The 102,557-nt window shown below is 40.5% G+C and overlaps 3 protein-coding genes across 3 annotated transcripts; 1 reads left to right on the forward strand and 2 right to left on the reverse strand.

Moving 5' to 3' along the window:
* Positions 1-9,922: 9,922 nt before the first annotated feature.
* Positions 9,923-79,270, reverse strand: LOC107194202. Its single transcript, XM_015583790.1, has 9 exons — positions 79,240-79,270; positions 75,193-75,230; positions 65,545-65,608; positions 41,208-41,422; positions 13,511-13,678; positions 12,774-12,979; positions 11,606-11,768; positions 10,848-11,030; positions 9,923-10,469 (listed from the first exon to the last, which is right to left on the reverse strand). Exons 1-9 carry the CDS (start codon positions 79,268-79,270, stop codon positions 10,266-10,268), a joined length of 1,272 nt encoding a protein of 423 aa, XP_015439276.1. The 3' UTR covers positions 9,923-10,265.
* A 3,839-nt stretch (positions 79,271-83,109) lies between these two features.
* On the forward strand, positions 83,110-85,070 carry LOC107193954 (poly(A) RNA polymerase, mitochondrial). The gene is made up of 6 exons (XM_015583493.1): positions 83,110-83,226; positions 83,326-83,559; positions 83,625-83,846; positions 83,936-84,147; positions 84,215-84,435; positions 84,500-85,070. Exons 1-6 carry the CDS (start codon positions 83,149-83,151, stop codon positions 85,048-85,050), a joined length of 1,518 nt encoding a protein of 505 aa, XP_015438979.1. The 5' UTR covers positions 83,110-83,148; the 3' UTR covers positions 85,051-85,070.
* A 3,242-nt stretch (positions 85,071-88,312) lies between these two features.
* On the reverse strand, positions 88,313-94,821 carry LOC107193955 (RING finger protein 207-like). The gene is made up of 9 exons (XM_015583495.1): positions 94,726-94,821; positions 94,302-94,556; positions 93,339-93,487; positions 92,453-93,243; positions 91,597-91,944; positions 91,186-91,471; positions 90,608-90,997; positions 88,781-89,052; positions 88,313-88,699 (listed from the first exon to the last, which is right to left on the reverse strand). Exons 2-9 carry the CDS (start codon positions 94,529-94,531, stop codon positions 88,313-88,315), a joined length of 2,853 nt encoding a protein of 950 aa, XP_015438981.1. The 5' UTR covers positions 94,532-94,556; positions 94,726-94,821.
* Positions 94,822-102,557: the final 7,736 nt, after the last annotated feature.

The raw sequence follows: 102,557 nt of genomic DNA on the forward strand, positions 1-102,557 counted from the left end.
TATGTATATAATTAAGGTACTACGAAACGATCTGTAGCACATTCTATCGGTGTCTGAACATTTCACCCAAGAACGATCGATGTCTGTTTCCTATCACATATTTTCGTACACGTTAATCTCACTTCGAGCGAACCTGTAAACGTATTCAGTACATAGTCTATATATCTAGTTCGACACAGAGTAGTTAAGTAGCGCGAAACCATCACAGCTTAGCAGTCACAAGAGAGAAAGAGAGAAAGAGATACCAGTCTCGCGAGCGCGCGTCTTTTCGATATCGTTTTGTAACTTTTCGTTCTGCCTGTACTAGAAGGGAATCGAGATGTCTCGATGCTCAGCCAGAACGCTACGTTTAATGGGGATTCACCGTATGGACTATTGCGATAATTTTATTCGAACGAAGAAGCGTGTGTCTAAAGATAGATGTCATTAAACCCTGGCCATCTAAGAACACACGGTTTCGAGGAGAGGCAATCGATGTTCCTGAAGATATGTACTTAAAGAATACTCTTTCGACTGTCCATACCGGTGGATACCCAATATCCAGTCCGATTTGCAGTGGTGAAACATTTTAAACGAAGATACTCGTCGCACACGGTGTAACTATGATTCGTCTTCCAAGAGCTTCTCACGGCACGCTTCGTCAAGTCAGTCAGTCACATAGGATGTCCGCGAGCATAGAGGTACCGTTTCACAAAGCCCGAACCGCTCGAAAAAAAACAGCGCCTGGTGTATGTCAGTTGGGGTCAGCGGTGATGGTGACGCGTGATCGTCGTAATTTAAACAGGAAAAAAAAATGTCTCCGTCTGTGAAATGCAAAAAAAAAAAAATGAACAAAATTCGCGGATCAATGTGGACGATGAACCACGATCGTCCTGGATCGTCGTGATCCACGTTGCTCCGCGAAGAAGGAAAAACCAAAGTGGGAATCCATCCAAGAACGCTTTCGTTTACGGTGAAAATTGTTAATTTCGGGACGTGGGTAAAGGGTGTGCCTATCTTTTTATCGGATCTCCAACACTTCAATTTAAGAACGGGGATTACATTGTGTGAGTTCAGTCGCGGAAAAGGGAGGGGAGGGAAGTGATCTGAGACGCGAACACGTTTAGATTTTTCGATTGTGTAAAGAGATGGGCGCACAAAAACCGTAGTGTTTAACCTGTACCTAAAAAAAGTCGTAGATTATTAATGAAAGATAATTGTACCTATAAAGAAACAACAAAAAAAAACACACAAACAAAGATAAAACAGTTTACGAATCTCTGTAAGACGTAATTACCAAAAAAAAAAAAAGAAAAAATACGAACAAAATAACGAAATTGGAGAGGGAACCGCCTGCATGTGACGTCAGACCATCAAACGTGTACAGAGTGTCCCATATTAAATGGAGAAAAAGAGAGAGAAGTTATACAGATTGTTCTGCACGAATGAAAATGAAGTACGTACGGAGAAATTCTTTGTTAAAGTATGAGACCGCTTAAAAGTGCAGAGCTTGACAGAGCATGCACTTGTAAACGTTCAAACTAGATTATCCCGATATTTCAAGAAAATTATTGCACACAGTTTCGATTCAGTTTTTATACGAAGAATCGTCTAGGACAGTCTGTATATCGTATTATCCGTTTGTTTGTTTTCAGTATATTTTTTTTGTTTCTTTTTTTTGTTTATCAATTAACGAAAAACGATTTTTGAGAGAAACGTCGTGCAAAGATGCGTATGTGTACAGAATGAAATGTAATATTCCGCCGTTGTCGTTACGGTAAATCCTCGATGAGTGTTGGAAGCCGCCTCGGAACTGAAACATTAAATATTTCATAAACTAATGCGGCTGAAACAAATATCATTGGCTTCAGAATTCCAAGCTCTACAACTGTGCTAAACCTCATTAAAAAGTCAGCGTTACATCTGGGGACCTCTCGTTACAGTGCCGAGGAATACTCGAACACTCATTAAGGATTCACTGTACCTGCAGACGGTAGCGTTTGCGTGCGTTGTGTGCAACCGTAAACACACACACAGCTGAACCAAAGTTTGTCGTAATCGCCAATTGCACACTGGTCAACGTTTATTTATTTATTCATTTATGCTCGCCGCGTATACGCTTTTATCGAAAGGCTCGAGACAGCACCCAGGCGTACCACCATATCCCCCCCCTCGTGATTCGATGAATCGTACTTCGCACGTTTAACGACTTCATCGTCCATTAATTTTTTTATTTAATAATAGTAACTTTTATTATTAGTTTTGTTTTATTTATTACAAATAAAGAAGCTTGACGACCAGGTTTTCTTCAGGTAACGATTTTCGAATCCGTGGAGATTCTCAAGGTCAGCCAGGTGCGTCCGAGCGTATCGCAAGTCGCCACAAGTGATTTTGTATATTCGTCTGGGAACTATTCTAAAAACAGTGCGTGGTCTGACAGAAAGAGGGGGGGGGAGGGAAGTGGTGACACCGAAGAACGATCGAAGACATCCGGTCGTCGGGGATGAGATCCGAGGGACTATTTAAAACTAACTGATCGTGGAGAACGGGTGATAACAAAAAAAAAACAAACAAAGTCATTGTAAGTTTTCGCAAGAACCTCACGTTCGTTTCCTACTATTTTTGTATGCAAACATAAAAACAAAAGGGAGATTGTTGGTAGCGAGAGGATCAGACGAGGGGCGAGGAGGAAGCGAAGTCGACGCTTCTTTTACGTTTGGAAATTCGCATCTTCCTGGATCACCTTCCGTTCGACCGCACACCGCCACGTCGATGACTCGTTAGCTTGGCGTAATATTTTATGTTTGTTCGGCTAGAAATTCTGCGATTGTTCCTGGAAAATTATCGAATTCGACTCTGCGAGAAACCTTGCGATTCTGTATAATTTTCCTGTACGGTCTTCGTTGCTTCGCTTTCATATTTTCAGTTTCTGTTTCGCCGATATTGTGCGCCGGACGCAGAAAGCAGATTGTATAATTCGTCAATATTTTTTTAGTCTACAGATGGGCAAAATTTGTAAAATATTGTACCGAATACCGTAAGTTGTAGTGATTTTGAGACATTCAGGGGTTACCTTGTCCTCAAGTATGACAATGATCATTTCGAAATTTTCAGCTCTTTTGCAGGTATTTTTACGTGAAACTGTATTTTAACTTAATTCGAACAATTTGTAAAGCTACAAAATCGAAAATAATCATTTTCTGACCTGGGACAGAGTTACCCCTGACTGAGTCAAAGCTACCCCAATTTAGGGTACTCGATTGCACAATACTAACATAATTTATCTTCTCGATTGAAATTGAAATGTTTCTCATTTTATACATGTATAGAATAACGTATAAAAGGTTTCAGGACCTGTTGTAAAAAATTTTGTCCATCGAATGAATTTCGACGTTAGCTGGCGTGAAGTCGACGTTTCGTTGTCGATGAGCGAGGCATCCCACCGCGATTGTTTCGCGTTTCGGTGAACATGTTTGAGGCTGACATCCCTGGACAGATGTTAACCGAGAGCAAGTTTCAAGTTCATTGCACCGCACACTTGCATTGTTTCTGGATTAAGGTGCCCGGTTGTTTATTATTTAATTTTTTTTCTTTTTTTTTTGGACATATCACACGGTACAAGGACAAGTGATGGCTGTGCCTTTATGCTTAACTGCAAGCTGTAGGGTTTAGACATATTTTCGTTTTTAGACCGAGCATCGTGTGCGGTTTCAGCTTGCGGCTTGTGCTCTGTCGATTATTATAGAAACGGATGGAAATGAATATAATTTATTATATTTGTTCTTGGAATAGAAAGAAAAAACAACGGGGAGGGGAAAGATGTTCAGACGTATTCACTGATCCTTTGTGGGCCAAATACGGTTGAGGATATTGGTGTTAACTCTTTGAGGCCCAGGGTTGCTAGATGTATCCAATCCAGGTGGATGTACGCGAACAAGGAATTGTAAAATTTTGTGTGTAATTAATAGGAGAAGACGTTCTCTGTGTCATTGTGCAGAGTGATTCATTTTGGGAATGAAGCTTTGGTTTCCCAAAGAACGTAATTAATTTTCACATAGATGTTAAACGGTCCAGTGAGTGGTGAGATATGATTGCAGTCTTCGTTCCAAATGATCTCAGTTGCCCTTATGCGAAAGAAAGGTGTCTGAAGGAAGACTGTTTTTATGTCTGAGTCATTCTGTGAAATCAGTTACAGAGTTTTTTCTTTTATTTTTAATAGTAGAGTTTCTGCTCCCAGTGGATCATTCTGTACGATATGAAATGGTACAAAATGTAGTTACAGAAATGGTGAACGTGTATGATCCTCAAAGAGTTACATGGAGGATCGTTAATCGATGGAACGAGTGAGAGGGAGAGAAAGAGAGAGAGAGAGAGACAGAGTGTTTGTGTGTGCGTGGGAAGGAGAAACTAGACGAGGAAAACTACCTACGACGAATTTGAAGAGGATTCGTTTGTAAACACATCGCGAAAGTGACCGAGGTGGTGAAAGCGAGATTAGGAATCGTATGATGGAAAACAAAGAGCTATACTACCAACCCAAAGATGCACAACATCATAGAGAGCCGGACAATTTGATAGAACTCATGTCAGTCTAATTATATTTCTTGTTATATTATATACATATATATATCATATTTTCCAAAAACGAATTATATATAATTCAATAAAAAAAAAGACACTCTCGTTTGATACTTCGCGAGACCTTTCAATTATTCCAACTGTCCGACAAGCATGTCCATTTTTTACATTTATTATTTACCAACACTTATTTTATACATTGCTTGTGACTTGAAATAGTCAAGTTTTCGAGATTTCCTCATTTTGTGTAATCGAATTTCCCGCTTCTTTTCAAAGGCAGTTAGATACAGTGCCGTATCGTAGCGAATCGATACTTCACTCGTCCTGTAACCTAATTGTACATTGGTTTCAATTTCTTAGTCAAGAATGATTATTAATGGAAACATCGATTTGGAATATTTTTTAAAAGTATTACTGCCTACATTATTTTTGTACAAAATATATTGCATCAAATAAGTAGTGTTCCTTGATGGGAAATTATTAGTAAATTTCAAAGTCAACAATGTTTTGTAAATCAACACCAAATTGCAAATCTTATTGACGAATTCAAATTTCTGTTCAACAGAGAGAAGAAACAGTTCTAAATCAAGAAAAATTTTATTGGATATCGGGTGCCCCATAATGCCAAAGTATTATACAGACCTGAGCTGCAACGCTACCTAGCGGCACCAGTTCGAAACGCTTGTTTCTAACGGTTTCAAACGCGGGAAGAACGTTCGGTTAGACTCTCGAAAAATTAAGGAAAAAAAAGGATTCCAAACAACGTTTCGAATACTTTAAACGGTGAGAAATCGAGCTCTTGTCTTTTCTGATATAACTCAATAATAAATTAACGAGTGTCGATGCAAAATATCCCATATTTATTCACTCGATCAAACTTGGCTATCTGTCTTTACAATGTAACGCCATTCAGGTAGTGATTTACGATCGTCAAAACCCCAGGACGACTTGACCCAGCGGTTTGTTTTTAAATTTTATGACCTGTGTATGTCAAGCATTGGAAAATTCAAAACCGACCGCGTACCCAAAATATATTCAATGTCATTGCTCCTCGTTTATCGTGTCAGTCTTTCGTTATCCTCCGTACGATACGTACAGGGCGGTTCGTTCCCATTAACATTTACATTTATTTTCTTTTTAAATTAGTGCGTGAGTGTGTGTGTGTGTGCAAGATGATTGGGAAAATGACGATGATGACTGGTAACATCGAGGATGCGGTTGAAATCGGATCAGCTAGCAGATTTTCGTTATGATGGATGAACGCCGAAACCGGTGAGTCAAATTTCTTTTATTTCTGACGCAATATGGCGTACGGCGGGAAAATCCGTCTGTTAATTGGTGATTTGAAATTCTTTCAAGCTTCACTATGCTTTCTGCACATTTAATTGTTACTGGAATCGAATGTAACATGCAACTATTTTATTCTCGTAAAATTGCTGCTTTATATTTATAATTTTTTAGTGTCTATTTATTAGAAATTTTGTGTTAGAAAATTTTGTTTTTTCCTCTTATTGTAAATTTTGTTTCCATTTCAGTATTTTGAAGTAGTTTAAAATATCAGTCATTCAAATTAAATTGGTAAAATTGATAAAAAGTATAAAGCGATAATAAAGAAGCCATGTTATGTTTATGGTTACAAGATTTATTACGTTTTCGTTATTTACACAAGTTCGTTGTAAAGTTCTGTTGACAAGGGTCCAGAGAAACGTTGCGGGACCTAGGTAGTTTCGCGTGTCCTTAAAAAAAAGTCTCTATACAGGCATTTTCGTCCCCAATGTCGCTATGAACCAATGCCCACGTAAACCACGAGCGAACAATAACACGCTCGTTTGTTAATTCGTTCGTCGGGTATTTCCAATCCGCGACGGTAGTCCTACGGACTGTCGATCGCACGACGTTATTGCACTCGATTATAAATTTGATGAAACATAGTATCGCAGAATTTTATAACTAAATAACCGAAGTACTTTACACCATCATTAATCTTAATCCTCAAGGACAACTAGTAGGAAGAAGTCTTGTATTTTTCTAAATTTTTTTACTCGAAAAACCTTTTTTTCCCTACTTAATTATTAATTAAAAATATAAAATTATTAAAGATAAAGAGAAAGTCTGCTGTTGCCTTTTCAAATTACGAAAAAAAGGTATGCAGTGTTCACGGTCCGTGTCCTTGAGGGTTAATGTACCAATCAGGGGAGATTAGTTAAAATTTGTTCGAATATATTAGAAACAATTTTTAGAAATATCCTGTAAATATCAAGGAATTGTTCCATGGTGTCTTCGAAAGAAAACGAAAGAACAAAAATTCTTTGAAAATTAGTCATTCTGAGAATACGATGTTCACACATAGAATTAGTTGGCAAAGGCCAGTCCGCGAGAGTACGACCGTCGCCAGCACGTAATCGTCACCGTAAATCGAATCGAAAAAATTTTTTTTTCACTCCTTTTGATCCTTCTCGAATCCATAGGTTACGAGTTACAGTTTGCGTGTTCCTCCATGTTGTCGCATTCATTAAAATGTAAATTTTACGATCTGTACCCACCACCACGTTGGACCCAGTTACGCGGACTGCGATTCCGCAGTTTATTCTCTCGTTTCGCGACGATTAAAAGCTAAATGACGCTCCCACGCGACGGTAATCCCAATTCTCTCGATTCGAAGTCGCGAGGCACACTAAGAAACTCATCTGGATTATTATTGGTCCGTAAAAATCCATTCCTAACGGTTTAGTTTCGCGAATGAATCGAAAAAATGGCGGGAAACCTACCGTGGCACTTCCGGTTTCAACGGACAAACTTTTTTGGAATTTGTAAGGCCTTGGAATTGGAATAGAAATCTTTAAAAATTTCGTTGAATTTTTAGTGATTTATAAAATTGCGTAATTTGGAATTTTTGATAGACCTCGAGGTGACCTTCAGTCGACCTTGACTAGATCTTGCCAAAGCCACGAATTGTCCCTAAAATTCCATTTTTTTTAAAAACCTCGGTATTCTGGTTTTTCGAATATCTTCGCCATCTTTTTGATATTTCCAAGTGTTCTCCAAGTTCCCCTTTAGTAGAACTGGAAGTAGCCCGCGCGCGGAGCTCCGACGTCGGAGCAGCACCTCGATTCAATTAAACTAACATACGTTTAAGCGTTATAAGTGGATTACAATCGGATTATACACTTGCTTTCCGCCACATTCGACTTTCCGCGACCATACGATTCTAGCGGCAAGAATCATTAGCGTTAGAGATTCTCCGTTCAGTTTTTTGAAGAAAAACTGGACCCAATCTCCACACGAAACCTTCGTCGGAAGCACGTAATAACCGATATACAATCCCCGTGCAACTATTCTCTTCGGTTGCCCGTAATGTATATATATATATAACTATATAATTCGTTTAAACTCGTGGAAACACCGTCTCCGGATCGGAGCTGATCCTGTATCCTCTATTGGGGCCCGATCAGGCATGAAGGTAATCGCGAGGGACTGTGATTAAAGTGTTGGACTCTGTGATTAAAGACTCGACAACGGATGTTCGGACGAGCATTTTACTCGATTCATCGTTGTTTGTAGCAATTTCTTGTCTGAATGTTAAACTATTTTAACTTGTATGTCTTGATCAAGGTACCTATTTCCATGGATGATCTCTGTGGTGGAAGTGTCCACTTAACATTTTTTACATCTACCTTTGGTTGCAAAAGAAAGGCAATTGGAATGTGTATGTTACTACTATAGTAGATTTAAGGACTATTTAGGGACCATTTAGGACATTTTTGTATGCAATCTATAATATTGAAAATTCAAAAAATAACCACAGAATAGACGATCGAAATCCAAATGTCCTTTGGTCCAGACTATTGAAAATGCAAAGAATAGCTACATGTTCTTATGTTAACGATCGAATATAATTAATTTTCGAGCGAATTCAATTGTACCAATCGAGGATCCAGACAAATCACCTCAGCTCCTCTCACCAGAAACTTATTTCCTGCACGTTTACAGCGTGTCAAACAGTGACGTGATTATAAATACGTTGGGTAGGGGATAAAGGGAATTGGTGTAGACGATAGAGAACGCGTCGACATCGCTGATCAAGGAGAGACGAATTATATACCGTGGAAAAATCAGTGGGGCTGGTTTGATTTCACATTAAAGAGTCTCCCTCTCCGCGTACTAGCTCTGACTTTTCACCTTAAATGCTATACACACCGAGTCATTCTGCACGGGTGGATTAACACTAGAACTACCAAAGCTCGTAACTCGCAAAGTTGGTAAACTCTTATAAAAATTATTGAATTATTACGGAAATGTGAGAATACAATCCAGTAAGAATATTTGTGAAGGTCAGTATAAATTTTACTTTACTTTGAACACGACAAAACTTTTGATAAATGATACAAATCGCTGACATAATTTTAGTTCAATAAATTAACATATGATAATCTAAATTTGTGCAGTGTAAAAATTTGTTGTAAAACTTTTATTGCAATATTGTATAATCGAAGAAGTTCATTAATTTATGAATTTGCATATTTTCAATAGGCTACCTCTTTAACCAACTCGATGAAAATAAGAATACGTTCATCTTTGATAGTTCTAGTGTTAAAAATTCAATTGTACCCGCGATTATTGGATATATCGTGATGGACAAGAGAATATTTTCTTTTTTTTTTAGTGCGGCCGCTATGTTAGCTAGGACAGCGTATACCGGACTAGTATACAATATGTATAGAACAATAATAATAATTACACATATATAACGTACATATACATACATATTAAAGTTAATCGTAAGGATTCGTGTGTCGTCGATTCGTTCCAAGTATACGTCTGGGGAGGGGGGGGGGGGGGAGAAATTTTATAGAATTTATCAGGGGGGTTGGCGCGAAAGTATCGAGAAGGCAGTGCTGAAAAAAAGGGTGTTTGTATGTGTGACGAGTCACCGATGAAATGACAGGACTTCGATGAATGTATCGATAATTCGAAGAAATTGAACACACGATAGACTGATGATCCGATACCTTCGCCTAGTGTTGGGACTGATATTGCACCGATGCCATCGATACCTGATCGTGAATTTCGATCGCGTATCTAATAATATCGAAGATATAGGCATCGAAAAGAATCGTTACTTCCTCGATACTTGTACGATAATATGAATACCGATTTGATACTTCAACCAAAGTACAAACGCAGATTTGATACATCAAGTATCGATACCAATACATATAAACGAATTAGGAATCCCTGTGTCCATAACAAACCCGAAATAGTTGTTCACGGTATCAATACCTACTAGGTTGCTATAGAATGCTATATAATACCAAGTATCCAAGATTTCGATGCCTTTCGATACTTTCCATTGAATATTTCGGGTATCGTAATCGTTTGAGTATCATTAATTATATGTATCGTATCAGTCCCATCACTTCCCTTCGCCCTTTTGTCCCTTACCACCTGTGAACGAAAAAAGAAACAATATATAGCATCCGGCAGTTGAGCAAAAGATATAATTATCTCGTTAATCCATTCTAAATTCTCCACGATCCGATAGAATCGATACTATCTTCTAGCAAGGCTGGAATCGTTCGCTCGAGATCGTCGATTCGTCGAGACCGCTGGAGGGTTCTCCATTCCTCGGACTTTTTCGATGTTTTGTTTTTTCTTTTCCTTTTTTTCTTTTCGATTCCCTGGGTTAATTCGAGGCTGCCCCGTGCTTTTTAACTGCTGTGACTGTACGCGGTGTTCGTGTACGGGCCGCTGTATATGGACGAGCCGGTCGTCGAGACGCTCTTGTGCCGTCTCTTCGCGAGCAGCACCAAAATGGCGGCGACCACCGCGAGCATCAGGATCAGACCGGCGATCGCGATACCGATTGCGAAGCTCCTCTGCGATATGCAGATGCTGTTTGGATCGTCGATTGTCTGGAAATCATTGAATTGTTCGTAGTCGATGATTATTACATATTTAATTGTATAAATTAATTTAATTTAATTCATACGGGTGAAAATCTATTTTTACAATATTTGATTTAAAATAATGATAATAATTATGCTACTCTATCATAGAAAACACTGTGATTATACTAATTAAACGGCGAATTTCATGCATTTATCGCGTACACGATTATTTAACATTCCGTGCATTCGAACGTTTAATTAAATTCTCGAACAGAAGGTCAGGCAAACCGGTGTTTCAACACTTTGAAAATTTCTCTCTTTCCCAATCGGTCAAGTTTCGCATTGAATTTCGTCGCGATCATAATTCAAAACCGGCGAAATCACTGGAATACAAATGCTCACCCTTTCTCTGAAGACATCGTCGGTGTATTCAGACTTGGAGCCAATGTCCGAGGCCTCGTTCACGTATAATCCGCTATAAACCTCGATCGTAGCCGGGGTTCCACCGTCCAGCCCCTCGACACCCTTCACAGCGTTGTTCGCTGTGTCCCTGCGTCGTCTTGCCACTGAATTGCACGCAGGCGGCTGAAACCCACGAAAAAATTGATGATTCTCTTTGGATAATTTTCGAAACCACACGAAATCGATCACTTGAGCTTTTAGATGGCTATATTTATATTCAAACCCAATTATTGTTCATTGAACGAAATTTCTCACCCTATTTCAACCCTGAGAAGTCTTCATTAACCTTGTGCTCAAATAAATTGTTTTAAGTAATATTATTTTATTCGAAAGCCTTTACAATGTTACATGAGGAATCTGAATTTCTGTAGTGAGCTTTTTGGTAATTTGTCAGCTTTCAGTTGTAATAAATATGAGTCCAAGAAAAAGATACGAACGTATAACTGAATATTGAAATGACAGTTTTCTAATGTATAATTTTTATGTTTTTCCAAAAAGAATCGGGTGGTATCAATGCACGTGCAGAGTATCCTCCATCTGTAAATCGCTTCTCGTTTCATTCAATATCGCTAAATGATTATTATACCATTAAAGGATCATCGTCGTATAGCGTAACCAGTGGTTGCTTTAAAGGGGAAGGGCCCAAGGGGCATATAATCCGTGTGAAAGCTAACGGGTCGGATGGAATTTCTTATTACCGTGTTGGTACATCCTCCGTCGTGTTTCACGCACAGTCGGACGTTGCACTGATAGTAGACGCTCGCTGTATAGGGGAACTTGTGTGCCTGGAAGTTCACCCGAGCCTCCGTTTTGTCCTCGTTGTACGTGAACTGTCCCATTATCTCGCCGTCCACGGGGCAACTAGAACGAAAATCGAATTTTTGAAAACATATTTTCTGGTATTTTATTATTCTTCTTTATCTCATGTTTTGACTTGATTTATAATTTGTAGACTGCGGATTTTTATGCAAAATAACATTTTCTACAGTAATTCACAAAGTCAAGTAAATTGTGTTTCGTAATAACCAAAAAAAAGTCGAATTTTTCTGAAAATTATTTTCTGGTACCATCTTTTTCTATTTTATCAGGCTTTGCCTTCGATAAGACTGAAAGTTCAAGAAATTTCCTTTAGATTCAGAGCACATCTGTAATTTTCTTTTCCATGAAATTTAAGAATCATCGTATATTTTTTTAATGGTGTTTTATAATAATTTTGTAAAGATTCTTAGTTGATTTTGACAAGTATGTTACAGAAGTTTCGTTGAATCTTTTTTCAAAAGATCTTATTTCGCATAGCAAACGTGTTATGTAAGTATGTCCAAAGTTTTAGAATCGTAAAATATAGGTCGAAAACTTGTACAATTCGTTGAATTTGAAATTTTGGCATTCTCGTGTCGTGTTGGACAAGTCGAGAGGGAAAGTGTCCGCGCCGACAACCTGTCGTCGTCGCATCAGCTGATTTGCTTATGAAAAGAAGTCACTGAACCGGGCCCCGCTTTGTGTCATGAATTCCGGCCATTGAATAATTCATCGAATGCTCTGACGCTGTCAATTCGTTCGTACGCACGGTGGAATTGTTCTTTTGAACACTTTTTTGTCCATTATTAGATATCTACTTGGTAGGAACGTGAAGCACAACGATGAAGAAATTTGTAAGAGACAAGGATATTTACCAAATGGAGGGCGTAAAATTTGTCAGAAATAGGAAATATGGAATTTTTGAAAAATAGATAATTAGGAATTTGTGGCAAATAGTGAATGTAGAATTTATGAAAAATAGACAATGAGGATTTTGTGGAGAATAAATACCGGCGAATTTATGGCATTAATGGGTAATTTGTGGAAAATAATGGAATATAAAATTACCCTTCGTCGTTTATGAGCCTTTGCTCCCCCCATCCTAGACCGTCGCGCACCAGGCAATCGGAGATCTTCAAACCGAACATTTCCTGTTTGTCGATGCTAATAACCAAGGTCAGGGGGTCTCCGATCTTCACGTTTTCCGCCACTTGATGCCTCGTTGGATCTCCACTGAAGATCTTCATCGTGCATCCTGGCATAGGAGCTGTTGCCTGTCGAGAAATTGTTTCTTACACATGTCTCTGTACGCTTCTGGATCATTCAACAGCTTATTTGATCACTACAATGCTTCGTGTACAAATGAAATTCATTTTACAAATCAATTGCATATATAAGTCCAATATTCAATTCATACGGATTAAAATGAAGGAAAGATACATTTATATCGTAAAAAGGAAACTAAGGAAACATTACTAATGGGAAGAATTGGTGTTCAGAATTTTAAATATCTCGAAAGTGAAAATATGTGACATTCGGCGTTTTTCCTGGCAATTACAGATACAGAGAAGTAACTTAAATAGATTTTCAAGATATTTGTCCAATTAATATACGAAAAAAAATTTCATTTGTACATTTCGAATATTTTCCATTTTGAAATGATAGTTGTGCCATTGTAAATGTTTCTGAATAATTGCCTAAAGTTCATATAATTAAACTTAGTAGAATTTAGATAATTTAGATGTTTGGTTATAAATGTTTCTGTTGGAATTCGACAAGTTGAAACGAAGGGAATGAATCGTTACCTGCAACGGCAGGGACTGCAACATGGCCACGTGCGTCTGGTCGTTCGTTACCACTTTGTCTCGAGTCTGGTATCGACATCTCACGTGAAAACCCCTGCCCTGGTTCGTGACCAGCTTCAGGTGTGGCTGCACCACGATCGTGTTGAAGTATTCGATACCACCGTCGTCCTGAAACAGACATCAAAATCACCTCTATCAAACGTTTGCCTATTTCGAACCAGTCCACGTGATATCCTCGATTACTAATCACTTAAAGTGGCTGACGCAAATTTTTAATAACTATAAATTTCCTTGAAAATTTAAGAAAACATTCTTAACAGCTTCAACTTTAGATTGCTACCAAAAAATCGCAAGGTCAATATATAAAATTATTGAAAAAGAATCGTGAAAATATTTCTTTTCTACGCGAGTCTTATGGTGCTGTAGTCGATACTGAGAAATTAATCACTTCTTATTTAGTTACAAAAATTCCTTATCCTAGAGGCGAAAAAATTGCATTTTGCTTTAAGATAAATGTTGACCCCCTTCACCCTCCCCAAAAGGGTGAAAAATTCTATTAATCTTGTCGCACAGTTTCCGGTCACCAGGTGTTAAAAGTGTTGATAAATAACCGATTTCACGGAGTTTCGCGGAATGTACGAGACAAAAGGATCATGAAGAGTGGATACATAGTGGTCTTTGGACGATCTCTGTCAGAGTCGTCGAGAAAGAGATGACGAAATCGCTCTTCTCTCGGTGGAGACAAGCCGAGAGCAAGTGGTCCGGTTTTTGCTGGCAGGGTGCAAGGACAGACGGATTGCTCAAAGGAATGAAAGTCCACGGGGGGACAAACGTGATCGGCTGTGTCGTAGCTAGTGACGGGATCGATATTCAATCGATTCAATACTCAAAGTGCTCAGTGGGAAGTATCGATACGATACTTATTGAATACCGATTCTTCTTAAATCGATACCAATCCAATACGGTATCGAATCGAAACCTGTTTGATACTTGACGATAGTATCGATACCTATTAGACATCTACACGAACGATCGATATTTTCGACAGCGTGTTTATCCGAGCCAACTGATGGGCTCGATACCAATACTATTCTGTTTCAAATAATTATTTTCATAACAGTTTCAACCCCTGTAATCAAACCTTCTCTTCTGTAATTACTTGTCTCCACCAAGTGTAATTCACTGACCGAAGTATTAAATAAACCTCTTAACGCTTCGTTTTACGTGTTATTCTATTACCAGACGCTGATGAGATCGGAATTCCATGTCTGTCCCCGATCATCATCCAGTCATCGCTAATCCTCTCGTTCGTGTCGTATTATTACGATAAAACTCGGTCTAATCGATTGCTGATTAATTTTCTTAATCCACGCCGATTAGAAACGATCGAATCAGCTTACATTAGAATCATTCGAGGAACGTTTAGATCCCCTCCATGTGACATTTCATCCTTTTTTCCCGCGTTCCATCGGATCGTTTTTCTTTCGGAGAACGCGTTATCGCTCGTACGAGGTATTTAATTTTCCTCCTGGACGAGCTCCGTCATCGACATCTCGCGAACGATCCATACGACCGATCATTATCATTGATGCGAAACGATAATCGTCGTTAATTAGGTTAACTTGCAATCAAAGTCCCCTTCGTCGCGCACAATGAGCCGTAATCGTTGGACGATGATCATCCTTCGAGGACGCGCGGTTCGATGTTTGCGCAGCTGAGATCCCCTTCTTGGGATATCGATTATGCTGTTCGATTTATTTTCTTACGATCCTAGATGATTGAACGAGTACACAAGGACACCTCGATAATTCACGATGGCAATAGTAATATAACTTTAAATTAAAATTATTTAACGAGGGAAGGTCTCGAAGAAAACTTTTCTATGAGCTTTGGTAGAATGATAAAAGTTGAAATATTGAAGCTAATGATGTCTGATTTTTGGGGACGTACGATCAATAGTCATTTAAGGTTAAATGTATGATCCAATAATCTTGGTTTATCGCAACTTGTGATTTAAAGATACGAAAATAAAAAGAATGTTTTTCTTATAATATTATTAAAATGAAGTAACCATTTTTGTGACATCAAATTGTATACAGAAGTAATGTAAAAAGTAGCTTCCACAAGTAGCTCATAAGGATGTTCGCAGTTTTTCCAAGAAGCTCCAGGTCGTCGTGATCTCATTGTCATTATCGTCGTCAACGTCTTGACGTAACACGGATTAATTACTCTCCTCTGGTTCCCTTGATTCCGTCTTTCTCCCTGGATTATTAAGTCTCTAACGAGGCGCTATAAAAAGCTAACTGAGACATCGTTTAGAAAAAAAAAACGATCCCCTATTTCGCGAAACTAATTACGTCTCATAGGTCGGATAGCATCTCCTGCGAACTAGGAACGAAGTAGGAAGAAGGTGTGACTTCTTGAAGGCAGATTGTGTCCTTTGGGAATGAGATTTCCGTCTGTTTTCGGCCTATCACAGCCTATTCTTCGATGCAACTGAACTCCAGGAAGCGTTAGCTACCATCTTATTCTCTAGTTCTTTGTCCCCTTATACTTGGATTAATGATCAATAGACTCGAGATGTTAAATACCAACGTGTTTATGCTACTATATTTGTTATTCATTATGACAGACTTAGGAACAATATTAGTTTCATAGTCTACTATTGTTTATTATAAAATAGTGAAAATATAAAAGAGTACAAACATGGTGGTTTTAAAGATCTGCTCTTAATATGAAACGCTGTTACAAATTAAAAGTCAAAATTATCATTTAAAATTAAAGTCATTTGTCTTTGTTCTTCATTTGCCATTGTTCTTGTGCTCAACTATTACGCCACGCTGATAACAAAATGAAATTTCGAAAAATATGACCTCGAGAGATAATTTTGCTTATCCTAGTATTTGCTACTTTCAACCAAATAACACTTTCCCCTCACATTTCTTTTTGTATCTTCAAAAAACAAGGGAAATAGTGAATACTATTCGGTACACCCTATACAAGCTGTTAATTTTATGTTATAACTCTGTACTAAAGGGTATTTATCCCGTTAATAAAATTATTATTATTTTAACCGTCGTTGTAAGAGTGTATTGACAAGTCATTTTGACTTACTTGATAGTTCTAGTGTTAAAACCATCTACATCCAGTTTAGTAATTTTGTCTTACTTTCAATACTAACGAAAATCATTTTGTTGCTCGAGTTACCACTAAACCTACCCTTCTTAGAGGTAGGAATTAGTAGACCGGTCATTTTGACCGGTCGTGGTAGGTTTACTGTTGAAATTAACACCCTGTATATCGAGCAGGCAACGACCTTCGCGAGAGGATCCCGGGCGTCCGACCTCAGCAAGGATACTCGCAATCTCCGGTGCATCGGCCCGAGTCCGCCTCGTCAGCTCGCTGACTTTACGTTTCACACCTACCACCCGTGGCAACGAGACTGGGGCCCGGCCTATGGTTTTATAGGGAACGACAGGAACTCCTCCAGCAGGTCCCAGGGCCCCTCTATTTACGGGCCTGGCCACGATTCCTCGCCAGGCAACGCAGCGCTTGGCGAACACCCTAAAGGCGTTTGCTGGCTGTGTCACACGATCCACGGGGACTACGTGCGTGGCAAAAAGACGATCCGTCGAGTGTTTTCCACCATCTTTTCTCTCGTACCCTTTTTAGTATTGTGTTGCAGAGACCATTGCTTGGGGGGGAGACGAACGTGACGGATTTTTGCAATTTCGAGTCTTGCTCTCTGGAGGGTTTGATTTTTCTTGCGGTTCTGCGGAGGAATTTATTCCAGTGAAGTCACTGGGTTTGTACTGCGTTAGAAGTTGTTACTTGGGACCGATCTGGGGCCATCTTGGAGCACTGAAGTGATATTACACTAATGACGCCTTGAAGACGGCTTAACGTCTTACATATACTGTATAGTACGATCCTTCAATTGTAAGCTTGTTAAAAAATTACAGCTGAAACGTGTCTCAATTATGATGTAATTTTTAATGGTACCACCATTGTCGCAATTAACGACTAGATTGTGCTCGATCGTGTATACGAACCTTCGTCGAAGGTGTTAAAATTGGAGTCGAGTCGGTAGCCAATCTGCTGAACGGTTCATTTAACTCGGCAATCATGTAGATTTGAGCCGAGGGGCGGTGCCTGAAACGGCCCCAGATCACTTTTAGCACTCCGTGTTGTGTATTACCTATTCACACCTGAATCCTTGTTTACCACAAATTGCTGGAATCATTACCGAAGGTCGTACGGCGCCTACGCAATACATACCTGGCTGGGGTAACCACCAGGTGGCTCATTGCTCGGATGAGGTCACAAGGGTCCTCAATTAATCCGATCCACGGTTACGTAACCGGGTGAACTGTTGTTAGGGACGAATCGATCCAAGTAGATACAAGAAAATAATCGATACTTTAGTTTCGATACCGAGTATTTTTAGTATCGATACTTTCGGTTGTGATATATACTCGGTATCGAAAATAAGTACTTGTATCGAATGGAGCGAGTAACCGATTAGAAAGCCAATAAATGTAAAGGTAGTTTTTGTGCAGTTATATTACATTTATTAATAAATTAATACAACATATCTTCGTTAAATTCAGAAATGGGCAAATTCATTATCTAGATAAAGAGTTTCGAATAACGAATAAAGGCCGACATTTGACCAAATCCAATGCCAAGTAGTATCGATACTTTTAATCCAATACTAAGTAGATATCGATACTTCTTTTGGATACAAGTTATGAGTAAGAGTATCGATACCTTGACGGTATCGGTTTATCCCTAACAGTTGTTGCCATCGATCTGCGTCTTGGATCACGGCTGGTAATTTTATCGCGGGGACGTGGCACACACCAGTCTCTGTTTTTCTTCTTTTGTTTCGCCTACTGTCTTCTACACGAGGATAATTTTCCGACGCTTCGTGCGATCCACACGGGGATCCTAGTTCTCCTGTTGCTTGATTATGATCGACGAGTATCGGTGTGACCGTATGGGTTCGGTGGGATTCGAGTTTTCCCACGAGACACTTCCACCACGCACGCGTTTATTAATACAGATTTATTTTCAAAGTCGATTTTTTTTAAAAGAATTTATTCCATATTTTTGACTTATTTTCTCATGTAGAATCACCCCTTCACCGGTTGTACCATTAATACTAGGACATCCTGTATACGTTCTGGAGGGCGAGGTCTTTTAGTTTTCGAGGTCGCTGATATGAGAATCCCGCCTACGCGAACCGGGTCTGGCGAGAGGATCAAGGAGTTGGGAGCTCGCAGAACCGAACGGGTCTGCATACCTTTATACGCGAAATAACCGACGATAGGAATGGAAGAAGGGGCATTCTACAAGAATTCGAACACTTTTCGGAGAAACATTTCGGATTTTGTTCACACTTGGATATGTTGTAGTTTTTAGTGATATATAAACGGAACTCGGAGGATTTTTGAAAATTTTAAATACTGTTGATTCTACAGCTGTTTAAAATATCCTTTCCGAGCTGCAAATCCTTCGGATGATAGATTGAAAACGCCCATTGTCCTCTTAATATTCTAAGTATTGGAAATATTCTAGATATCTGATTCTATGAAAAATCGTCGAGGCCAGGCTGAAAATGCTTTACGGTTAGAGTGAAGAACCTCGAAGAATTCGCTCTGGTTCGGCTCGGCACACCCACTGTGAGATATCTTGTCCTCACCTGAAGGAGGAACGCGAACTGTTACAACGTACGGTGTATCGACCGAAAGCTGGAATCCATAATGAAGTACCGTTGCGCGCCGATCATACATACGTCGTTCCGTTTCGCGAGAACGCCGTGCCCATTGTGTTCCTCTCCCATTGGCAACTGTTCGGACTGTTTGAGCATCTCGTCAGTAGTGATTACGATACACTTGAATTGTATCGATATTTGGTATCGATAAGTTTTGGTACCCAGAGTATCGATACACATGTGTATCGGGTAGTGATGACGATACATTTGATTCGCAGGTAACAGTGTGGATAAGTAATCGACTAATCGCAATGATTATGGGTAGCTCGCGATTGGTCCATTTTTTTTAAGACCTGGTACGTCACGGCAAATGCAGTGACGGTATCGAAATTTCGATATTTATGGGTTAGAAATCGTTAGTGGTCATTTTAAATACCGATACTTGTATCGGAAATGACTACTCGTCAGGCGTTCGAAAATTGTGCGAATATTTTGATTACCAATCGTTATTGGCTGCTCGGTAACGGCTAAAAAAATCATCGTTGCATGTACATCGTCGCTGGATTGATCGTTTAAGAGGATTGGATCGACAGGAGTCGAGTTCCATCGATGGACGCTAGAGTTATCGGACCGCAAGGCATCCATGGTATTCCTCTTCTTGTCGAGTCATCGACATGTGATGTCGCGTCGCTTCCTATCGGAACTCTTCAATCTATCTTCCCCTATACGATGGTTTATTCTCGATTGAGTGTAGGCCCTTTTGTAATTTTTGGAGCTCTATCTGTTGACATCGTATTCTTCATTGACAATTTGGGTAGTATAGATATATGTATAATTTTTACAGGTGAAAATTCTGTTCGAAGTGTAGTAAAGTTTATCCAACGGCAAATTGGAAATTTCTTGTTTGGATAAAGAATTGGCCCATCTGTGATATGAAATTTTCTATATACATCCCGTTTACTTCGGTTCTGCGTTTTGTAATAAAAAATGGAGTTCGTCAGTGTATACGTAGCCTAATGATTAAGAAGATGAAAAGAATTTTGAGATTCACGAAAACAGTTCTGAATTTTTTCATCGCAGTGCACGTTGCCATAATAAAAAAAGTGAACGTCGACAGTGTATAAATAGCCTAACGGTTTAGAAGATCATGAACGATGGGGCGATCCAACGTGGAAATTCAATCTCATCGATGGAAAGTGGCGATGGAACCTCCAAGTTGAAGTTTAAGCTTATGCAGCCTCCGTTATGGCGTCGTGGACCACCCAACGCGAGGCCTCGCGAAAAAATCCACGGTTATTCTTGGCTACGACCGTGTACTCTCTCGTCCTGTAGTTCTCCGCGAAAGACAGGCCAGCAACGACGTGGCATGCGTTTCGCTGATGCCTCGCCGGATGCCTTCCTGGACTGTTATCCCACTCGTGGATCTCGAGTCGTTTGACGGCCTCGGTTCATCCTTTCTCGATAAGGATCGCCAATATGTCGAACCGCGATATTGCATTCGAAAGGTCTTTGACTTGGAGTCTCTCGTGGAACCGAATTTCGGGTGCTTATAAGACGATCCTAATAATTTTTTATTCTTAACCCTTTAACGTTCAGTTCCTTGAATAATTATTTCGAAATTATGGGATTGATTAAGTTTCGATTTAGTCAGTCTACTCATAGCTTATGCTCTCAAAGTCTTAGATCCTTTTTCTCCAATTATCCAGCATTCTTGCAGTGTTTTCAAGTTACGTTCACTCACTGCCATGACTCGACTAAATTGTAATCTTCTCTAATAAAAATCCTCTTCGAAACCGTGCAAATTACCCGCACGCAGCTAATGTTGCCTAAGTACCATGAAAAGTGGAGACACCTATTGGAAGATGCTACACCCGCACGATATGCTCTTCCACGAAAGGGTAGATTCGCCCAAGGGAACCGAGAATGCACGCGAACGGAGTTGGGCCTTCTCTGTACGCACGTGAACACCGATCCTTGTCGGTGATTTATATTCACTCGAGGGAACGGTGATATTAATTCCGCCACACGCGGCACCAGAAACCCCACGGGAGATCTTATTAGACGGAATTTACGTAACGGCCGGGACAGACGTTCGTTTCCGTGCTTTTCGTGACGGCGGAGGCATTTTATTTTCGATATCCTTGGGGGAATGCACGTGGGCGCAGCTGATGCACGAACGAATCGTGTCTCGCGTTAGGACTATAACATAAAGATGCTAAATCTGTTTTGGATAAACACTTAGAGGGTTTGATAGAAGGTTTCTTGGAGTCTGGTTTTCGTCGATTATAGGGAGGTTGGGGTCCATTTGGGTGATTTGGTTTGGGAATGAAGTGAAAGGTTGGGTGAGGGCTGAAAACACTTTTTGGGGGTTTCTCACTTTTGATTGTAATGGTGGCTTGTCACAGAATTTGAAGGTCGATAGATGATCATCTTGGAAGCAATGGAATTTCTAGGTTTCGCTGTCTTTCCCAAAAAAAGAAACAGTAATCTTTCGACTATCTCAGCAGATCTACAATCCTCCAGAATTCTGAACAAAATCCTCATCATCTCCACCACTGGATCCTTAAGTCTAAAAGCACTGTCATCTTGAAGTAAATTGAATATCTAGGGTCATCTATCATCCCAAAGAAAAAGACCATATTAATCTTTCTACAATCTCAAAGAATCTACACAATTCACAAAAGAACCATCATCATCTCCAACAGAGGATCCACATGTTCAGCAAGGTCCGAGTACAAGCTGTACCTAGCAGGAAATGGGATTCCTCCGACTCGTTTAAGTTCCCATGCGGGATCGCGGCAAGACGGATGGCGGATCTCCGGAGATTCATGGAACGACGTATGTAAATCCAACTGGTGCATCCCGTGGATTCGCCCAGCCCCGCGGGCTACTTTGTGCACTTATTACGACGTATCCTAGCGGGGCTGTGGTAGCATTTCTCGGGTTCGACGTCCGGTCAGTCCCAGGCCCGGGACCGCAACTGCGCCTTAACTCTTGCGCCACGCGCTGCGAAGAACTGTAATCCGTGTAAACACGATCTTCCCCGGGCTTCTACCCAGCTGACTCTCTCGGCCCGTGTATACACGCACGGGGCATTTCCTACTCGTAGCGGATCGGTCCACGCCGATTTCCGACCGCTACGAAGCTGCTACGGTGAGAGGGAAAAAAATCGATACTTCTTACACGGTCGAGCAGCTTTAATGAGCCGAGATTCCTCGGCCATGACGGCCCTGGGTGCATCATCTGGAAATAATTGCTGACCCGATGTTTACACTGTTATGGACTTTCCTGGTGGTTATATTCTAGGAGCTAGTTTCATCTTATCGGCATAGGATTCGGTGTTTTAACGGTGGACGGGATTCCGTGGTGGTGATCCAGGGAATGTGAAACTGATAGGATTGGGGTTGCTGGGATCCTCTTGGGGATCTGTTGGTAGCTGGTTTTAGCTCTTGGAGGATTTACCGTGTAAGGTTTGGAACTGGGTTATTTGGGACTAATAAACTCTGATTGGTCGATCTTCCTGAATCTGGGAATTAGAACATTTCTGGATGGATTCTTGAAAAGTTTTTGGGATCAGACGGTATTATGGATGGTGGATGGATTTACTAAGATCGAAATTGATTGTGTCCTTAATATTCTAGGTTTAAAAGAAATTTTACACCGATTTTCAAGTACAGACTTCTGGTTCATGGTTGCTGATTTACTCTGTACCTTATAATATTCTATTGCCTTGAGGGCCTATGATCTATACTTATATTCTCGTGTTGTAAAAAATGAAGTCGATGTTCTTGATATCGAAGTATTGGAAAGTATTGATTTGTTAATTTTGAATAAGATCCCAAGAATTATTATTAATAAGGATTAAGTATAACTTGAGTGTTGTAGCCATTATCGTTAGAGGATTCGCGTGTAGGAACGAGATCCTCGATTATCAATGGTCTCCCCTTTCCGTTATCTATCGGTCATCTCAGAGGAGAGGGTCCATGCTGGCCAGAGCGTTTAAGATTTATGAAATCACGATAAAAGTACAGTTACGATTTCGTTCGTGGGACTTCGCTATAAATAATCGTGACGCTCGGTTCGCGTGTTCCCAGAAGACCAGTGTAACCGATGATGTCATGCTGTCCACGGTGTAGTGGATGACAAAAGGAAACAGACGCGTGAAAAAATCTCGACCCTCAATATTTGCCATTCGTCGCGTCTTCCAACGCGGCAACAGCCGGGAATGCTTAGCTGAATGCATAATTCGGTAGGAAATACTAGTAGACTATACTTCGGCAATGATAATATTCGTCTACGGATCGATTCTTTGTTTGTAGTAGTTTAATACTGTAAGTTTTAATACTGTAATTTGTATCTTGATAGAACCTTTAATAATTAGAGTATTATAGCTAAAAACAACAATACAATTAGTAACACGATAGTGAAAGAGCTTGAACGAACCCAAATCTAAGGAGATTTGTTTGCCATTTTCAACATTATTATTGTTCGAACAAAGAGGATTCCTGGTTTCTTTTCATCCGTAGAGAACTCGATCCTGGTAGTAGATACGATCGGACACGATGCCACCGCGGGCGCTTTGTGAGCACCGGTTAATTGCTGCATGCAATCCAGACCGGAAATTAAAGGACACGCGATAGTTTCGGGTTGACGTGAAAATTGGAGCGATCCGATAGTGGGGATCTTGAATATTGAATATCTGAATAATAGCGCCGATTATACCATTGCGTTTTATCCAGCAATCGGAACTTATTATTATTATTATTATTACGTTATTAATTCTTATTATACGTATATCATGGTCACAATCGTGATTCACTTAAAAGCCATCGTGACGAGGATGTATGATTTAAAAAACGAAGCGTTTAGACACGTGAAACGTTTAATTTACAAAGACTTTTCGTAACGCACATTAATACTCTACGAAATCATTTAATTCCGTGTCACAACGGTTTTTCGACTGTTTTTTCACGATTATTCTACTTTCGATCTTTTGTTCGATCTTTTTTTGTCGACTCTTTGTTCGACCACTTTTCTTTCAACTATTTATTCAACCCTCTTTCTTTCGATTTTTTGCTCGATCGTCTTTCTTTCGACTTTTTATTCGATCGTTTCTATAGAATGATGCAAAATGTTTGCATATGCACCGCGTGCGACATTGCAGTTTCCCGATGTGTGTCAATGAAATTCGTGGTACACGTCGTGGCACGCGTGACAACGAGGTACGACATAATGCGTCGAGTACGTGACACTTGCGATGACATAAAAGCCTCGCTAGGAAAACGACCGGATCGTCCGTGCATAGAAGAACTGTAATTTCTTGCATAAGCGCGATGCAACCTACTTCTTCGATAAACACCATTCCGTTACCGTGTAATTCTTGCGCGAAAAAAGAATTTTTTCTTTTCTTTTTTTTCAGACGACAGTGTATAACTTGTTGACAGGAAACTATTTTTATCGATTACTATACACGTGAAGAGTCGTTCCGAGGATTTTTAATCTAAGAGGAATAAGTTTTACTTAATTTTTGGTTTCGTGAATTGCATGAAATTTGCATAAATATTGCCAATCTGTTTAACGGAAACGAAGAGGCAACAAAGTGGCGAAATTTATGGACATGGTGAGATCATGCAGTGAAATTCGACTGGTCGATCAGAGGAACTGTTCGAAAGTCTAGTTTCACGGTTGTGCAATCAAGTTTTAATTAGAACCAGGTAATTCATAATCATCTTTATGTACCACGAGAAGAACATAGAATGAAAGAAGAAACTGGAATAGAAATTAGGTACTTTACGAAGTACTTCTCATAAGTAGGAAAATAGAGAATTTCGTAATTGAATCTACTGAAACTGGACTCAAGCAAAGATCTATTTATTTATTAACCCCTTGGCTTGTTTATGATTTTTTTTAAAGACATTACTACTTTTGTAATCTTTAAATTATTATCAGGCCTGGTCCCACACTTTTGTAATTCTTAAATTATCAGGCCTGGTCCAATACTTTTGTAATTCTTAAGGAACCATTTATTCCAAATCCTTCGAAAATATTCCCTTTCGCCCCATCAAATGACATGTATCTTTCGAAACACTTAAAACTGTCATCGAGCAAATTACAAATGCAAAACGATTCGTCTGACGGATATGTGGGCGCAAGGATGTATCCTTGTCACGGGTGAGAATTAATTCTAATCACTCGGTGAAAGTCGAAATCCTGTTCGTGGTCGTCAAGACAGTCCGAAACAGGCGTGATCGGGTGGGCGTGGATTTTATCCAGAAGGTAGTCGCGATTCTGACCTCCCCGCTGGCCTTGGACCCTCTAGCCTTTCCAGAGAAATCGAGTTCTCTGGTTGGCGACAAAATCGTCTCGACGCTGACTTCATCCTCCTACACCTTTTTTTACCTGTTCGTCGATCAAGGTATACGTAATACGTTCTTCGAATTTGTTTCTCGAGGTTCTTTCCTGCAGCCAGGAGATCGTTCCCAGCTGCACCGTTTACCGATTTCGTAATCGATTTTCGAGCAAATATTAGACCTGGTGATTTGTGGAACTTCCACTTACGACTCGATGCTACTGTTTCGTAACACTGGAAGGACAGGGTCCTTGAGATTTCAAAAAAAAATTTAGAATACAAAATTAGTTTTTAATTCGAATTATTCAGGCTCTTTTTTGGTTAAGTTAATGTTGAGTCGACCATTTTTCCAGAGGGCTTCATTTGACACAACACTTTTTGTATCATACAACAAGTCACATTTTATCCACTATGAATGATAAAATTATTAATAATGAGATACGAAATGTTATACAAATTTGTTACAACCTTATCCAACCTTATCTTGTAACAAGTTATAAAAACATGTTGCATACCAAGGTTTACACAACAATTTGTTATACACCATTTTGCTGCATAGTGTAGACGTAGCTTAAGTCCCACCAAGAGGTGAATTTCAAAATATCGATTTCCAGACCTATTTCTTTTTTTCAATCACTCTGTACATCGATTTGATCCATATTTCAAGATGTCGCTATATGGGTCACGTTCGACCCAACCTCCCTATTGTAATCCGAATATTAATAACGAGGAATGCAACACCAAGTCACACCCCAGCCCCAGGTATAATGATAGATCCTTTCCGGCGTGGTTGCTCGCCTCTCGGTCCTATAAACTCATCCTGTTGCGAAGTGACGTATCGGCGGGATCGGCCGTTCGATCGTGGAACCGGATCCCCGGGAAATGAGCGGATCGAGTTCGCCGCCACTGCTGTCGTTCTAATAAATCCTCCAGTAGAGGATCTCTTCGCGCCAGAACTCTCTACTCTGCCGATCCACGGACAGTCCTATGATTATAAGCTCCGTGTCCGCGGCCCAACAAAGGACAGGCCTAACGACACCTTGATGAAGTTATACCCTCGACGACAGTCCGATCGAGGATTTATGCTTGAATTCTGTACGCTCGACCGAGAACCTGGACTGTGCAAGCTTGCTGATTATTCAATGTTCGATGTCCGGCGGGAAAACGGACGATCTAACAAGCCGGGGTGTACTTTCTATAAACTGGATCCTACGAAGGCAAGAGTTCCTTGGCGGTCGCTGGGAAAGGTTTGAATTGTGGGCATGTGTGCTGACTCGACTTCCTTGTTAACCCATTTGCATAATTGGAAAGAAATGAAAAATAGAGCCTTGATGTGAATGCTTTTTTTCGATTTAATTTAAGTACGAATTGGTCAGATACTATAAGGAAATTTATTGTAAAAGCCTAAAATCTAACACGTTTTTTAGAACTGTCAGTCTCTACAGCCCCAGATTCGGGTAATTATCGCGAGTCTACTGTATCTTGATAACAATTAATTTGGTCCTCGTGAAGCGATGTTTTGCGAGATAATCCAACGAAATAGTTCATGTGAATATTATTGCAAGGATAATAAGTTATCCTCCGATTATAAAAGTCACTCAACTCATCCGAGGTATCATTTTATGTTCTAGTAACTCGAAGTTTCTCTTGGACCTTGGAATTTTTAAATTCAAGAGTTAATGTCCCAGATCTAGTTAAACCACGAGAGATCCATAAACGAACCTGTCACGAATTTTCTTCTTATTCGAGCTATCATCATCAATATAAACTCTCCCATAAATTCATGTCACAACGACGATAATTCTCTGACGTTTTAGAATATCCCCGGAGTTAGAAAGAGCCCGGCACGGGCCATATAAATGGCGACCGGAATGAAGAACGGGTCGTAAACAGCCTCGAGTCGCTGCTCCATTTGAGAGATCTCCATTTTCCATCGAGCTTTTTTTCCCCATTTCCGTTCCAACGTCAGCATCTTGCCAGGCGAATAAACGTCACCTTGATGCTATAAACAGCGAACCTCGGGATCTCTGGATCGAGAGTTCGCGAAGTATCGTATCTGGTCTGGATCGAATTTCGTGTAAGTGAAGAGTTCGTTGCAACACTAGACGAACATTTACTCGTTTTTTTAGAATATGTACAGTGGGTTATCAAGGTGACGTTTATATTAGTCTTGTTCGTCGGGTAATTTCGTTGGGTATCAAATTGGTGTATCGATACCGTATTGGTTTGGTGTCGCTTCAAAAAGTAACAGTATCGAAAATTAATACCAAGTACCTAAAATTTCGTTATTACCTTTCGATACTGCGCATAGAGTTATTTCGTATTGAATTGTTCGAATACCATCAACATGTATCGGTATCGGTACGATTACTACGAATACACTTTTCCTAAACGGTACCATTTCTTTCTCTACGAATCGAACGTCGATCCTTCGAAAGGCACAGAAGGTTTATCGAAGCTACTGGTAAAAAATCTTTACAAAGTATTCGTTGCGACATGCGTTCTCGAGAACAAACGAGATACTGAAACGACAAGGTAGCTAGAATATCGAAGAAAGAGAGAAAAAAAAGGAACGAAGTGTATGCAAGAAGAAAGCAAGCCAAGAACGACAACGTCTGAAGTCACTTCCACGTGTTCTCGCGTCATTAACTCCACGGCCCTCGTAAGAGAGAGAGAGAGAGAGAGAGAGAGAGAGACAGAGTCTTTTTTCTTCTTGCTTCTTTATTTCTTCGTTTTCTTCGTTAACTCGTTTTCTTACCCTCTGCCTCGATTTTCTATTTGCCACTCCTCGCCCATGAGCGCCTTCCGTGTTCGATACACACCGCGTTTCTCGATGAAAATGAACATCGACGAAGACCGTCCGTCTTCCGGAAATTTCAGTCTCCCCGGTTGTTGATAACCGTGGCTGTTAAGATAACGTTCAACCGATCCAGTTGGTAGTTTTGCGCGATTTGTCAGCCACTTTGGAACGCTGCACGGACGAAAAATCGAGCCACCGATCGATAATACTGTCCAACGAATTAAGTTTTCTTTTTGACCTGTAATATCTACTGGGGGAAAAACTTCTCGTCCCAAACACGAATTCGAATACATAAATCACTAGTTTATTAATTAAATAGGAATTCTTTTAAAGTATTTAAAAATACCGATTCTATTGCTGACGCTTATTAATCTCTCCTGAGATCTATGAAATACGACTGGAGGAAGGAAGCTTGGACGATCCATTGGAGAAATCGGCGGTGGTTTAGGGTTCGCCTAAAGATACTAATCCCGTCACGATTACCCGTGGGTATTCGGGGTCGTCGATACCACGGCGCCAGCATTGTCCAGCCGGATCACGCTGCCGTCTCGTCCACGAACACGGCCGGGGGGATAGCGAAGGGATGGTAGGCTGAAGACAGCGGGGAGGGACCGACACGGCGAAAGGGACAAAGACGGCGAACCACTTCAGCAAAAGAGGAGACGACGCGCGAGACCGGTCTCCACGGGGCGAACTTGTGCCGTATCCTTGCCGTAGCGTTGCGAGGCGTCCTCTGGCTGGAGAAAAACTGGCCGGCAGATATGGCTGCTCGCCCTCCAGTCAGAGGTCAACGAGGTTGGAGGACCTATACCTTGATCCAATACTACCAAAGAACGGCCCTTCTACTTGCGTACTTTGTCAGTGGTTCTCAGGGACATGTCTCGTTTGGAACGGTCTGGGCATTGGGTAGAAAAAGAATGAAGATTCCTTTAGGAATTTTGGGACGGTTGCAGGTTCGATTGTCTTCGAAGTGCAGGTCTTAGAAGAACCTTTAATCCCTTCATTGACTGTTTTTACAAATCGACCTAAACTACTGCTAGGACTTTGGGGAAAAAGGTATTGGTATTGGGGGATGGGTGGAAGTTGGATAGCCCTGGAAGGGGAGTTCTAGCAAGGTCCTTTAACCTTTTTGCTGCCACTTCGTAAAAGTCGACTTACACCCACTGCTAGGATTTTACAGAGACATGGGAAAGGACGATTCCCTTTGGTACTCGGGGACATTCCTCTGTTGGAGGTTGGGTAGCCTTGGAAATGATGTTTTGTTAAGAAATGTGGTCCTGAACCTCCACGCAGATTATTCTTTCTCATTTGCAACTTTTTTTTCTTTCTTCTCCCTTCCATCATTTTCTGCACCGAAGTGTAAATGTTATTATATGCAATTGTAGCTTGTAACCCATTTTCTGGATGTAACATCCTTGAATATCTAGTATTTCCTTACGCTACTCAATTTTGTTTCCCGCGACTGCGTGTTCCGATGCCGGTAGCGGACTCTCGTTAACAAGCGGAGCAGCCAGTTTTACTTGAAAGGGTCTGAAAATTGCGAACAATAGGCCGTTTTACGAAGCACGCCGACCAACCGTCCTACCGTTGCAAGCCTAATCCACTGTGTGGGCAAGAAATATGCAGCTTCTTCGTCGGCCCTAGAAGGCCAGCGGCCGTGTCGGGCGCGCCAGTGGTTCTCATTCGATCTTTTAAACACTTTTGTCGCTCTCTTATTCATCTCAAAATAATACTCGAATTTTCAAATTTATAAATTAATTATTCCTTCACTTTTATATTGCAGTGAAACTGAGAAGTTGCATTATTCTAACATTTTAATCATCGGTATAAGAATATATTACATAATCATTTCGACTGTTTTGGTAGTTCCAGTGTTAAAGAATACATTATTGGAGGACTTACTACAATTGTAGTTGAAGGGACGTTATAGAAATTTTTTATAATATAATGTTGGAATCTGTGAATTTATTCCGAAGAATCTGTTTCGCGCAAATATTTTAAATCGAAGTTTCGAGTGTTTCCAAACGCAAGCAAGAGGATCCAACGTCCTCTATCCACGATATATCGTTCCCTCCGTGTACGACAATCGAAGGAAGCGGGTGTTCTTTATCCTCGAGCGGCCATGGAGGTTTCCTCGGTCAAGAGACGGGGAGGAACGACGCAGTTCGTTTAGAATGTTTAGTTCCGTGGGAAAATATATAACGGGTGTACGTAACGGTGTTTCTATTAGACGAGTAACACGCCGTGACAGAGAAGCTCTGCACGCCCGCGCGCACGGACGGCCATTAAAATTCCCTGTGTTCCTTTTCGCGTACCGGCCATTATGCCACTTAGTCGGCACGGTGTTGCCGGACGAGGTGACCTTGAGATGATTGAGAGAAGCGTACGTATTCTCTTGGGAACACGATTTCAACAGCAATTTCGCGATTGTGCGTTTAACAGCCCCTTTCTGCACCAAAATGACACGAAATCCTACTAAATTTCTCTTGAAAATAAAAAAATGTAAAATCTATACACAGGGTGGGCCGGAAATCATAGTACAAACGGGCAGGGGGTAATTCTACGTTAAAAAGGAAGAAAATATTTTCAACATTTTCTTATCCGGGGCTCTGTTTTCTATTCGAATGATCTCTTCATCCCAAGACGCATTGAAGGGTTCCAACAGGAAAATCACGAGTCCTGGCAGCCGATCGAGATGAAAGTCCGACGACAGGTTAGCTCTGCGTCCACAGGATCGACGAGATAGAAACTTACGAGGGTCGCGGAGATCTCGGTGTCTGGGAAATCGAAAGTTCCGATGAATAAATTAAGTCACTTTCAGTAACCAATTCACCAACGACTTATCACATTTCGCTATAAAACGATGGGTATAAAAGACTGAAGAATTTTCGATCTTCAAAGAATCACAATTATGTTTCAGAAAACTGGTGTTAATTAGATTTTATTTAATATAGACAAGTGGTGAAATTAATATGCCCGGAACTTTACTATTAAACTTCATTAATATCTTCACTTTATTGCATTATCCGAGTTAAAAAATGTTATAAAAATGCATAAATATCCGCAGTTTAATGGTAACAGTGTGCAAGAAGGAATAGAATAAGAGGATAGATGGAATAGAATAGAAGAGAGAGAGGGCAGAAGGGAGGTCGTGAGCACTCTCGGAGGAAACGAAAGAGGTGAAAGTCAGCCATTAATCCTTACGTAGCCCGAGCGAGTATGGGTAATCACGAGATGACCACCTTGGACATCACGCCGTCCTTTCTTTCTCACGATAATTCCACACGCGAGTGATTACAGGATTCGCGAAAAAGGGCAGATGTAACGCCCGTCTACCGTCAGTCTTGTAAATCTTCGTAGGTAGCTGGCTGATTATTGCCTCTAGAAGATTTAAAATTCTCTAACAGCTGGCTCTGTTAATTTGTATTTGTTGGCACAGCGAAGAAAACTAGTCCATTGGTGATTAAAGACTGCGGTTTTTTTATGGAAAATAAAATTTGATAAAGCAATTCTTGAAGACAATAACACTCAGGTTTATTAAATCCATTCTGAAATCGTCACCAGTGATGTTACAAGGCAAGTGATTAAACCTTTTGAACGCGATTCAATGGAATCATTTTCCTCTACACTTTAATTTTCAAACTGATCCTCTTCCTGTGTATCTGTCGGATCCACTGTGATCTCCGCAAGGTTAATCGATCAGGATTATATACGTGAAACAGGAAGTCCTTGATAGAAACAAAGTTGCAGTAGCAGGGATATATAAGTCCATTACGAATTACAGTTTTTTTCATCGAGAGGCTCGTGGAATGCATGTGCATCCACACCATTCGTCTGGCGATAAATCGAGGGCAAAAGAGTCCAAGGGCCGTCTTTTATGGTCCAGAAACGTCCCGTATAATTCACCACCAGCTGCGGATTTTACGATGTAATTGCGGGTCTTACAGGGGATACCTGTGCTCCTATACACCCCACTATCCGCGAACCGGTGGTTACACATCGCTACTAGGAAGATATTATCCGTCTCAGACGCGGCAACCATCCTCTCGTGAGGCAAGATTTGCACGGTTAATGGCGGTTAACCGAGGGGACAGGGCAATGGATACAACGGGGACCAAAAAATAACAACTGTTAGAAAATTATGGAACTAAACCCGCGGGTTTTTGTGTTGATTAAAGGTTGCTGAACAGGATGCTGGTTACAGTTTTATCTTTCCCTCACACGTCATGAACTTTTTGGATATGAATGTTAGCACTGTTCAGTTTGATTTATTAATATGAAACGCATGTATTCGTCCATGGTAGAGGAACGTGCTCATAAGTTTGAATGGAAAATTTTTAGAATAATTTCAGCATTGCTATTGATGCATAAATGTAGTAAAATTGACTGTAATGATATATGGCTGGTTGCATAATAATATTTTCAAAGTTGCATCAATGGTCCAATACAGCAAAATTGGCTTCTTAATTTGAGCCACAAGTATCTTAAATTGGAGAATGTATATTTTTGGTTATTTTAGGTATGAGATTTTATTTAAAAATATATTCATATTTTATAGAACAATAAATAACAGACGCGCTAGACAAGTTCGATTCAATTATACACGCGGATACAGTAGATTTTCAAATTTAATTATCTCGAGGAACGAAGCGTTAAATGAAAAAATGTTATTCTTGTTTTTCGACTTATTTTCCCATATTGTTTTTTCGTAGACGAACCGTCAATTCGTTTTCGTCGAGCGATAGAAAGCAACCATGTTTCCCAGACGTTCCTCTCCTGTAATCGTTGCCCAACATCAAGATAATGGTTTTTCATTTTCCTGTCGACACGCCGCGAGCTTTTCCGCCGCGCGCGCGCGCGGTTATCCCTTTGTCTCGTCGCGCCGACTAATTTGCATTTAACGAACCGGTGAAACCGATCGTTTCCCCGACCGTTCACGGAAACATCCCTCACGCCACTGTTTAACCTGTCCCACGCTGTTAATACGAGTATTATTAAGCTGTTGGCGAACGAAACGGGGCCCCATCGAGAGAACGGTGGATTTGATATCTTACTTTCACGAATAACCTTTTAAAATTCAGTATTTATCTATTTATTTATTTATTTATTTGACTATTTATTAATTTATTAATTAGTCTCTTTATTTATTTACTTCTTTATTAATTTATATATTAACGGGATAGTTATGATAACAAGAGAAGAACGTACATAAAAATGAAAATAAACGATACAGTAATATTAAGTAATGCGACTTAATAATATTAGACAATACAAAGAAACGAATTCTTTAATGCTGGTTGTTAATGATTGAATAAGTGAACAGTGCGATTTTTTGATGTGTCCTGGAAATCAACATTCTGAACAAAATTTTCCTTGAACGAAAATGTCATTCTCTTAAATTCTCATAGATTCCCCTAAATTCTCCCAAATTCCCCAAATTCTCTTTAAGCATACCACCGATCTCTAATTAGAAATCGCCTTAGCAACAAAATCATTCCGTCGCGAACCACCGAACGAACGTAAAATTCGCGCTCATTTCTGCTCGCATTCTCTCGACGACACCTCGTCACGTTCAACGAGCCCCAACGACGACGAGTCCGCGCGGATTTCCGGCGGGTTCGAGATCGCGAAACCCGGCCGCTAACCGCGCCGCGTTCCAACCTTTTCCGCGGAGATGTATCGTTTTGCGCGCACACACAGGTGCAACGACGTCGACTTGGCAAGGCCATCCTCAAGGATACCACCGTGGGGCCATCGAGCGTATATACAGGGTGGTCCACGCAACTTGTTCACCCTGAATAACTTCTAAAGTATGCATTGTATGAAAGATTTTGTTATTGAAAAGTTGTATGATTTTGGAGATTCAACACCAGCAATATTTATGCATAAATTGAATTCTATAGATTATTATTTCTAAACTGGACACGGAAAGAAAATTGAGTTACCTCGTATTAAGAGTCTAATGAGTTTGAAACTAAAAGAAAACCCGAATAAACTTTTCCAGACTTTTTCTTCGATCGAATATTTTCTACTATAAGTGCATAAAATACAGAGCTCTATAAAATCTCCATTTTAGTAATTATATTATTAGTTTGCAGGACATTCGAGGGCTAAGCACTGTATATCAATTAGTGGTCACAAATCATAATAATGGAAAACGAAATTATTTATTCATCGATCTGATATTAACCGGATGGTGGATCGATTCTATCGGGACTGGATCGGACGATTAACTCGTCGACGATCGATCAACCGGTCCCCGTTCGCAAAACATTTAATTTGTTTCTTGTTTAAACGGTCCACGGAAAAATCTGGAACTGGTTCTGGTGAATACTTTGTCGAGGATATGTATCCTTGGGAATTTTCCGCATGCACAGGTAGATTGAATTCGAGAGAGGCTCGTGTCGTTGCTCTCGTACGTGTACAAACTCCCGTTTCGATGTATCGAGACACTTATCGAGCTGGTAGAATGTATAGAAATAATTAAGCGACTGCGGAAGTTTATGCAAATTCAGGACTTTAGAGACTAATATAATAAAGGATTAAAATAGAATGGAATTTTATATCCTGCATCGGAGGCTTTACGACGTTAAGACTTAAATAGCATTAAACTCTGTTAAATCGCTTATTTTATTGCGTTTTCCAAGGGTAAGAAGTTTTATAAACGTATGTAGACTTCCGTTGTCCAATAGTTATTTATTAAAAAGCGCTCTAGATACACAATATTATCCACTAGATATATATTATTGAATTATGAGACATCTTCGAAATTAGAAATATTTTATCGATGTTTCGCTGAATAGAAATTCGTGTTGAATATTGGACGATCGATATAAGTGCAAATAATGCTGTATAAATCACTCTGGATTATTGTGGATTAGATACTTATTACATTTAAAAAATTGTTTTTTTATAAACAATGTGTTTGCTTACGATAAATAACGAATTACTAGTCACACTAACACCGTGTTTTTAATGTTTAGACGTCATTTAACGAAGGTTTGTACTCCTGATCGTTAAGAAATGTTCCAAATATTTCTTTATAGTGGAGGAATGTACATTTAACGGGACAAAATGCATATTATGTTCTGTTATATTAGAAAAACCTTTTTTTTTTCCAAAAATAGAAGATCCTCCTGTACTCCCTAACTGGTAGAGGTAAAATTAAATGCGAAACAAAAAACAAAAGAGACGTTACTCGCGTAATCGCGAAGACGTGATGTAATTTTCTCGTCGAACTTGTACTGTCGATCGCAGAATCTACAGGTTTCTTCAAAATCACCGATCCATACGTACATTTATTATCGTTGTCGACGATTCATGTAAATATTTTTTCGAAAGTCCACACCGATTGCAAAATACGCGTGGGACAAACGAATGAACGAACTCGCGATTTCGTGGACCATTTTGCGTAACCGTCGCGAAAGTTTTTTTTTTCTTCTTTTTGAGGAACCATCGCTCGAGGTCCACCGGTTTTGGATGACCGGGGGGAAAGTTATCGATTTCGAAAGACCTCTTGGACTGACCGACTTTACTCGTTCTTCTCTTGGCCAGAGATTTCGCGATTACTCATTGGCGAATATGGATGAGCCGTTTAACGCTCGCCAAAATGCTAAAATCGGCCTCGATTGATATCGTTCGAACGTGGAATTAGACACTTGCGCAAACGAAACCCGAACACCGAAACGATATGACCGTTAGAGCGGACTTTTACTCAACTTTTTCCACTAATTGAAAGAAAAAAGTAGAACAGTGGAAATTTTTAGTGGTTTCTGTTATGGAATATTTTTGTTGAATTCCATTTATAGCGTTCCTTAATTTGAACAATACAATTACAATTACATTAAATTCAATTCTTCTCGTGCATTTTTCGGGGAAAATTGTTATTTAAAAATAATTCAATGGGAAAACTTTGATATTGAGATTACGTTCAGTTTTTCTCGTATATTTTTAGTGGACGATTATTATTTAAAAATTGTCCAGTGTAAAAACCTTGAAATTGTGATTTTCTACACAAACACAACACAACCATACTTTTGAAACTCTGGCTCTAATAATTTGACCATCCACTGCAAACAAGCATCTCTTCCAACGAACCATTGAATAGAAGTAAAATATTTTTAAAAACATTTATTGGTTCCTCAGACTTCAACCGATCGGTTAAAGCACAGGACTGGTTGAATCAGCCTCTATTCTGAAGTTTCGCGCACAATCCTACCGGCTCCATGCCTAAACAGCACCGATACCGACTTGAATACGTGGAATTGCACGAGATCGCCCGCAGGACTTTTACTTTTACGATTCGAGCGTGGGCAATCGTTCGCCTCGCTGCCCACGAGCTATCGGCCCACTCGACAGCCACCATTTTAGGGACTATTCGCGTTGGGACAGCACGCCGAAAAAAGAGAACGACCTTCGTCGTAAAAAACGCCTCTGAACAACCATTGTGCCCCCTCTTATCTTACGAGGCTTCGAGGTTCTATCGATGATTTGATCGAATTATGCATGAGCACAGACTTTCGAGATTCGTATTATAGAAATTGGACTGTTCGAGGATGTAAATTCTTCGAAAGTGAAAACGTGGGATATTTTGGAAACAGTGTTTTGGGACATTGATTTATTTGCTACTTTCGATTGCCTGTCGAAAGTGGAGGGTAATCTTTAGAAAACTGTCGACAATAATCTGGAATTGGTTAGTTATATAATAATCAGCCGAATAATGTCTTGGCCTAGGCTCTGGTGAACTGTTAACTATAACTGTTAACTGTAATTATCAAGTTCCATTTTTCAATCTGGACGAAAGGATTCTCTTTCTCATTACTTCTGAAATTGGTAAGTGCAAACGAATGTTACTTTGGAACATTTGTAAACTTGATGAACTAATTGAGGATAACATACATTTTTAAATAATTGTATCAACACGGATTAAAGCGTGTTTACTTTAAAAATTTTAGGAGGGTCACAGTGGCCCCCATAATCTGAAAGGGCATTAATACAGACTCCTCTCGATTATCGTCCGACTTGTTCTACTTGATTATTGTCCAGGCATTGTTGTACATTGTTCTCCATTCGCTTTCGTTGCCGAGGCTCAGGCTTCGAGCAAAAACAAAAAACGAATTAACGAGGGTCTGAAGCATTTCTCCCTACAAGATTACTGTCCCGGCGCCGACCTTAGGTCGGGACGATAATCGAGAGGAGTCTGAAGATGGTTAAATGAGAATTCTCAGCCAACGGTAGCGAAATATTTTTCCTCGACGAATTCTCTCACGGTGCACGGGCCATTAGCGAACGAACGATTCGGTTCCACTCTACACCCTCTGGCTTCACCGGGTACGTGATCCGCGTGGAAATACAAATGGCGGCGGAAAGACCTGCACGATAGAGAGAGAGAGAGAGAGAGATACGGTGCCATTAATGAGTAACGTAAACGGGCCAGTCGTTTCGCATGTATGTGCGAACGTGTCCGAGGCTGGTTCTAGATCCCGTGTATGCAGGATCGGATTAAGATTTTTAGTGGCCCTGGCTATCAGATTTTCGGGGGCCCCCTTAGTTGAAAAGTGATGAGGGATTTTTTTGTAATACAGCATAACAAAATACATAAATCTTAAAAAATTGAAATTCATTTTAAATAAAATTAAAGTACATTTAGTCATAACGAAATTGACGGTACAGATTGGGCCCCCCCCCCCCCCCGGAAGGGGGGGCCCAATGTGATGAAATGGACTAGATTTATTTTTCTTGTAAATAATTTTGATGGAAACCAAACAGTTCCTGAGATATCGAAGAAAATCTATTTCCCATTTCCAAATGTGAAGGTTGTTTTCAACGGTTGTTCCAAGTGTTATGAACGGTCTTGCGAAAATTGAATGACAGATTAATGACAGGTAAACCGTTCGAATGCACCTGGCGGGGAGGGTCGCGTATGAAAACGCTTCGTGCTGGATACAAATGGTCATCGTGGTATCGCCGTTACGTAACGGGCTACTGGACCAAACAAACGATGCAAACGGACGCCACGGAAAACGATTACGTAACCGACGAAAACGTTGGCCCGGCTTGGCCATATTTGGGGTCCCGTGGTTTCGTGCGGTGCCATTTTAATGTACACGTACCGTTACCTTGCAACCACCAAGAATAACGATACCCGAATATACTTACGTTCCCTTTTGCAATATCTCGACCTACAACTGATACCATAGACGAGATAGATCAATTATTTCGATACAGGGTGTTCAAGGAAAAAGGGCCTGAGACTTTAGAAGTTTTCTTAATTTTTATACAGGGTGATAAAAAAAGGGTCTAAGATTTAACTTCAATAACAGATATGAGAACAAACTTGTGTATTTCTATTCAAAAGGATTGATTTTTGAACCCATGTTGATTAGACATTTTTATAGTGAAATACAATAAAAGGCAAAATATTCATCACATGCAACGAGTTATCTATTTTCTTCTGAACCCAATAAGATACTTAAGATAAGAAGGACATTCCTATATATACTCTACTCTTTGTAAATCACTTTATAAAATATCATTTTGCATAAAAATCCGAAGTCTATTCATCAGATAATCCCACGTAAATCGGAAACTAAGAAATTCCAAGACCCATAGAAAATAATCACACAGGCGATACGATATTAATAATAACGTGAAGAATATAATGACGGGAATATGTATCGCATCCTCTCCACAGTTAAAGCGTGAATCACGTTCCAAGAACGGTAAATCCTCGTCAGCCATAGAGAGACGTTGATTCGTACAGTTAGAATCGTTGGTGGTAAACGTTATGTACTTTCAATTTTTTCCCACCTGGGGAATATTCCTCCGCACGTCAGAAGTATGTTGCGTGTTCTCCAACATCCGATGACTCATCCCCCCCCCCCTATTGTATATTATAATTATCATGGATGCGTCGCCGGTGGCCCGTTGCGATGGGTGTTCCATAGATGCAGAAGATGACCGACGAAAGCACCGACATGCCGTGGGGATGTTTAATTTACGATTCGTACATACAAGTACGGGATAGCCAGCGTCCAGGATGTAAAGGCAATGTTCGCCCAACGCCCACCACGATCTCGAGGAATCGGCCGTTTACAGAGGTCAAAGACTCTGTTCACCTTCCCTCAACCTTGTCTTGGCTCGTGGTGCCGCGCAAGGCTCTTCCTTTCCGGGACAAATTGTTCCCCACGGCGCAGCCAGAGCCCTTAAATTATGCAGAACTCCCTCGAGCCGGTGGAGAGTCTATATCGCCATTAAGCTCGCGGGGGAGGGTCGATCTTTTCCTTCTCGATTTAACGTAGTACCTCGGAGGGGACCAATTGCTAATCCAAAAGAAGTCCAGGATCTACTTCCATCCGAGGTCCCCAAAGGTAAACTACATCTTAGCTCTGCCTAAACCTGAAGGTTCCATTGGAAACCAAAATATCATCTTCTAATGCAGATGAAGTTCATATTCCCTTTTCATCCAAGAACCCCGAGAAGATCAATCCCGGATCAACGGAGTCTTTCGCAACCGAACCGAAAAGATTCATCAGCTGGTTTATAATCCAGGCGCTCCGACCCAAGGAATCGTGATCGTCGCCGGTTGGTTCATTATCGGCAAAATGGCAGGAACCGGCGGTCCGTTAAGGACACGAGCACGCGTTTGCATGCCGAGGCTGGCATGTATCGCTGACATGAGGCGTAGCACAAGCGTTAGCTCCCGGTCTCCACCGTACACACATCTTTCTCTCTTTCTCTTGTAACGTTCGCAAGAAGAAGGCCGTAAGTCCGGTCACATAACGGTCCAGTTATGGTACGGCGAGGAAGCGATCTCTCGCCTCTCGACACACGATTCCCTCGTTACACGAACCTGCCCTCTTCCTCCAACGTCGTATTTCCCATCATCCTTCCACCTTTAGTTTCCCTCTGCTTCATCCATCCTTTCTTCTACGCTCTATCTCTCGCGTGTATTCGCGCCTGCATCCACGCCTCTGTTTGGTTATTTTTTCTTCTTCTTCTTGTTCTTCTTCTTCACTTGCGTGTACTACACGTCGAGTCGCATGAGCGATCGTGATCGCCGATCGAGCTTCCTCGTACCTTGGATCAAGACACACACATTTCTAGAAGTTTGTGTAAAAGACGTGTGATGTCATTGCTCGCTGGTTTATCGCGGTCTAGTAATCTTTGGGAATTAGAAGAAGATGGTACTAGTACTGTACAGAGTGTTACTACTTCTTCCATCTCTGGGAAATAGCTTTCTGTGGAGGATGGAGATATTCCAATATATCCAATATATTTCTCCAGGAAGAAGACCTTGAATTTGATCTTCATTAGATTAGAGCTTCGTCTTGGGTAGCTTCTGTTATACTTGGGAATTGTTTTGAACATTGGCATTTTAGGGGATAGTGCATAGTTCATCGTGGAAGATAGTAGTCCTAATATACCACTCTGGAGCTAACTCTATGATAGTATGTTCCCTTATTAAACAATGTTCCAAAATTGGGCAACCTTTCTCTACAGTTTGTAGGTAGCTTCCTTTGTATATGGGAATACTTTCAGTTTCGGAGATTGTAGAAATTACAGTTGATGCAACCTTAAGCTGAGAAGCTTTAATTTAGTGTCATCATCTTATTATAATATTATACAAGAAAATAATAACCAATTTCTTATTAGTACTATCTAATAACCCGAATATACTAGACTGGAGCTAAACCTATGGTACGCCTCTACCATTATCAAAGCAGCACAGAATACAGGTGATAATTTCGTCTCATCGATCATGTCAATAATATTATTATAGAGACGATCTGTCTATAATTATCAATTTTTTCTTCTTCTATGGGCTACTTACCAATTCGGTGGGCATGGTGTTGCAAGATCTCAGGGGCAAATTGTAGGTTATAGGGGTGGGCTGGCTCCTGTACTCCTGCAGGCAGGAGCTGTTCTTGGAGAGGCCGCGTGGATAGACCAGACCATGGAAATCCGTGTTGCCCTCGGTCGAGATGTGAACGATTATCGACTCACTCGCGCACTCGATCTGCACGGTGCTCGCTATCGCCGCTGTTGCTGGAAAAAAAAAAATTGAAAACAAAATTATAAACGATCGTGTGAAAAGAATTATTAATGGTGGAACAAGAGACGAATCAGATGGTAGAAAATTATGTAAGTAAATTTAAAATTTTTAATTGTTACTTAACGTAAACAAATCACACCATGTATGTTAACATCAGATTTATATATACCTGACGGTATCAGCGATCTCGATGGATCGTTTCCCAAAGAATTTTAAACTGTTTCGAACCATACCCCGTCCATTAGACACGCTTCTCTCGAATTCACGGCGACTTATCAGTCGATAGATTGAAGTCCCCACTCTGTTACAGTTAACTGTACATACATCCGTCGATGATGTTCGATCGACAGCGTTCCTAAGTGTGAATGACGTAACGGTACATTCCGTCGATCAATTACGAGCATTATCGGAACTTTTATTCACACGATCGAACGACACACCGTTCGATTATGATCGATTCTCATTAAACGACAGACCCTCGTGAGAGCTTTACAGGAGTGTATCAAAAGTAATACATAGTCTGCTCTTCGTGTTTAATTATTCAAAGAAAAAATCATTTAAAAACAAAAATTATTTGAATTAAACGCAAAATAAAATTAGTTTTCTTATATTATTCGTAAAATAAAAAATAATAAACTATTGGGTTGGAACGGAAAGTTTGTGCATTTTCAGTCTCTGATCACGACAATTTTACAAGGATTGTTTTAAAAAAAACTCGTGGAACAATAGGGAAGCGTAATAGAACCAAATGGAAAGTGTGTCATTGATTAAATAAATCACTTTCAATTCAACCCAGTATTTGAAATAATAAATTATTATTTGTTATCTTATTTCAAATAAAATCTGCCCAACCTTGCTCTGTGCCATCAAGATTGAGCAGTGAATCAATGTTCGTTTCTCGAGACGAAACAGAAGTCTGCCGTGGAAAATCACGAAATCACTGACAGTTTTTGCGTAACCGTGGGCAGAAGAAGTTCACGATGATCACGCACTATTGCGTGTACCCGTTCGTTCACGGTCGATTTAGATGGTTCCGACAGGCGGACGATCGATGATCAAAAAACGGACGTTGAGGCAAAAGGGAGATCGCTCGAAAGACGTCAGACCCCTTCAGAATACCTAACTGTTTTTTTTTCTACGGGATCCCATTGTGAAAAGATGGAAACTGTACCATTCCGATAGTTCGCGAGAAAATTCCGCGATTCGATTGTATATTCGGTGACCTGCGAATCAATTAGTCGATCCAGGTGCGTTCACCCCTGAATCAACGTGAATTTAATCATTCTTAACGATCTAACGTTAGTACTACGGTACTAGGTCCGTGATTGGCTCGTGAAAATTGCACCTTATCCTGCCCTGAATTCGGTGTTCAAACAATGGTTTGAAGTTGAGAACCTCGAGTTTTTGTTAATTAACTCTGGAAACATCGGCGATTAACTATCAGTTGTCACCTGAACGGTGTATAAATGGTAATCAATTTATTTATTCACATATTGTAATTTAGTATTATTTATGCATTATTATTAACATATTAAAATCCATAGTATAGTTCTTGTATAAATCGAACCTTCTTGAACTCTTATACTTTAGAACTCTTTACATACTAAACGTTGAACCTTTTCCGCGCCAAAGCCTTCCATCAACAGTACTGAATGAAGCATTTCGTGGAAACACATCGCTGGTGTCCCCATTGAAGTCACTGAAACTCCGCGGGCTCTGTTACGAAACAAACGCCAGGCTGATTATGTATTACCTAACAAACTTGCGAATTAAAATGGAATCTCGTCTTTTTCTTTCGTTTCGTTTTCGCTCGCGTGCAATTAATTTACGCGGCGCTTAACTCGGCGTGGTCGTTTAAGAGGACTCCCGGGGTGGAAATGACAATGATCGTCTTCGCTTTACTATTATCGTCAACGAGAATCTAGACAATGCTGAGAGAGTCGTGAACTTGACTCCACGTCTTCCGACTCCTTCAACCTCGGGCCAAATCGAGCCTCGTTTAATTTCGAATATCTTCACGTGTCGACTTGGGACATTTGTCTGGGTTCGTGATTGGCTGGCAATAAAAGGATCATGTTACTGTGGGCGTAGATTAGAGGCGCCGTTAGGATCCCCAATATGGGAATCGATTACGACTCGAGGATCGATGCAATCAGATTCTATTAACCCTAATGACGCCAATTTGTTTTGAGAATTTTTTTTCGTCTCGATTTATCCAGGTGTCATATTTTTTATTAATTAATAGAAAAATTAAATTCATACCTTATTTATTCCCTTTAAATTCGAAATAACCTCTATATTCCCTTTCTCTTCATCCAATTATTTGTTTATTTAACTGTATCGTAATATCTGTGTTTCAGTGGGTATGATCAAATTCTTAGAGCCACAGAACATAAAGTATGTTTTTCTTTTGTGTTTGTGGAGAAGTAAAATTAGACAATATCAACGTTCTTACAATGAATAATTTCTAACTAACAATTGTCCATTCAAAATACACGAACAAGAATTAAACTTCGTCTTCCCGAGTAAACAGATCAAACGACGCTAGTTTTATTTAATTTCTTTTTCCTCACTGGATCACAGCAGCTGTACAATCCCCTTCCCCAGTGAAACCATCATTCGCTGGAATCTCAGTACCAGGAAAGAGGTGAAGGTCCGTGCAGAATCCCCGTTTTTCCACCCGTCCTTTATCTCCCCTTTGCTTCTCTACGGTGAACGTTGAAAAACCGAAATGATTCGTGCGAAGAGGATACCTCGAGGTCGACGACCTACCACGGTTCTGTATTCTTTGCTTTGGTGGTATTTCCTCGTCGTTCGTTGCCCTTTTTCTTTTTTTTTTTTTTCTTCTCAGTTCACGTTCGGACACTTCCGTTCGGCCGAACGATCGAATCGAAGTGTACCCGCGAGATACATTCGCGTGCGGCTAATTGTTCTTCGTTTCTTTACGGATTCATGTTTCCGTTCAAGCTGACGCGGGAAACGCTTCTTGTCGCTTCACGATGCAACGACGCTTCTTCTTCGAGGCTTGGGAAAGGGGTTGCCAACCTTAAATGTCCCAGTTGCTGCACCCATCACGGGATATCTCAATACAGTACGAAGAATAAATTTTTACAGTAGAATTTTCGTCGAATTAATTCCACTAGTATTGTAAATCTACAATTAAAATTTTATATTAGTTAATTTATTAATAAATTTAGTTAGATACAAATTTTAAGTGTAGATTTAAAATTAGTTACACTTTGATTATGATTTTAAACTCATCCACGTTTTGAAGATTCCTCCATTTTCGGATCTAGGATCCACGGAGAAAGATCAACGTTCCTAAGGTTAAAGAACCAGGCAGGATTCGTGGAAAAACAGACCTCTAGCGCGTGTTGTCCCCCACCTTCTCACGGTTCTCGTCCCGTCGTTTCGACGAAAGGAGGAAAGAGCGGCGGGTCCGTGTACCGGAAACTCCAAGCGTTCGCGTGTCGTTTGCAAATCGTGGCTGGCGTACACACCTTTGTTTTATCCCATCGATACCTTCGAATGAGTCAGGCTATGCGAAGGAAACGGCGACTCTGTCCCCTCTCCGTGGAGGACAGAAAGTATAAAGGGAAATCGAACGAAACTGTTTTCGTCTCTGATTCGTCCTGGTGACGCGGGGATTTCCTTATTGTAAATATTTACGATTTAATATAAAAAGTATTAGTTTAAAAGATATATAAATTCAGCTGTGAATTCGAAGTCTGTCTATATAATAATTATCCAACTGGGGAGTGTTTTTACATTCCTATTTCAATCTTCGAACATTCCTCTAGCTTGTGAATTTACAATTTCTTTCGGCGATTCCTTTGAGAATTTCAAGTGTTTGAGTTACAGAATGCTCGAAGATTCACATGCTCCCAAGTGGAGGTATATTCGACCGGTTGAAAGATCGAGGTACCCGCGACGCACAGTTATGCAATAGCACTCAGCGGCTTCCGTGCGTGAGATTTTAATGCGTCGACCGACGACGATGAACACGAGCGGCATAACGTATCGTCGACGTAACCGATCCACGCCACGCGACTTCCTGTCACCGCGATGAATTCACGTCGAACGTAAAAGGAATTCCATCTAATGGTTCATTCGGCCGGTTCTTATACCGAGTATCGATAAAAATGTGGGACACTTTCACAGGATAGATTTTACACGCCAAATTGACAAAGAAACTTCGGTACTCCGAAAATTCCGATTTTTTTTTCAAATTCAGGAATTTCAGGATTTTTAATTCAGGAATTCTAGGGATTCAGATAACGCCGTTGCTCGTGTCGCATTGATCGAGGAATTACTGTATCTTGGAAGCTATACTAGATATCAGAAAACTGTTACAATGAAGTGGCTTCTCATGTTCTATAAAAGCGTGCAATGAAATTGTAAAAAATTTATTTGTTTGTTTGTTTATTGATTGATTTATTTAAAATAATTCGGAATGAGGATCGAAGGACAATTGTGATGTTACCTGAGTGGAAAGGAATTCGCGTAAAGTTGCTGTGTGACGCAGAAGATTCTGTCTAAAGTTGGAAGCTTAGTCACCGGCCACGGGAATAAACGCGTAATTTTTCTTCGCTGCGCAATCTCTAATTCAGCGACGCTGAACACCCGGAGCTCTATTGCGGGAGGAGGCCGTGTTTCACTGGAAACGGGTTAACGAGCCGAAATTCAGTAACTAGTAAATTTACATAATCGTCGGACCGTCCCCGTCGCGGTCTTTTGGGCATTGCGAAATTCCACGGTTTTTTTTCGAATTGTCCGACCGGGGATTTAAGTGAGGAAACGCCCGGGTAGGCGAGCATTTGCATATCGCGACTCGATAACTGCGATGCCTGAATCTTCTTTTTCAGCGTTCCGAAAGTTCTTCGAAGTGAACACTTCTGACGTATCGTTAGTCGAGATTTAGTTCCAAATTTTCGAATACTTTTGGGATTTCTAGAAACGTTGGAATTCTCTTGCTGCAAATGTTTGGAATTATGAAGAGTTAAAATTCGGAATTCTTAGAAAATATATTCTAGATTTGGAAATTTTGGGTTGGAAATTCAGGTTTGGGAATTCTGTGCCTTTTATGTTTAGGAATTCTTAGAAATTCTGTGGACCTTAGATTTAAGAATTTCCAGGAATTCAGATTTCGGAATTCTAGGAATTCGAATTCAAGAATTTTAAGGATTCAGATTCAGTCTGAATCAATTTAAGAATTCTCAAAAAATTCTGACGTATTTCATTTTGGAATTCCTATCAACCCGACACATTCTTATAGTCACTATTAAGGATCCTTCCATGTTTATAAATTCTTCCCACTCCCATTCATAAATTCCCATAAACGTCTACTAATAAAAAAAAAACAATTCTCATTGCAAGACCTTTGAAAACTGCACTGGACAGTAAACCCAAACCCACGCGTCGACGGTCAGCGCAGGTATTCCGTTAACCGCTCGCAAAACGCGTTTTCCATTGACTTGCTGCTCCGTGCATTATAACTGTCATATTCCACGCGACCCGCGTCTCCATCCTGCGCAACGTGATCCCGCTAACAACCGGAAGCGTCTGGCAACGTTATTCGACGATTAATATATTAATATTATAAATTATAAATTCACTCATTTAAATAGGAATTCATGCATCAAAACGTGAATTATTACAATATACAACTTTTATCTTTTTTTTTTTTTATTTCTTATGAAAAATATCGTTAAAGTAACGAAAAAGGAAAAAGATTCTTTCTACCAACGATCCAACCCTTTTTACCTTTTTACCGAATACGACGAATATATTTTTACCAAACGAAGCAGGTGGGTATGCGTGTCGTTCCGGCTGAAGACGTTAAACAATGGTTTGATAATTTGCGTTGGCGCGGTTGGAAGTTACCACTACTTCTCAGGGGAATATTGAGAAGAACAGAGAACACTTCCATTACCAATCGAATCGAATTAAATATTGGGCAAATGGAACGAATGTTTTATCCTGTTCGGTCTAACGGATCTTTTGGAATGAAATAAAATGCATGATGGAAGAGAACGATAAAAGTAAGAACAAGAAATAGAATGTAACAATTTTTTAATTAGTTGTTATTAGAGTGGGGAATTTATTCACTCATTATACATGGGAATGTGTTAAATTTAATGGAACTGTGAGTTTAATGGAGTTTAATGTGGACTTTATGTTATTTGGACCTAATAATTATGATCGTTTTGATTAATGAAGTTAATTTTTATAAAACATTTTATGGGAATGGAAATTTACATGAATATCGTTTATTTATTGTTCTAATTGTTATTCAATTTAGTTTCGTTTAGATCATCGATTTTTAATCTGCCATAGTTACTGATTCAATTAGCTCGGTCGCAGCCCGCCGTAACTTTTTATTGTGCCCGATTAAATTGTTCACACTCTGCTGCTAATGATCGCGATATAGGGACCGAATCATTACGTTCGTTTAATTCCTCCATTTTACCAACATCTTCCGCGATTAAATTCTTCCGTTCCTTTTTTTTTTTCATTACCTTGAATACATCCGAATCCCCTCACGATAATAACTCGGTGAATCATATCCGTTTTGTTGGATGGAATTACATCTACGACCGCAATAATTACAATTACATAAGTACAATTAAAATGCCTCTGTATTTTCTTACCGTGAAAAATCTTCATCTGCTATCACTTTGATCATTTTCTTGAATTTATTCATAGTATTTAATATACACTTCTACTACTTGTATCATTTATATACTCGATCTTTCAAAAAGATATTTATCTAAGATTCAGGCTATTCTATTTTTCAACAAGACATTAATCTACACTACTAAACATTGTACAACAAAATATTAATACAGTCCAAACAAACATAATCAAAGAACCACAATACACAAACATTTCTCCACCAAAACACCTACAAACCGTCAAAATACTCTGTTTCCCACTACAATTGACAATCATTCTATACGACAAAATCCAAATCGATTCGAAACACGTAACAAAAAAAAACGAGAAAGCAAGGCATATCGATGCGCTACAACACGTCTTGTCATTGGTCCACTCGAGAAATGGACGACGTCGAGACACCTTGGGACGCTCGTTGCGGCATATCCGCAAGGTTGATTACGCGGAAAACGAGCGGGATCCGAGATTTATTAACCGCTCTCTTTATTATTACCGCGAAGTTGCCGTTTGCAGCTGCCTGTTACGAGGCGACTCTTATGTTACGGGACGGCGACGGTGTTACGAATAATTGCCTCGATTAGCGATGATTTAACGGAAAATTCTCTATAATATTTAACCGGAAGTGCGTGAATTAGTGATTAGAATGAACGAATTTTTGGGAATTTATCGCGAAGTATTAAACCAATGTCTTTAAAACTTTGCGAATAGAAAAATTGTTATTTTCACGACAAATCCATAAATATTGTAGTTATAAGGATTTCTGTGCAGCCAATAACATTAATAAATATCTGGCACATAAAAATGAGATTTTTAAATATTTTCAAATGAATGTTTCAGTCTGAAAGATTGAAAAAATATAACTAATTAAATTTGAAGGAAAATATACAGATTTCACCAGTGAGTGAACAACATGAACCAGTAAATGAATATTTCTAATCAATGGCGCGGAAATTGTTCAAATATAAAAGGAGGATATGAAAAAAATATTTAATCATTTGCTTAACTTAATAAGGTAATTTACTGGTTTCTGTGTGTAATATTCATTTACTGGTTTCTGTATGTAATATTCATTTATTGGTACGTGTTCATTTACTGGTGCATCCACTTTACGATAGAATCGACACGAATATGGAGTAGGAAACCGTTTCCACCTGTTTAACATTTTTCACCCCTGAATCTCTTAATTTGGAGATGGTTGAAGATCGAAGGACAGCGTAGAAGCGTGATCGAGATGACGGGCCGGATCTACGAAAGCGGTAGGATAGCTGTCCGTATCGAGATTACCATTCCACTTGCATAAGACGAACGTGTCCGGTGTTCATAACGAGAAGAACCAGTCTATACGGACGTTGAAGCGTTTCAGCTGACAGTGGACAGTTGTAAAGCACCCTCTATATAGTACTAACGAGATTTGAAAAACCAGCTATGATCGGAATCATCCGGCGTCCAGACAGTTAAGTAAAGATTGGGCCGGTTTCCATAAAGTGTCTGATTATAAGCAACGACGGTATAGACATTACGTCAGAAACGACTGTTCTATTACGCTAAGTGAAGGAATTAATAGGAATTAGCAAGTAATAATTATAAATTAATTTTCGCTCGTTTATACGCTCGAGCTAGGATTAGAACTTGGTTTCGTTTACCTAGATTCAATTAGAGCTCAATTTCAAATTCTATATAGCTTGATTCAGAGCTACAATTCGATTTCTAATAGATTGATTTAGAGAACGATTTTCCGATGTAATATATTAATTTATAGCTCAATTCCGAATTCTGAATTGACTAGGAGATAGATTTCGTGATCTGATATATTAATTTAGAGCTCAATTCCGAGCTCTAGATTGACTTAGAGCTCCGTTTCAAATTCTAGATTGTTTTGGAGCTCGACTTCGTGTTCTAATACATTGATTTCGAGGACGATTTCGCGATCGTGGTTGATTCAGGACTCGGGTTCGGTACCAAATAAGGGTTCGTAGACACAACTGGAATGGAAACGGGAAAGGTAAAACAATTCTCAGCATCTCTCATCTTCCGTCCACGGTTATTAAAGGACCCTCCGAACAAAGAGGGATCTCGCGGAAGCGATTTCCGCAGAGATTCCAGCGAAATTGGCCGGATCGGTTTCGCGATCGCCGGTTCACAGAACGGTGTCCATGTTTCGAACGAACCCGCCGAGGGAAACACGATTTCCCAGAAACGATTCCGTTTGCGTGCCGGTGTAATCGTCCTGGCCTTGGAGAAAATTGGCAGATCGTCGAAGACCAGGATCGACTATCGGGCAACCTTAAGACCACGTGCACACTTGCTGAAATTCTCATGCATCAGATCCCAATACTATTGGATATTAGGAAATCAATATTCGTAAACATAGAATTTATCCAGAATTACATTTTATACTACTGAACTTTTCTTGGGATTTACTAAATTCTGTGCTCACCTAATCATTGCAAACTAAAAAATATAATACAACTCTTTAAATTCTTTATTATTACCGCTAACAAATAATTATTAATATTCTTCATAAAGGCAATTGTTCAGAACTCATGAAATCTTACAAAATAGAACACTCACAATCAACAACTCACAAAATCTTATTCTTGTTATATATGTAGTATAACCGAAACAAAAATTAACAGATAGAAAAGAGCTCTAAAAATTCTTTCTGCACACGTAAAAATGAAATTTATTGCAACAATCTGATGGAAGAATTCACAGCAAGTGGAGACGCGACATAACGATCGCAGGAAGGAGCGACTGGTTGCACCGAGGTGCGGAATAGTAACGAAGATTACCGTAACTCTACCGTAAGAGGCTACCCACCACGGTCATCGCGCTCAGAGCAACAGCCCCGACGACGGACCGTTATGAATCGCGATTTATTTTTGCCCAGAAAACACGCGTTTGACAAAATCGTGACTCTTCCCAGCATCGTCCATTCAATTTTTCTCCATCGTTCGTAGCAAAATCGTCCGTCACCTGATCGAATATTTAAAATTCATGTAACGTCGAACATTCGAACGGTTTCGCCCATTCGTATAATTAAAGGTAGACACGACAGGCATAACGCCAAAAGGTGAACAGTTAACATTTCGATGTGATTTCAACGTTCTGCTGGATTCCTTATCCGACTGGACCCTGTTTATCGCAGAGAAACTGAGAACTACCGACGATAAACGCATATTTCCTTCAATCGGTGGATAAACGTGAAAAATTTTTGAAAATTTAGAAATTTAGAAATTGACTAATTTCTTCACTTTCATATCTTAATAAAAGGTACAAAAGATAAAGTAAGTCATTTTGACTTACTTGGTAGTTCCAGTGTTAAGGGGTCTCCCTACAGCGACGAGTAAAAAATTAGACGAAATTCAGGAATTTTTTTCGAAAGAACTATGAGGTATTTCGATGTTAAACATTTTTGTATAAATTCGTATACATTAATAGGATAAGCTTGATTTTTTTCATTTGAAAATGTAGCTCAGATTAAAAATTATTGTGCTTTTCACGTATCCTTAAAATTCACGTCTCTTTGAAAGGATCTAGAAACGCTGGAATTAAGATTCATGTAGGTACTAAGTGTTGTATTATGTTAAAAATGGCGGAAACGGTTAATTACAGGTTGTTAGTTCTCGCTGTACGCATGAATTCCAAGGTACGATCATTATTATACCGTTAACGGTGACGGTGTGCTTAGGGAATGCTTTAGGTGCTTCTAAATCGTGTTGATGTTGAACGACGTCATAATTAGGGTTCAACGATGGTATTTCAGGGTCTCTGGCTATCTTGATCTTCGATTTCAACTGTTATTTTAGATCAGTACTATAAAATCCATAATACTGAATCTCGTGAAGCTCCAATTCCAATCGACTCATTCGAAGCTTTAGTTGCTCTCCAGTCTCTATAAAAGTTGCAATTACTGATCAGTCCCTAAAAAGATCACATCGAATGGCATCCCACTTACGACTGAACGCACAGACATAGTGTCCCACACCACCCAATTCCTCTATTCCAACCTAACACTACCTGCCATCGATACCACAAAATCAAAAATACTAAATACTGTCCAAAAATCGAAAGAACTCTCCAGCATTCCTCCAAGTCTCGTCCACACCCCGTCGATCGTCTCCATCGGATAATTCCCAAGACTCCAAAGATAATGCCCAAAGGAAGATAAGCGCATCTCCTAATTAAGGACAAGCGGCGATTGCCACAACGGTGCGCAACTGGCCGTTCGCAACAACAATGGCCAACTAGCGAAGATGAAAAAATGTTTGACCCACTTTCGACCGGCTGGCAACCAAGGGGATCCACCTTCGCAGCGGCAAAGGCACCCGATTGCTCGCGTGCACCTCCTCGATATCGGTTCATCGCGGCCCTGGCCCTAGTTATCTTTCCGCGGCAGTAACGGCTACAAAAGCAGCTGGTGGTCTTTCCAGACGAGTCCCATTGAAATCATCGACGCAGACTTCGTCGACACCAGACTTGATCGACAACCACTTGAATCATTATTACTGCCATATTATAGTCTCCATACTTTAGTTAACAAAATTCTTTCATATCTCTAAAAACAACTGAGATATTCAAGTGCTAATTATTATTGGATCACTCTGTATATGAAACAGACACCGAAGTTTCAAATTCACGTTAAAAAAATAATCAAAACAATACAAATCGAAAAACTGATAACTCTTTTTGTCTACCAGTGTAGGTCTCGTTTTATTCCGAAAAGAGAATCGATCGATTCTCAAGATTCTTAAGGATACAAGAGTATTTTTTTACACTGAAGAGAAAAAAAAGGAAAAATTGACAAGGGTCGTTTCTGTTACGAGCTCCATGATTGCTGTACTCCGTTAAAGAAGCACGAATAGAGTGAAAATAAAGGAGCACCTGAGTATGCTGTAATGGAAGTGTATTCGGAGTATGTCTCAGGCTTCCCGTGGACAGGAACATTATCCCGGCTATTATCGAGCCCTCGAAATAGACACGGTATCGAAAAACGATTATCAGAAAATTACCCAGGTGTAATCGAGGAGACTCGTTTTCCCTCGATACGAGTCCAACTCGGAGAACCGCAAGGGAAGGTCGTAGGTCGTCGAAGAGTAATGTGCGAATGGTGTTACCTATTTCCTTTCTTGCGTCTCTCTCTGAGTCTTTGTCAAACCTCAATCACTAGAAAACACACCACTTTTTTGAGTTCCTAACAACCTTTTGACTATAGGCCATTCGAAAGCAAGATCTTCGTTGTGTTAAAAAAACTCTATACACGATGACAGAAAAGAAAAAGGCCGAAGACTTTAGGGGTTTGTAGCACTCACAGAAGTTTTAAGCCTCTAGAATCCTAGATCCTTTTCTTTCTATCACCCTGTATCAATATTAAGGTTTTCAATCCATATTAAAAAATAATAAAAATTAAAGAATCAGAAAAATGGTAACTTTCTGTCCTCTACTGTAGGTCGTTTTTAATAGTATAAGTTCCATCGTGTTGTGATTCTTCTGACCATCAGAATCTGTTGTTAACGGAAAAACTAAAACTCTTGACAATGATCGTTTTGGTTAAAACCCTTCAATTACTATACCTACGTTCCTAAAGTTACACCCAACCAAGGAGTGGACTTCTTCTTTTAAAAAGTACCATTTTCCGTTCCCTTCCAACCATGAACAACAGATACAAAATCATGATAGCACACGGTTCTCTGTGTTGCAAGAGAAACGTCTGTAAAAGTCCGAGGTGATGTTCGCGGATTATAATGATCACGGCCGATAGCGCCTGATCGCGGCCTTCCTTCACGCAATTCGCCGTGGTTAGTGGCCATTATATGAAACGTTACTCGTTCTCATCCCAGAAGGTCGTCGCTCATGTATATCCTGTCGTTGGTTGTAGCTCTTCGTTATGGAGAGCAATGAAACCCTTTCATCAAGAGTTTGTTCCTTTTAACGGGATAAGCTGTGTTCATTTTTTAGTACCTAAAGCCTCGGTTACCGATGATCCCTGTACCATTAACCGTCAGAAATGTTTTTTTCCTGAACGAAGCGAAAAAATTCCCCTTTTAAACTCAATCAGTAGGAATTGACTTTACTTCTAGCATTCAAATTTTTCCGTTTTAGTTATATAAACTCTGATTTTAGTACTCCAATCTTCTACTGCTAAAGGGTTTTTCTTCCACGAAGCATTCGGAATGTCCCCAGTGATCTTATTCCAGTACCCAAATTCAAAGGATATTCATATTAGGGGATTGATATACTCAAACACTCATATCCCCTCTATTAGTAGACACAAACCTTATCTTTCAAATGTATCACAAGTAGACATAACTAGTTCCTAAAATCCCGAAGACCAATTAGTTATTTTAAATCCGCTCGTCCTCCACTCGTTCTAGACTGTTTAGACTTGTATGTTTATCTCAGAAAAAACTTCAGAAACATAATTCTCAGCACAGTCCACCCACACGTCACCCAGAGAAACCGTCCAGGCAAAAAGTATCAATTCCCAAATAGCTAAAAATGTGGATACCGAAGGAGGATCATCTTTCCTCGATATTTACCGTCGTAAAGTCCACCAGCAAACAAGATTCCACTTAACAAGGAACTAAATCTCGTCGTGGAGACGAACGTTTCGAGTCTCGTTTCCCTGAAACGAGATATCCTCTCCGCCTTAACAACTCTAGAGCCCGTGAGCATGCGTCGTTCGTCATCCGCCTCCTCCTTCGCCCGTCCGTTCGGATTACCCGCCCCTGAAACTCGCCTGGAGCGTCTTTCGGCTTTAATTAACCACGTCGTCGGTGTTTCTGGTCACGGTGGATCGTCGACGGATGCCGTCGATTCGATCCGATCATCACTCTCGGGTCCGGCTCGCCAAGGACCCGTGCCACTGGACGGTTTTCGTGCGAACGATCCTTTTGTCTTGTTATCTCGACGGAATAAATTATCGCTGGTGCGATCGGAGATGTTCGACGGTAGCTACGCATGGTAATCAACGCGTTAATTGGATAGTCGACGGGTAGGCGGCGTTTAGAAGTCGTCAATCAGGTGGATTCTTGGACCAGGCTTGGGAACTTTGGATCCTTGAGAGGGTCTACGTGGATCCTTCGTTGGCTGCGTGTTACGTTGCAATGCTAATTGAATAGCTATTGCTTTTACGCTGTGGTTTCTTAATATGGGAGTGTTTACTTAGGCGCTAATTAATCCGGCTGAGTCATTTGTGAGCTATTAGCGTTTTTGTATAATAGTTTTAGAAAAAAATTACGACAATTTGCCAACGAATATCCAATGTTGGGCCTACTATTATTATAGTTGGTTAATTAACAATACACTGGTAATACAAGTTCCGCAGTCTAGTAATAATATTAATGAATATTTGACACACCTGAATTTGATAAAATTCCAAAGGTCCTTCATCTGACGGCTGAGAGTGTCATTAAACCCCAGTCCAGGCGGACCTTTAGCGTTACCAGAGCCCTGACCACCAGCTGCCAAGAAGACAACGGATTCACCAAGTAGAAAAACCGCAAGCCGTGTGGCATATCGTACACCCAGGGAATACCGTTCTTCCCTTCCCTAACTCGCGACGTGTCCGAACACCGATAACGGTACACCTCGTGTAGACATCCACGGACATTTCGTCCCTGTCGTTTCGTCCACTCAAACACGTCGTTTTGCGTAAGAATCAATTTCGTCGTGGCAGACGACACAGCCGTTAGACGAGTAGGTAATATACGAAGAGGGCATGCTTGCTTGACCATTGGCCGTTCGCTCGGACACGGTTCAATTTTCTCGCGACGTTCTTCCTCGAACGAAACCACCTGTAATTAACGTGCCAGGTGAGCACGAAGACTTCGCGCAGTTACACAGTGGTACAGAACGCCTATTTATGAAGAGTTCAGAAGCTTAATTTTGGTGTAAAAATGGGAATTTCAAAACCAAACTTGGTAAACATAAATAGGAAAGATTGCAGGCAAGAAATGCTTGTTAATTAGAAAAGGGAATAAAAATTCAGGAGCAATTCAATTTTCCACGGAAGCTTGACGTCTGAATCGTCAAACGATCCACGCGGAACCGTCGATCATACGGTCGATCGCACGGAAGATCGTTTTCCTAACCGATTCATTGTCCTCCACCGGGGTTACCCGTGACTTACACCACGGTTTTACGCTCCTCGAGGAACCCCTTTGTTCGCCCGGGACAAATAATGGCCGACGATGGAGAACGATCGTGAAGATTGGCGAACGTCATCTCTGCACCGTCATGGTAGATCATTGGAGGATTAAGTCGGTGGATGGTAATATTGATCCTGGAGACTTCAGAGCTCGCTAGGGACCGTCTGACATGGTCGAGCAATTACTGGAATTCCTTGCGAGTGGGAGATTTAATTGGGATGGAGGACGGTTGGGATTGGAGAGACTTGACTGCTTCGGTGCAAAAAGAGGATTGGCCAAGCAGTTACGTGAAGAACCTAATGACGACCTTTGTAACCGACTTAGGTGGGCTTTTTGCTCATTTTAAACCGTAGTAATTCAAGTAGTGTGCACGTAAAAACATAGTTAAGTGTGAATTATATTGTATCTACTTGAAGTCATTGTGGACCACGTCATTTCAAATAGTTATTATTCATTCCTAAGTGCGTCCATACAGATGTGTTAGAAATATAACCCTAGTAGCATTTATGGTTGGCCAATGGTAGGGGAGACCGAGGCAGATTGTAACAAAAAAAGTTTTCACAATTTTTTCTCAAAAGTGTTTTCCTCAATCAGGAAATAATTTGCGTGACTTACTGCTCGCATCTTTGGTCAACTCATTGGGTGTAAATATGTGACAAAATATTTGATACTGAGATATCTATGTTCATCTTAAACAAATCTGAATTTGTTTATAACAAAAGATTTCGGATCGAAACTTCGAGGGATGATTTCACCCCTTAAAGTCGCGTCTCAGCTGATAAAAAAAAATACGTATCCCTTATTGCTTAACAGACGTATGAAGTTTCATCAAAATCGGAGGGGGACACTTCCGTGTCTTCCCTTGTAAGAATCACGTTCATTCGAGATTCTATGGGGAATGCCTTGTAAGGTCCATCAGAGTTCTGTTAAGTATGAAGTTTCATCAAAATCGGAGGGGGACACTTCCGTGTCTTCCCTTCTAAGAATCACGTTCATTCGAGATTCTATGGGGAATGCCTTGTAAGGTCCATCAGAGTTCTGTTATTAGAAGGCATTATTAGCATCCCCATTTCTTGGTCAGATCCTCCAGGAACAAAATCCTTTTTCTAAGACAGTGCAACGTCGGAACACATTCTTTGATCTGTTCTCACGTAAACAAGCCCTGCATCTTCCACGACCTAATGCGATCCTCCGTCATCTTCCCACGCTAGATCTGCTTAGAATTAGTCTCATAAATCATCTTCCAACACTGTACACATTCTGAAAGTCTGTTATAAATCCTCTAATGGTCAATAAGTCCATCTTCCTTCGACTCCACTTGAAAAACGTTGATGTGTGAATCAACAAGTGTCGAGGAACAACATAATTAACAGGCCCATAAATCCTTTTAATTAATAGCTATACCAATAATCGTTTAATTACCTGGTACCATAATTTCGAAGGTCGTCCAGTCGCTATTCACTTTCGAAAATTGCGAAGCATATCAAAGCACTGACAAAATTGTGAGATCCAATGCAAGAGGGATCAAAAATGAGATTTTTATTAAATCTTTGTGCCTAGTCCCTTAATTTATAACTCGATGTAAAATAAAGATATCAAGACAAAAACAAGACAAAAATTCCATCCCATTTTAGTTACAAAATATTCGTCCTTGAAACTGAATTTGCATAAACTTCCGCAGTTTATTTACAACAGCCAGACGAAATTCCTTTCTGTACTATAATTATACACATATAAAATCACCATATTCTATGATGTACTCTACTTTCTGAAGAAAGCCTTAATACCTCACAATGCTACTCTTATCGTACACCTCCCTCTTGCACTGGATCCCTCAATTCAGAGCACCCCAAGAGCTGTATTGAACCTGTTTAATTATTATCGGTATAACCAAAGGAAAATCGGTGATAACCACCAAGGATCATGTCGATCGAGGTCTGTCCACATCGGAGATAGAACGACCAGTAGGACGACCGTTACTTTTCGGTGACCTTTCGAGTAACAGGTGAGCGACCCGGGCCCGCGAAATATCCGTATTTTCTGGGCTAACATGTCGTAATAACCGTCTGTAACTGTACGTTTCGCGGATCCATAATTATCCCGGGCTCTCGACCCACGGGGGCCAGCTGTGGTGGATACCATAAATAGGAAACGGGGGAAAAAAAAGAGGGTTTTATAAATGGTCCTGCGCGGCTAATGACGAACGCGCGCGGCGGATTATTAAGCGGTCAACGACGCTTCTTCTGCTTCTTCCTTCCTCGGCGAAGCGTTCCGTTAGACGCGAATTTATTCGAAACGATCTCGCCGCGGTTCGACGCGGGAACACGCGTTGATCCCGATCCACTTAATATCGATCCTCTGGCCCGTGGCGAATGGGATGTATCTACGGCCACGGGGCTCGAAAGCTTGTATACAGGGTGGGGCAATAACTATGTCCAGTTTGAATATTGCCGTTATTTGTAATAATATAAAACAATGTTATATACAAAACATACACGGTATAGAGGGGGGCATATTGTGACACAAACATTTTCTGCGTGGGTGAAGGCGTAGAGGAGATTTCAAGGTCATCTATATATTTTTTAATGGAATGCCATGTTTTTTTTTTATCGCGATGTGAGTTAAGAAGATCGATTAAAAGTAGTCGGAATTTCTCGTAGACCCTTTTTGAAATAAACTGAATCCCAGTGGTGAGGACAACGCATGCACAATAATCGTGTAGAACAAGCCAGACAATAATCAAAACGAATCTGTATATCCACAACTTTAATTCCCCTACTGATCCATCTGCGACATTCATCCTGGCACCTCAGCCAGGCGAAATAACGCGTGCAGAGACACCAGTAGTCGAATTACCAGCTAACTACCGTAATCGCTGTCACAACCAGTGGAATTAACATAGCAACGCTGACAAACAAGAACCCTCCTGATGCTCGCGATAGGACCGATCGTCGTTTAGCTTTTAATGATTCGTTAAACGGAATCATGGGGGTTGTCGAAGGGGTGATGGGGGGAGATCGATGGGCAGTGTATTACAGTGAAAAATTATTCGAGTCATTCGAAGCGCCAGGAACTATACAGGGTGTTCAAAACAGAAACCATTCAATATTTATATGATACATAGGATACACTACTGACAAGGAGAGGTCACAGAGGTCGTCGATTTTAATGAAACTTCTTCTGATGAATCTAGAGCAAAAATAAGCCGACACGTATTTGACCGTTTTCGTCAAATACTTAATTTTTTATGAAGAAATGTTATATGTAATTTTTATGATTTTAAGGAATACAGGATTAATAGAAGCTAATTGCAACAGCTATGGTAGTGAAGGTGATTAAGTACTAGGTTCTTAAACCACTGTATCTCAATGGTTCGAATTCTGGAAAATTAATTTTTTTTTTCTTAAACTATTAAAAAATTGTCGGGATTTTTCGTTAATATCTCGTTAACATTTCGTTAACAAGGCGTCTGAGAACTTTTTTACTAAGGAAAAAGTTGTTTCAAATTACCTCAGAATTCACCCCTATATTTTGGGACATCCTGTAAAGCCACTATTGCAATCACATCTCTCAATGGAACCCACGGTCTCCCGATCGAATGATATTTGAAGTGTGGCTCGTACTCGATATGAAATAAATTGGAAACCGTGTGTCCGTTCGATTAACCAGCCGCGTAATGACGGGAACGGATAATTAATTCGACTGTTTTTTTTTAATTTGCTACCGAAGCTGATTACCTTGAGGCAGGTCACGGCGAACCGTTCCCAATCGAGACCTCCACTGGTTGAGATCTCCCGACCATCTGTTGGACAGACTAATGGACGATGATACGGTAATTGCTTCCTGGATGTAAATCTCCACTATCCAAGAATTTTCGGATTTTTATCTTAACGACTTTTTCGTGTGTCGTTTCACGCGAGACGTTTGCGTTAGAAAACTTCCCTAGTAGCACGAAATATTGAGTATATATACATCTAATATTAAAAGAGATTCAATCTCTTTTTAATATTCAAATATACACAGAATACGAATAGTTAAACGAAATTTGCGTGTCGATTGTATTGGATTCACGTGAAATCAGTGAGACGTGAATTCTTCTGCATCGTAAACCAACTGCATCGAAATGATTTCTTAATAACTTTATTAATAGTTCGGTTGAGTTACCGGTAGATCGTAATGGTCGATAGTATTTTCAATCGATCGTATTAAAAACATGTGGAAATCAATGAGACGTTAATTCGATCCCATCGTAAACCGAGCTCATCGAGATGAATTCTTCATGAGTTTATTAATGAGTTCGTTCAAGGATTTATAGATCAAAATTGTCGACAGTACCGTAATTAAAAACAACCGTCGACTATCTCGATCGACGAGTAAGTGAACCAAATTGTATACCGATAGTATTAAAAAGTAATAGAAAAACAGAAAATTGAATAGAAACTAAATAAAAAGGTAAAAACGAATAGAAGGAAAAGGAAAGACGGGATACAGCCATTAGATTGTTATAATATTAGACGTTAATGTTCCTCAATTATGTTAATATTCAAACTTAATTTGTTAGTTTCTAATGTCTACGGTTTATGATTTCTATGTCGGTGGCCTGGGAACCGTCCGTTTACTCGATTAACAAACACGCAAAGATTTCCGTTTGCGTGACCGCACACGTTCACTTTTCATTCGACTCTATCGCTCGCTGAAGGTAAACACCCAAGGCCGTTTTTCCTCTCGGGTGTTCGACGCAAACGTCAAACTTCCAGTCACAATTGCCCTTTCTGCGAAACCGGACATCGAGACCACTGGAGAACCGAGTAGAGGAAACTGTCGGCCATATTGGTTCTATTTTTATCATTGTTCAAACTTGTTTTTACCGACGAACCAATGTATTTTCTATACTTTCGTCGATATTGGTTCCATTTTTACCATTTTTATAACTTACTTTCACCAACGAATTTACAACTTAAAAATTTTAAATCGATCTTTCTGAGATTATTGATAATCTGGTTCAATTACCTATAGATCGAAATTATCGATAATGTTAGTTAAATCGATGTATTCCGAAAATACTATCGACAATTACGATCTATAGACAATCCAGCCAAATTACATATTAATAAGCTCATTGTAAGAACCAATTTCGATGCACTCGGTTTACGATGCGAACAGGGAATTCACGTCTCATTGATTCTGCGGGACTATATCGCGTCGAGGGAACCGACACACGACCAACTGTGTCAAATGTTTACCGTCGCGGCCGAAGAGTCTATAAAACGCGACGAAGACAATGGCCCCGCGGCGAGAATAATGGTCCGCGAACGAGCACCAGGAGAATGAAACTCTTTCGCGTGCGAAGCACCACGAGCATACAGAAGGGAACAAGACAAGAAAAAAAAAACCACTTTCTTTCGAGGCGCGGTTTCTCTTCGAGAGCAAACGAGCCGACCAGCCGTGCTTCGCCGGGATTGAACAATGACGCGGAGAGAATGCTTGTGTCTCGTACGAAATCCCCGCGAGATTGACTTTTTCCGTTTCGCGGAGAATTCGGTGAGTGTTGGAAGATAATTGGAGAAAAGTCGTTTTCAATGAAAAACAAATTTTCCCTGAAGACATTCCGATTTTAACGCAGACTGTACCACGATCTATGGCAGTCTGTGGTACCAAATTCGATTGCAGACTCGGTGTTTGAAAACGCTGTTCAATAAAGAAACTAAAATTTATTTAATATCACCTGAAACTTCGTATGTCTGTTAAGCAGTCAAAAATAAAGGATACGTATTTTTTTTATCGGCTGAGGCGCGACTTTAAGGGATGAAACCACCCCTCGAAATTTCGACCCGAAAGTTCTATCTCGAAAACCAGAGGAGATACATGTAAACTTCTAATAGACGAGGTTTGCGGTTTTTTTATGTAGAATAATATGGTGCTAACAAATTGTTCAAAATATAATTTGTTAGAATAAATCCTTAAAAAATGGAAGAAAATTCAATCTTCACATCTGACTTAACAAATCCCTTCGAAAAATGTTATTTTTCATAAAATTCCACAGTCTAATAATTATTTTTCGATAAATTTCGTGAGGATCGTCCTTGTATTTAACAGAAATCAGCTGACAATCAATGGATTCTTCACTTTCCTCCACTTTCCTCTTCCTTCTTGCGTTCTCCGCCGTAAAAGTCAAGGTATCCGAGGAATTCCCCGAGTTCTCCTCTATCCTCGATGCTCCACGACGCGGAAACCGCACTCTCCTTTCCGAAAACCACGACGGTTTTATCGTCGAGTCGACTGTTCGCCAGTGACAAATTAATAATCGCGAGCTCGGCACAATTTTCAGGGCGGAACACACGTTGTTCGCGGTGTAACGACCAACAAAAGACGGGAGAGCTGTCGAGCCAACAGCCGTGGGGGCACTTTCGATTCTTCGGACAGGTCGCGGGTAAAAACTCACCTCGGACTCATTAATCGACCGTTCGAGACGACGTAATCCATAGAACCATTGCATAAATCCATTACCCTCTATCTGGATCTTTTATTTTCCCATTGGTTTGCTCGACGTTTCACTATTGCAGAGGAATTTCATTCTGATAACCGTATTGATGAGTGATTCAATGCCCTGTTATCGAACGCGATATTTTCATATCCTGCAACATTTTTCGTCGAGGGTTGTGTATGTAATGTATCAGGATTGGGCACATTTTATTTGAAATAAAATAAGGAATGATCATTCAGTAATTTTATTTTGTGTTTAATTTAAATAAATTATTTCCGAATAATTTTTTATTTCAGTTACCTCACTGAAATAAAATAACGAATAATTTAACATAGGAGGTTATTGAACTAAATCAATTATTAAACTCAGAGTACGGAAATTTTTATAGTTTAACCGCGTTTGCTCTGACAATTCGAGAGTATTTGAGAAATTATTTGAATAAATATTTGAACAAATATAAAATAAAATAGAAAGTCATGTCATTTGAAACACAAATAACGGAATATCTCTGCCATAACTAAATTCAAATTCAATCCTCATAAATAATATAATAATAATACAATCTACTACATTTTTAAGTTAAATCAATACATAATAATCCTCAGCCCAAGCAAAGTAACTAGACTCTTCCCTGTTTACAAGAAAGAAAATGGCCGACTCGAAAGAGGGACCATTTAGTAAATTCGCCCGTGAATGGGACGATGAAATTCCGGCCCGGGGGGGACAATACGGTAAAAGGTAAAAGGCTGAAAGTGTTCGTTATATACAGTCGGATTACACAGGAACTTTCGATTCGCATCGATGTCGAGAAGGAAATCGTGTGCTCGTCTCTCGTTTATAATCGTCATCTCGTTGCCTCCTCTCTCTTTCTGTCTTTTCTCTTCGGCCCTCTCTTTCACTCCAGTCGACCACATGAGAATCTAGGTCGCACGGCTGCGTTCACCTTCCAGCAAAAGCAATGTCTTCCAAGGAAGGTCGTCGTTCGTCTGGAAAGCCTCTCTTTCTTGACCATTCTTTTCCCTTTCTTTCGATCTTCATCCTAATAGAGGGGCACCTGCTTCCCCCTGTATGTCGCGAATCCTTGGAACCAGTTCGATTTATCGCCTCGACTGTCAAGGGTACGCGTTGCTCATCGGCGAACGTATTGATACTCTGTTTATTGATAGAGTAAATCTGGGAGAAATTAAAGATATTCTAAAATATTTTAGAAATAATGGATATTGTGTTCTCAATGGTTTGTGTAGTCGATGATCTTTTCTACCACGTGTAATTAGTAGAACACAATACAGGGTGTAACAAAAATGTTGGAGGACTCGGAAATGGGAGACTCGTGAGGTGATTTGAAACAAGTGTTTCCTTAGCAAAAATGTTATGTGAGGCTTTGTTAACGAGATGTTAACGTTGAATGTTAGAAGACCGAATAAAAGTAAAATTTGTTGAAAGATGTAATTTACGAATGATGTATTTGAAGTCATCGTATTACGAGACACCCTGTATATTCGTGGTATAACCACGCGTTGATGTCTCCCACGTGGCATTCCCGTCTCACCGTAACGTTCTGTCGAGTCTCCATCGCGTGCGCACTCGCGAACCGTGCGTTGAAATCACCCAGTGCGCTGCGTTCGCGTATAACCACGCGTTGAAGTCTCCAGAGCGAGAATCGACCCACCACCATTCGTTGCGTATGAAATCACCAAGGCGGGCGTCGAGTTCCCTGTATTGCCACGCATTGAAATTTACTGGGCGGCGTTCCTCTTTCATCACGCATTGAAATCTTTCGTGTGTTTCGAGTATACACAACCATGCGTTGAAATCCCCGTTGCCACGCATCGAAGTCGCCTTTTGTAACGCTATTGTATTATTACGAACATCAGTCTCGCAAGTCTAGTCACGAATTGTTAAATGTTTTATTTAAAATAGTTGACAGTTATTATTAAATGTTTTATTTAAAATATTTGACAGTTCTAATTAAATGTATTATTTAAAATAGTTGACAGTTCTGATGAGACTATTTCATATGAGACCGTATTACACTAGATTGTATTATATATTACGTATAATACTAAATTTCACAAGTTTATTTCACATACATTCACTGCTGGTAGTTATATTGTTAAGTGTCCTTAACTAAGGTTCCTTAAATTCAATACAAAATGATTTTACTCGACGGAATCCTATCACGATCTACAATCTCCAGTTATTATTTCCACTAGTTCTAAAAAAGAAACAAATTGGTTTTTTATCGTAATAACGAAATTCTTTGCCTACATTCCCAGATCTTCGACTTCCTCCGCGAATAACAACCCCGCCACGCAAAGGGGGGGGGGCATAAAAATACTAATCGCTGCCAGGATTCCCAAGCCGAAAACAATTAAAATCCTCGCATGTCGGACGCTGCAAAACGGAGATTGAGATACACAACTCTAATTGGTCGTTGATTCTCTCGTCTGACGAACGACACACAGGTAATTACCGCCCCGTGTGTAATTAATTGACCAGCCCCGATCAATCAACCGACCGCTCCCCAGTCATAGCATGCCTTAGAAAGCGTTCGCTAGCGCCTTGGTACATAAACGTTCCATGGAAAGCGTCGTATATTATTCTTTTTTTCTTTCGTTATCTGATCGTCGCCGACGTTTGACGCCGAAAGAAAGCGTTTTTCCACGTTGCATATGACTACTAATGGAAAAATCCTAGAATCAGGACCACAAAGTCCCTAGGCGAGGGTTCCCTGGATAATTGACCCCAACTAATTAAGTTATCGCTGTGAATCGACCAATTAGAAAGCTTTCTGGTATATACTCACAGGTGGGCTGTTGCTGGGGTGGTATTTGGGCCGCGTGTGTGCTGCTGTGCCTTGCTATTGTGATCTGGAACAAAAAGAAAGAACGTTGGTTACGTTAAATCGTACTAGGGGATCGTTTGTCCCTAGACCGATGGGAAACTAGTGGCGTGAGATCTAAAGTTTGGAGAACTCCGATGGTGCTCTTGATCCTACTCTTCTCACATAGATGTTCATTATGTCACGGTGAGTTTGCATTTAGTGGCGTTAATCTAATTATTCTTTTTTTTATATAACCTCGTGTTGCAGAATTATGCAAGCGGTTTGTTGTCGGTGATTTGCAATTATTATTTGTTGAGAGCTTGGTTAAAGATTACTATGTGAACTGGCGTGTTTATTCGAACCAGCTTTTACGTCTTCTCAGATACCACATGACGCCTTGAAGACGGCTTGAATTATGAAAGGAATCGTCGAATGATGTACGTTCGCGATTTATCGGTCCTCGGATCGATCGTCATCGATGGAAAAGTCCTTGCGAAAATGTCAGGTTAAACTTGATCCGTTCGACTCTCTCTCCCGTTCACGGCTCGCCGTATGAATCACGCGATTTAAGGCGCACGCGCACTGAAACTCAGCTCCGTTTCTCATCGATCAGGCTTTATTATTAGATCCGTGGAAAATGTGTCGATGGAACGTAATTTTAAGTACAATCGACGGGGGAGGGAAGCCGTCTTATCGCGTGGAACAAAACGCAAGGTGTTTCTCATCAATTAAACCTTATTCGCCGCATCGAAGGCCAATAAGGCCTCGGAGGAACATGTCTGCGACCAATTAAGGGGTCTCCCTACTGCAATAGGTCAAAAAAATCGATCTTTTTATTTTTTTACATTTTCTCAAGGCTTAATATTTCAAAACCATAATCCCAAAAGAATTTCGCTCAAAGGTTCAAACCGAAACAAATCAAAACGACATTTTTGTAAATGGCTGCCACGATATCGGTACTTTTATGCAAAACTCCACCATTTTGTTATTATAAAATATTTTTTATTCGTTTTAGTACAGGCGATAGCCACGTTCATACAGATCAAGAATCTTTCTCAATTTTTAATTTGAGACAACGTAGACAGCTGATATAATGGCAGCCATGGAGGCACTTTTTTTTAGGCAGTCCCGTTTCCGTAACCTTAAATGACCTTGAATAATTGTAGTCACTGAATTCCTAATGAAAGGGACCATGATTGTAGGTGTTTAAAAAAGTGTGAATCCATTTAAAAAAATGAAGGTGACCTTGATATCTCAAAAACAAACATTGTTTTGGTATCGTGTGAGCCTTATCGAACCATTCAACTTTGTCCTTAAGACATCTTTGACGTATCTTTAAACAGATCAAAGATATTTGAGGTGCAAACGTTAGGTGACCCACCCTGTATATGGCGAAGGCTGATTGGATAATGGAAAGGACGAGCCGAGTCGCGTAAATACGTGTTCTCCAAGCTTGGATATGCCACGTTCCTAATTACCCTATCCGGTAAAACACCAACTCGTTCTTGCAAGACTATTTAAAGATCGGTGAGCAGTTACACGCGTCGAATAATTACGTCGCGATCATCCGTCCATATTGTTTACTGCTGGTCCACGAGGCGAACGAATGGCGAACGCACAAATACACGTGACGCGATCAGGAAGAACGCAATTAACGTGTATTTCGTAATATTTGAACAAGAAGTTTCTGGTGTTTAATCGACAAACTGTACCGTTGGGTCGGCGAATGTAGACAAAAAAATGCGCAAGGATCCACGGAAGCTTCAGTCAATAGTTAATTTGCTTGGGAATACAGCGACTCGTAAATTTGTTCCTGGAAGACTCCAATATTCGGTTAATTAATTTACATAGCAAACCGTATATTTTTATTTGAAATTCAGAATTTATTATAGATGAATGGTGGAATTGAAAGTAACATGAATAAATAAATAGGAACCTTATAAACAGGTTTTAGACTTACTTGTTCTGTAGAAAGTACGTGAACTAATCTGTGAGTCACTCCCAGATAGCACATGACGTCTTGAGAACGGCTTAAAGGCATCTCAGACCTGAAATAGCCGTAAAATGGACGTCTTCAAGGCGTCATGTGCTATCTGGGAATCGTTGTCGCAACTTTGCAATACATATTTATCTTCAGATCCAACAAACTTTCAAATAATGTTTATAGACCACTACACATATGTCTAACTAACCAAACATTGAAAATGAAACTAATTTGACCCTCATTAAAATTTGTTACCCACACACCAAAAATTAACTGTCTACCATATTTCTTCCTCAACATCTCAAACTTTATTTTTCAATAATTTCCTTTTTAATTATATTATCCAATAATCGAGGTTTGTCATCATGTACAATATTCTCAAAAATCCTACAAAATTTCAAAGTAACAGACCCAAAAAGACCAACTGTTACGTCTGTCCCTGGTCTTCCCCACATACAAGAATACGATATTTTTTATGACAGTTAATTGCAGTCTCATGGGAACGAATGAAAAAAAAAAAATTTCAAAGTAACAGACCCAAAAAGACCAACTGTTACGTCTGTCCCTGGTCTTCCCCACACACAAGAATACGATATTTTTTATGACAGTTAATTGCAGTCTCATGGGAACGAATGAAAAAAAAAAAACGATGTCAGTGATATAATTAGAAATCTTTGTAGTATAATGACCAGCGAAACCAGTTCAGGGTTGCGTTAGATCTGCCCTGGAGACATCGACGCGTCTCTGCAAGAGCCTGCCGCAAGAAACAAGGCAAACGTAACACACGTTCGCGCCACGACGACGGACACGGGGGGATCTGTGAGTCGGACAATTACATGCTCTCGCCGATCCAGTCATTCCGCTCGATACCTAAATCGGAGGTGCTGTTCGGAAAATAAAAGTGTGCCGTGGAGAGGTAAAAGGTGTCTCTCGATGTTACCCTTGCCAGGGAACGGCCGCCATTACAAGACACTCGAGAACCTATCGACGAAAAGCCTTTAATCGTAGAGAACGCTCCTGTCGATCGAATATTTCGCACCTTGGACGATTATACGGAGGGTCGTTCCTGGGTTGTTGGCCGCCCGGGTAGAAAATCAGTATATTAATTTTTTTATTATAGAAATCAATTTTTTTATAGTAATTAAATTTTTTACCGCAATTAATTTTATTATAGTAATTAATTTTTAAATTACTGATTGATTCAATATTATTTAATTAAAATTTTTGGTATGCAGTGTGTGCTTTTCTAAAGTATTAAACTATTTAAAATAACTTTTAACATTTACATTAATTTGTAATTACATTAAATTGGCCTATTTCGATACCCAGATACCACATGACGCCTTAAAGACGCCCATATTACGGCTATTTTAGGTCTAAGGCGTCTTTAAGCCATCGTCAAGGCGTCATTAGGCGTCATGTGCTATCTGGGTAATTGCGCCAATCACCGGTGACCACCATACTAGTGAACCTGTCAAAATGATCGACGAAGATCGAAACGAAGAATGGTGAACGGTGGAGCTGGGCAATTTGGTCAGGGAATTACCGAACGCTTGGGCAATCGTTCTTTTTTCCTCGCTGAAAACGGTGCACCGCAACCTTGTAACTTTTCCACCGGAGACACTCATTCCGCTCCACTTTCCGATTACACTTTTTAAGAGAAATCATACTTTCGTCGGAGAAAAACGTGTATCGTGTCGATCCGTGAATGTCCAATTGCTAGGAATTAAATCGTGCGTTCTTTAGACCGACGTTAAAAGAAGATTTCACATAAAGGTTATTAGAAGATTTCTTCGAATGATCTGATTATAGATCCCGGCTGTTTATGCCCATGATTAAATTTTATGAATTCTTAAAAATGAAAATGTTGGTCTTCGCGTTCAATTTTAAAAAATTTGTTCCGTTTTAAAGGGTGTATGAATACTTTTGTTCGGTACTGTATTTTCAAACGATTCTCACTTGATCGGCCGTCAGTTCGCGTTACGACGTCGAACAAAACGTAACATAGGTGCCCCTCGATGGAAAGCTGGAGATCTCGCGATACGTTTCTCACGTGTCGGGGTTCTCGTAGACACGTAAACGCGCGTATTAGAGAAATTGTCTAATAAACGGCGATATGTCGGTGTTGTTTATGCATACACGTATCGGTGGCGAACGGATGAAAGTGGTTCAACGAGTCAGCGGCCATTTCGTGGACACTCGAGTAAGTACGTTTGCTCTCGGAAGGCAAGTGAACTGTACACGTTCCACCAAATATACCTTCTCGTGAGAAAACCTTGATAAATAATTTAGAGAAAAAACCATTGATCAGTTCCGAACGAACCCAGACAGCACATGACGCCTTGAAGACGCCCATTTTATGACTATTTTATGTCTAAGGCGTCTTTAAACTGTCTTCAAGGCGTCATGTGCTATCTGGGAATGTTCACTGAATGACTTTTCAAAGAAGAATAAAATGGAAAGAATGAAATTTAAAAAAGAACTTAGCTTCTCACTGGATTCCCACTTTTGTAAATGAATTTTGTAGACGTCGGCCATTTTGGTGCGTTCGGTCGTAAGGAACGTTCACTTTTCCTTTCCAAGATCATTACCAACGAAGATCCACAAAAGAAAAACATTTAAAAAACAAATATTTTAAAAACAGAATCCCAGGATTGTATTCCCTGTTCACAATATAAAAGATACTTAACTACCTACTCTAAATTGTACATTATCCACAAAAGAAAAACATTCAAAAAGCAGGATCCCGGGTTTCTTTCCCTTTTCTCAATACAAAAAATACTTAACTGCTAAAAATCGTGAATTATCCACGAAAGAAAAACATTTAAAAAACAGCGTAAGATATTTACGAAGCAACCCGATATATTTCGGTCGACAAGGCCGTCAAGAAGAGCTGATCGACAGGCCCAAAGAAAAGAAATATCGTCGATGATAGAAAAACCAAAGGAGGAAACCGTGGTCACGATGATCCAGCGCAGTGTCCTCGAGGGATTCCATCTCCGAGACGAGCGAACCTCCCGTGGCCGCCTTATATGGCCCTGGATCATCGAGTTGTTTCGCTTGTGTGGTACACAGACAGGGAGCAGTCTCGTTTTCATCTCGTTGCGATCCGTGGAAATATTTCCACTCACGTAAGTCGTGTTCGATCCAATTATACGTAATCGCGACGACGACGACGTGGTGGAAAAGTGTGTGCAAAGGGCCTCTGGATGGTTTTACAAAAATTTACTCTGACCGATGGGTGGTCTTCGTGTAAACCGCTTGGATCCCACATCGACACTGAAACGCGATTATTCCCCCCCTTCGAGGATAAGACTTTGAGAAACGCGATCGAGAGGCAGGTGGATCGTTCGAGTGGTAAACCATGGTTGTTTGCTTGTCGATGATGTTTTCATCAGACGAAGACACGATTTATGGTTAACAGGATTTTTTATTTAATATTGATTTTTAGAATCTACAGAGAATCTTGGAAGTTTTTTTTTTTGTTATTGGAGTACAAAGGAACTCTCAATGAGAATCATATAACTAAGCCACTTGACATTGAAGTATAAGTACAGACTCTTCTCGATTATTGTCTGGCTTGGCCTAAATAATTTAAAAGGTAAACAATTAATTATATTTTCACCACCAATAAAATTTTGACTTTCGGGTGTTCTACAGGCAAACTTACAAATTTCGTTTATGGAAATTTGTTTATTTGAAAAATAGTAACTTTCGAGTATTGATTATTATATTATGTCCAGATATTTATGAATGATAGTGTATCTACTTGAGAACGCCTCCCGTGATTCTGCTCGATCCCACTGCCATACATAATACCATTAGTCACTTCGCCTTTGATCGATCTATGTACGGCAAAGCTCGCGTGAGGAGATCGATGACGTAATTCTTGCACACCTTTTGTTGGAATTAGATGCTTCTGTAGCAGAATTTATTTAAACGTCTTGTCATCATAATATTGAATATCCAAAAAAAGGGGCACCAAAAATTTGTAAACAAAGTATCATAGACTCAAAAGAAGCGCCATCATCCACAGTTTCTCGATGCGTGGATCATTTAATAATAACGTCAGTAGTATCCTTGATTCAAATAATAGAGGCAACGGTTTTTGTCCGAAAACATTTGTCGACGAATCGGTGGAAAAATCATTTACGCAATGACGGCGTGTTAAACTTGGCCGCTGGACTTTCTCTCCTGGTTAAACAAACGCCATTTTCTATTGACTGTTCGCGCAATACATATTGGTTTTGGTTATAACACTTCCGTTTCCCTTTCTCCGATTACACGCACTTCGCAATTAACGATCGTGTGCGTTAGGGTATATTTTACGATCTATCTGGTATTGAGTTTAATAACACTGTTCAACAAGTCCCAGAATGATGGAATTAAACTTGGTGATTTTTCTATTAATTACAAGTTACTGAACACGATGCTGGTTTTAGCTCTTCGATAAAAAAAATCTAGCATTTTGGATATAATTCAAGACAGGTCCCATTTCTAAACAATGGCGTCCCAATACCAATGAGAAGTCGAACAAGACAATAAACCTTGTGTATAAACCGAAGGAAGGGCCACCTAACGGTGGTTTTTCACGAGCAAGGCGGCCAGTTTTCCGTCGTCCATGATCGTGTGAACAGCTCGTAAGAGAGCATTTAACTTCCGGTATCGGGTCCCTCAGCTGGCTCACAGTGAAACGTCTGTGAAAACGAGCTCCAGGCGGCGGGATAGATCGAGCCGCCGATATTTAAAAGAACGGCCAGGTAAAAGTGGGCGTGGCTGTTCCATACGGATTGTCTTTCCTTCTCCAGTGTGTCTGTGCGCGCCTGTGTGCATACAGTGACTCACAAATTTGTGCACGAACGACTGGAATATTTATTTAGTCAAATTACATACAAAACGGTAAATTTTTTATTTAAAATTCGGGAAAATTTATTACGGAAGAATCGTGAAATAACACGAATAAATTAAGAAGAATCTTGTAAACAATTTTTTACACTTGTTTTGAATGTGTGAGAATGTAGGAGTGCAACAAAATTTCGAAGTAGTTTGTCAAGTTGGCAAAATGTTACTATAAGTGGAGATAAAATAGGAAAATAAATTTACTTGTTCTTTCGAAAGTGTGTGAACAGATCTGTGAGTCACCTGTCTTTGTGTGTAGTTTGCTCGAGTGAATAATGTATATTCAGTGGGCAAAAAAAGTAATTGCAGATCACTTAAAAGAGAACACGTTTTGTAAAATTGGTCCAAGTGACTTGAGGTTTTTTGTGAAATTAGAAAACTTAGTTTGTTAAATGATGTGGAAAAAAGAATGTTGAAACAGTTGCAGTTGGTTGGACTCGCAAAGGAAATAGTGAAGGTCATTTTTTACAACTTTTTTATGTGAGACCGTAATGAAAATTTAATAAATAGATTTCGAAAATTTATGTTTTAATGTATACATGCTAAAAGTTTTATTCGAATCGGTTGATACAGAAATAAGCAACAGGTCGAAAAGTGTAAGAATCTTTTGATTTATTGCGGAAAACTGCAATTTTCAACATCTTCAACTTTTCGTATCTCATAGCAATTTATTAATATAGCATTTATCAATTTTTCATTACAGTTTCAGATAAAAAAATTTATAAAAAACGACCTTCGCTATTTTCTTCACGATTCTGACCAATTGCAACATTTTCAACATTTTTTTTACAAATCGTTTAGTAAAATAATCTTTCGAAGTCAACAAAAAAACTTAAAAATTCCTGAACCAATTTTAAAAATGTTATTTCGTTTTAAATAGTTTGCGAATACTTTTTTTCACCAATGTATATGTACTGCTTTGAAATTTGCCATTTTCGACGGCCATTTTTACGAGTAAACCTGTTCAGTGAGTTTCCCGTGTTTCTTCCTCGAAAAATAATATTTATCGAAGTGAGAACTGTTTCTCTGGTCTCTTTGCGCGTTGGCCACATTCCTGACTTGTTTGCCGATACCTGGACATTTTTATTTTCTCGAAGACCACTTTTTTTTCGAAGTCATACTGTTTGTCCAGGTAGAAAATTTACGATCCTTTCGAACTTTCGAGGCGTTTTACTAATATTTGAGGCCTCCTCGGAATTTCCTCTTTAATTCCTAATATTTACGAAGGTCTGTGATTTCTGTGGATGTTCCATAGTGTTTGCGAACACTCGAATGTTTCGATTTTTTCACCAAGGCGTTGAGAAACTGAGAAACGGAATGTCAATGGCCGACATAGAAATGGCACGTGTTGAAGAATCCGTACATCCGTAGCCAGGATCTAGCATTTAAAAATCCAATTACCATTTTATTAGAGATTACCGTAAATTATTCGTCATTACTTCGAACGTTTGCAAGAAAAATGAGGTTGTATTTCGTGGATCAAGTCCAACCGTTCTCAATTCGAATGAAATCCCCAGACACCTGGGATCGAGACAGAGGGAGCAGTGATTTAGCCGTTTTAGTTAATTGCGCGCACTTGAGGGAGCCTTCTCGTGGTCCGGATCGCGGCGTAAACGGCAAGTTTAAACGTAATTGTCAATTATTACGCGTTGCACAAGCAACCTAGGAGGATTGCAACCTTCCCGAATGGGTGTAACGACATCGGATCCGCCGGTCTTTGACAAGAGCTTTGTCTTCTGACAACGATGCTTCGTCGCGATTACCATCGGTGGAAACGCGAAACGACCCACCGAAATTATCTCGTCGTTAACATAAACATCTAGTCCAAAATGTATCCATAACAATTCCAATGAGCACTGTTCAACGTTCATTCAACGGGGGCCGAAAAGTCACGAGGCATGAATAAAAAAAAAAATAATATCGCGGCGACTCGACACAGTTTTCCCGTCTGACGGTTGGGACGTTGTGCCAACAAAGGATTACATAATTCCCCGCATTCCTCTCGAACACACCGGCGGTTCTGTTTCGCGTATACACGACACGAGGGAAAGTATCGCCCAGCACGCACGCACACGATCGAAATCGAAATCGAAATCGAAATCGAACGAAAACGAAATTAATAACAGCTCAAATTAATACACCACAAATTAAAGAAAAAGGTAAATATATTTCATGTTAAATAAGGCGTACTAAAAAAAGTACAGAAGTTTTCATTGTAGTTGCTATTATACTTCGATTAAAATCTGATAGAATCTATTCAATCATACTTCCATTGAAACTATATTTGTGTAAATACAGCCTACAATAGAGTGAATTTCCATAAGTGTACACAGTCCAACGACAATACGAATTGAATGGCACTTAATTATCTGTTTCTCTGCATCACGTACGGGAGAAAGTATCTCACGATAAATACATTTCAAACTAATAAGAAAAAGTATACGGTAAAATTATATCTGTAATTCAATCTCGTTATCCTAAATTAATTTCCAAAAATGGTCGTTAACGTTGCAATAATTCTCCCAGCTTTCAAAATTTCTAACTTCCTTTTAAATAATGTAAATTACAAACAAATACTTTCTCCGGTTGACCATTTAAAAAAAGACATTCAATGAACAACAACCTACTACTATCGATCAATTTAAGGATCCAAGAGCCGTAAAGTCAGTGACATTCCAATCGCCCACTGGTCCCTCGAGGACCAATTTACGTATAAAAATACACATTACTTTTTTTCGTCTACTCACCAATAGAAACGCCAATACGACCCTCCGCCAGTCCATGGCTAAAATAAAAGAGAAAGTTCTTATTAATATCTGGGTCGAACTCCCATGGGTACGTTCGACCGGCTACAACAACGTTTTTCGCGTTAAAACACTCGAGAAAAATCCGTCTCTCGATACATCCACTCGACACACCATCGATCCGAAAAAAATCATCTCTGACACCATATCTTTGCTCCGTCCGTCGTCACTGAACCATCCTGGTACCACCTCTGTCCTCGCTCCCAAACCGTTCTCCATTCATGGAACCGTTCACTACCGAAGCGTTCGAACTGGAGAACGAATCGATCTGTTCGCGTCTCGACGATCAGAATTTCATGATCCAGAAGGGCTGGATCGTTAAATTATGAACGTTTTCGTGCCAGTTAGTAAATCCGTATCGAGAAAGCGATGACGGGACCAGTTGTTTCGCGAACATAACGACGGAACACGTTCACTTTTTCGTGCTGGAGGCGAGCCACGGAACTGTAACGACCACGCTACTGGACCGCTGCGCTACTTGACCCTTGCGCACCGCCGCCATTTTCACTGCACCCACACGGTTCGATGTTGTTTTGCATTCTTATAATTTTTTTTTTTTTATTGTTTCACGAGCCTTTGTAAAGGATCGTAGCGTCGCGAGGACACGAATCGCGTGGATTTACGAGGCTGGTCGATCGACATCCCGCGAGGTTCTGCCGCCGCCACCTTCTTTTCCACCTTTTCTCGCGGGCGACAGGGAGAGGACAGGACCGTGCCCAGGTACGGTTGCACTTGGGCGCCCAGGGCCGTCTTGTTAGGGCACCTTTCACTTTGATTTCGATCCGTGGATATGTGTTTTACGAGAATTTTCTGGTGGAATTTCACTATGTTGTGAAAGATCGTTGGTAAATGGGAGGTTTAATCAAAATATTCCTGGGATTTTTTATTTATTTTGAACCCACTGATCGATCGGTAATCATAAATATCTAGAAATTATGTTTTATGAAAGGTGTTGCGTTCCGTGAATTTAGTTTCTAGAAATTGTTTAAACTGTATGTTTCGAAATACTTAGACGATTCGAAGTGACGCCCGTTACGTCAGCAACGCGTAGGAATCGGAAGACGGATATAGTCATCGATATATGCGTTCGCGACCGTTACGACATCTCGAAATAGATTGATACGTTCGACAATTGTTTTGCATACAAAAATAGTAAGTACCTACTATTTTGGCGCTAATATCCTCCCTCCCCAATTTGCATAAATGTTCATCGTGTTACCCCTTTCAGTTTTCATATTATTCCTTCCACAACCTTTCAATTATCCTCTTCATTTACATTATTGGGGCAAATTGAACGATATGTTTGATTATCGGACTGTACATTCTATGGTAAATATTACACATACGTACAAGATAATACATACATAAGTGAAGTACTTCACTTGGGATCTAATAAAATTAATAACAGAGATAACAAATTGTTATTTAATTTTAATTTTTAAGTATTAATTACGGTTGATTTCAGGTAGACAAAAATCACAAAGAAAGAACTGAACGTTTGAATGAAGTTTTACTTCCTATCGCAAATTTTAAAGTACAGTAAATAGAACTCCATTTATCTAGACTTCATTTATCTGAACTCTATTTAAGTAATGTCTCGATGAGTGCAACATACTCACTTCGGAGCATTCGTAGCAAGGAAGAAAGATTTCCAACCCATCATAAATTTATTATTTTACCCAAAGTCGAGACTCTGCTTGGCTTCTGTTTACTCTGTTCTAATTGGTTCCACGGGGGACTCCCCCAGTGGTGAGAATAACGTATCACGAGACTACCGATGATCGTCTCCGCCCCCTTTCGATCTCCACCGATTTCTCGATCTTGCGTGGGCGCAGAGGATCCTTGGCTCGCGTATTTGGTCTTGGCCACCTACGACGAGGATGAACAAACCCGAGCCTTGTACCCATTTTCGCTGCTCGCTGTTCCGTTGCATAACGAACGGCTACGTTAAACAACGATCTATCATGCCACGGATCGACCATTCAGCCGTTTTCCCTGCGTGTTTGTCCCTCCAGTCGAGAAAGGAAACGGTTCGCTTCGACCGTGCTCGTGCAGCTGACACTCGTTTCCCGCTCACCACATCGGGTTCTTTTCGTCAACGACTGTGTCCAGACAGAGTAATACACACGAGCACACCTTTATTGCACACAGTTGCATCACCAGATGTGTATGTATATATGCAGGGTCATTCCTAGCGGGGGTGCAAAAGGTGCCCCCACAGCTGGGCGGCCAAACTCAGGGGAAGCCGCAGATCGTTTATTATATGTAAAACTTGGAAGAATTTGATATGCAGGGTTTACTTATATATAAATAATAAAATATATAATTTTGTTATGTCCATAAAGAGGGCAAATAGTGCTATATCCTCATTTTTTTCAAATTTTTAAATAGTTCCCCGGTATAAAAACAGTATTTATTTAAAACAATTGCAAAATAGACGGTTAAAAAATATTTTTTTTAACTGAAATAATTTTTATTTGATACTCTTATGTCTCCACTGTAAGTACCCGTAAAGCTCATATCTATCAGTATGTTAGTTCAATAGTTATGATTCATTGAAAAAAGTTTGACCTTAAATTTCAAACAGTTGTAAAATCAACAATTTGTAAAATTTTTAAAATCCATCGAGATACGTTTATATTCCACTAAACACTACAATATATCCAAATTTGAACAAAATCCAAAATGGCGCTCCAAAAAGTGTCCGATTTCGCGTGGAATGACGTGTTAACAATTGTCTAAAATATTTCTTTTTTTTGAACGGAAATAAATTCCTTCGATCGAAAACAATAGCCGTTCGTAAAAAAGAACAGCGATCGTTGAGAAACGTGCGCGCGTGCGTGCTCGCTTTCGACGACCTTGGTCTCACTGGAGAACCATTTAAAACGCAAACGCGCGTAAGCGCCGATGACGTAACTCCTGCGGGCGCGAATTTTTCTCTTTATTCAGATCGTTGTTTCCCGTGATCGATCCCTCGACGGTGTGTCGTTCGCCAGGAACTCGGTCGGCCAGGCGCCTTCGCGCCCTTGAACGTCCGCCAACGTGATCGTCGCGAGTCTTTCCCCCGCAGGAAAGTATTGCGCCATCTTGGTGTCGCGCAGTGGTCCAGAACGCCGATTTAGGAGTTCAGAAGCTTAATTTGGGTGTAACAATGGGAATATCAAAAGCCAACTTGGTAAACATATATTTAATGTCTACATTTATTAAAAAAATTAACAAGTAATGTTTGGTAATAATAATTTTTGTATAAACAAAATAAAAAAAAATTTTGTTGAGTTATCATTGTCAATTACAAGTTGTCGTATGTCATTCTCGAAAATTAATAGACTTCTTTCAAAATTTTTTTTCTGGATAACGAAATTGCGAATATTAAACAATTAGAGAAGGCTAGTAATTTATGGAAGAAATCAGTAATTGTTTGAGTTGGGGACAATTTTTTATAAATTTGTATGAACATGTTCAACATAGCTTGAAAATTTGAAATTATGTTGACAAAAAAAGTTAATTTGCAAACTATTGATGCCGGCTATTGCCGGACTTGATTTCTGATTTAATTGTTACTTTAACTCTAATTTATTGAATTACGATTAGTTCCAAGTGCACCATTTTGCGCCTAAAAAACTTATTGTTACCAAACATTGCTTATTAAGTTTTTATTTTTTTAATAAATGTGAACATTAAATACATGCTTGCCAAGTTCGCTTTTGATATTCAAATTTTTACCCATCAAAACCCATAGAGAGACGTTTTACAAGATCTTTTTTTCGCAGTTTTATTGGATGATACAATCGACAGAGTTTTCTAGACTGGACTCAGAAATTAATCGATTTATCGAGTCGAGTGGATGTATTGTCAGTCGAGAAGTATATGTATACAAGGTGGTCCACGCAATTGTTTCATGTCATAATAAGTAATCAAAAGTGATCAAAAGTGATCAACAGCGGTTTTAAATAAATTAATAAAAATCCAACTCTGGTTTAGGTATCTTACCTGTCACGATCCTCAGCGATCCAGCAAACATGTCCCCGAGCACAGCCTCTTCCGGCCACGAAAGATCCAACAAACAGGAAAAACTCTAAGAAAGAACCGTTTCGGTTCTTACGAAACCGAGCGAATCGAGCGTGAAAAACAAAAACAGAGTCGAACGCGAAAAACAGTCAAACGGATCACCGATATTACGCTATATCCAGTAGGGACAGAGACTCCGTCGTCAGGCTCTCACCGGTTCGATGATCTACCTCGTGGATCCCGCCCGTTCCATCATCAACACTTCCGGTAGCACAGGGATTTTATCGAGCTACGTCGAACACGCGTCCTCGCCGGCCACGAACTCCTCCTCGCGCGTCTCGACATCCCCAAATCTGGATCAGATCGATTTTACGCGTAGTCACGTTCCAACGCGATTAAACACGACGATACACAAGTTCAATCATTCCGAAAACGAATTCGATCAAAGTTACAGTATTCCAACTTCTCTGGGTAGATATTCCAATTGTGTAATTTTCTTGGCTCTAGAAGACTATAAGTATAGTGGAAGCAGGTTCCAGTTGATGTATTTTCAATGGATACCTGAATGGTGATCCTATGTCCTAAAGGAATACTCTATCCCAGAGTAGTCCTTTGTCCTAGAGTGATCATCTGTGCTAGAGTAATCCTCTATACTAGCAATGATCCTCTGTCCTAGAATGATCCTCTGTCCTAGAGTAATCCTCTGTCCTACAGCAATCCTCTCTGCAATCTCTGTGCTATCAGTGATTCTCTGCCCTGTCACTGATCCTCAACTGCAGACTGACCTTCAGTCCTAGAGCAATCGTCTATCCCAGTGTGATCCTCTATGCTATCAGTGATTCTCTGTCCTGTCACTGCTCCTGTGCTCCTGATCCTCTGCCCAAAGTGGCCTTCTATACTAAAGGATTCTCTGTCCTAGAGCAACCCCTAATCTTAGAGGGATCCTCTATCCCAAAGTGATCCTCTATCTTAGAAGGATCCTCTGTCCTATCATTGATCCTCTGCCCTAAGTGGCCTTCTATTCTAAAGGATCCTCTGTCCTAGAGTGACTCTTATCCTAGAGGGATCCTTTATCCCAAAATGATCCTCTATCCCAAAGTGACCAAGGAATTCACGTTTTCCCTCGAATCTTCTCTGTTGTATCGGTAATTTCGAGTGAACTGATGGCGATTCGAAGTTCCCTATGTCCCTAGACTGTTCCACGGTGAACCGTTCGATCTGGTCCCGAATTCTGTTCACGCGGCCCGTTTCCGGCACCGGGGGCCACACTCACACACCTGCCGGCGAACGGTTCGTCGCTCCGGGTCGAAGCAGTCGAGCATGGAGGAGAGGTCGCGAACGGTGGAATCGGGTTGTGGTCGACGCGAGGCTCGAGACTGCACTGGCTGCTGCCTTGCCCTCGTCCTGTGTTCCGCTCGCGGTTCCCCCCTCGTGTGTGTGTGTGTGTGTGTGTGCGTTGTACCGCTCGCGGGCCTGTCCAAGAGGAGGTGGGACGCTCAAAGAGAGGGAAAGCTGAGGATAGACAGAGAGAGGACGAGGCAGGTTTCCATTGGGAAGAAAAGGATGGATCGTCGATGCGATAAAGGTGGTAGAAGTCGTTTAGAATTTCGAGAAAATGGATCCTCCTGTAATGTCTTGGATCCTTTTAAAGGCTGTTACAGGAGAGGATTTCGATAGGAAGTGGATGGATGGGAGAGGATCTCACACCTGTGGAAGGGAGACAGGATATAGCATTGGAGAAACGTTTTGATAATAAAAAGGTGGGTGTTTAGGGGAGGGAAAGTGGAGGATTCTCGAGGTGTAGATCATTTTGTAGGGAATTGAGAAAATCTTTGCGAATCGATCGATGGAAGAGTATCACGAACGGTTGATAGTGATGGGCATTGGGATTCGATACATTTGACTGAAAATATTTATATTTCTTCTCTAGCAACCAATCATCATCTAAGATACATATTAATCTAATATACGGATCCGACATAAACGCGTTGATCGAAGAAGACGAGAGTTAACTGGTCATTTTTGTTTCTTTTCCAATTTTCTGGTGACTTTTCGTATTTATTTATGCAATAATTCTTTAATGTACACGTATCATAGCTATGATGACGCTATATTGGACGTGTTAAAGTTAATTCGAAATTATTAACTACAACAAAATCACCATCGGATTAATTCTTTTGTTTATGCGACGCTTGTTTGTACGGACTGTTAATGAGTTTCGTTGAATTAAAAAGGTTTGACGATCACTTAATATTGACAGTTATATGTCAATATTATAGTCGAGTGCGAGTGAAGGATCGAACTTCTTTTTCTTAAATCAACTAAAAGCGATTAGATTATTCTACGAAAGCGTTGTACTCGATGGATCGATGAAAGAAACATTTTGGAAATTTTCTACGCGACTCGAGCCCATCGCTAGCGAGCGAAGTTTCGCGAGAAAGGGGTAGAAGGAATAAAACGAGACAACGAATACGGCCGTGGATGCCGGATGAACGAGGACAGACTGTGTTTACGTCATCGCCCGGGTTAGATGCTGTGCCACGATCTTCTCGAGGGATGCAAACTTTGTGATTCTTTGTGAATCCCTTCGAGCAAATATATTTTGCAATGGTTTCGTGTAAATCTTTGGAATTTATTTTATCCCACGAACATCATTTAATTTTAGGTTACATGTTATTAGATTTAAATGTTATTATATTCTTTCAGTTAACATTTTTTTTTCTTTTTGATAACAAAAGAGAATCTTATTCTGCTGGAAAAGTTGTATGTAAACTATTTAACGGTATACTTTTCAATAGAAGCTTTTTTTATACAAATAATTTTTGTTTAACGACTTTATATCAAGATTAATAACTTTTGCAACAAGCTAATGTATAATATTCGCGTAACAGGTAAAGGAGTAATTAAACTATTTAATTGAGGGAACGTTTAACTGTTTGTGGGGCATAGGAAGAAATTATTAATTGAAAACAATTCTCGTTAATACAAAATTGTTTAATACAATAACTTAAGATTGGAATGATAATTAATTTTTTTTTAAATAGGTGACATCTATCGGAGAATAGTTGTATCATACAGACGATTGGTTGATCCTTATCCTTTATGATAAATTATCAACACAATCGGTGCATAACCACGTTTTTGAAATAGCAGTAGAATATTTAAACATGGCGTTCACCTACCGTGTTAGTACAAATCTTAGTCCTTTATTAAACATTGGTTATTTCAAATTTTCAGTTAACATCAGGGGGCTTAAATCGAAAAAGTATCTGAAAGATTACCTATCACAAAATGTTGGTATGTTTTCACAGTATTAAGTCGGTTGCAGTATAACCTCAATTACCTTATCTTTATTACTTGTGTTCCCTATTATTCCTTTCTGATAGTTTTCTGTTATTTTGCTTTGTAACATAAATGCTGAAAGAGCATTAATTTATTTCTATTCTAAGTCTTTTTTTGGTGGTATCACTCTTATTTCAGGGATTACTTAACAAAATCCAATGTATATTTCTTCAAAACATTTGCATTAAATCTTTATATACAATATACTTAATAATACAAGTGACAGTACAATTGTTAACATATAGATTTATTATGAAATTGTCGATAAATAGTGTAATAAATTTCAACAATCCATTGATCATTCTGATTACCATTGACCAGTGATAATACAACAATTCTGATTTGCAACTATTATCTATTCAACCGTAATGTGTTAAATATCACTATTAATGTCAATGATTAAAATACAGTAAAATATATAGAGTGCATTTTGCAGATTCATCACTATGTGATACAGATATTAAAAAAAGTGGATTTCGTGATATGATTAATTTTAGAACAGTTCAAGCAAAGCATAGCATTTTAGTGCATTTACGTGAACGCAAGGATATGGATGAATGCGTAAATTATTGTGCACAGTTTGGGAAAGTAATAAATGTGTTTCATTATGTAACAAGTATTCAAAATGTATGTACCTCCTTCATCGTAATTACTCTTAAGTAATCCAAATTTATACCAACATAGAATTATTTCATTGTAACTTATGATCTTACATGACATTTTTAGCCACATTTATTGTTAGTGGAATACAATCATTTGAATGCAGTACATAATGTGATGAACAATGCTACATCTGTGGGAGGCCCTGAGTGTATTCCAGTCATAACAAAAGTGTTCAGGTTTAACCCAAAAACAAAAACATTGAACAATGGACAATTCAAACATGAGCCTATCAACATGTATAGCAATAAATATCCCACGCAAGTCACGATCAAAGAATCACTATCCAAAACAACATCTGTAATGTATTACCATATTGTACTTACAAGTTTCATAGGCAGCAGTAAAATTTTATAATTCCACAGGTAGCTGATCAGATGATAAAACTCCAGCATTTGCTACAACTTCATGATTGTGACGTAAGACTGAGGTTTTATACTGCTTCTCAATTACAGTTATGTTTCTCAAGGTTATTTCCAACCCTTTCTGTTTTACCATTTGGTTCGTCTGTAACTGGTTTCGGACTGTTAAAATGTGACCTCGACTTGGTCTGTACATTCTCTAGCACACATAACACACATGATTCTGTAAGTGGATACTGCGATCTACCTTGTTACGTATTACATTTCTGTGCTTTAACTCTGTAAAAACTGATTTTAGCATATAACCATTTCAGGTGTCCAAACAAAATTTAATGTATTATTACAAACAGTATTCGTACACCGAAAGAGGGGAACAACAACAATTTCTAAAACTATTAGCATACATTGCAAGCAAATTCATTCCAGGAATTTCTAATACACAATGCATTCTGGAAGCTCGTGTTCCCATAATTAAGTTTCATAACAGACTTACACACTTATATTGTGATCTTAGTAGCACTCACTTGTAAGTATCATATACTCTGTACTGCGTTCTTGTCTCAGAAGTTCGTCTGATGTCATTGATATCACAGGACTGCGTTCCACATGTCCGAAATACTGTTCACTTACGGACAATTCGATCCGAGGGTGAAACCACTAGTATACACAATTCGAACATGGGCGAAATCGCAGAAACTAACAAATGATTCTCCTGGAAGATGGATATCAAATTTTTCCTTGACATTGATGATAATATTTTATTTACAATCAAAAAAGATCTTGCCTCCGATGAAGAAATTATTTTCGCAGAAAGGTGAGCGCCAAAGGAGAGCCGGACTTCTTTAACTTGTCTGCTAAATGCTCGTTTTTTCTTACAGTAAATGGAACTCTTAAGCAAATCACTACTTCAAAAATCGATCTATCTACAAAGTCGTACACATTGTATGAACTTTTATGTGATTTCTTCGAGTACTACATAATTTTCGATTTTAAAATCTATGGATTATGCATTCTGGACGGTGTAATGAAAAGAAAGCTAGACGCGTCTCCCGTGTATATTTTTAATCCCTTAGAACCAATGTTGAACGTCAGTAAAAACATTACGACCACCGAACTCTTCAACATTAAAACGCAAATGCAAGAAGCGATACTTGCAATGAAAAAGGACAAGCTGTTTAATATTTTATACTTATTAAATATGAGTCCGAATGACGAAGGTAGAGATCAAAAAAATGTTACAAGCTCGAACGTGGCAACAACCTCCATCACAAGTTATAAATCTGTTTCTACAAATAGGGAATGCGATGAGCGAGAGAATAGTATAAACAACGTCGCGCCGGGAGAACAGTCTAAATCTGCCGCGGAAGAATTTTTGATCGAAACAGGCATTGTGGACGACACTAATAAATTGGATGAGATAATAAAATAGTGATGAATAAAACCAGTATATCATTGTAGTTTAGTTCATGGAATTGAATTGTCTAAAATTTTATGAGATTCATAAATACGTTGACTTTTGGTCAATGTAACAAAGCAGTTGAAAGTACTCTGGAGAACCAGGAACGAAAACAGAGTAGCATTGTGTTGTGTATAGAAATTTATAGAATCAGTTCGACGTATCCTGTAAATAATATTAAACCAATTTTGTATTCTAAGAGTTACCATATTTCGAAACTTTCTACTGTATCGGAATTTAAAATAAAATCTCATGTATGTGAGGAGGAAGAAAATATTAAGGAAAACATCTTAGCATTAAAACTTGTGCTTTCTGGGACCTCGTGTAGAGAACGTACGGATTTTTAATGAAAGTATTAAGATATGTTTATCGGACACAAAAAATCAAAATCAAAGAGATCAAAGACAATGAGTGTGTTTCTTAACCCTTCGACAACAAATGATGTATAGTCATCACTAGGACTATTTTTATAAATAATTCTTCGATAATTGTAAGATATGTACATACAAATTTAAATTATAGAATATAACCTCGTTAATTATACAATTTCTATTTCGTTTAAATCTTCACTTTTCGAAATCCAAACACCGACGTTTGAAGCGCCGTGTCTTTTCTAAAACTCCTCCATCCGCGGGAGAAACTGCTTCGTGTTTAAAGGGTTAATTAAAATTAGCACAGACGTTTCGTAAGAGATTTGCACATGAGATGCTTAAGTTCATTATTCAAAATTAAACTGTTTGGTTGACTCGCAACGAGTGAAGTATTTATTTTTTTTCATAGCTCATCTTTTTTGTTTGGGTAAATACTTAAGGGGATACATAGTACAGTGGAGACACAACAAGAAGATGGCGTCTTTACAATCCCACTATACAAATATCCTTATTTCAACAGAAATATTTGCTACAGCATTATCCCTCATTGAAAAAAACAACGAAAACGAGAGGAATAGAGATTACACTCAGGATTTTCGTACTTGGTAACTTGTATATTTCTCTATTATCAGCGTTTCGACAGTTCTCATACAATACTTAATCGTGTACAGTTGCTATAATTGTTAACGTCCGCGCGATACGTCAGTAGATCACGATCAATCCCGTAGTCCTTCAAGACAAACGATGGTTATTTGGCTCACACGAAAACTATCCTTAGAGATGGGTCTGCAACCAGAGCACGAGAAGTTTGGACAGTTCAAGTTAAAGGGTCGAAGAAGAAGCATTCAAGAACAAGATCAGGTCTAAACTTTTCAAACTGTTTGGACCTAACCTTGAACGCCTTGCCACGTCCAAACTAAATACATTTGGACTGTTCAAACTTCTGTTCAACCAGAGAAGTCCAAACACGTTTTGCGAACCCATTGCTAACTAACCTTCCTAACGGAAGTCGCATCTCTAACTGTTCCGCGATGCTAATCTCACTTCTGCTGTGTGTAATGTGGAATCCCCGAGGGATTGTCTCGTGAAATAACGATCACCGATCATGTCCCCGTTCACACGCGGATGGAACACGTCGGACGACAGATCCCCGTGCGATCACAAGTTTCCCGATTAGGCTATCGTTGCTTCGCGGGGGGAGGTGTGTCGTCTCGTTTTATATTCGTAAATATGAGCCTTGGCTGGCAGTGTTTTTTTTTTATTTTAAGTTTGGCTAACTAACATCCCCCCCCCCTTACGCCGGAATGATTCGTCGCGCGTGTCGATTGGTACTTACAATACCGTATTACAAAGGTACCCACGTCACCATATGTATAAACTCTAATTACAACGAATCAGTACGATCGGCGAACTTCATCTTGAGCAGCGTTGGAGGACTCGTCTCTTCCCCATCTCGATACGGTGAAATCGAGGGTATACCGATCATTATTCAGCAGTGTGTTCAACACTAGAGATGGTGTACAAAATAACTGATAGTGATTAATCACAGTAATCGCAGAATCACTTCTATTTTATTAACTTCATTCACGATCGTGATCTTTTTTATCTTGAGTGAATTTGCTAATTTTTTATCTTTAAAAATTCGACATGACTTGAAATAAATTGTATTGCTAATTGTGTTTTGAAAAATCAGTAGCAAAACAAGAAATTATAAAAGAATGATTACCTATAATTATACAACATATAGATCAGAATTTATAATCATTAATTTATTCATTATTCTTCATTGTTTCTCATTATTTCTTTACTTTATTTTATACGATGTAACTCGTAGTTTTGTCTTGATGCCATTAATATAAAATATAGAGGTTAGCTGATTGGTGCAAAGAACAAGTAGCAGTCACATCATCTCTAGTTCCCACTCCTGAGCAAATTTCAATCGGACAATGATGTCTGACACGAGTCGAGTCTCCGGGGTGGACCCTGAGGTCTTCGTCGATCAACGGGAGGGGGGGGGGGTACCAGGCAACGCCTAATCGTTCATTTCTCTTCAATTATTTTACTATTGGCAGCGGTGTGTCGGGACCCTTCGGCGCTTCAAAGTGCAATAAAAAAGCTATTCAATAAAAAACGGGGAGGCGCGTGTTCTACGCTCTGAAGGCTCGGCGACCCTTGAAACACCCCCGATCAGACAGAAAACTGGAATAGAAAACACGACGACGAACTTGGGAGGGGGTGGGGGGTAAAGGGACACCGCGGGAGGCGTAACGAGCGCCACCTCGACCGGCCCCGGAAGAAAAAGAAATTGGAAAAATCATTTTCCGCGCCACCAGTCTTCGTGAACGTAAACGTTTTAACGGTTGCGCTTTCTTCGAAGGTTACACAGGCAAGATACCATTTTTTGTTCGACAGACGAACAACCCCTTTGATTCGATTGCTACGCATATTGTGTATATATACATACATCACGCGAAATGCCCTCTTGATCATCGTTCATCTGTCCCGTATCTTTTAATCTCTAGTAAAACGTTCGAAATGGTCGTAAAACGAACCCCCACGTGGTAACCTCTTGCGTAACAATATTCCTCTACTAATATAACAATGTTACTAATGCTCGAAAGGTAATAAGTCCTTCGATAATTACTTTCCCGAATGTGTGTGTATTCTAGGTGTTTTCTGGAGGGTTCTCTCGACTTCCCCTCCCAGATAGCCGAACATGCAGCCTAGAAGGTTTCTGTCTACTGGTAGAATTCTCGTTCGTGATTCGCTGGTTGTAACCTCAAATCGGCGTGACAGCAAGTAAGAAAAGAAAGCTTCTCGAGTCGCGATACCCTGTGTTTCAATACCAACGAGTGGTATGGTAATCATATTCTTTTCCAGACTACAATATTGGATGACACACGGATCAAGAAGAGTGGAGGATATCCTGCTTGGATCTCCCTATTACCTCGACAACTTGTACGGCTATCTGGACCGGGTACACCTAATTGAAAGCTCCTCGTGAACCTTCTCACCCTGACTAATCCCTCGGTATATATACGAACTCCCGAGTATAATCTTTCGTCGTTATTTAATTCGTCTTGCTCTTCCGAATGCGACCTGGTCTCCTGCACCGCCGCCACAAGTGTTCGGACCGCCTCCTCGTGGCCCTCGAAGCTGTCCGCTTTCTTCAGCTGTCCGAGGGACGACGCGGTCGCGCTGTCGCCCCGTTTGTTCTTCAGCCGCGGGAACGTTTCCCAGGAACGTTGTTTCTGCACCAGAGACGACGACTTCGGTGTGGGCCCGATCAATACAACCAGGGTTTTCCGGGGATCCTGCACGGATTGACCTACCGTCCCATCGGCGATGCTGGAACGTCGGCTCCCGGAGCCGGTGGTGCTCAGGCTGTCGCAACTGGCCCGACGACGTCTCCTAACCTCTGTCGACGCTTTCTCGTCCGCGTAGAACACATCCTCCGAGTCGCTGGCCGGGTACACTTTGACACCTTTACCAGTCGGGATCGACGGCTCGTCCGGGACCGCGTGCACCTGCGCCTGGACACGTTTCTTCGCCTCGCCGAGGCTGGACGCCTCAGAGATCCGTTGGTACTCCCCCTCCTCGCCAGCTAGAACCACGGGAATCGCTTGAGTGGGACCGTTTCGTCGACTGGGGACAGTTCAGGTACGTTTTCAGTCAAATTCATGGCTTCTGGTGTCGCGACACTGTATGACAATGTCAACCAATGTCACGTGAAATATAATTTTTTACGACGACAAAAGTCATAAGTCACGATTTACTGTCACGTGAAAACGTACCTTTAGGGGGTCCTACATGAGGACTTGTGAACGGGACTTTTAAACGGGATTCGCTGAACACTTGGAGGGACCGATTATACTTTGTACTAATCAGCAGTAATTTGTACGTCGACATTCGAAGTATACAGTGGACTCTTGATACAGTGCCGTGGCTGTAAGAGAAAATTCTTGGAACCGGCAATATACCGAGAGCCTTCATACTAAATTCTGGGGTCGTTGCCCCGGCCCCAGCGCAAGCGCAAGAGATCTTGCTGGAGGGGACAGCGTATGCAAATTCGTGTGCGTGAAAGTACGTGTGCAATACATGAAGAGTCCATTGTACATTATCGAGGTTAACTATGGTTTTAATTGTTGTAACACTGAAGTTATTGACTGAAGAGTCGGTACACTAGCATCCTGCAAAAATACGTCAGAATTGAAAGAGGACAACATAACCTCATTTGTATATGCCTTCGTCTAAATGGATAGTATAAGTTCTGAAATATATGTTTCACTTGGACGTTCAACAAACTACATCCAATGTTCGATTTCAGGCGCACAATGTTCCCCACGGTTGATCGCCCCAGGACCATTAATTGTTCCCGACGCGACAGAGAATGCACGAAATCCAGCAGTCCAAACAGAATTCAATGGAGCCACATGCACCGTTTCTAATTTACTCTGCAAGTTGTTTGTCTGATCGTTTCGTACCGCGTTCAATGGCTCCGGGGGGAGAGACAATCGAACGCCGGTTTTAATTGAATGCCACCCGCCTGTGTTTCAATTGTGATTCGAATGACGTGTTCGGCGAGTACACTCGAGCGACGAGTGCCCCGCGGGACAAAGGTAACGGCGGTTTCGTTATACGCGGGAAAAATAATTCGAGCGTCCCATCCGAGATTCATTAACGGTACTAGTCAAGAGTAGCTTAATCAGCCCCGTGACTGTTTATCAACATTCCCATATCGATAATCATTTTCAGGATCTATCAATTGGTCTGGGCCAGAGGGATGGAGAAATGAAGAATCCTCGCCTCTTTAAACCCACAAGCGGGCCATTATCTTCGTCTGTTTAACAACAAAAGCGTCCATGCACGAATCTCGTTAATTATTCGACAAATCCCGCGCCTCCTCCGGAAGAGACAAACACTTTGCGGGCCTGGTCCTTGAACTGGGCACGAAGTATAATAATTCTCGTGTTCGTTCATCAGGGTTTTATTTCCATTTTGAAATTTTATAATGCTATCTACATAATTCCTGTGGCGGAACAACAATCGTCGGATCCGAGAGAGGTGACACTGTCCTGATTCTCAGGTCCGGGGCCGAACCATCAGCCCCGAGCTCTACTAGTTACTCGTGCACGCTAGCCTCACGGATTTGTTCTTACCAGTCGTGTGTGACTGTGGTTGCTGGGAGTCGGCGCATCGGTCCGGTTGGTCGAGCCCCTCCGCGGAATTGTCGCCGCTGCCGCTCTTCAGCGAACGGTACAGCGAACGGACTTTGTTCGCCGGCGTATGACCCGGTGGCGTTTTCGGTTTGGAGCCGTCCGGTGATTTTCTAGAACGACGGCTCTGGCTACGGTCGCGTCCCTCCTCCCTCCCGGGCGACTTCTTACGGTCCTCCTTGCCACGGGCCTTCTCTATCAGCTGACTGAGCACGCCCCTCTTGGAGTCCGTGGTCTTGACAGGCCCGTAGATCACGATGTTCCCGCTTGGGTCCAGAACGGCATCGACCCCGTCGGAAGGCGTGCAACAGCGCGTCGGCATCTCCTTCGTTTCTGCGAATAAAAATTCGGGATCAACGTTTTGTTGAATTTCCTGGGACCATTGGGTTCTCAGACTATTCCCTGGTCGAGGTGGAGAAGTGAAGATTGGGTGTTCAGACGTGGTATCTATCCAAGGACTATACAGAGCGCTTTAATCCTAAGGAAAGTAATATTGACTTTCAACCCATTGGTATATATACCTTTCATATAAAGGATATTGTCGGCACTGTTGGCAGTGTTGCGCGAATGTCGGTGATCCTTGGTCGGTGCCGGGGTCTGCGGCTGCGGCGGCGGTTCCTGCATCCGCAAACGGGCCAGATGATCCAGCAACACTTGTAAATCCTGATTACTAGCGGCGTCCGAGGCTGCTATGCTCACTTCAGCGGCCGTGACCCCCGTTGTGAAGGATTTTATGAACGGTTGCAGCTGTTGGGCAAGGTTCTGCAGCTGCTTCACCTGATTCCTCAACGACAGTATGTCGTTCATCTACAAAAGAGTCAGAATTCGTCATTCAGAGATCATTGTCAGGATGAGAGTAACGTATAGAGAATAATGAGGAACGGATGTAAGTGGAGATTGTTATCTGGATGAAAAGAAATCTTGAACAGTACCTGAGAATGGAAGATTTCCTTTTCTATATGAATCCTGCACAACTGTTCGTCCCATAATGCGTCGAACACAGTTCTAAGTCTCTCTAATTCCATCTGGTGATGCTCCAACTGATGTTCCAATAGACGACAATCCTTGGCCACGTGCTCGTAACGGATACCCAACGGTGGTGTGTTCGCCCGTCTCAAGAGCGCCACGTCCCGATGAAGCTCCTCTAACCGTTCCTTCACTGTCAGCAACTGTTGATTCAATTCCTTCAGCTGACTGTCGAACGACCTGCAATGGTTGGAGAACGGTCCTGCCTCGGACACGCCCTTCGTTGGGATCCTTTGCGGAGCTTTGCTGCTCTGCTCGGAGAAAAGAGAAACGTCTCACGTGTACGCAGGATCATCCATCGGTGGAACCGTGTTATCGTTTTTATTAAACGGGTCTGAGTAAACTGTTCGATATTACTGACTACCACCTGCTAAGAACACTAGCGGGGAAACGGAAAGTTGTCTGTCTGGCGAACAGGCCAGTTGCGCTACGAGATAGTGCTAGGTGTTCCTTGACGACAGAACCTACCTTGGGGACAGATCCAGCAATAACTCGTTTTTAGCCCCAAAACCAGGAAGCACACTCTTCGTGAATAACTTTCTAAAGAGCGGTGCCTGAAAGAATTATCGCGGTACGAAGACCTCGTGCAGTCTACTACCGAACCCCTGCGCTAAAGTAGACACCCCATTAATCCAGAACACCCAGCACCGCTCTGTCTAATCTGGCTACGGACTACCACCATATACCAATTACAAGCCACATCATAATAATATCGAGAGTAAAAGTCCTGTCAACAAAAATACTTACACAGAAAGTGTGCACGAGAAATGCAGTGAAAAAGAAACTTGTAATATGAACGGAAAGATGGAGAGAGTTTTTGTAAGTCGAGAGAGTTGGCCAGGCCGAATAGCGGTTAGCTACCTGACTGGCGAAATCGTTTCTGTAATTGGTCTTCAGATGGGCGGTCAGCAACGGCGGTCTGGATGGGTGCACCAATTGGGCGACACGGCCCAGCCGGTCCAGCATCGGATGGGCCAGCTCCAAAAATTGATACTTGGTCGCGCCGCTGGTAAACGCGGTGCACAACATCAGGTGCATCTGTAACACCGGAAGCGCGCTGCCCAGCGAGAGCAACTGTCCACGGACCATCCTGTCCTTGGTCTCGAACTGTCGTTGAAGCTCCGTCAGAGTGCTTCCGTGTGTCTTTGTGATGGCTTCTTGCATCCCCTGGCAGAACGAGTTCAACGCTCTCGTCTCTGAATCCAAACTGTGCCGTAGTTTGTCCAACTGCGACTTCAGAGCCAGAACACCATCCTTCACGCCGGCCTGCAGCTCGCAAATCGAATTCACTGCTCTCTCCATTTTCTTGGACGCTTGCTGCCAAGCATTCTCAATGTCCATGCAGTGTAACCTAGACTCGGGTGGCGTGTCGCGAAAACAGGTGGCGCAAAGCATACATTTCGCGCTCTGGCTGAACATTATGTACTGTTCCCCGTGGGTTTGGCAACGACGCTGCGTGTCCTTGGTGCATTTGCTCATGTGCACCACTTCGTGCGAGGAGAACATCTTTGCGCGATGGGTGTGCTCCCTGCAGTGTGTACAGAGGGCTTGTCCTAAGTTCAAGGAAAGTCAGATGGTGATAGGTGGTTTAGACGTATCGTTTTTAAGGTTTGTTAGGGGAGAACACACACAGGTCTTTGCTACATACCACATGTTGTACAAAAGAACATGGTAGACTTGTCCCGTTTGTCGCAGTTGGCACATGGTGGGTTCTTGGAGTTGGCCAACTCAATTAGCTGACGTATCAGCTGATCGGACGGTGGTACTTGTGTTCCATCTTTTAGCTGCGTGTGTTGCCTGTACACAGTAATGTGTCTTTAATTTTTGGGAATGGAAGTAGTGTATGAGAAGAGAATAGTAAAATGATAAGATTGAAAGAAGTGAAGATATTTTCATGTGACAGTAAGGATCAATAGAAGTAGCTTGTGGCAAGAGGAAACTTGAAAAAATCATTCTGATAATGAGCATAGGTGTTCCGTGATACATAATTTATTCATAACATGCATACTACTTACTACATGTACAGTCATGAACATTTCCAATCAAACAGTTAATGAAAATCAGAAACAACGGTACACATTGTTACCAGAGCTAACGAACACATGGTAATTCACCTAAACTTAAATGTAGAAACCAATTCAAGTTCCCTAGCTCTATTACCAACACCTTTCTCAAGCACTATACCACCCACAATCCACCTAACATACTACAAAGTTTCAGATTCTGTCTTCAAAATGAAAAATTTGACAAGCCATGCACAAGAAGAACTACTAGAGCCCTATCATTAACTACAGAACTAAGCAGATAAAGCAACACGAAGCAAGAAATCAGAATCAACAAGGAATCATACAATGCACATGGCATACAGGACATACTACATTGTACTATCAATACTGTACATAACTAACAACTGCATACATCATACTCTCAAAGTCTGACCAAATACCTTCACAGTGCACAGGTGTCTAGCCAAGTTAAACACGCACAAAGAGGAACTACTAGGAGCAACTAGGAGAACAATGCAACATGCAGATATAAGCCAAACCTAACCCAGACCTGGGATCGTCACCCACCCTAAGGACGCCATGCAATAACAGTCGTTGTTATCTACCCGCAGATGGGACAGGAGACCTTTCCATCAAGGTGAGGCCCGCGTATGCATCGGGCGCAGAACGTGTGAAAGCAGGACAGCAGGCACGGCTCGTTGTAATAATCGTGACAGACGTCGCAAATCAGGGGGTTCCTTAGCCCGCCGCCGCCACCGCCACCACCGGATACACCTGTCGTACCGTCATTTTCACCTACCCCGACACCGTCGACCGCCGACCCGGAGCTCGCCATCGTCGGTGAAACCAACGGCGGCCACCTGGAAACCAGAGACACACCACTATCTGAGCCTCTTCTCTGGACACTCCTCCAACCTTTCGCACGTTCCACCGGGTGTACACCCATGAACCGACACAGAATAATTATTCAAACGACGTGAAACGGATCTGGCAAAGTATAAAAGAAAAAAAAAACAGAATCGTGTTTACCCCCAAGACCGTTGGCCCGCCCGGCGCAGAAAACCCTGATGGGTAGTTTATCCGCTCGTCGTCGTCATTCTAACGTAGTTTTTGGTAGGCAACCCCGTTTGCGCCTGACGATCGGCTCTGACGTCACTGACGCCTGTGCCACCAATCTCGCCCACTTCCACCCCACACGCTGGGTGGTACGTATACACACACACACACACATACAGAAAGAGAAAGGAGGACGGGCGGCCATCGTTGCTGCTGCACACAGTGTGAGGGTGTAGATGTGTGCACACAGTACGCGCGTCCGTCTCTCCACACGGATGGATCCCGCTCTTGACGTAAGCGCGTGGGGGTTGGTAGTGGCGCGTACGCGCCCACCCCTTAGCGATGGCCTCGAGGCTTCGCCCCCGCTCGCGAACTTACGAACCAGAGATGAGCAATCTAGATAAAAAATTTCGAATAACGAATAAAAGATAAAAAAAAGTATTTCGTCATTTTTAATTGTTTAAACGTGGACATTTCAATTTTTGTAATAAAATGATACTTCTTTATAAATGAATTGACATTTCTCGAACAATTATGTAATCTCATTAACTGTTTAAAGATCAGAACGACACCTTTAGATACTGCTGCTTTTCACTGTGTATTATTCGAATAAACTTCTCCCCAACTCTGTTACGAACAAGTGGACTATCGAGCGAGAACGTTTAACGGTGGAATTACCAGCCGTGAGTGTATACATAAATTCCGCTAAAAGCACTAATATGACGTTTAGTAGTTGAAAATTAAAAATTCTGTAATCTGTCAATTTGACGGGTTTAGTGGTTTTAGAGTTGACACCTTGCTGTTGTATTTATCTCAGACGTGGATAACTAAATCATACAGGAAGGCCCTTTGATCCGGTGTTGTATATTAACCCTCTCAAAAAGACTATCTCTGCCAAAAATAGATGTGTATTTTATGTTATCGAGAACAGACGTCTAATTCCATTCCGTGTTTCAGATGATCCAGCGTGTACTCGAAGCCTTCGCTGTCCATCCGGTTGCGCGAGTGTGGCACCACCAAGCTAGGGATCTATGTGCGTGAGAGACCAGCACCCCGACGTCCTCGCCCCGTTTTCTGCACTCCTGCAGGGATCTATATGCCCGATATACATATATAACATGTATACATACACATATACCTATACATTCGATCTGTCTGTATGTGTAAACGTGCGCAACCGAGCCGTTGGTACCGAGTCAGACCGCTCCGCAACGAGGAGACAGTGTGTGACTCTCGCGTAGTAGTACATAAAGCGTCGAAAACAGGGGAAAACACGAAAAAAGGGTGGAAGGGAGAAAGAGTGAGTAAAATAAAAGAAAGAAAGAAACGGTAGAAGGGAAGCAGGGATTATGCATATTCCCCTTTGTATCTGGCGGCTTCTCGTTCCGCAGTTTTCACCCACTCGTCTCCTCGCGACGGGGGAACTACCGTCTACCGTGTATAATACTGAAAATTCCGCGGGTTCCGAATCCTTCTCCCGCCACCCTTCTACGCCTCTAAAGCGTAGTTGCGCGCGCTACACACCAGAGAGACGCGTGCGCTCTTTTAACCTACAGAAGAGGGAACGCGCTGGAAAGAGAGGCAGGCTGGTGACTGCATAAGCACGCTAACCCCCTTTTCCGGCGATCTTTCTTTCTTTTCTTTCTGCTATTTCCATCGCCAGACGATTGTCCACGCCGTCCCCTTCGTCTCGAACGGTGTCCGTCCTTCTTTTTTATCCACGAATTCCGCGAGGCTGGAACGACTTTATTCGATCTGTTCCGCTTGGATTCCTGGATTTCTTTGTACGCGACAATGGCCAGCCCACGGAAGGGAAACGGCGCAGCGACGGCAGAGCCTCTCCCTATCGATCGTTTAAAAGATCCTACGGAAGAAGGACGCGATGGCGAAACGTGTATTTAGTCGGGGTGCTTCATCCACGGGCCAGAATCGACCGATTGGGCTCGAACTTACATGTCTGGACCGTCGTACACCGAGTAGCTTTTTGATTAATTAACCACTCACGTTGTGGTCGGGCCTTGTTTCACGGGCGATGCGAATCTCTGATTGATTTAACGTTTCCGGAGGATTCGATTGGTTGCAATTGGTACCGTTGGGGGATTGCGTAGTATGACAATAAGAACTTTTTTAGATCTATGCCTAGGTAGCACATGACGCCTTAAAGACGCCTACTTTACGTCTAAGGCATCTTTAAGCCGTCTTGAAAGCGTCTTTAACCCCTTGCCTTATAACATCGAGTCAGACTCGTGGTGACGATATCAAAATGGATTCAACAAACAGAAATATTATTCATTTGCTTTGTATCAAACTGAAGTACTAGTTTGCTGATATTAATATTTAACTTTTAGTGTAAATGTACAATTGCGATAAGTACACGAATTCCTTTTGTCTTTGGGGAATTATTGATGATAAAGTAATTCTGGCGACTGCAAACGTGAAGAAAATCATAGGGTAAGGAGTTAAGCCGTCTTGAAGGCGTCATGTGCTATCTAGGTGGTCTACTTTTAGGCCGTCTTTTAAAATGAGTTTTACCTCGATATTAGGTAAAGTAATTAGAAGTTGTTATTGAGCTCTTTAAAATTCCAATATCGTATGTCTAACCACAAGATACAAGAGAAAAACAAGGCCTATATAAACCAGTGATATACAGGGAGAGTGGTTAGCTGACCCTCGAACGGGTCAGTGAATGCTAATTCCGCGACTCCCTCTCCACCCTGTCTCCGTTAACCGCAATGTGCATCTCTCCTTCGGGCTGCACCGGAAACCGTTCCAAAAAATTCATCCCCCGTGCAAGGCATCACGGAAATTACTGCACATCCACCACATTTCTGTAATATCGGGTGTATTCTCCAGTCTCACGAGTCATGTCTCCACGATTATTCCTTTTGCGATGCAACCTGACATACGTGGCGATCGTATGGGTCCTCGAGGCCAACATTTAGCGCAATCTGACCGAATTTTCAGGCATTATGAGACTTCTTGTAAATCACAAACAAAGATTCTAAGCTTTCTGATGGTTTTAAATAATTTACAAATTTGTTCAAGGACGGATATTACCTTTATTTGATCAAGTTATCTACTGAACTAATTGTCTCATGCTATCGGTATTAATTTAAAATCCCTTGTCGGACGTCTTCGTTCTTCAGGTTAGAATTAATATTATCTTAATACTCTAATGCAATTAATACAAAACAACTTAAACTAAACGCAACTATTAACCTGCTGAAATTTGTCTGATCCGCCAAAATATTCCTCTTACAACGCAAATCAGCGCTTCAAATTTCGGGAGTTTCTAATTATAACGATGAACAAGATTGTCTCAAATTCATAACCGGACAGACTTACCAATAAAACTGCAGCAGGGTGCAAAGATACACATCCCAGACAGCACATGACGCCTTAAAGGCGGCTTAAAGACGTCTTAGACCTAAAATAGGCGTCTTTAAGGCGTCATGTGTTATCTGAGATCGATTCTCCCAGAACCTGTTGAACCAGACAAGTATCATTAATATAGGATTGTACAATATTTATGCAGTTATATTTAAGACAATTCGATGAAATGAAGCTTATATTACCTGACGTATGTTTATTGGAATATACAAATATACATATAAATTATAATGATATAAAAGTTTGTAATACAATAAGATGCGTTACGGTACAATACGTCAATTCGATTCAATTGCTTCCTTACGACTACAACATCATGCTATCCGCGTTCGGCGGAGTGCGCTAATACGGAGGCCAACGAAATATGACTGTAACACTTAAAAAAGTTTTAAAGTTCCATTTATATCATTCTCCTGTGAAAATGTTCATACTTCCAGCAGCATTCATATTCCAATCAAAGACTTTACAGAATAAGGAAAAGGAATCTAAAGTAATTTTCAGTAGTTCCATACATCTTTATCTCGAATAATTTTCTGATCTGTTTTATAATAATCAATAGTCAGATATCTCAATAACTTTGCTCACGAGGGTACATCTCACACACACGGTCTCTGGCGCATCCACCGACGGTTCTATGACACCACGATCTCACCACACGGGGTCTCTGGTGCCACCTCCTGGGGCTCCATGACCCCACGATCACACCACACGGGGACGCTGGCGCCACCGGACAATAGTTCGCGCCGAATGTTAAAGTACCTTAACGATTTATATCTCAAAAAATTGCCCCTTTCGTTTTCACCAAGCATTCGATTTGTAGCTTAAAGAACGTAGATTAAGCCTCCGTCATTGAAAATAACAATAAACGTCCCGAATACTGTTAAAATCACATTTGTTTGCAACGATTGACACTGTATCTCGTCATGTGTACCTCGTTTAGTTCACTTTGGACAACTCTTCCAACGTTATCCTGACAGCTTTCGCCTTGGCAAAGCACTCGATTTGTAGCTGAAAGAACGTAGATTAATCCCCTAACATTGAAAATAACAATAAACAACCAGAACATTATCAAAATCGCAATTTAATCGCGGAATACCACTATTTTTTTGACCGGTGGCGCCATCCGTGGCAAATCGCTGAAACTACTAGCCATATAATTGATTAGCAGTTTCACCGATTCGCCACGGATGGCGCCACCGGCCAAAAAAAATAGTGGTATTCAACAATTAAATGCGATTTTAACAGTGTTCTGGTCGTTTATTGTTATTTTCAATGACATGAGATTAATCTACGTTCTTTCAGCTTCAATCTGAATGCTTGATCAAGACGTAACCTGTCCATATAACCTTGGAAGAGCTGTTCAAAGTGAACTAACCGGGGTACGCATGACGAGAGACAGTGTTAACCGTTGCAAACAAATGCGATTTTAACAATGTTCTTGTAATTACTAGTGTCCAGCCGTTAGAGAATAGTAATCTACGTTCTTTAAACGTTGTATCTACTGCAAAACGAAGAAGAATCATGCCCGTATAACGGTTTAAATGCGATAGAAACATTTTGGCAACCGGATTGCCGTTCCAAATTATATCGACAGGTGAGTGAAAATTTCTAGTGATGGAAAAATGCAAATATCTCAGTAAATAAGCACTTAAAATGAACGTCATTAGTCTCAAATTGTCCCTCGGGACTTAATGCATGGACCCAATAGTGCAGAACCCCTGAATTAATAAAATTAGTTATGCCTGTATTACCGTAACCTGTTATAGAGCAACAACCTACACAGACTTGGGGTATGGGCAGTGGGTCTGTACCTATGGTACGGGCAGTGGGCCTGTGCACTAAGACTGTTTGCCGATCCCTCTGGTTTCTATTGAGAAGCCAGATATCGGACGTGTTTAGTCTTTGCCTGGTAAGTAGGATTCTCGTAAATAAAGAAAATCTACTAACCACCGTCCAGTAACTGCTAAATCTACTAACCACCATCTCGTAAATATAGAAAATCTACTAACCACCGTCCAGTAACTGCTAAATCTACTAACCACCATCTCGTAAATAAAGAAAATCTACTAACCACCGCCCAGTAACTGCAAAATCTACTAACCACCGTCCAGTAACTGCAAAATCTACTAACCACCATCTCGTAAATAAAGAAAATCTACTAACCACCGTCCAGTAACTACTAAATCTACTAACCACCATCACGTAAATATAGAAAATCTACTAACCACCGTCCAGTAACTGCTAAATCTACTAACCACCATCTCGTAAATATAGAAAATCTACTAACCACCGTCCAGTAACTGCTAAATCTACTAACCACCATCTCGTAAATAAAGAAAATCTACTAACCACCGTCCAGTAACTGCTAAATCTACTAACCACCATCTCGTAAATATAGAAAATCTACTAACCACCGTCCAGTAACTGCTAAATCTACTAACCACCATCTCGTAAATAAAGAAAATCTACTAACCACCGTCCAGTAACTGCTAAATCTACTAACCACCATCTCGTAAATAAAGAAAATCTACTAACCACCGTCCAATAACTGCAAAATCTACTAACCACCATCTCGTAAATAAAGAAAATCTACTAACCACTAACACTAACACACAGTAACTACTGGACGGTGGTTAGTAGATTTTCCATATTTACTAGATGGTGGTTAGTAGATTTTGCAGTTACTGGACGGTGGTTAGTAGATTTTCTAAATTTACTAGATGGTGGTTAGTAGATTTTGCAGTTACTGGACGGTGGTTAGTAGATGTTCTTTATTCACGAGATGGTGGTTAGTAGATTTAGCAGTTTCTGGACGGTGGTTAGTAGATTTAGCAGTTACTGGACGGTGGTTAGTAGATTTTCTATATTTACGAGATGGTGGTTAGTAGATTTTGCAGTTACTGGACGGTGGTTAGTAGATTTTGCAGTTATTGGACGGTGGTTAGTAGATTTTATTTATTTACGAGATGGTGGTTAGTAGATTTAGCAGTTACTGGACGGTGGTTAGTAGATTTTCTATATTTACGAGATGGTGGTTAGTAGATTTAGCAGTTACTGGACGGTGGTTAGTAGATTTTCTTTATTTACGAGAATCCTACTTACCAGGCAAAGACTAAACACGTCCGATATCTGGCTTCTCAATAGAAACCAGAGGGATCGGCAAACAGTCTTAGTGCACAGGCCCACTGCCCGTACCATAGGTACAGACCCACTGCCCATACCCCAAGTCTGTGTAGGTTGTTGCTCTATAACAGGTTACGGTAATACAGGCATAACTAATTTTATTAATTCAGGGGTTCTGCACTATTGGGTCCATGCATTAAGTCCCGAGGGACAATTTGAGACTAATGACGTTCATTTTAAGTGCTTATTTACTGAGATATTTGCATTTTTCCATCACTAGAAATTTTCACTCACCTGTCGATATAATTTGGAGCGGCAATCCGGTTGCCAAAATGTTTCTATCGCATTTAAACCGTTATACGGGCATGATTCTTCTTCGTTTTGCAGTAGATACAACGTTTAAAGAACGTAGATTACTATTCTCTAACGGCTGGACACTAGTAATTACAAGAACATTGTTAAAATCGCATTTGTTTGCAACGGTTAACACTGTCTCTCGTCATGCGTACCCCGGTTAGTTCACTTTGAACAGCTCTTCCAAGGTTATATGGACAGGTTACGTCTTGATCAAGCATTCAGATTGAAGCTGAAAGAACGTAGATTAATCTCATGTCATTGAAAATAACAATAAACGACCAGAACACTGTTAAAATCGCATTTAATTGTTGAATACCACTATTTTTTTTGGCCGGTGGCGCCATCCGTGGCGAATCGGTGAAACTGCTAGCGTAAAATTGGCTAGTAGTTTCAGCGATTCGCCACGGGTGGCGCCACCAGTCAAAAATAGTGGTATTCCGCAATTAAATCCGATTTTAACAGTGTTCTGGTCGTTTATTGTTATTTTCAATGACAGAGGATTAATCTGCGTTCTTTCAGGTACAAATCGAGTGCTTTACTTAGACGGAAGCTATCCGTATAACGGTGTAAAAACTATTCAAAGTGAACTAACCGGGGTACGCATGACGAGCTAGTGTCAACCGTTGCAAATAAAGGGCGATTTTAACAGTGTTGTGGTCGTTTATTGTTATTGCCACTCACTGGAGATTAATCTACATTCTTTCAGCTACAAGTCGTGTGCCGGGTCAAATCAAATGCTGTCCATATAACGTCGTGAGACCTGTCTAAATATGAAGTATACAAGGAGTGCTTGAGGTGACCCAGTGACTTCATCCATGTTTCCGGGGCTCTGTGACCCCACGGTCTCATCTCACGGGTCTCTGGTTTACTACACAAACAAACTACTGCCTACATGTTTTAAACTTGGGCTGTAGTAGTATCTGTAGAAACAGCCA

This window comes from Dufourea novaeangliae, unplaced genomic scaffold, assembly GCF_001272555.1.
Source record: "Dufourea novaeangliae isolate 0120121106 unplaced genomic scaffold, ASM127255v1 scaffold21, whole genome shotgun sequence".
Taxonomy (NCBI): Eukaryota; Metazoa; Arthropoda; class Insecta; order Hymenoptera; family Halictidae; genus Dufourea; species Dufourea novaeangliae.

Bases quoted from the DNA above. Each gene is read 5' to 3' on its own strand.
- LOC107193955 (XM_015583495.1), bottom strand. From the start codon at position 94,531: ATGGCGAGCTCCGGGTCGGCGGTCGACGGTGTCGGGGTAGGTGAAAAT. The intron at 91,945-92,452 runs GTGCACACTTTC...CTTTTCTCCGAG, and splicing joins TCTTTTTCACTGCATTTCTC to CAGAGCAGCAAAGCTCCGCA. The intron at 90,998-91,185 runs GTATATATACCA...TTTTATTCGCAG, and splicing joins CAATATCCTTTATATGAAAG to AAACGAAGGAGATGCCGACG.
- LOC107194202 (XM_015583790.1), bottom strand. From the start codon at position 79,270: ATGTTTGCTGGATCGCTGAGGATCGTGACAG. The intron at 75,231-79,239 runs GTAAGATACCTA...CTTTTATTTTAG, and splicing joins ATCGCTGAGGATCGTGACAG to CCATGGACTGGCGGAGGGTC. The intron at 41,423-65,544 runs GTGAGTATATAC...TTTTTTTTCCAG, and splicing joins ACCCCAGCAACAGCCCACCT to CAACAGCGGCGATAGCGAGC.
- LOC107193954 (XM_015583493.1), top strand. From the start codon at position 83,149: ATGGATGAATGCGTAAATTATTGTGCACAGTTTGGGAAAGTAATAAAT. The intron at 83,847-83,935 runs GTAAGTGGATAC...TAACCATTTCAG, and splicing joins CACATAACACACATGATTCT to GTGTCCAAACAAAATTTAAT. The intron at 84,436-84,499 runs GTGAGCGCCAAA...TTTTTCTTACAG, and splicing joins GAAATTATTTTCGCAGAAAG to TAAATGGAACTCTTAAGCAA.